General features: G+C 40.6%; 6 protein-coding genes across 9 annotated transcripts; 1 reads left to right on the top strand and 5 right to left on the bottom strand.

Moving 5' to 3' along the window:
• Nucleotides 1-37,950: 37,950 nt before the first annotated feature.
• Nucleotides 37,951-56,736, bottom strand: LOC122786758 (zinc finger protein 516-like). 2 transcript variants are annotated; one of them, XM_044053227.1, is made up of 5 exons: nucleotides 56,397-56,736; nucleotides 43,559-45,036; nucleotides 40,899-42,083; nucleotides 40,755-40,813; nucleotides 37,951-39,747 (listed from the first exon to the last, which is right to left on the bottom strand). In XM_044053227.1, the coding sequence occupies exons 2-5, from the start codon at nucleotides 44,856-44,858 to the stop codon at nucleotides 39,697-39,699; spliced, it is 2,595 nt and encodes an 864-aa protein (XP_043909162.1). In that variant the 5' UTR covers nucleotides 44,859-45,036; nucleotides 56,397-56,736; the 3' UTR covers nucleotides 37,951-39,696. The 2 variants fall into 2 exon arrangements, with proteins under 2 accessions (XP_043909162.1, XP_043909163.1); XM_044053228.1 differs by lacking the exon at nucleotides 56,397-56,736 and having other exon boundaries at nucleotides 43,559-46,100.
• A 4,314-nt stretch (nucleotides 56,737-61,050) lies between these two features.
• On the bottom strand, nucleotides 61,051-62,087 carry LOC122786799 (TATA box-binding protein-like 1). The gene is made up of 2 exons (XM_044053296.1): nucleotides 61,473-62,087; nucleotides 61,051-61,098 (listed from the first exon to the last, which is right to left on the bottom strand). The coding sequence occupies exons 1-2, from the start codon at nucleotides 62,085-62,087 to the stop codon at nucleotides 61,051-61,053; spliced, it is 663 nt and encodes a 220-aa protein (XP_043909231.1).
• An 877-nt stretch (nucleotides 62,088-62,964) lies between these two features.
• On the top strand, nucleotides 62,965-66,342 carry LOC122786144 (relaxin-3 receptor 1-like). Its single transcript, XM_044052197.1, has 2 exons — nucleotides 62,965-63,856; nucleotides 64,604-66,342. The coding sequence occupies exon 2, from the start codon at nucleotides 64,735-64,737 to the stop codon at nucleotides 65,935-65,937; it is 1,203 nt and encodes a 400-aa protein (XP_043908132.1). The 5' UTR covers nucleotides 62,965-63,856; nucleotides 64,604-64,734; the 3' UTR covers nucleotides 65,938-66,342.
• A 3,713-nt stretch (nucleotides 66,343-70,055) lies between these two features.
• LOC122786775 (ras/Rap GTPase-activating protein SynGAP-like) lies at nucleotides 70,056-109,962 on the bottom strand. Its single transcript, XM_044053250.1, has 21 exons — nucleotides 109,526-109,962; nucleotides 106,490-106,593; nucleotides 96,471-96,559; nucleotides 96,050-96,171; nucleotides 91,152-91,305; nucleotides 90,904-91,002; nucleotides 90,537-90,776; nucleotides 90,113-90,448; nucleotides 89,858-90,002; nucleotides 89,397-89,541; nucleotides 88,829-89,065; nucleotides 86,910-87,111; nucleotides 85,666-85,856; nucleotides 83,830-84,034; nucleotides 82,544-83,122; nucleotides 79,931-80,250; nucleotides 79,624-79,801; nucleotides 79,315-79,476; nucleotides 77,498-77,709; nucleotides 75,101-75,173; nucleotides 70,056-72,541 (listed from the first exon to the last, which is right to left on the bottom strand). Exons 2-21 carry the CDS (start codon nucleotides 106,587-106,589, stop codon nucleotides 72,515-72,517), a joined length of 3,816 nt encoding a protein of 1,271 aa, XP_043909185.1. The 5' UTR covers nucleotides 106,590-106,593; nucleotides 109,526-109,962; the 3' UTR covers nucleotides 70,056-72,514.
• Nucleotides 109,963-119,283: 9,321 nt separating this feature from the next.
• On the bottom strand, nucleotides 119,284-124,837 carry vps72a (vacuolar protein sorting 72 homolog a). Of its 2 annotated transcripts, none has more exons than XM_044053279.1 (6): nucleotides 124,452-124,837; nucleotides 121,746-121,898; nucleotides 121,246-121,366; nucleotides 120,989-121,168; nucleotides 120,627-120,771; nucleotides 119,284-120,021 (listed from the first exon to the last, which is right to left on the bottom strand). In XM_044053279.1, exons 1-6 carry the CDS (start codon nucleotides 124,566-124,568, stop codon nucleotides 119,637-119,639), a joined length of 1,101 nt encoding a protein of 366 aa, XP_043909214.1. In that variant the 5' UTR covers nucleotides 124,569-124,837; the 3' UTR covers nucleotides 119,284-119,636. The 2 variants fall into 2 exon arrangements, with proteins under 2 accessions (XP_043909214.1, XP_043909215.1); XM_044053280.1 differs by having other exon boundaries at nucleotides 120,989-121,165.
• A 455-nt stretch (nucleotides 124,838-125,292) lies between these two features.
• Nucleotides 125,293-130,653, bottom strand: LOC122786785 (leucine-rich repeat and immunoglobulin-like domain-containing nogo receptor-interacting protein 1). Of its 2 annotated transcripts, XM_044053278.1 has the most exons (3): nucleotides 130,578-130,653; nucleotides 128,398-128,475; nucleotides 125,294-127,724 (listed from the first exon to the last, which is right to left on the bottom strand). In XM_044053278.1, the coding sequence occupies exon 3, from the start codon at nucleotides 127,710-127,712 to the stop codon at nucleotides 125,883-125,885; it is 1,830 nt and encodes a 609-aa protein (XP_043909213.1). In that variant the 5' UTR covers nucleotides 127,713-127,724; nucleotides 128,398-128,475; nucleotides 130,578-130,653; the 3' UTR covers nucleotides 125,294-125,882. The 2 variants fall into 2 exon arrangements, with proteins under 2 accessions (XP_043909212.1, XP_043909213.1); XM_044053277.1 differs by lacking the exons at nucleotides 128,398-128,475; nucleotides 130,578-130,653 and having other exon boundaries at nucleotides 125,293-127,787.
• Nucleotides 130,654-131,545: the final 892 nt, after the last annotated feature.

Here is a 131,545-nt window from a genome sequence, read left to right as displayed (position 1 = left end):
AGGTTAATGATGAGGACAGGTGAATAATGAGGACAGACAGGTGAATGTTAAGGACAGAAAGGTGAATGTTGGGGAAAGGTGAATGATGAGGACAGACAGGTGAATGTTGAGGAAATGTGAATGATGAGGACAGACATGTGAATGTTGAGGAAATGTGAATGATGAGGACAGACAGGTGAATGTTGAGGAAATGTGAATGATGAGGACAGACAGGTTAATGACGAGGACAGGTGTATAATGAGGACAGAAAGGTGAATGTTGAGGAAAGGTGAATGATGAGGACAGGTGAATAATGAGGACAGACAGGTGAATGATGAGGACAGGTGAATAATGAGACAGGGTGAATGTTGAGGAAATGTGAATGATGAGGACAGACAGGTGAATAATGAGGACAGAGGAAATGTTGAGGAAAGGTGAATGATGAGGACAGGTGAATAATGAGGACAGACAGGTTAATACGAGGGCAGACAAGTGAATGTTGAGGAAAGGTGAATGATGAGGACAGACAGGTTAATGACGAGGACAGGTGAATAATGAGGGCAGTCAGGTGAATGTTGGGGACAGGTGAATGATGAGGACAGACAGGTGAATGATGAGGACAGACAGGTGAATGATGAGGACAGGTGAGTTAAAGCATTTGTGACCTTTGACCCATGTTGACTGACACAGTATGTGTTTTCATATTTTATTTTGTCACCCCTTTATTTGTAAAGGTTTGCCTTTACTTAAAAAGTAACTTGAGATACTTTTTTTAACTTTATCTTGAGTACATTTTTGGACCAGTACTTTACTTGAGTGAAATATTTCAGTAATCTTTCACCTCTGCTTATAAACTAAAGAAATACAAAATAAGGCACTTTTAATTGAATTTTAAGTGCTGTTGATGAGTGATTCTGCACGTACACGGTGTAACGTACCTCGATGCACTCAGTGAACAACTCGACTTATGCACTTTGCACCATTGCCGAGTAATTCACATCATAAAGAATTTATCTCCTCAGACTAAATCATGTTTGCAAATGCCACTGCACAAAATGCAAATTCCGTCTCATTCTACTGTAATGAACAGCTGAAAGGCAACAACTATATATTGCTGTTTTTCTGCTGTTCTGTTTACTTTGTACAACTGAATAATTGCCTCACAGAGACCGTCGCTTATTGAAACATCACTTTTTTAGAGGAGAGGTACATGAAAGTGCTCGGCGTTTTTTGTGTGCAGGAGACGCTGATAAAAGTCGCTTTAATTTTGCTGTTTTAAAATTATTGGCTGACTCAAAGGTTAACTGTCGTCCCGCCTGATGCATGTGCGCGCTGCTCTTGAGCCGAATTGCCCTTTTGTCTGCGGAGAGACACCCAGGTAGAAAGTTTGAAACGTGAAGCCGGGGAGTTGTAAATGATCACGTCATCTGTGCTTCTAACAGCCGACCAAACAAGTCTTTAAGAGACGTGTTAATAGATGGAGCAATAATCCACTCAGTGCTGAACATGAAGGGTGGAGACGTTTATACAAGTCCAGAGATGAGATTCTGCTTTCATTGCCCACGTCAGGATAATGATTTAGTAGCGAGCTCTGCCATTCCTTTGTCACTTGGGCACTGCAATCTTTCTCTGTCAGTTGCCAGGAGGGAGGATCGAGGTTCGTTTTTTCCAATAATGCTAAATGCATAGGCAACGGCGCATGGTCCAATAGCTCATGAATATGAATATACATATAAATAGACAAGTTGAGGAGGCGGATGGATGTTGGCCTGTCACTTTTGCCTTGCCTAACATCTCCACTGAGAATAAGTCGTGTCCTGGATCTGCAACACAAACCAACTTCCCACAAAGTCAAACCCAGACTTCTCCGCTCTCCTGCAGCCACATACGTGCATTTTAGCTGTTATATTCTCTAGCCCCAAATGAAATCACTATCATTAGCATGAGTTTAGCATCTCTTTAATTAACAGTTATCCAACAGTCATGATCACAGTCAGGAGTGAGTGACAGGGAAGTGACAGGAGGGCGTCGGAGGAGCGGCGTCTTGCTGACAAGTGCGAACTTTGTATGAAAGTGTATTAACATGATGAGTTTGTTTGACGAGCCAAACACACCCAGACAGCTGCTCCACGCACAAACCCAACAACATCTGGATACAGCTGCTCCAGCTCTGCATAGCTCAACTCAAAGTAGAGCAATAACTGGTAATAATTGGTGACTGTTAACAACACCTTAGTGCACAGTGTGATTATCGTTGTCTTTCTTTATTCTGACGTTTCCCTGAAACACACTGAAGTTTAATGAGGTGCTGAGGAATTAAACAAACAGCATTTTCTTAAACAGCTCATTTGGAGGCAAATTGTTCACTATTTTTAGCCAAACTGACCTTTGTACGTTTCCATTAGAGTTTAAACACTGGCTGCAGCTGGCTCTGGAAAATGTTTTAAAATGTTCTCCTTGTGTTGCAATTTATAAGATCAGCTATTCTAACATCATTTCTTCAGTATTGTTTTAATCAACAACATCTTCTCAGCGTCTTTTTTGGTATTTAAGACAGTATCATCTTGTTTTATTTTACCCTTAGTCCACAGAGCATTCCCTATGTCAAAACATATATACAGAGGCCATAAGAATGTGCAGTATAGAGTTTCTTATATCCTTATTTTCAGCATAGCCTATAGGTAATCTGATCAAATTATCAAATTTTTTCCCCCATTTTCACCATCTATTTAAACACACCTGAGCAAAAAGTACCTTTCACTTTTTGTAGAATAGAAGCCATCAAGCAAACAATGTACATTCTTCAATATATTCCTATTCTTTATCGTTCTTTTTTAATATCAAAGGCAGTGAAAATCATTGTTTTGAAGACGACCAGAAAGCTAGCAATTAAGACCATAAACTGCTCAGGAATAATACTGATATTAAAAATCATAAACTGGGTCATTTTCTCATAGACTTGCATAAAAACATGGTGTCAGAACACAAGTTTAACTTGACTTCCTGACATTAGTCCAATTTGAATACTATGGTTACATTTTATAAGAATTCTCTAAAATGTGTAACTGGCTATTTAATGATACAGCAGTGACAACAAGGCTGGAAACCCCCATAACTATAGACCCAGTGACACTATAATGACACTACAGCCTGCTGGTGGTTTGGTTTGATGAAGGACTCCCAGGTCCTTTTTGCCTGGGGCTCCCGTGTCTCTTAAATGGCTCCTGCCTCCAAAAACAAATGTAGCATCAGTCATTTTAGCTCTATTACACAATAAAATGCATTCAAGTGTCAAACTCATAAATAAAAAGTCTATAGAGAGATGGGAGGATGTCAGGGTCATCTGTTAAAATAATGTTACTTATTTAAAGTTTTCTTCTAACTAAGATTTGTGAAGGTATTATGAATATTTATTATTATTATTATTATTATTATTATTAGTAGTAGTAGTAGTAGTATTTTACTGCTACACAAATTGTGAAGCAAAGCATGGACCCTCTGCACATGAGAATGCACTTTAAAACGTCTATTTGTTAGTGTTTGTAAAATATGTTGCTGATGTTGTTAAATGTTTATCTGATATGTACTGTACAAGTTCATTTTGTATTTTTATAAAAGTTGTTAGATTGACCTTAAATGCTTGATTTGTACGTTTTCCAACCATTTCAAAATTCACAAAAACAAATCAATTCCCGTCAATCTTAAAGAAATGCAAATATTAATTCTGAATTGGACTCTGTTTCTAGAATAAAAAACAATTTTCTTAAAAAACCTCTGTTAAAATCCTTTATTAAATTAAAGCAGATCAACTTCCCTTAAAACCACCCGTGCCTCTAAATAAAAGAGGAACTTTTATTGTGAAATGTACTTGTTGGTGCATCACTTGAAGCGCCTGCTTCGTGCGTTCTTCTGGGGGAAACTCCACGTATTGCTCTTGTCACACCTGTCCAGCAGACGGTGCGAGGAGCAGCTCTGCTTTGTTTGTCAAGACTCCTCACCAAACTCAGCTCTCCAACTCCTGGTTTAACTCCCACACTGTCACTATCCGGCTCGCTTCTCCACCGCCGTGGGAGTATTAACGCGTGACATCTACAATGGCCTTAACACAACACACCAAGATTGAGTTCCTCATGCTGCCTGTATGTGTTTCTTCTTACCTTCACTCTGAGTTAAGCCAACCCCACTGCCGGGGAAAGAGATGTGACAAAACCAGGGGGAAGGGAAGTGGAAAATAAGGCAGAGCCAAAGCCGAGCTGCCACTCAGCGACAGGCGTTTTGACAATCATATGCTGTCATCACTTTCTGATCAGACCTGTCAGCAAGAAATGCGGCAACAAGACAGTGCTGCAGAAGGAACATCCGCATACCCGCCACCCCCTCTGACTGCACACACACACACACACACTCACTCATAGATATTCAGAGTTGTGTTATTTATGTACACTCACATCACGCCGAGACATGCAAACACATCAAAAATGTCAGAAAGTGCTACGTACCAACCCCTAAGAATAAAACAGGTTTGGTTGCACAGTCTAAGCTTCAGTGAAGTGGCTGCAACTGTGTGCGAGTGCTGCAGGAACACCGTCGTCGGAAACAAACAGACAGCGTGGAAATCTCAGCAGAAAAGTGGTGAAGACGGAACATCAACGCTGAGATTCATGTGTGTTCAATTCAATTAAAGTTTGCAGTCCCTACATGGTTGCTTAAATGTCATGACATCAAAAACCTAAACAAAATGTAAAGTTTGAAAACAACACACGAGATAAAACATTCAGAGATCGGGTGGAAATTCCACTCGATAGATCCCAATCGCTCGCTCTCCGTCCAAACAGAGAGAAACAAGACGCGGAGAAATGAAATAACATCTGTCATGTCATCGGAGTCTAACTGCCAGTTAGAGGAGCCAAGCTGCTGCCATCTGCGTGTTCGCCCGGGAATAAAAGAGAATCTCAAAAGATTTTTTGATTTAAATGATTTCAAGACACAAAACAGTGGGAGGATGCTGTGTTCCTTCCTCGTTTATTTTTTAGGATATGTCAGTATTTCGGGCCTATGTTTGCTGTCTCAACCGACGTTTTTAATGCGTTATTTAATTTCATCCTGCTGGTGTAAGCTCTTGTAAAATAATAATAATTTAAGAATAATAAATTGAGTAACATTTATTTATTCTCCCGATATCATAGACAAAAGTATGTTATTTTCCGCGTGTGTGTTGCTGTGGTATCAGTGATGTGATAAAGACACAGAGACTCTGGTCTGCTGCATACTTACTTCTGTCTCTGTGCGACTGCTCTGTTCATCAGCTGTTCATGTGTCACTGCTGATGATCCTCATCACTCCTGACTGACAGCTGTCAACTTAGCACGCTAATGAGCACTGAGTCGGACACACTGGTCATATCATTAGAAAGTGCTTTAGTCAGTGAGCGAGTGTGTTTCTCTGAAAGTATGACTTCATTTCACCTTTCTTTTTTTTTTGTATGTAACCCTTTAACACCTCAAATGTACTTTTTTTCCCGCTTATTTTAACCATAAAAGGGCCAGAAAATGTCCTGTGAGTAAGTGATTTAGCCCATTTTTCCAGAATAGCTTTCAATATCTGGCAGGTGTTTATAATGAAAGTTCTATTAAAAATAACACTGTAGTTGTACATGCACACCAGATTTTGCAGGTTCAATTTGAAATTTTGAACAGTGAAAAACATATTTACAAGCACATTTTTTGAGCCTGTCAGTGTTTCGTCCACTTTTTCCCCTTTCTGTCGACAAAGACGCTGATTCGCCGGTAATAACCCATCTCTTCCCATCTTTCAGAAACTGTTGGACTTTTTCCGATAGCACAAACCGTTGCGTAACTACTAAAAAAAGCTCATTAATTCAGGCACAAATGTGTTCTTCCATCTCCTATTCCTTTTAAAATTCAGGTGCTATGATCTATAGTTGTCTTGTACTTTTCTTGTCTTAATGAGCACAATCAGGAAGCACCAATGTGTCAAATAACCACCAGGGGGTGAAACCAGTGGGATTTCTGATAATTTATCAGGTCAGTAAACATTTTGTTGTTGTTCCGGTCTTCTTCAATAGAACATGATGTCACTTCCGTTGTCCCTGGACCACGTACGTCATTTAAATGAGTTCTACTTAATGGTGGTTTGGTGCTTAACTTAACAAAATGGCATCTGCGCTTTGCCTTTAAATCACGGGGAAACTGCCCCTCGGCGGTCTGCTCTTTAATGGTGAATGGTGTGTGTTTGTATAGTTGTATCTGCGATCACTTTTCACCGGCTCAATTATCGCCGTGCACCTGACGACATGTTGTTTCAAAGCTGCAATTTGAAGTGCTTGAGCACCACGAGTCGTCACAGATACGAGCAAAACAAAAACAGATGTGACAGTTAATGCCAGGAAGCTATCATGCCTGCTCTCGCCGGTCACCGATGAAAGCAGACACGTAGCATAATGTACGCCTCAAGTTACTTACGAGACCAGGAGGAGGAGGAAGAGGAGGAGGAGGACGGTTAGCCCCCAGTCATGTTGTATCCCTGTCACAATTTGTAGCGCTCGCCCTCCATCGCGACAAATTCCAGAGCGACATTAACCTCAGTCTCGCGTCTCTCCGTGTCTGAAGCATTTTTGAAGTTTTATTTGGAAATGCTTCAGGAGAGTCGCCTTCAGCTGACACTTTGACCTACTTCCTGCCACGACTCAGCAGCTCATTACTCACACTGTCTGTGGCTGCGTTAGTCAACTATGCACATTGTGTACGGGACGTCCTGACGTCAGAAAATCAAAAAAAAAACAGAAGCTATCACAGTAATTATGACCGGGGAGCGTTCACATGAGTTCATCTCATGTTGGCTTTTCTGTGATAGTCAAGAATATAGAAGGAATATAGAGTTTACATGTTCTCCTCTGTGTGAGTGTGGCTTTTCTTCCAGGTTCTCCAGTTTCCTCCCATAGTCCAAAAATATGTAGAGGTCAGCAGGACATTTAAATGTGACCTGTAGGTGTGAGTGTGTGAGTGTGTGAGTGATGGTTGTTTGTCTTTGTATGTTTGTCCTGCAGTGGACTGACAGACTGTCAAGGGTGTAACCTGCCTTTCACCCTGTGTGAGCCCCCCCACGACCATGAAGGATAATGTGAGTGAGTGAGTGAGCGAGTGAGTGAGTGAGTGAGTGAGTGAGCGAGAGCCAGTAATGCTGAATGGTACATATTGTGCCTTTGAGCTGATGAGCCATTCGCATCAGACGTATCCGAGGGAGCGTTTTCTTCTCCTTCTTTGGTAGGAATGCGTCGCGCGAGTATACCAGGGTGTGCGATATGCGACGCACACTATGGACTTAAGTTTGTTTTACTGTAGTGAGCGTGACGGCGATTGGATAAATGTGGTAAAATCCTCACTTCCAGGAAAGCTCACCATCTCTGGGAGTGGGGTGAGGACGCTGGGCTGATGCATGATGATTGGGGGAACAGTTCGAAAGGCGGAGCCACTTTTTGATTGACAGCGTTGTAGAAATACATATCAGATCCTTTTCTTCCTCAGTTCCATGTGAATTTCTAGAGTGAAGTCTAGAAACAAATTGCAGTTCTCGTTGTGTGTTATTTGTTCGACCATATAGCAAATTTCCTTTGTTAAAGACTGTTTTCCTCGTCATGAGAATCAGTTACTATGACACTCTTTAGATGTTGACTGATGTATTTGAAAAAGTCTCCTTCTCACCCACGAGAAGCTGCTGGAAATTCATGGTGGAATATAGTTTTTTTTTACTTTTCACTTGAAATCAAGGTGGTGCAAGGACAGGGAATTCCTCCTGCCAAGTTCCACATAATTAGAACCATCTTTTCCTGGGAGCCACGAGCCTGTCTCAGCCCAGCGCGCCACACACAAGCGGCAGTGTCCTGAATCCCATTTCTGACCCACACATCCCCCCCGTGTGTCCCACAGAGTTTACACTGTACACCATTGTTTTGTTTTTGGAAGATAATTATGACAAGAGAGAGAGAGAGGAGGAAGCAGAAGCGGACGGTCTGATGCTGTGGCAGACGAGGACAAATACGAAAGTCCTCCGTGTCGCACCTCTGAAGCCACATTGTGCCAGACAACAACAATAATAATAATAAATAAAAACAACAAACAAGACAACACACTAACATGATCTGAATCAGTGCGGTTGCGAGAAGAAGCTCCTGTCTCCAGGCTTTTGTTTTGTTCTTGTGATTGTTTCATGTTCTTTACACAAACAACAAAACAAACAAACAGCCTCCACAACCTTGTTGGTCTTCACCTCGCGTCTTCTTTCACTTGCTTTCTTTTTTCTCTCCCTCCTCCTCCCACTCAGACGTCTCTCTCTGACAAAACATCAGCGTTGTACGCGTTGCCCGGCGTTTGATGATCCCGCGTTAAGTGCAAACGGCAAACGCGAGGACGCGTTCTCGGTGTCAAGGTGTTTGCAGATATTAAGTGATTGTTACACGCAGACTAATTAAAAGGTGAATTTCAAAAGCAGGAGAGGAATATGCAAATGGTCTGTGTGTGCGCCTCATTTTCTGAAGTGGTGATAACAATGTGGCTCTAAGCTCTTCTCTTAACTGCAATTTGCTTTATCCACCGTGACAAACAAACAGAAACGATAATCCTATTATACTTTTAATGGCACGGTTTTGTTTTCTCAAGGCGGTTGGTGAAAGATGTTGTGTGTTGTTTTGTTTTTTTTGTGGCCGCTGTTTTCTTCACCGTCACTGACAGAACTTGAAATCAATTTTCAGCCACTTCTCTTTCAGTCAGCTCGGTTCTTTCGGCTAATTCCTTCCTCTTTTTGTTTTCATTGTAGCGACATATGTACGTCCTCGTACCGGTCAAATAAAGCACAGTTTTCTTCCCCAGGGCAGAATTTACATTAAGTAGCTTTATTTTTATATATATATCCTGCCATTTTTTTGTTTTGACAACTGTTGGAAAAGTATGTGTATACGTTTTGAAAGGTTTTCCAAACATTAACTTTTGGAAAGTTCTGTTGTCTTTCTTTATTCAAGCATTTTGAGTTCATGTCTTCTTTTTTCCACAGGGTTCACTCTGTTTATTGACCTCACAATGGCAATGTGTTTGTACTTGTGCTTGACAAGAATGTCAAAATAAATACAAAGTGCTTCCTCGCGCTGAACATTCAAAACAGGAGTGTGTCATCTGCAATAATAGTCAGGTACAATTCTGACCTTGGGCAAACCATAAATGGACAACCTTTATTTTGTAACAGCTGTGTCTTCTTCTTCTTCTTTCAGCTTCTCCCTTTAGGGGGCGCCACAGCAGTTCATCTGCCTCTTTTATTTGATTTGGATTTTATTTATCATTAAATCACGACTGTAGCAGCAGAATCCCTTTTGTCCCGTGTGTTTGTGTGTTTGTGTGTTTTCTGCATCACACACGTGCAGAACCTCAGCATCATGTACAGCACTGCAGTATTCAGGCGTCACAGTCTCCTGGTCATTTCCTCTTGAAGTTTCCTGGAAATAACTATTATAATAATAGTGTGGTAATAACCGCAGGGAAAATGTGAACATCCTTGAAAAAACCCCTCAAATAATGTGTATTTTAAGTTGACTTAAGACTTACTTGACTTACTGAATTCACGTCACCTTTTTGACCCTTATTTTTATTGCAGATAATCCATGATTTATGAATTATGAGTGAACGTAGTCTTTGTTGTGATTAGTACAAAAGTACTTGAAATGATTAAGAAAGTACAGAAGTGTAAAACAAAGCATTATTTGTTATTATAATACACAAGTACTTCACATGAAGAAGGTCCCTGTCGAGAACAGGGTTGTTTGCGTATCAATGCACATTTTTACCTTTTTTTACATGGTGTAAACTTGTGTATCAGGTGGACTACGCCACTCTGTGATGGAATAATCTGAGGGCCCACTGACTAGATTGTTCAGGACATTTCTAACCCATCACGGCGTCTTCATCGGCAGACGTGGTTTTGCTCAGAGCGTGCAACAGCTGCTGTAACTTTTCAGTTTTGTCACACTGCTCTTTCAGCGGTGATCCGCTGTCAGGTTCACCTGAACCGCCATCACCTTTTGTCAGAATTTCTCCCCAAACAAGTTTTCGTCCCGAGTCAGACAGCATCCGTTCTCTATCTTCCTCCTCAGTGCTGCGTTTGACAGTCACCTCTCAGCCTGCCAACTTGGTACAAATGGCCACTCATGTTTGCATTCAGCGGCACCAGTCACAGCCGTGTGGACGTCTGACAGGCCTGTCCAGAGTTCACTAACCCTGTCTGTGTTGACAGCTTTCACTATTAAGAACACCAGCAGTCCACAGCTTCCCACAGAGCCACTGACTGGTTAAGAGAACACAGAGAAGTGTGGTTTCCCTCTAAACTCGCCAGCTTGAAAAGTCTGGACTAAGGAACTTGAGTGTATAAGTGATGCTATTTTATTTTACTGATCAGCCCATGTTCATTTTTGTTCGGGTCAGAGATCATGACAGTTTCACCAAGTATGGTATAGGAGTCACTTTAAGTGTGTGTTAAGCTCCAAAAGAGGAAAAAAATGAAAACAGTCTAAGCAGGAACCCTTTAAGGAGTCACTTGGGCACGGCTGCCTATTTCCTGATGACAGCACATTCATTTGCCAACTAATACCTGAACTAAATGTCTTATTCCCCTTGAACTCCAAAGGAGCGTAATGTTTTTCTATGCCGCGTGTCCTAATCAGTGAATAATAGACTCAGAAATCTTTTTGACTTGAATAAACAGCACCGGCGACTTACGCTGACAATGTAGGAGTTTCATTTAGAAATGTACCTTCTTCTCCTGCAATGAAGAAAGTCAACATGTAATTATTGTGGAAGTGTTTGTTTGAATCTTAGTCGACAGAGGTATTTAAGAGTCTGAGCCAAATCCTCACGCAGTCTCCCTTGAACCCGACAGAAGACACCGAGACCCCTTTAATCTTGGCGCTAATGCACTGACAAGCTCTTCTGACGCACCTTTCATTTGAAATGTTTTAATGTCTCCTCACATTCAGCTCCTGTCATCTCGCTCTCCGTCTCGTCTGTGCGGTATGGAGGTAGGCGTCATCAAGTGCATTAAAGAAGAGAGCTTGAACTAACTTCAGAGACACATCGGTCCAACTTTAATCACAATGTCAGTGTGGCTGTTTGCAGAAGTTCTTTTATGAACGTCCTGCTCTGCATTTGTTCTCGCGTCCCCCTCCCCGTCCCCGTCCCCCCGAGGGAGGACGAACCCAATCGCTCCCAGCTCTCAGCCGTTAAGAGCCGTTTCATACAGTTGCACGTGCGTCCATTCAGTCAGGCAAGACAATGAGAATGGGGACGGATTATGAAACAATAGGCTCAGGCACATTGCACACAGATATTTAAAAATGCCCCACGCCTCTTACAAGGGCTTAGCCACGGGCTGGAAAGAAAAATGGACACAGTCTTCCAGTGGCAAAACAAACTCCCATTCCGGTGCCATGTCAGCAGCTGTCGATCACACTGGTGTCCACTCATCGTGCTTTATTGTCTATTTCATACTAAATGGGGACATAATTATTTACAAATGACAAAGCTCACTAAGTTCATTTTTCCTATAGATTTCCATTCTGTTTGCTACTGGTGGAGTCGCCCCCTGGTGGCTAACTCTTCCCTTCACAGACCGTATGAAAAAAATGGACAGAGTCAATCAGGAAGTAAGAATATATGAATAGCCACCAGGGGGCGACTTCAGTGGTTCCAAAAAGAACTGGGAAAATGAGCCATCATTTAAAACATCAGTTAATATTTTCCTAGTTGCTAGTTTCAGATGTTCTTCAATAACACATGATGCCGACTGTGTAAATTAAATGAATTAAGCACATATGAGTGGACACGTTGGTCAGCTGGTATCGTCCAATAGGAGCCTCGTTGCAGGCGACGCCTGTTTGCCAAATGTCAACCTGGCACGAGCCAAATCAACCTCAGAACTGTCAGAGTTACAAAATGATCGTCTTGGTGGTCGTTGTCTTTCTCTAGGTCTTTGTGTTTGTATGTGTTTGCATGTTATGTCCCTTTGTTGTAATTTTAAATCTCACTCTGGTTGTTTTTGTGTTGCATTTACTGACTCCCCCCCCTACCAGGAGTGAAAAAGTACTTGTGATTCTGGTTTCCTGCATCTTTGTGTCATTTCATGTGCCTCGGGTGAGGCTTTACACCTCTGTTTGGTCATTTTGGTTGAATTTGTGTTAGTGTTTGTGGTTGTTTTGCCTGTTTTTGTCGTTGCATCACTGCTGCATCTCCCTCATCACCTCTCTAAGCCCCACGGCCTGTTTTGCTCTGTGTTTGACCTCGACCAGCAACTCTGTGTCGAGTTTGTCTAACAGACCATAGACGTTCAGGAAGCTAATGAAGCCATCAGGTGTACTTAAATCATCATTTACCTGTCTGTGTTTCCACCTTGGAGCAACATAATGGACTTTAGCAGCACGGCACCTTAATCCCAGGCTCTTTGTTAACGAGAGATTTAATCTGTTTTCAGACATCAGAGGATGGAGAGGCTTCACACACTGTACTCATCACACAGTGGTTTGTCTTAATACCAAAGGAGACAGGACTTTAGTCAAAGGTATGTGTAAACTTACGCTTAAATCTAAATGTTCTATGGACATTATGTAAACCTGCAGGTAGGACTGTAACTGAGCTGCTTCTACTCACTACTGAATTTGAAGTTGAGCAGACAGACCAAGTTTAGAGAGTTTATTTGACAAAACACAAGTTAGTTCACGGAGGTGAAGGCGGGGTCTAATCCGGGAGGCGGAGAAGGTAAAGTGTCAGTGGCAGCATGCACATGAGAAAGTAAAGAGTTAATGCGAGCAGAGAAACGAGCAATAACTAGACACTAGGATACGAGTGACTGAACCAGGAAATAAGTAGAGGAGCTTGATGATTTAAGTCTCATTGTGGGAGTGACAACATCAGTGACATCACAGTCAGAGTGTTGTTGGTGACGTACGGTTGACAGATTCACAGCTAACCACTCAGCTGTAGAACAACCAACACGAGATGATACACAAAGATCTACACTAACTGGAGTAAAGCTAGACGTGTTCTGGCGTCGACTGGTGCAGAGAGCCGAGCAGCAGTGGAGTCTTGATGAGATGATGAACTGCAGGTGAGATGTTAATGAGGGAATGATGGATATAGGTCAGCCACGCCCACTGAGCACGCCCCCAAACACAGAGGAGACAACTCCTCCCGTATGTTTCACTAATGCACCGTTGGGTTCTGAGATTCTTATTGCACTGACATTGTTTAGAAGATGATTTACACATAATTTTATACATTCAGGTTTCTGCCGAGTGAAAGTGTTTCTTATCTGCAGCCAATCAGCCAAGAGAAATTGAGCTTCATCAGTTCTGATGTGAGCAGCACAATAGTGGGAATGGGATTGTAGGAGTGTGAGACAAACGTGTTTTCAGTCGTTCCCCGCTTTAAATCTATGCCCTGAAGACAAACATTAATTCTAAATTTAGACACAGTTTAGTGGCCATCACAGGCCATAACCACTCTCTCCCCCCTGCTAATGCACGCTCACACATAAATGCACACGCGCATCATCTATGCATTTCACTTCAAAGTCTTTGCAATTTCCTGATGACATTCACACTCCTCCAGGGTCAAACAACATCTCACTGCCTCCGTATCAATTATTAAATATTTTAAGCAGCATCCCACCTTCGCCTCCGTCATCCCCTCAAGACCGATGCCGTTATCATTTTTGTCAGAGTCAGTTTCCATCTGCATTTGTCATCCCCGCGCGCATTTACAAGTTATCAATCGCTGTGTCAGGATGCAAAATAACTGATGTTCTTTGGGGCGGGATTGGATGGGACTATCTGGGGCTTTCAATCAATGCATATTCTCTCCCTCCCTCCCTCTCCTGTGCCACTACACCCTCATAAATCCCAAAGCATTGTGGGGCTTTAATGTATTTGCGGGGGGTGGAGGCCCGGCTGTGGGTGCAGATGAGGTGGGGGGTCTGCGTGACAGAAGCAGTAGTTATATTATCAAACATTACACCTTAGGGCGAACACGGTATCAAGGGGTTTCAGACTGTGTAAGCGCGGCATGGTGGCAAAGGAGGAGGCACGACTACAGCGCGCAGGACAAGAAGGGATTACTTTCTGTCGTCCATAAATCAACTCTCCAGCTAAACTAATCTTTCTGGCTGGATGACAGAGTAAATACTCAGGCTATAGGGATGTAATGTGTGCTTGATGCATCTGGTTATGGCTGCCTGGCTGCACACAGCGACGGTGAGAGGCACTGCGCCAGCAGTTACAAGTTAGTTAATGTATAGTTTCCACTATATCCTTCTCCATCTTGTTTCAGATGATTGTAAGGCCAGCTGCACACTTGTGATAGTGTGTGTGTGTGTGTGTGTGTGTGTGTGAGGCGTATCCTGTTGCTGAATATCGGGAATAGATAATAATTAACAGAGCCAAATAAAGCATTAATTATGTCTAATGTGCACTGTTGTCCTTACTTTGAGATGGGAGGCCGATGGATGATACATAAATAAACTCAAATAGAAGAAAACAGTAAGAACATTTGAAATACTATCAATGTCTATGGGAATAAATGTCACATTTTCTTTATTTTTCATTGTTAAAGTCTTCCCCTTACATTTCTGCATGCATACCCCCCAAAGAAAGTATGTTCTATGTTTTAATTATGCATGAAGTTTACTTGTCTTTGAAGAGTTTGACATTGTGGGAAATAAGCTTACCCGCTGTCCTGCTGCGAGATAGATGAGACGATCAATAACCCTCTGATGTCCATCAGTTAAATGTTAGTCGAGCTTAGCACAAAGACTGCAAACTGTCAAAGAGGAAGAACACACCGCTCTGCTTTCATTCACCTGCGTGTCTTTCATTGCTTTTTTTGTTGTGTCGTGCTGTGTTTATTCTGTGTATGTAGTCGCTCTCATGCTTTGGTTTTGCAATTTTCTAATTAGCGTTTTAATGACGTTGTTATTTCAAGGTCTGTGTCCGTTCACGTTGATTTGTTGTATGTTTTTTTTTTTATTTCAGTTTCATATTCTGTTTTCAGGACGACGCTGTTACATCTGCTCAGGGACTACAGATGAAAAACTAACAACTCTGGCACATTTACAGCAATGTTTATCAATGTACACTGTCCCTGTTTAACCCAATCAATAGCAAAATAAAATACTGTAATTGTGTTTCCCACAGCGTGGAACTTCTCCCTACAACTTACACTTTATACATAAATTAGAGCAATAAATGCACACCTGATAACCATGAAGAAGGGATTGTATAGCGGTAAGTTTTTATAATATTAAACACATGTTTACTGTACTGTATTAAAGCCATTTCCATTAGATTATAAAGAAAGAAGCCTCTTTCAGTGTTGGCTTCTGGGCTCTTCTATGATGACCTGGAAAATAACACTTTTCCTCTGCAGTTTGACAGATAGTTCTACAGTAAACCTGGGAAATGATGGCGGCATTACTGTCGGAGGATCCGGAGCAACACAGCACACGCCGCTCTCCTTAATGTCTGAGCAGTGGGAGGGGCAACATAATGAGAAGCCAGGCTGAGCCCTCGCCGAGGCAATTTAAGTTCAAATCAGACCTCGGGGAAACAAAGAAAGCCCTGGTGACATGTAGCCTGCTCAGAGTAAATCACCTCTTACATTGTGTCTGGGCTCACCTGATAAGTTGGTAAGTTTTTACATTTCCCTGTGAAAAGGGTTTTGCCACTCTGCTTGAGGACACCACTGGGGCCTCTGGACCAAAATGACAATTTGAAATTGCAGTGCAGCCAATTGTGCATCATTTCCTGCTCCCTGTGGGAAACAATAATTGACTCAGAAGACGCATAAATGACTGTAAAATGGTAACAGGGCGTATTTTTGTTGGAAATAACCCGAACAGATTTACTGTACAGCTCTGCTTCACAATCTCTCTGAAGAAAATAAACACAAGTGCAGCTCCGTCTTGTCTCATGCTGCACAAAGAGGAGGTGAAAGAATTAGTCAATGAATCATTAAAGGATAATCAGCGTGCAACACTTTTAAATGATAAATCAATCTTTCTTTAATTACCGTATCTTTATTAGGAAGAAAAATGCACATCCAGCCTCTCAGTTTTGAAGATATGCAGCGTTTCCCAATCCTAAATGTCTCATTTTAAAATACACAGCAAGATCCAAATCTAGATGAAGTGATAATTGATTAATTTAGAACAAATTATCACCTGTTTTGAAACAGAATTTGCTGTTGGTGATTTCTAGTTACAGTTATGACAAGCATTCGTCCACAAACCTATCTCTTTATTGTTTTACTTCTTTTTTTATTACAGCAGCACGTGTGAGGCTGATTGTGTGGTAGGGGGCGATGGCAGAAAACAGATTATCGACAAGGGTGGAGAGCAACAGTCACAGACTTCTTGTTAAATGAGAAATCAGTAGCTGAGGTGGGTGGAAATGAATGATTCTTCGACGCTTTATCATGGCTGTATGTATTTATGCATGATCCTGTTGAATTTTCTGTATCAGAACATACACAATCCATTTCAGCCTGTTTCCCCCGGAATTATCTGGTCTGTGTCAGTGCAGCTTTTAACTGATTTAGTTTAGTCTTTCAGAATCCTGACATTCACCAATTATCGCCAAATACAAATAATTAGATAAGGCTGATATTGTGCATGAAGTAAAATTTAAATATTAAAAACAACAAGACTAATATTATATCATTTGTATCGTTAGTAGTTTACTTACCTTTGCCGGAACATTTCCAAAACTCTTATTTCTGTTTGAGGTAATGGGCCATTTCATTTAGCCTTTTAATGACACAATGATCATTGTATAACTTATTAACTTTCAGGGCAAACCATCTTTTGAACGTTAGAGTGGAGAAAGAAAGATTCAGTACAAATGTGTGCATTTGTCACAAATGGATCACAACTCATTGCCGTTTCGCTGCACGTTGCGTTGTCAGAACTCTCACCCTGAAACTCTAACACACAAAGAAACCAAACAAGACAAAAGTATAATTCCGATGATCCCATGCTACTGAATTATGTCATCAAACCAGGTTTTCTAGCTGCAGGAATGACATCCTGTGTTATTTGAATTCTGTGTGTACGTTTATTCCACTGAGATATTGCATGTGGTCTGTTTAATAGTCTGGATCTGAGGAAATAGTCCCATAAATGAACAAGAGATAAGGGTCAGAACTGTGTCCAGAACTCTGAGATCACATGTGGCACATGATGAAACCCTAACAGGATCTGTTGACCTTTCATGTGAATGCCAACATATTTACACCCCCCCACAAACAGAGCTGTTTGCTCGTATGCCGGCTCCTATATGACCGTCACTGCCCAGATCCAGCTGGCCAGTTACAATATTGCATTATTCATAAAACATAAACACACAAAATGGATTCCTCTGGTCCACTCCCCACCAAAGTCAGAAGATTAATGATTCACTCTTTAGGTTATAATTCAAAGTTCATCCTCACATACATCATATTTTGAAGCACATAGATTATAAGAGAGAGAACATTTATCATATGACAGGGCATACGCAAGCTCTCCTGCACACATAACACACACACGCACACACGCAGGACTCCCGTCTCCAGCTGCACACACACACACACACACACACACACGCATGCACACACAATTTGTTCCAACACCAGGCCCCACCAGAGTGAACCCCCTTTTTCACATCCAGTTATTCTAATTTTATTCCGACACATCTCCTCTGAAGCATTAAAGTGCCGTTTGCACAAACAGATGAGAGATAATAGTCTAAGGAGCTGGTCATTCCTACACTGTGCAGCACTGTGAGAGCAAGAGAGATGATAATCATTCATCACAATAATCAAACCGTGAGACACACACAGGGCTTCATGCAGCTCCCTGCAACATCTGACACCCAAAATTGGTCCTTTTATGAAAAAGTAAGTAAGTAAAAGCAAACTGCCAACAAGAAGTGTGCGACTTTTAATTTGAAAGCTGCACTATGTAATAAATCTAGTATAAATATTTAAGTATATTTACAGTGTAAAGGTTGTTCCTTCATATTCTCCATTTGCACTGAATGCTTTTTGGAGAAATTCATGCATAAATGTATCTCATGTTCATTTAAAAAAAATATTAGTTGCCTTTTATTCTTCTAGTTGACATTGTTTTGCTGCTTTTTGTGAACTTACTATAGGAGTTAAGCAGAACTTTTAAAGGGATAGTGCATATGACTTGCATGTCTGTCTGAGATCTGAGGTACAAAATCAACCAAAAACGCCATGGTATAGTATGTTGTCCAAAATCACCAAAAACATCATAGTATAGTATGTTGTCCAAAATCACCAAAAACATCATAGTATAGTATGTTGTCCAAAATCACCAAAAACATCATAGTATAGTACGTTGTCCAAAATCACCAAAAACATCATAGTATAGTATGTGTCAAAATCACCAAAAACATCATAGTATAGTATGTTGTCCAAAATCACCAAAACATCATAGTATAGTATGTGCCCAAAATCACCAAAAACATCATAGTATAGTATTTGTCAAAATCACCAAAAACATCATAGTATAGTATGTCGTCCAAAATCACCAAAAACATCATAGTATAGTATGTAGTCAAAATCAAAAACATCCAAAATCACCAAAACATCATACCAAAACATCACCAAAATCACCAAAAACATCATAGTATAGTATGTTGTCCAAAATCACCAAAAACATCATAGTATAGTATATTGTCCAAAATCACCAAAAACATCATAGTGTAGTACGTTGCCCAAAATCAAATTTTCTGAACTTTTCGTACACGCTGTTGGTGTAGTGGATAGCACTCTCGCCTTTGCATCAAGAAGACACAAGTTTGAGATCTGGTTGGCACAAGGACCTTTCTACATATTCTGGGGGGAATGTGATTTTGGACTGCATACTATAATTCATCCAAAATGACCCAAAAAAGGTCAGAGTATGTCATCCCAAATAATGACCTAATCGCCACAACTCACACAGTGCACTCAGTTTATCGCGACTTCTAACTAAATTATCCCTGTCACTTATACGAGTACCTGTCGTACAGCAATTCACTACAAAATACCTTTCGTGTTTGTTGATGTAGAATTCCATCACTAAACATCTCATTCCATAGTCCAATTAGTGCAGATATGAGCACAGATGACAATAAAGTGGTTCTTTTCATTTTATGCACAAATCATAAGTGCACAAAACAGGCGGATGGAAAACCCGCTTGTGTTACTCGACAGAGTCAGACTCGCTGTTTCCTCAATTTCCAGCCTTTTATGCTAAGCTCGCTGTCTGCTGACATGAGCCACATATTTACTGCACTCTGATAGTGACCATTGCATTTACGGACTGTATAATAAACATGCATGAAATTGATGAAAAAGGGAACGACAGGCCCATCAAAAATAACTCATCCCAGAATACAAGTCTGGTACATTGGATTAACTGCTGGTCACAAATGAAACACAGACCTCATCAACCTTCTAGCAATTTCTCCTGACAGCTGATAACCCCTCAAACATCCAGGCAAACATTAGCCCTGCGTCTCTCAATGATAGACTGCATTATGCTCTAATCTGCCCTCCAATACTTGATAAGAAAGGCTAATTTGAGAGTTGATGGAGTTGAGAACACGATTGAAGTTCAAGACCCCGAAACAGATATCATATCGTAATCACAAAGAATTCCGACTGCACACATTTCGAAACAAATTGGTCTCTTCACGAGTCCAATCACAGTTTTAGCTGAGTTGATGTGGGCAGATTGAATTCCCTCTAAATTGTCATGGCAGTGTCACAGATGCCACTTCAAATGAGGTTTGAACATATATTTATTCTGTAGCTCATTGGCTTATGTTAATCCTCTCCATTTGCCACTTGTCAGAGGCAAGTGTCATTTAGTGTTGCCATCATGTCGCAGCCTTTCACTAACTCACACAAGACGTGTCAGTCTTTCAATCAGGCGGCGGCAGAGAGACTTTCACATCAGCTTAAACTTTTAGAGATAATAAATTATGTCAGAATATGTATCCAATTTGGCAAAATAGGATGACTTGTGAAATGATTTATGATGTGGGGATGTAGTTTCTGATGGACTCTGTCCTCCATGCAAATAGAGATGTGGCAAATGAAGCTGAGGATGGCATGTCCTCAGTGGAAAGTGTGCATTACAGCACTGGGGTGGATGCAGATCTGCTCTTAAATGTGGATTACAGCAGCTGATGATGAGCTTGTGATGTGTGTGTGTGTGTGTGTGGAAGCTCCAGAGCAGCTAATGAACCTTGAGGTGAGAATATTTTAGCAGCTGCTGGTTTTTTTTAAAGGTCAAGATTAAAGTTGGAGGTTTTACTTTACTTTGAAACAGAAGGGAAATTTAAAAGTAAAGTTGTTGGTTCTCAGTGATAAAGAAGACACTGCAAGAAAAAGCATGAAGGATCCCTGACTCTTACTCTGCTTGGGGCTGGACACACACACACACACATTGCTGCATTAATTCATGATTCTGGAGAATTAGGCCTTGTTTAGATTGTAGCCCAAATCTGATTTTTACACATATCCAGATTGTGTCTAAAACACTTGAGATCTGATTTTGCCAAAGCTCATTAAAACCAGAGATGGTTTCAAATGTGATTGTGATCAGATTTTTACAGATCTGTTTCAGTGTGAACGTCTCAGTCACTCTCATAGGACGTCAAAGGGTCGTACCCTGGGATTCCACTGAATGCATATCCGTTGCGTAGCATCTCCGTCGCGGCTGTGGAAGTGATAGTCAGTGTGTCAGCTTCCACAGACTCTGGTCGCGTCACATAACGGCTTCGTCGTTGCTCCTGCAGAATATACGCGAGGGTTCTATTTTTGCTGGATGAGAGAACACAACGCTTCAATTTGGCAGAATTCAGCACGAGACTCCAAGTTAATTGGGACAGAAATGGGCACAGATTTCCGTCGTCCATTTTGTTTATTATGCGAGAGTTTATTAGTTTATATGTCAATATGGACACACGCTGATTGGATCTGATCACTTTTAATATATAATGTTGGTCAGGAAGATCAGATTCTGATTCTACATTTCTACATTTTTACTATGGAATACAATAAAAGCGTTGTCAATATGATTTCTGTCATGGAGTAAGAAATACATTTATAAAGTATAAAAATAATATTTTAAAAAAATGTCAATATTAATGCATTTTATTCAGTCCAAATCTGGTTTACAGGGCAGACATGTCCATATCAAGATGGAGGATGTGTTTATGCCTCCAACACTGTCATCATCACACTCATCATAGAACACAGACGTTCAAACAAAGGATCACAACTCTTTATATCCAGTAAATCATGAAAGCATTTTTCAGATTTAACTTTAATTGGGTTAACAAGCCATTTCCAAGAGATGAACATGTTCTGCATGTGGTATCTAATCATTCTTAAGTATAAAGGATGGAAACTTTTATTTTTACATTTTTATTTACTTAATTGTTTGCTGCTCCACCTTCACTGAGCTTCCACACTTGACAAACTCCCTTGGCTGTGCATAAATGCAACGCACCCTCTGCTGAGGGCGGGCTTTTTAAACCAGTTACAGGCCACGCCCACCACAATGTCAGCCATTTTGTTGTAAAGCACTGCTGGTGTGTTAGAAAATCTGCGGCAAACATTTGTTTGTTTTTCTTGATAAATGTCTTTTCTATAAACGTTATCTATAAACATAAAGTACAGTGGTGTCAACTCAGGACTCTTTGTGAGGGAAACGCTCTCGTTTGAGTTTGGATTACAGATCATCTGATGTGGGCCTTCAAAATGGAAGTGGAGTTTTCCTCTCCTGCTGTAATTTTGGATTACAAATCAGAGCAAGTGCCTGGGATTTTAATCTACTGCTTGGCTTCATCAAGGTAAGTGTTTACTGCTGGTGTCAACATGTGTCATGTGAGATGTTGTCTTTTGTAGTTGGTGGTTTTTGTGTTGTTTGTTTTGTTGTGGAGTTGTTGAGATGAAATATCTTTGATGCTGTGCTGCTCAAGTTTGGGTCTGGATCAGAACTATTCAATTACAAACTCAGTTAGGCGGCATTTTCAAACCAAGGAAATTTAGCTTGGCCAGTAAGGTGAGGACACATTTAAACGTGCATTAAAAACATAATAAAACAACTCGCAATAAAAATATTTAGGTCACGGCACAGTATTAATGTAACTATTGTAGTGTTTGTCATTGCAGGTGCATCTCAAAAAGGTGCACAATATTAGTATTTGTTTATCTTTGAAATAAGGTAAACTTATGTCATATAATAAAGTGCCTTTTAAAGGAATACAAAAGAACCCATCAGGAATCTCTGAGGGACATGGAAAAGTGTTTCTCTAGTTACCTAGTTAACAACAAACTGGGCCACTATAGAAGTTGGTTATGAGCCACATGTGGCCCATGAGCCACCATTTGAATTACAGACTGGTTCTAGATGTATCTACATCCATACATAACTATTTCAACAGTAAATACATCGGTCATGTTTTCTACTATTGCCAACAACATATTTTTGTACCAGTAATGGGTTAAATCTGATTTAGCGACGGCGTCAGTGAAAATATGTGTCAGTGTTTTCGTCGCCACCATTTTGCTCCTCGTGCTTTCATTGGCTGCCTCACACGAAGGCTCCCTGCTCCCTGCTTCCCCTGCAGGAGCGACGTGGGCAGGTCATACCATCACACATCATCTTCCCTTTGATGAACAAATGAGAGCTCCTGTGCCCTTTGAAGCATGTGTGTGTGTGTGTGTGTGTGCGTGTGTGTGTGTGTGGCACGTTCAGGCAGTTAATGCATGCATGAAAAGCCAAAGTGAGGAAGAGATGAGAAACGACGCAGAGGACGCGGCGAGAAAACAAGAGAAGGGACAGAACGGGGCGCGACAAGGTTTCAAGCTCCATCACCTCTTTTCCAGGTGTTTCCGTCGACATGATTTCGCCTGTGAACTGCAATCAACTTCCTTAATGAAAGAAGTAATTAACATATTATAATTTTGCTACAGTCTGATTTGACAGAAATCATTTTCCGTATCTAATGCTATGCTAATTTAATCTGTTCCTCATTCGCCAACATGACCTTTTGTGATTAAGTTTCATGGCAGATTTCCTCTGTGTTCCTGTGCGTCTCTGTCTGTGTGGGTGGGATTTATTTTAGTGACTGAAAATGAGAGGATTTTACTCTTTCACCGCATCCAGTGAGGAAAATAAAAGTTTTTCTTTTCTTGAGAGCAAGTGGGAGGTAGCTGACTTTTTCTACTTTGCACATTCTCTCTTCCACGCGGTCCGTGAGAAACACACTCCTCTCATTTGCAGGATCGTTATTACGGCAGATTCAAGTGGGGCAGATATCGGCTATATTTATTCCCTATTTGGCTTATGTTATTATCATGGATTGGCCGAGGACTGGTAATTTGAGACCAACTCATCCCACCGGCATACACTTACTCCCAATATCTTTGTGGTAGAAGCTGCCAATATTTAAGCTTTTTAAAGAGGTTTTAGACACAATAATTCAGTTTCTTATTTGACACATGACCCATAAATAAAGACACATCTCCTGCTTTTGTTTGAAAGAGAACATATTATTACTTTATTATATACAGTATGTGTGACGAGCTGAATAAAGAATAAAGAGTCGGAGCTACTTCAAGTCTAACTACTAAAAAAATGATTATGGAGCAACTACATTGTATAAATGGGTACATTTTGGTTAGTAAAATACGAAGATACACTTAAATGTAAGGTAGAAAGATTGGTATCGGTCATAAGCAGCAGCACAAAGGTTTAGTTTTTGTTCTCCTCACCGTCACAGTATTGATTTTAAAGCTACCGTACGTAACTTTAGGAGATTTGTGCCATCACTTTTGCCTCTGCTTGGTCTTCATGAGCTGAAGTGATGTCACATTATTTGTACGAGGTGTCTCTCATACTGACAGACCTGAGCGAGGGAGCGTTTGTGTGTATACAACAGCAACGCTGGGGCGGGTGGCGGCAAGAAGCGTTTCTCCCATGAAACTACTGCGACTGTGAGGTTGCTGTTGCCACCATCTGTCTTGACTTCCTGTGTGCAGCAGGCCAATGCTGCTGTGTTAAGATGGGCATGCACTGTGATTTTGGAAACCTCCAGCTGGAACTGTGCGACGGTCCGGTGCTCGGTGTTGACGTGATCGCGTCACGAGTGGCGACAACATTTTCAAACAGGCCTGATTGCGTTATCGTTATCCCATGATGCACGATTAAGCTCAAGTTTGTCCCGATCGTGAAAGAAGTTGCACAAGTTTTTGCGAGACTGAGAAACACGGAGAGCGGTGTGGAGCTGATGGGGTTAATCCACATTGTGTGGTTTATGGTTTTGTATTTGGTGGATTTTGTGATAGTGAATCAGCTGAGGTTATTTTATTTGTGGTCTTAAAACACTGCCTCTCATGAGCTGTTGTGCAGACATGTGTAAACACTATTACTTCAATTGTTGTTTGGAAGCATCTCTTCACGGTCCCTCCTGTCACTTTCCACTTTCTGTTGTAGCAGAAACATCACAACAAATAACCTCTGAAAGAACAGGATATTCTCATTGCAGCGACGGGCGGTAATCTGACTACATATGACATTAAATATTCTTGGGCTGTTGCGTGACGGCAGCAGAGTCTCTGGCCTCTTTAAGACACTCCTCCTGGCTCCAAATCAAACTCACAAAAAACTCTCCAAGAAAACAAGCTGCCCTCAGCTATCAACACACTCACCATCATGCTCATGAGAGGCCGGCGCTGCGACGGCCACATGGGACTCCATCGTGACCATAAAGTTACACGAGTCCGGGAGGGTTTTTTTTTTACCCTCCAGAAACGGGCAAAACAGATATTTTACGTAATTACAAAAGGTCAAGCAGTCGGCTAAGGAAACGTAGTAAGTGGAGAGGAAGTAAATCAGAGCAGCCGCGCGGCGTTGGGAAGGCTGACAGAGTAACGAGACTGCGTATCGTCAAGGCTGTTGTTTGGATGATGTCTGCGAGGCCTGGAGGCGCGCTGACAACATTACCACACTCTTCACCTCCGATACACAATGCTCATGTCATCATCGCCCATTTGAGGCTTGACACCATCGCTGTTTCAGAGTGTCACATAAGGTTCCAGGCGCGAGCTTATTAGTTCAATCAGGCGCAGAGCGGAGCTTAGCGAGTGCCAACTTAAAATCAAATCGTGGCACGCTGTACTTGAAATCCAACTTTGCCAAAAATGTGCTCACATAGCTCTTTAGTGTTAAGAGTAAAACATTTGATTTCCTCGGGTTGTGACAGAATCTGAGGTTTGTCTGCTTTTATTTGAGAAAAGTGCTGCGCTTGTAGTTAAAATACAGTAGCTCTTGAGATGATATTCATATAACTGAGACACAAGCAGTGTCTGCTGTTGTCATGCGCATTTTTATTGTCCACTTTTTCGTTTTTATTTTCATTTGTCTGTTTAGCGTCGGTCCCCCCCGGGGGACTTCATTTACTGCCGCAGTATTTCCTCTTATTTTCTCGCTCGCCACTTTCCTGCACATGTTCACAAGTGAGAAGCTATAACTAGTGTCGTTTAAATGATGGGATGACAGCTAAAAATGTTCTCTCCGTCCCTGATGATTTGCCAGCGCGAGTGATTGTGGATATTTTTTAATGTGTGCCAGTTGCAGCTCAGATGTACTGTACACCACAATTGGCCCTGAATTACAACTGACAATATATCAATGACAACGTCTCTTTTTGGAAAGATGCTGAAACACAAATTTCCTAAACATACTGTGTGTGTGTGTGTTTTTGTTTTTTTTTAAAAATCTGGATGCAAAAAAAAATAACGGTGTAATCTAATACTTGCATCTTGCTGCCCTCTGCAGTGGTTTTCAGATCCACACCACAGAGTTTTCTATGTGCAGGAAAAATATGTGACCTATGACGACCTTATACTGTTGATTTTGGTGCGTGATGAAGCTCATTTTTGTGTTTCACATTTTCATAATTGGCAGAGAATGAGGATCTTCTCTTATCACAGGTGATGGATCCCCCAAATCTCTGGAACAGTCTTCCATTCCACATCACGTCGTCTCTTACTCTTACTTAATTCTGTGTCTGTTGAACCCAGATTCTGCTTTAAAACATGGATTTGTTTTCTATCACTTCCTGTTGTTTTAGCTCTCACCTCACTGCTCTTTTACTCCGTATACAAATAGATATATTAACGCATCCATCAATCGTTCTGCATCCCGTCCATCTAACATATGTTATATTAGGGTTTTTTTATTCTTATTTGACACACATTTGGATGTAAACGTGTGTCATCTCGTGCATCAGAACTGAAAATATCTTCACATTATCGAGCTGAAGGTGTTGGCATCGTTTCAGGCAACATACAGTGACAACATGTGAAAGGCATGTAGCGTGTGAGTGATGATGAAGACGACAGTGAAGTGTTTGAATTATAATATGAGTGATGATATTTAATATAATAATAAAGATTTTCCTTTTTTTTCATAAACACAATGAGAAGATATTGGCCCTGAAACAATGAATCCACTATTAATCGATTACTAAATTAATCGTCCACTGTTTTGACAATCGATTCATCGGTTTGAAGCTTTCTTCATTACATAACAAGATTTCTGATTGTTTCAGCTTCTTAAATGTGAATATATTCTTAATTTCTTTGCTCTATAGAACAAAGAAATCTTTAAAAAAAAGTGAATCATTTTGGTTTGTGGACAAAACAAGACGTTCATCATTTAATTTTTATGGACCAAGGGATTACTCAGTTAATCTTGACAATATTCCACAGAATTATCAGTTATGAAAATAACCGGTAGTCGCAGCTCTAGCCCCGATGAAGCTGTATATTTATGTTCAGAGAAAAAAATGATTGTTCTGTGGATAATTATCTAACTGCCTCTACATGTAATATCTTTAACTTTTATTTGTCAAGCACTTTATTCAACTGTTTAAACATGAGATTTTTAAAACTCCGCTGCAGGTGTGAGATTGAGTTGAGAGCGACTCGGGCTCAAATGATGCATCATACCTCAGCGCCATGAAAATAGAATAATGCTGCTTGGCTTTTTTTTCCTCTTCCCCCCTCACCCTCCTCACCCCTCTCACCCCCACCCCCACGTCCTCGTTTCCCCTGCAGTCTGTGTGAGTGGTATCCATCTGTCAGTTGTCAGTGCCAGCGAGTGATACAGAGAGCTGTCACTTCTCGTCAGGCCGCATTGGTGAAGCCTTTTGCAGCTGCCCTGTCTGACTCGGGGCCAGAAGAAGTGTGTGTCTCTCTGTGTGTGTGACTGTGTGTGTGTGTGTGTGTTTGTGCTGGGTATTCAGGAGGCAGTAAAGCAATTAAACCGGAGACAATTGCAGGGAAGCTGGAGAGAGATTGGAACCAGTGCAGGACACACAGCAGACTGTAAATATCACATTACCTTAATACGCTCCGCACTGTATCACTATGTGCTCCACAGGACGGGAAGTCACCCGTGACCTTCATCAGCCTCTGTTGGTGACCAACAGGAACTGCAGCGACGTGTGTAAACAAAGTGTCTGGTGCAGCTCATGAAATCAACTAAACCAAAAAAAAAAAAAATTTAAATAAAAAGATCCTGTAGCATTGTAAGTAAATGCCACTGTTCTCACTGGGGCATGAAATGTGTTTGTTCAGTGACAACCGCAACAGACGGATGAGCTTATGACTCATAAGTCACAACTCACGGCTCCTCAAAACCAGTAAAACAAAATCCCACAGTCGGAACCCTTTTTATTTGGACCGAACCAACAGCCAAATCCCCTCCGACTCCATTTGTACGACAAAAAAAGGCTGTTAATGAATTAATAGAACTAAAGAACATTTGCATACACATGAATATACTAAATTTTAAAAACACGGCCACGTCGAGAAAACGTCGACTTTGTTCTACAACAACAATAAAAAATAATTTCTCCTAAGCCTTGACGTGCCAGTAAATATTGTTCTGGAAAGAGGGAGGACAGAAATTGCCTTGTTTGAAAACCGCCAACAGCAGCACACAGTAGACAATGGTAGCCTTTGACTTTAGCATTAATCCGTGACTTGTCAGTGTTGTCGTCTCTTAGTGGAAAAGCTTCATGACTCCAAAGCCATATTTTTAATATATTGCCAAACGAGGCTCGTTGATTGTAAATGAACGGATTGTTTTTCATTGTGACATCAAGAGAATTAGACGAGGTAAACTTACGTGTTTCTACACACATTATCATTATAAAGTATGTATGTACAAGTATCTAAGTGTATTATTATTATTATTACAAACGAATGAATGAATGAATAAATACATAAAGAAGAAAATGCAAGACGGAAAATCTGAATCTAAAATCATAAAATATCAACATAAAGCTACACAATACAATTGTCGTTATTCAGGGATAAAAAAAAGCCAGATTCACTTGATGGTTGGTTTTAAAGTTTGACCAAATGTGTAAAATTAAGCAACATCTGTTGGTTAAGTCTCAGCTGAATATGCCTCAACCTCACCCTTTCATTCAAAGTGTGCTGATTAACGTAGACTTAAGTTTCAAAATAAAAGCCCCCGTAGACTTCTTTGTTAATGACTAACAACAGTTGATACAAACCAGGTGATTAAGTAGTTATGAAAAATAATAGTTTTACATACTTGACCTTTAAGTTGTGAAATGAAATTTAAAGCTGCACAAACACAGTGAGGACAAGTAAATCTATTTGCATTGCTGCAAATGATATTTATTTATGGAAGTAGTCATTTTAAAAAAACTCTTCATTTTCCAATGTGTAACAATAGATCAATCTTGTTTTATTGATTCCTTCGTATTCATATCTTTTTTGATACCATGCGTTTGCTGAGATGAGCGTGACGCTGACACGTGAACATCTTTCATCGTCTCTCGGTGTAAACTTACTTGTTTTCCCGGCTCTGACGTCAGAGACTTCTTCCTTCAGCTCTTTTCTTTTCCCCCTCCTGGGCCTTTGAGATGAGGCGACCTTCAGGAACATTGAAATGACAAGCATGACGAGTCCTGTGTAGTGGCGAAGGATCCGAGAGCCGAGCCTGGGGGGCCCTCACCGTGAGAAACACTTCTTTATCTCCCGTCTAATCTCTGTTGAGTCATTTCCAGAGAGAAACTCAGAGAAGCCTCAGCCACTGCAGCTGTGATATTGATAGAAGTACAGTTTAAAACCACTTCTATTGATTTGCTATAACACTCAGTGTGTGTGTGTGTGTTTCTGTGACACAGAGAAATAAACAGTTTTTTTTCCTCCTTTTCTTTATTAAGCTTGACTACAAACATTTTTTTTTCTACAGCTGAAGCTCATCTCTGTAAAAGAAGTGTTGTCCTTTCTCCCCTTTTGCCGTCGAAGACTAATTTTGCGCCATGATTGCCCACCTTCAGCGGCGCCATAATTCAGCGCGGGGCCATGATGGGGAACGTTTCAGAAGAAAAATGTTCACATTGCGGTGCAAAATGCGGACTCAGCACAGTTTATGAATCATTTGGAAACACTACATGAGCACAGTCACAGCACCTGCGTTTTACAGCCGCAGAATAATACACATCAGTGGGGAAATGTCATTTTATTGTGCAATGCTGAGGGATGGTGTGTTCAGTGGCATTTTATGGCCCGGACATGGAGCCTTCTTTGCAGAGAGTGCACTGTAAATAAAATCCTCCCAAAGAAGTTAAAGAAACAGCGTTGGATTATTATGTTTACGTCCAGCTTAACCTCGTTAGCGACGGAACGCTCTCGCCCTCACGCAAATGTCATAACCTTTTGGATTCTTATATTCCACAATCAGCTGGATTATCAGATGGCGACGCTGGAAAAAAAACGTGACTTCTGATGTTTTTTTTTAGTGCATTCTCTCTCTGCAACTCTCGAAAACAATCAGTCCACGTGACGCTTTAGTTTAAAGCCTAATGCTTTAAAATACACGTGTCACAGTAAAAGTGTCTTTCAGCGTTTTCCACTGATATCTCGTGCTTTTCAGACATTCCAAGTGTCGGTAAATGGACAGATGGAGCAAATCTTACATTTTTAACATTCATACTGGACAATAACAGCCAAAAAAACAGTGTTGCATTCATACTTTCCTGCAGCGAATAATCTTTAATGACATCACAGTGTTTTTCATGTTATTATTTAACGAGCTTGGGCCACTGTGGTTCATAGTTGTATTGTGTTTTAACCCCGTCTCTGAAACATCGATGAAAATAAGCGTCATCTAAAGAGCAAACGGCGACAAAATCTCCTTGTAGTTAAAGCATAAATATATTTAACCATGCTTGTACTGTTTGACCTAAATATATTCTGTCTGTAAGGAACATTCCTCTGATCTAAGAGCGTGAGTGTACGTGTGTGTGTGTGAGAGTGAAATTAGAAGGATAAATAAAACCAAATGCTGTTTTGAGACAGGAAAAACATGGTGCACCTTTTAGAGAAAACTCTCTTCAAAGTGTCACCACTAAAGCTTAGAAATTCCTTCCCGCGGCATCAATAAAATCAAAAACAACAAACGCCGCGCTCATACTCTCGTTTTTATTTGCTAAAAAGGAACTGTAACCCGCTATCAAGAAAGTTTCAAAGCACTTAAATGACTACACTACTCTGCCAGGATTTTCTCTTTTTTTGTTGTTTTATTTTTGAAGGCAGACGCCCACAGAGCTTGTTTTTTCCCCGCTGTGCTGATTCATGACAAAAGTTGGACAAATTGTGACAAATGACTCCTCCTTAATTTCACTAACCTTTGGTGGACTGAACCAAGAACAATGTAGGCATTTACTCGTGTATTTCACTCAAACTGAATGTTTTTTGAATTGTAAGAGTTCTGCTTCATGATTTCAAGCAAATTTGAATTTAAAATAAAGTGTGTGCTCTCTGTTGGATACAATATATTACATTAGTAGACATTTTCCCGAGGAGTTAATACTATCAACTATCACATCATTGACAGTGGATGTCTGCAGGTTCTTGTGCTCGCGGTAAGATCCGCCCCCTGTTTCTTCTACATCTCCATGCGTTGGTTGTATGGTTGGATGTTTTCTGTAGTGGTTAGTTCTCTTGCATTTGCACCAAGAAGACCCGGGTTCTAGACCTGATGTTCTCCCTGTGTGTGCGTGGGTTTCTCCGGGTTCTTCCTGCTTCTGGCCACAGTCTAAAAACATGCAGATTTGGGGATTGGGTAAAGTGGACACTCGTAGGTGAGAGGTATTGATCATAGGTGTGAGAGTAGATGGTTGTTTGCTTCTATATGTGTCCCTGTGATGGACTGGGGATCTGTCCATGGTGTGACACTGCCTTTCACCCTATGTCAGCTGGGATTGGCACCAGCAACCCTCATGTGGAGGATAAAGTGGATGTCTTCTATTTTCCAGCCGGTTCTCTGTAAACTCCAAACGTGGTTGTCCATGTACAGTAAATCCCTCTCGGTCAGGGGTCTCCAACAAGTAGCTCGCCAAAAGGTTTCACTAATCGAACATAAACCTGCTCACATTTTTTTGGGTTGAAGTGAGCTAGGAGAATAATATTAAAAAACATTTTCATTTTGTCAAAGTAGCTCTCAGAAGAGAAAAAGTTGGAGACTCCTGCACAAGAACAATTCCTGAAGACAAAGCCTCCAACTGTGCTTCATTGGAAGTCAAAGTGAAATCATCTTTCTTCTTTATGACTGATTCCATATTTGCGTTGTTGAGCACGTGTACCTATTAAAGTGGCCAGTGAGAGACTATTCTTATGTAAATGTGTGAAACTACATTTTGCTTCAGTCTAATTTTTACGGCTCCAAACACGAACATGTGGTCGAGTGTCTTCCACTGACACTCACAATTACAGCCGCCTCACAACCTCTCAGGAATTTTAAAAGGTGAGCAAAGGGTGAGTTTTATAGTTAAGTGGGCCTGGACAGAGTAAAGATCCAAGAGCTGGTGTTTAACAGGACTATTAACAGTGAGATGGGAGATCGATACAGCGAGGTAGAGAGGAGGCGCATCTCTGTCACTGTGATGTGTTATTAGTGCCCGACGGTGGAGGAATCTGGCTCCTTTCCAGTTCCCGGGCCTTGTCGTGTACTTTGCTCTGCGGCAATTAAACCAAAACCCCTCTTTCCTCTCTGCGCGACAAACTCAAAGTCTGTAAATAACCGTTTCATAAATTACAGAAGCATTAACGAGCGTCGGCGTGCGCGCAGATCTTTTGACATCACAAATAATACCTTTTAATTTGAGAGATTTATTTTGGCACCAATGGAGGTATCGCAGTCTGTCTTGTGTAGTATTATGGGTGTGATACCTTCACTGTCCTCATAATGCAGATAGACTCTGGCACACTCATACCCACACACAGGTTCCCCCTTTATTTCAACAGCTGCTGTTGTTTTTCGTGTTTGTTTTATTGTTAAAATGCTGCATAATAATGGGTAAGAGATGTGCCGTTTGACTGGCAGGTTAAAGCTATTTTTAAAATGGAATTGATTTTCCTTGTTTTGTGTCATTTTGTAGAATTGCGTGAAAAACCAGAGCACGAGGACGGACGTCGGCAGGCCCGCGACGTTTTTTAAGAATACAGCTAATACCTGATGTGGCAGAGGTAAATCAAAATCAAGTAATTGTAAGATCCATTATATTTAAGTCACGCTCTGCGGTCTAAAACACAACTAATGTAAAATAGTTTCTCTAAGTCAGAAAGTGCACCGCGAAAAAAAACGACATTAGATTTTCTCCAGCGTCAGACTTCTGCAGTTTTCTTGCGTCCCTGACTTTAAGAGACTTTTGCAACGTGCCGGCGTTGCCGCTGAAGGACACGCGTTAATGTGCAGGAAGATGGTAAATTACATAACGGCACAGTTCAAGAACAAGAGGAAACTCATTCCCAAAGCAGTTTGTTCTCATCTGGGATCACAGAGGTCCAGGACACTGTCATTATACGGTGTAATTATGCTTTGTGCAGTTGTCTGACCACTCACACGTAATTGTCTTTGAAGAGAACAATATGTGTGTTTGGATAAAGTGAAAAACCTTCTACTTTAAATAATGATTAGATTGTGGTGATGATATGGACATGGATTTAGACGTGAACTGGCACTGTAGGAAACGAAAGTTTCTCTCGTTTTTAAATAAAAACATTATTTTTATTGCACGTAACGACTTGGCATGTGTCTCTAATTATATCTGTGATTGGTTTGAATCCAAAATAGTATCTAAAGCTGGATAATATTTCACAGGCTGTTATGTTCCTGTAGTTCTGTGAACTCATCAACTGCAGCCATCTCACAAGCTCACTAAATCCTCACGGAAACGGGAGCGCTGTTTATTCGTGTTTGACTAACATGAGCTAAAAATTACACTCCCCAGCTGTTTAAGGAATAACTGATCCTTAAAAAAACAAAACAAAAAAAAAACCACCCAAAGCATATGTTCATGTTTTTTTAAGTGAGATTTGTTCTAAAAATGACAAATTACAATAGATAATAGCAGCATGAACAGCATTGTTTCCTTAAAGGAGCCACGACGCTGACAGTTTTCCTGTTTTTAAAAAAGTGGATTACTGCCGCGATGCTCAGTGTAAACAAGCAGGAACAATCCTTACCGAGTGGAAACCATCTTTTTGGTTTGGTTTCACACATTCACGCAGTATAATATACAACATGTTAGACTAGTTTAATGAGTGAGGATAATAAATCTGCATGTGTGTGTCGCCACGCTGCCAACGGGTCTTCTAAAGCGTCACGTACGTGATAAATACTGTGGCTGTGGCTCGACTGTACATCCATCAGACATTTTAGACCATTGGTATTTCAGTGGTCCTTCAAAAAAACACCTCAAGTGAATCGTTGTTGGGAAAAGTTTTAAGCTGCCGTCAGTAATCTCCCACAAATCACTGGGGTATTTTTGTTGTTGTTGTTGTTTGTCTTTTATCATATTAAATGTATGTGCATTGATTTTTTTTTTCTTTTCTTTTTGTCGCTCTTACACTCTTCTTCAAAACGGTGTCATAAGTGAGAGTGCACTTCCTGTTTGGAGTTTGTCCTCCAGATGTCTCTGTGAACTCCAAATGCTCTCAAACGCCGTCGCAGCACAGCCATCCCTCTTCATTCCCGCTAACAATTAGGTAATGAAATATTGATTTTTAGTTAGATTCATATTGATGCTATTAGCTTTGCATTGATAAATCACTGATGCTGGGAGCCAGACCAGGAAGACATTACTGTGTGTTAATCTGATGGATGTGCCGTCTTCTTCCTGCGCGTGTCTCTCTCTCTCTCCCTCTCTCCCCCTCTCTCGCTATACCTGAACTGTCACAGTCCATCTTTTACTCTGTTTATTGAAACTTCTTTTTCACTTTGTGTTGGTCTCAGAATAGAGGACACCTTGGTGGATTTAAACTTAAGACACAAACAAACAATGATCAGCATTTTTCGGATACTTGCAACACAACAACATGGGTGATAATGACTCGTGACTCTGGCCACTTCTACCACATGCCCTCTAACATCTCGCTGGGAAACTTCCTTATCGCTGGTGTCCCACCGTCTGAGACTATTTTAGCCTGCTGTCTCATCATTACTGTCACAGTGGGACGTCACGACTGACGGAGACGCTGCACTGAAAGCGCTGTACTGTAACGTCTGTCATGAAGTCAAACTTTATATGGATGTGTGACGGCAAGATAAAAGGTTTACACCTAAATGAGGGGAAAATATGCAAAAAAAACAACTCAAAATGAACGTGATGAAGAGGTCAAAGGCTCTAGGTTTGTGTTTCCCAATATAACATACAGGTGAATGATAGGGACAGGTGAATGATAGAGACAGGTGAATGCTCATCCCCCAATCTGTCTTAAATGTAAGAGAGAAATTGGTGAACTCATTGTCTTTGGTCATGTCATAAGCTGCGAAAATATTAATCTAATGTTTGAACAGAAATTGAAACAATACTAGGATTAAAAGTAGAGATGGATCCAGTGTCTCGATCCTGCTCGATGTGTCGGGATAACAAATCAGAGACTGTCCTGTACCCTTACATATGCACTGGATCAGTGATAAAGAGACAAATGTTTGATGTGGAATACTTGACTTTTATATTGCATTCAAAATCAAATCAATGTTATAGTTTTTGAAGTCTGGGAATGTTATTTAAATTATTTGGATCTTCCATCTTGCTACAGGGTTTCCCTGAAAGGTCATAAGCAGAGGGCATGTATTCACTTACTTATGACAATATGTGTTGTTGTGTTGCCTTGGTGTGTGTTTGTTTTGTTTAACGTTTGTTTGCTTGAGTTGTTGTAAAAGGGAAAATTGATTCAAATACATTTTTGGTGATTTCTGGTGAAGTTGAGCAGTAGAATTCACTTCTGAGTTTTTTTTAGGTGCTTCTTTGTGTTCAGTTACACTTTACATTGTTTGCAGCCATCTCGTTTGAGTCGTGTGGAACTGATGGACATAGTCAGTGTTGTGTGAACTCCTTTGACAATGGTTTTAAATCTATTGTTTACATTTAAAAGTTATGTCAAACTCTGATTTAAACATTATGTCTGACCTAAACCAAATAAAACCAATGAAGTTCCCCTTAAACATCTGTTTTTTTAAAAAAACAAAGGTTTAAAAAATGCAGTGTAGTGTGCTGTCTAAGCTCCGGATGGTTCTTGTAAGGACAGACAGTACAACACACACTCCTGACAGCCGTCACTCCAATGAGCCACCAGTCCATCTCTCGTCTCCGCTGGAAAACAGCCGGGCGTCTCCCTGTCAGACGACATATGCCGCTGCGTCTCTGCAGCTCTGAGCGGCCTGACATTATCTACTCTCGGAGCCCGTGGCCGGCACCAACTCTCTGCCCTCTCGCTGTTGGCACTGCGGACATGATCTCTGATGTCTCCCAGGCACCTAACTGATGCTGTCAGTGCACCGAGATATAACACAACACACACAGTTGACAAACACGTTGTGACAAGGACACACAGGCACAGACACACACACATGCACGGTCGCACGAGTCGCTGAGCCTGGTCGATGTGCTAGACGACAGCAGCTGAGAGAACAACCTTTATTCAGTATTTATTTTCTCCTCCTGGTTTCACCAACCAGATAAGGTCACGCTGCACATATGCTGACAGACTCCAAATACATTAGAATTCAAATGCTATTCTGTGACGGAGTGGCTTATTTTTGTTGTGTTTTTTTTCCCATATGGAAAACATTACACATTTGACACTTTTTTTTAAAAAAAAAGAAAAAGAAAAAGAAAAGAGAAGCTACAAAGCCAAAAGTTGTCTGTGCATTCAGTTTGGCCAAGTTTGAAATTGACCGGATCCGACATCTCAATCACGTCTGCAGGCAGAAAACTGTCTTGTGATGGGGGGGTTTCAGGGCCTCATCTATAATTTGAAGCTTTGTCCTTGTACTTTATCAAGTCGCACACATGTAACGTCAGTTGAGAGGGGAGTTTTTGTCGCAAACACTTTAAAGGGTTCGTGGTAAAGAGGAAGAAAAAACCAAACTGAGGGTAAGTGACATAATGTCACATGGAGCAGTTATATAAATGACAAGCAGTTTATCCAGGGAGTTGGTCTCCTAATAAGGCACAGTCACAAACGCTTCTATTTATGGACATTGACTACCACCTGCTGGTAGAAAGGGGAAACTGCAGCGAATTAAAGGCAACACTGTCCATAAAACAACTCCTTATATGGAATAAAATATTGGAAAAAAAATAATCACGTTAAATCAAAGGCTCGTTCAAATTAAAGTGTGACTGATTCTTTTTAGTTATGTAAGCGTTCCTCACAGCAGTCGCTCATTTGTAGATATCAGCGTGTATTTCGGTGTTTGGCGACAATTCATGCACTTGTTTCTTTATTTAAAAACTGGAAAACTGTTCTGGAGTCACTTTCACCATCAGAGCTTTTGGTTAAGGCATTTATGTAAAATAAGGGCTGTTTGTGGAGTTTAAAGGTCACGAGTGAAATAATTCATGACATCTAATGATGAGATTGTAACAAACTCGTCACTGACTCTCATCTCTATCCCAAATACTTTGGGAAACTATAGTGGCCTTTATTTACCAGAAAGGATGTTCTTCTTCTTCTTGGTTTGTAAAGTGAGCCTCTGCTTCAAAACATGAAACACATGCGGTGGCTGTTGAAACACAGTGGCACAAGATGGCAGCCGTTGTCTAAAGTACAAATAAAAGGCTTATTCTAAGGCTTTTTTTTAAATATTAACACAATTATACACCTACACAAACATACTTATGGGAAGAGTTTTCAATTTCTGTCAATTAATCTTCTTAACCTTTAACACCTAAGCCTCAAAATGTCCGTATGGACTTTTTTTTGCTTATTTTAACCATAAAAGGGCCAGAAAATGTCCTGTGAGTCAATGCTTCTTCCCATTTTCCAGAGTAACTTAAAATATCTGGCAGTTATTTACAATTTACTGCATGTTAAAATAGAAGAAAACCACTGTAGTTGTCTATGAACACCAGAGTTTGTGTGATAAATTTGAAATTTGAACAGCATAAAACAGTTAAAATAACATTTGTTTGAGTTTTTCTCCCCTCTGGTGACAAAGACGCTGATTTTCTGGCTTCCTGCAACAGTGCGAGTGAAATTACTGTTGTTTTTGACGTGCAACTTCTCAGCTTTCAGAAACCGATGGCTCAAACCGTCACGTAATTACAGCAAGCGTGTCATCTGTGATGCACTTGGTGTAAAAAGGGTTACATAGTGGATCTTTAAATCAATTCAAAGGACAGCTATTCAGTAGTAATGATGTCCGTTCCGTCAATGTGACGCATTGTGTCCCCGAAAAGACAGAAAAAAGCAAATGAGTTTGAGTGTGTGCGTGCATACTGATGGCCACAACAACACAATCCAGAATTAACCAACTTTATTTGAATAACTTTACAGATGTAGAAGTGGTGAAAATAGAAATTCTAATGCCAACATATTTATTATTTATCCATAAAACATGTTTACAGTCACACAAAAAGAAGCTTCAGGCTTTCACAAAACATCACTGTCTCACAGTCTCCCGCCAAACTGGCTTCTTTTAATTTTTTTTTTTTACAAACAACAGTTTCAAAATAAAAGATTAAAGGCTCAACAAAACCTGCTGCAGGATCGAGTCTCACTGCCGACCCTGAACTCTGACCTCAACTTCAGTGAGTCACCGACAGAACATTTTCTGTTGTTACTACAAATATCAAGTACTTGGGGAGTGTTAAATATCACTCTTAGCAAACAAAACAATCTCATTAAATAATGTCAGCTTTAATACTCCAATAATAAATTATGTATTCGCAAGATCTCCCAAGAATCTATACAACTTGATGGCTTTCTGTCAAATGCATAGACCATTCCTCTATGGAAGATGAATACACAGAATCAATGGAATTAAATAGCATGAACGGGAACATACGACAAACGGAAAACACAGGAAAACAAAATAAGAATGAGGTCAATTTTGAAAAAAGTCAACAACAAATATTTTACAGTCTTTAGACCTGCTTTCAGTCGCTCAGTGGCAGATGTGAGTCCGCACCACATCCCTGAAATATGAGCTACAACTTCTAGCTATAAACAAACGTGACAGAATTCAACTGCTACTTTACTCGCACAATATAGAACGAGTGCGGGTGTTTACACCGTGTTCCTGATCTGAGATGAACGGTAAATTGAAGCAGAGCACTGCTTTTCAATGTTGTTGTGCCACGACACACTAGCACAATTGAAGTTAAATAATAAAAACCATTGTGCCTTTTAAAGAGGGTCCCCTTCTACCCAGCCTGTTAATAGTTTACTGACAGTGGTTTGTTGTTATTATGGCAGATGTGTCCAAAATAAGGTGAATAATGATCATCTTAGTGATTTTGTAGAGACATTAAATGGCCTTTCTTGCTTTTTTTCTTTAATTAAAGCCACTTCATGACATCAGATTGTTGCACAGCATTCATTGTTATAATATTTACCGTGTGGGACGGTGAACTAACAGTGTTGGCGCCTGGACTCTGGTCTGTTTAAGCTCTAATGAAGCTGCTGCCTGTGTCATGGGACAAAGACAATCTTCTGTTGAGGTTCACTAGAACTGAAAAGAAAGTGTAAACTGACATTATTATTATTATTGTTATTATTTGACTGCCCTGTAGCAATAGTCCTGAATCCAAAAAAAAATAAAAAAGCTCATAGGCTCCATCATGGTCATCAAAGTGAACGCCTGAATGTGCATAGATAGTTAAGTGAGGTGAAGGATTCTTGGCATAGCTTACATTTGATTCTGAATGCTTTAGTGGCATCTGTATTTGTACATTTTTCTATTACTTTATTGGATTATTTTCTCCATCAAATGTCTGAGTACTTTATAGAAGATTCTTTTGTCCTTTTAAACTCGAGCTTCTCAATTCATTTCCATTCTGAGATGTTGACCCATACAACGTCTCAGTCCATGTGTATCCATGTATCCATGTGTCTCAATAACTTCAACATAAATAAAAATAACAGCATGCTTAACACTTCAAATAAAGCAACCAGTGCAACTCACTGCTTTACATGCAGTTACATACTGCTTTACTATCCCGAGGCCTGTTTCTTTACAAGTTATGGCTGGTTCCTTTTTTTTTCTTCACGTTTCTTTATGAAGAGACCCTGAGGATGAAGTGGAGCGGCTGTTTGTCTGCAGGACACAAATGAAAGGACGACATTAGTAACTGTTCAAACAACTCACTGTGACTCAATGTTGCCCAAAAACACTGATCAACCGCAACAATAAAACATGGCTTTACATAAAGTTGGTTCTCATTTGTGTAGAACGGCATTTGCACTTTGTGTAAATGAAGTATAAAATGTGACTGGATATTAAGAACAACTCTATGGCAATTACACTAGATACCATATTAGGTCTTTCTAAGGAAAAGTTACATATAAAGAGGCGTTGTGTATTGAATTCAAATATTGAAATGGACAGAATGAAACTGGAGAAATGATGTGCAATAAGGAAAATAAACCCTATCTTAATAATAATAATAATTTATCAGCTCTTACATCAACAAACAAAACGTTCACAAGATAAGTTTAATATCACCCACAGTGTTGTCAATATTAGTTTATATTGATGTGTATTTCTTAAACCCTACAGACTCTGATGTCTGATATCCCTGTTTAAAGTGCTGCCCACACACTACTGGAGGAGACAGAGGAGAAACAGCGAACAGTTGTAGGTAGCATCAGGGCGGGCTTGACTGACAGGCTGATAAAACGCCATATGGAGATGGTGGGCAAGTTTTACCCTGAGGGGGGACAACAGTGTTTGCGTTTCATTTATTTATTAATTTTCGGTATTGTTTGTTTGCCTCGTCTCTGTCAGTGCCTCTTACAGAAATGAGGACGACGACACAGCCAGGTTGTGGGAGTTGACAGCCGGGCCTGTGAGCACATGACATTACACAGACGCACGTGTGCGCGGCAGTGACAGAAAAACTCCCGACACAGACGGACTATCAACAAGAGAGCAGGAAAACACGGATGATGAAGACGTACTCTCAACAACTGTAATGTTAACGGACTTAGCAGTTTAAACTATGACTATGGGACAATATTGTACTGCTGTAAGTTGTTTTTTCACATGTAAAGCTTTATATTTGCACCCACATGTTGTCAAATAATGAATTAAAGTAAACATACTTGTTTGGAAGCTTCAGAGGAGGAATGGTTTTCAAAATATCCATTTAACTGCAACATTGCTGTGAAGACAAGTGATTCATTCATTATAAAAAGAAATCTACTATATTCCATTTTGTGGCATTGAACAATGGTCGAGATACTAACCTTGTGGTTCAATCCTGGGGTCGATGAAGCCCCAGTGCTGATAGAGAGCAGCCAAGTCGTGGGGATTGTAATTCTTCAGGAGACTCAGAATATCAACGTCCATTGGCATTTCTCCTGCTGACTCACTTTTTCCCTGAGCAAAAAGGAGTGGTTCAAAATATGCTTTGCTCCCTTGCAGCCCCCACGTGTTCATGGGAGCCCACAGATCGGGGCCCTTGAGACCTGAAGAGGAGTCATATGAATGCCTGCGAGGACGGAGTCTCTCTGCAGCTGGGTTAGACAAAGGCCTATCGTAACTCCGGGCCAACATAAAACCCAAACCCTCTTGGGGGAAGTTTCCCTCCATGGCGGCTCTGTGGCCTCTGTGTTTGGGGCTGCTGCTTGGCTGGAAACTAGAGTCACTCTTGCTGTGCACAATACTGCTCGAGGAAGTAGCCTGGGGACTGGGATTTTTACTGCCCCCCTCCACTACCCTATTGTGTCCAGCAGACTTCTTTTGAGGTAGGAGTCCCATCCTCGCACTCGAGTGTGTCCCATCTGAGGAGTGCGAGTCCTTTGAGGAGTGCTTGGACTTGGGGACATGTGAGTGGGTTTTGGACTGAGACTGGGTTCTTGCCGAGGGGTTTGGGGTTGAGACGTCCGGGGCTTGTGTGCGTTGACTTCTAGGAGCAGGTAAAGCTGGACAGTCTTTGCCTTCAAGGAAGGGTGGCGGCCCTGTGCGTCTCCACTGAGAGGTGCCTGCCTTTAGGATCTTGAGACTGTTAGTGCACGGTGCCCACTTAGGTGCCATAGAGCTGCTGCCATCCACGCGGTGCGCCACACGCTGATGGATCCAAAGTACCTCTGGGTAGTTGGTGGTATGTGAACAGTATGGACACTGTTGTCTCACAATGCCCTCAGTTTTAACTGAAAAATCAACCGTACTGTCTCCTTCATGAGCAGGTAAAGCAGACAGATTGAGAAGGCTGACGGCGTCATCACAGGTCTGTCCTGGCCTTTTGACCTCTGGAACATTTTGAGGATGTCTTGAGGTTTTGGGACCACTCTGGCTTATAATGTCCAAAATGGTGCTGTGTCTGCTGTGGGACTCCAGGAGGTCCTGGTGGTCCTTGTGCAGGTGGGACCTGAGTTGTGATGCATCGACGGTGTGGAAATCACAGTGTTTGCAGATGTAGGGTTTTTTATCTGGAAGTAAAAGCAAAAGAATCAGCGTAAGTGACAGATGATAAAGGTTCACCTATCATATTTTAACACAAAAGAAAAAAAGCCACCAGGGATCTGGAGTTACATTGGTCAAAACAATACAATAATAATAATAAGATCTTTTGGTGAATAATAATTTAATGTGGTGGCAACGCAGCCTTGGTAACACAGCTTCTATAAATCTATTAATTTAAGAAACATCTATCTGTGTGTGTGTGTCAGCTTGTGTCCAGGTGAGTTTGATGTCATGGCAACAGTTAGTGTTGCTTTGATGTGCATGTGTTACAAAATCAGTTGAAAATCAGCTGGGATGCTCAGCTGTTTAGTTTTTTTTTGACCACACTTTGGTTTCCTGTCCGACTGTGTCTTGGGCTTCAAAGTAATCAAAGGCATGAGCCCTTTGATTACTTTCCCGCATGCCTAATTAATAGAGAGATGCAAAGTGCGCATGATGAAAGGAGCACAAGTTTCTTCCCAGAAGGTTTCACACAGGCCTCAAACTCGGCAGGTGACTTACTGAGGGCACCAGTGTGTGCAGTGACCGTTATATCACTTAACAAGAGGCTTCTACATATCTAAAGATAGAGATATGCAAGGCAGTGTGCCATGCATGTGATGCCGAGTCAGTTAAACCTAGTTAAAGTATTATTTACAAAATCACTTCAGTGACAATGTAAATGTTTCTATAATCCTTTGGTGAACAATAATAATAATCCTGCTCCTCGACAGCAAATATTAAATCTACATGGACAAAGATTTTCAGTTATTCAAGCAAAAGGTTGACGTGGTGTTTTAATAATAATAATAATAATAATAATAATGATAATAATAATGCAACATTTTAAGGTGCAAACACAGCATCACAAACTCACTTTCTGATTTATATTCCATATTCCCATTATTTAAGTATTTCCGAGGATCTACAAATGTCATCTTGTCTCTCTAGTGTGCAACAATTCTAAAAATCTTGCAATGTGCTCATTCATTAAAGCTACCAAAATGAATAACAAAATAGAACGTTGTGGAGTTAAACTTTAAACATCCATGAAATTATTTTAAAACTGGGTGCTTTGGGGTTTTTTTTGGGGGTTTATGTTATTTCTATTTGCTGTAATGCAATTCTAATTTCACTAGAGGTCTCCCTTTCCCACAACAAAATGGCAAATTCCTCTTCCACCTCAAACAAAGTGATCTGAGAAATTGTCCACATTAATGGCCAGTTTGGTTTATACAAAATCAAAGGCAAGGAATGCAGACTCAGCATTCCCAATTATTAGTATGTCCAATTCAGAAAATGTCCACAATCACAACCTTTGACTTGATTTAATAAGAAGTGGATATGAAACAACTGTCCTCAGCACACACTAGGTCCGGTAATTGATTCCTAATTTCATGTACTTTGAACCACTATCCTGCCTTTACACTGTAGCTCTAATAAAGCAGTGTGTTGGGCTTACCCTCCTGGTCTTGGCTCCTGATACTGTTGCATGGTTTAGGTGTCTTATTTTGCAGTGCTTCATAGAATGCATGACCAAGTCCGTTGAACAGGCTTCGATCCTTGTGGCAATTCTTCTTGTCTCCACCTTTAGTGTGGGCCAAGGGGGGTGACGTGGGATCAGGGACTGCGTCCACCTTCTTCCTCTTAACATTAGAACAGGAGGTGTTGATTCGCTCTCTCTTCTTCTTTTGCTTCAGGGGAACATTCTCACCCTTGTCTGTGTCATGTGGCAACTTAGCATCAGCTCCTCTCTCCTCCCGTTTCTCTGTGGCCTCCACTAATCGTCCCCTTGTGGCCAACTGCCACGCCTGGTAACTACAAACTGGATCCAGCTGTGGGATTCTCAAGCCCAGGCGTTTTTCCTCTGAGGGATCCTTAGCACCAGCGTGTGTGAGGCTCAGACTTTGCATAAAATACCTCTTGGCGATCTCCTGCTCAGAGGCCTCACTATCTCGTGGTGTTGGAGTGTGGCGGTGGTTCTTTTTATGAAGCTTCTCGTGTGTTCGTAAGGTCTCCCGGTCAGAGAAGAAGTAACCACAGCCAGCACAGAGCTCATAGAGGCACTCGTTATGTATCAGGGTTGCTGGGTCCTGGGGAACTTCATTGATTGTGGCGGGTGGCTCGTTGCTTCTGCCCGGCAACTGGTCTTTGACCCGATGAGTGCGCATATGACTTTGGAGGAACCATGGCTCGCGGAAGCGGCGTCCGCACAGCCGACAACCGTGATCCTGTGAGCTCCGGTGCTTTTCCATGTGGGATTTAAGGAGCAGTACCTGCGGGAAAACCTGGCTACAAAGCGTGCAAGAAAAAGACCCATCTTGATTTGTCTTGACACTGTTTTTCCCCTTAACTTTTTTCTTGGTTGCTTTTTTCTTCACCTTCCCATTGACCTGAGGAGATTTTTCAGATGTCGTGACTTCTGTCGTGATTTCTGCAGGGTCTGGAGTCTCAGTGTTCTCGGTCTGCTTCTGATTCCCATCCTCCTCCTTAACACTGGGATTATGGTCCAAAAGGCCCAGTTTATGGCTTCGGATGTGGGCTTTCAGGCTGCCTTTTTGTGCTGTCCTGTGCTCACAGTACGGACATTTGTAAGGCTTCTCTGTTGTATGTCTCCTCATGTGTTGGGACAGAGAGCTGAGGAGAGGAAAGCTGCGACCACACACCCCACAGGTGTGGCCAGAGGTCACATCTTCGCTGGCCTCCTCCTTCATGTTGGCTGTATGTTTCTGTGACACATCCTCCCTCTCTTCTGTCTCCATTACTTTTAGCGGACCACGGTTTGTCAAAAACCACAGCTATGTAAATCAATCCTCAAACTATGCAAAGTTTGTATTCCAGGCGTTAGCAAATTCTCAGAAGAGCCATGCAAAACTTGCAAAGCATCACAGTTTTATAGTCCATCCAGATCTTTGAAGAGATCCATGCTGGTGGAAATACCTGAAAAGAGAATAAGAAATTAAAAATAGGCTTGAATAAAAAAATCACATTTATTTCAAACATAAGTGCAGTCAAATGCTATAACCAATCGTTGGACAATCATCAGGCTACGATGAATGTGATAAGGAACTGTTTATTGGTTTACAAAATTAACAATAAAATATTCTACTACTACTGAACCTGTGTATACTGTTTGCAGATACAGTATTCGTGCAGCAGAGGTCTCAGGAGTTTGCTGGGTCAGGCAACAAATACATGATTAGAGCCAGAGAATCAAATCTTTGATGGCTTTGACATCCACTGCAGGGTTTACATTATTACAAGATCTTTAAAGCCATTAAAGCTCTTCAATCTCTGCTCTGCCGCTGAACTGCTGTGACGTTTGTCCTGATGCTGATGACAATGGACAATGTCCAAACACTGCTTAGGTGATGCATGTTCGGGAACATGCAGGACGGGACGGCCTTTGGACAGTATTTAGAGATGTAGTTGCACGTTGTTTAAGCTGCGAAGAAAGCCTTTGATCAAGATGATCTTTGATGTGAATCAAAAACAAAAAACTCAATGTTTGGATTTCGCACAGGGGGGAAAAGGATTTATATTATTAGTATTTTAAAGTACTCGTTCATTCTGTTTCATATATTGTATTGCAGGATCAGTTATTGAGGAGAAGAAATAAAATCATCAGCTGTTAAACCCAACGTTAACTCATGTTGTGAGTGTATCAAGGCTCTATGAACCCGAGATCTTCCCAAGTACGGAAGAGCCAGTACAATACTCCGTATTGGTATTGGTCTGTCAAAATCAAATCCAATATAATCCCAAAATCTTGTCATTTGCAAGCCTTACTTTCCGCAGACTCAAAAAAGAAAAAGGTCAATAAAAATCAGCAACAACATTTTAGCTGAGTGATACTGTGAGCTGCTCATTACCTCTTTATGGGAGCAGTGGTTCCCCAACTTTATATACCAAGTACTATCTGAGAAGATATTGAGCTCTTGAAGTAACATCATTATCACTGACGTTAAAATACAGCAGAGGCAGATTTATTCCCAATAAGAAAATTTGCTCTCTCATCATCTTCCTCTTGCTCACATATACTTCACACACTGATGTAGTGACATTAGATTAAGATAGAGCGAGAGATAAGGCGATTCTAATTATTATTTAATTTATTTTCCTTTTTTTTGTTATTTGTTTAATTTTCCACACACTCTAATTCCTCAGCTCCACTCCGATCTCACACACCCTGGAATATACAGTAGAACAGTATTTTTGACTTCCCTCCAAGTACCACCAGAGCCATGGTGTTAGACAGTTGGAGAATTATGTATTTGAAATGGCTAGACAGTAAAAGCATCAGCAAAGAACGGCTTTGTTGTTTAAGACGACTATAAAACTGAGATCAGTAACGGTGATCCGTATTTTTTCCGTTCACAAGAATTGGGTAAAAGAGTGTTTGTCCATTTTGCACCTTGTTGCAGAAAGACTGGAAACTCTTGAGGCTGCCTCCACAATATGCACTTGTTTTTCATAATGTATTTAATATTAATTTAATCTGGATTATTTTATTTGTTTTCTGTTTGTGTTTTAACTGTGTCCATTTGTAACTGTCGAGTGTTTTGTATTTGCTGCTGTCTATCTTGGCCAGGACTCGCTTGAAAAAGAGGTTCTTAATCTCAGTGGGATTTTCCTGGTTAAATAATAAAAAATAGATACTTGAGTTAGTGATATCAGTATATTTGTCTGGGCACTGCACTTAAATCCTCAACTGCAACACACTACATTGAAGGATTTACAACATTTATTTTCCACATTTTGTCCCAACTACTTACTTCCAAATCAATGATGACCATTTGTCAAACAAAATCACATTTGCTTAGGTTCCAATGATGCTGGTTTTACATGAACTGTGTCAGCATGTTACGCAGCTTCACCCTGTGTGACAAAACACGAGAGATGGTCCAGAGATGGTCATTTGCATCACACAGATTTTTAGAAAAACCTTTGTCCGTGGGTGAGCGATGCCTGTCTGTATGTATTAGTGCTCGGGTCAGTGTCTCAACATGCGTGTGTGTGTGTGTCCTTTGGTTTCCTATGCCTAAATTGAGTGCATGAGGTGAAGCATGAAGAGATGTATTCATTCCTGGTCAACCAGGATGAACCCTGAGGGGCCAGTCCACTCTAATTCATGATCAATAACACATTATCAATAAACTTCATTTTAGAGACACATGCACACACATGTAGCACTGATTCTGCCCTAAAACAAGATTGTGGGTAGAGTAAGTAATGTAACATCTGCACATCTGTTTAAAGTTGCAGTCATAATAACTATGTTTTTACCATTATCTTTTGATCATTTCATTTTTTTATAGTTAATAAAGGTCGTAGGACATTTTGACACATTTGACTGAAACTAGTACCAAACTAACTGAAAGTGTTAAACACCATGTTAAAAAATGGTAAGATGGCACCCTCGGACGTGGTTAAGCATGTTCCTCAGGCAAACGTGACTAATCGTTAGACTAAAGAAATGTATCTTCGTCTTATTGGCAGTCAGCCGGGCAGTCAAAAGAAAAACCTGCTATTGTGTTGGCCGCACTAGAACTGTCACATCGCCTCATGTCTGGCCCTCTGCTCCTCATTGAGGGGGTCGAGAGAGTTATTGTTGAAGCAGAGAGGCCTTGGCCGACATGCCACCGTCTTCAAACACACGTCTAAGCAAAGAGGCGGGATTAAAGACAACTCTTGTTTGTGTTGTCTGTCTTTGAATGTGGGGGGAAAAACTTGGTGCACAAACACTTAAAGGCTAGAAAAGAAAAACAGATTGACTCTCAAGTGATTTTTTTTTTTTCAGGGAATGAGGTTGTCTGTCTAATTATCAGGAACTGCATCCACAGTCGCATCTGTCCGCATGCCTGCCTGCACGCGGTCATGTGCGCTGATCCGCTCATGCTGGAATGGGTGCTGTATCTGGAATATATGGGAGGAGTTTAGTGGGTTTTTCCGGACATGGCAGGTGTTTGGTAGGCAGACGCCATCAGATTAGTACATGGGCAATGTGGCACGCTGTCTTCAAGAGGGGGGGGGAGGATGTACAAGTGGCAATTAAGGGGTTAAGGTTAAGATGAATGTAATGAGTTAACACAATGGGGATAAAGTCAGAGGAGCTGAGGGCAACAGATGGGAATAAACGGGCCATCAGTATGGAGTTAGCCGCCTCTACAGTATGAGCTTAGGCCTTTGTCAAAGCAGCCTACATGCTTAGTGTGTTCTATATTTTTTGCCTCTGCAATATCCTGCTTTAGCTCACTCATACAGCAAATTACATTTGTTTACCCTAGCTGCAATTTCCACAACAAAAAATATCTATCGCTTCCATCTCTTCTACCTTTCCCACTCTCATTCCATGAACACTCAAAGCCCTTTGGAGGATCTGTAAAGTAATGCAGATAACCAAACATGCTCCAGGGGTTTAGCACATTTCTTTCAGAATCACTCGCTTTTTTCTCTCTCTTTTCTTTGGCAGATGAATAGGCATGTCCAGTCAGCTGTCCTCGCATTGATTCATCCTGACATCCCAACCAGCTCAGCACAAACTCCCTATGGTCAGGACACTGATGCTGAGAGCCTGTGTGCAGGGATGTGAGTGTATGTGCGAACTTGAAAGAAAATATCCACTGCTGGCGTGTTGTGCGGGCACTCCTCGCGTGCCTCGTCACTGCACCAAAACTGAGGGTGTCATTTCCTGCCAGGGACTGGACGCACAGTTGCGAGTGATTCCCATGCTGCGACAAATAAGCCAGAATAACACAAATACCTCTACTTCTCCATTAAATAAACATACAATTAGAATAGTAAAATCCTGTAATTGTAGAAGTATGTGTTTCCTGTGACTGTCGGGACACATATTATCTGCCTGTGTGTGTGCTGATGTCATCCAAATATTCTCAACAACCAGCAACAGACCTGTGCCAACAACATACCCCTGACTGGAGATAGCATGTGACTGTCCTTATGCTAGTGCTCAAAGCCATAGTCACTCACTAAGCCTCGAATCTACTGTTTTGCATCCAATAATCCTGTCAGCGTCCTCTGACTGAAAGCACAACTGAAGCATAAAATGAAACTTAAACACAGATTATCACAAGTTTTTTTTTTTGCAGAATAAATATAAGGGGCAATTATATTCTAAGATTATGACATGTGTCTTTTGTCTTAATCTTCAGCTTTACATCTAAAAATATGTGTCTGCATGTGGACACAGCCAACACCTTCATGCACAAAATAAGAACTAATACGTTATTTCAGAAAATGTATGATTACTATCCATATAAGAGTAGCACAGGATATGCAAATGGCTCATTTTACATGTTACAGTTAAAAGAGGAGCAGTAACAGTGAGCATGATTTGTGCCATTGCAGTTGGCACAGGATGTTCACTACATTAGGCTCTGCTGGTGTTGTGACCTTAACATCCCATGGGATGGATTTATTTTCTTTCTTCAAGGTAATCACAAACATTTTGGATTACAACTGAACCAAATTAAATTGCACACAAACATGTGTACTGTTGCATCCCAGATAATTATCTTGCATGCCAGATATTTTATGTTTTTCCCTTTTGGACCGTATTATCTTGCACTTTCTTTAAGGTGCATTTGAAAATGACTGCATATTTTAATCAGATGTGGACATTACATTGACATTTTGACTTGATGTTTGTTTCAACCTGTGACAGCAAAACCTGAGACCTCTCAGAATGTGTTTTTTATGTCAAATATAATATTTTCAAATACAGAAATGAACTAAAACAAACCTCCGTTTAAGGCCACTCGGTTTCCATATCTGGATCACCACCAAAATGATCAAAATCTCTTGTTTACTTTTCAGTAATTCTGCTTTTAAACAGACTGAATGACAAATGAAAAACACTACGTCCAAAAAAACCACACAGTTTGGTGATGAGCTTGTTTAAGTGTTTCCCCTGCACTCATTCAGCTAGATTATTGAGCTGTGCTGCTAAAATTTAACACAATCATCGATAACAATGTGCCATTGTAATGATTTTCACTCACAACTTGCAAAAGTGAGCACCAAAACCTTTAAATGAGGATACAAAAGGAAAAAATATATATATATAATATATATATATAATCCACAATGATTATTAGGCCGTTTAATATAATAACCTGAACACATTCTCATGGACACTGCTGCTGCAAACACTGTGTTAGAAAAATATAGATACACTAAAGTATGTCCTTGGCAGTGGTTTTGTTGGAAAATTGTTATGAGACGACTATTTAGTTGAAAAACTACAATATATCACCTTGCTTATACTATCCCAATATGCCACAATATGTTGTATCATCATCCACGTTTCAGGATATGTATCACTTGATTTCTGGCAGAACACAGCCCTCGTTAGCAGGATAATCAGCAGAGAATGACTCAAGGATCACTTTCAGATGATAATATGCCTCTTCACAGCCTGATACTGATGCATGACAAAGACGGCACTGGGAAATGTTACTCAAACGACTTAATTGCACGAAAAACAGTTACAGAAACTCAACACTACTGTGTGCAAACAGCCTGGTCTACCTAAGAGATTAGACAACCATGAGCTCAACAGTCACAAGCACGGACAAACTTGTGCACACCAGAGCCCCATCCCCCTCCTTGTCCATCTCTCCACTCAGTCACACAACATGTACAGGGATTACTCTTCATAGCAGGAGATGAGCTCCTCAATGAGTGCTCTTTTATCATGCACGGCCCACAGTGTGATAAAGCACACACATGGATGTGATACTGAGAGAGAGAAAATAAGGGGATGGTGTTTGTTTTTTTTTTTTCCTGTTGTTGAATTGTGACCAGTTGTGTGAAAAACACACACTGTGACTAATGAGAGCACACAAGTGGAAATGAACTGAACAATGCCACTGAAAGATGAAAAGCAAAGGTGACGAGATGCAATCTGTAAATGTTTTTCAAAGGCTGTCACTTACTCAGATTAAATTATCTGCTGAGGATCCATCATGGACCACCTCTCTCTTTTCAGTGTGGATTGGCTAGTGTTGGAGACACTGGAGTATAATCTGCTGGCATTAACTTGCTCTCTAAAAAAAGCACTCTCGACAGGGATTAGATTATCATGGCAAGGTCAGCTCACACTCGCTCTGACTGCCTCTCTTAATGTCTCTCCATCAGGCTGCTTTTCTGTCTTTCACCTTATCAGCCTCTGTGCTACCTGACAAGTGAACATTTAAACAGATCACACTGCCAGAGCAATCTAGAGCAAATAATCACAGATTAGCAAAACTTGTAATGTAGTAGTACAGTTTAAGCAATATTCATGTTACTCTAGCCACGTTTCCAGCTGTGTATAAATGGGGCATTTCTCACACAGAAGAATGTTGCCAGTGTAGAACAAAATTATGTTTGCTTAATTTTTCAAAAGATGCAAAACTGAATTTCAATAGTGTTACGATTTTCATCATCTGTTGAAATAAATGAACTGATTTTGTTCCAGTAAGTGTATGATATAGTGAGCTAAATTATTCATATTCTTACATCATTTATATAAAATAAAAAATGGCTGCTATCCTAATTAATTTTCTCAAGTCATCTCCTTTTAAAGTGTCTTTCATTATTTTGGTCTCACCAGGAAAATGATCCTCTTATCTTTTTAAAATGCTTACCTGGTTTGTGATATCAACATAAAAATCAGATCATAAATTGATTATTTTATTCCCTATTAGATTATTTTAATCCTTTGTGGTAATGTTCCTTTAACAATGCCTGTGGTGTCAAAGCAGTATCTTGTATATGTGGGTTAAATAATCCCATAGTATAACTACCCCCAGTGTTTATGCCCCAGTGACTGCACTGTTTACATTTCTGCTCTATGATTTAGATAAGACTTTGGTGTTGATGTTAGCCAAATACCAAACTTGATACTTGATCGGTTTTACAACCAGTGCTCTGTGAAGTTTAGGTTCATTGTTTAAGTAATGTACGGTATAATGTGTCCGCATTTAAGATCAGAATTGCCATTCTCGTTCCCATATGCTGTTATGATTAAGGTAAGGATTGAAGGGAGGGTAAGGGGATACCTGCTTAGCGATTTTACCCTGGAGCATAAGAATGACAGCTGGCAGCAGGGTCTGGATTAGGTTTCCTTAGGGGTATTGCATCTTTTACACCACCGCTTCTTTGGAGTAGAATGGGCCGATCGTAACCCGACTCCCTCAGACCCATCCAATCTCGTCTCCCTCTGCCTCAATGGGGCCAAACAGAAGGGATCTGTGAACGCCTTACTCATCCCTCCCATCTTCCATCTGGACATTTTGTCGGTGTTTGCACTCCAGTTCTTCCACTGGAGACTAAAAGGGCAAGTTCTCTGTTTTCTTTCCAACCATCACAAACTGGAGATCATATCAGCCCATTCAATGCTCACTCACACTGGTATTTTACTCAAGTACTCTAACCACAACTGAAGAGAAGCTGCTTCCTGAACAGTGAAGAATGATGCAGTTGATTATGCAGAATCAGTGCTTTCATGATACCATTCATAAAAATAAGTACTATTAGCAACAGCAACAGGGACTGACATAGTCACCATAGTTAGCATTTTGCCCATTTTCTTCCCAAATCCTATTTGAGTTTGTTCTCCTTATCTTGTACTGTAAACAATGTGTCCTTCCTGTACTATTATTTTGCTTAGGGACTGCTTGATATCTACTTGACACCGACACCGATATCCCAATCTTGAGAATCTTCTGGTACTGATATCAGTCCGATACATATTTTAAATGACTTAACTTGATTAAGGAATCTACTGAGCTGTTTGAGCTTACTACATAGCCATAGTCGCCATTTTAAAAACATAATGCTCCGAGAGTGTAACAATTATCTTGCTGTCACAGACAAAATGAGTTTATTAAAATGTTGGTAAGTCAGATTTAACATTTTTCTTTTTTGGATATCTGATCCAGTAATTCTGACCAGTATCCGACAAACACAGATACTGACTAATGTATCAGCTGATCCCTAATTTATCTTATTTCACTACATAAAATGCCAAATAATAGTGAACCTAGGTTAACATAAATGTCACAGTTTCAGATTGGTAGCAACAAGAGATCAGCTGTGTTATTTATATTTGAGTGCATTCTTCATTAATACATCTAACAATAGTATTGTTTCCATGATGTGACACAACGACTAGATAATTATCAAGAGAGCCCTCATTAACATCTGCTAAAATGTCGTCACCTTACATCAGATTGAATTTCTTAATGTCCAGTTACGTCGAACACAACACCCCATACAGAGAAAGACAACACTAAAGAGACAGCTAGCATATGTTTACATGAGAGTGAATCCAGTATGTGGTCCATCTGTATGCTCCACTGTTGGGTAATAACACTGAAAGAAAGGATGCACACTCAGCACAAGGTGCATGTGTACACACACACACACACACACATACTCTTTAAGAGGCTTATATACATATTTTGCACTTGTGCTACTGTGGAAAAATTAACAACACAGTGTCACTATTTAACTGGTGGTCAACCACTGCAAATCATAAACTGTAAGGTTGTTAAGCTACAATATAGCTAATGATGAACATGGTCAGTGACAACAAGGTATTTAAAACTGACAATTTGATCATTGCATACTGGTTAAATTAACTTTTAAAGGGTACAAGCATTTGAGAAGATAGCGAGTCACCATGAGGCACAGATTGTTTTTGTCATGACTGCTTAATTTACTGGTGTGCATGTGATTTTTTTTTCAGCTGAGGATTTAACTCACATGTCCAAACAGAAGTCTGTGTATGTTGGACGTCATCAACAGCATGATTTTCCATCTAAAATGTCCTCAAGCACTTGCTGGGATCCTACAAGGAATTCACAGGGACATGTGTTCCTCCTCCAGTTTTTCCTCTCCCTTTAAAATCATATTCAATCACAAAAGCTTCATTTTCATGTGGTCGTGGTTATTTGTTTCTGCAACAGACAGTGACTGTTACAGAGGGACAGAAAGGGTAATTTTATCATATTTTGCTCATTTTCACAAGTTTTATCTTGCACAAGAATGCTCTTGTTGTTGTTGCATATTTTGGGATGGAGAAAAGGCTGACATAGGCTGTGTGGTACTGACCATTTGCGTTTTTGCTCCAGATGTGTCGCTGCATCTCTGTTTTCATTTGGCTGAGACTATAGCAAACAAAACGTTTCAGCCCTTTGTCACACAAGGGAGCTGCCCAAAGTTGAAGATGTCCCCTCACATCTTCCTGTGTGCTCTCTGTGTGTGTGTACCCCTCCCCCCTTTCCAGCAACGAGCCCCTGTCCAGACCCCAGTCTCCTGACCTAGTCTACACGATTAAATCATTTTTCTTTAGCACAAATTTTGTCCCCCTGCTACTGTGTCTGGTAGTCGCCGCACACCCTCCCCTATCGATCGTCATGCTGAGGAGATTACCCTAATAGCTGGGATTACCTCCCCACATGTTGGCTGACCACATATTGGGGGGGGAGGGAATGGGGGGGTTGTAGAGCTGGAGATGGTGCATGTTGTGCAGGATGTGCAAGTGCACGGAGGGACGGACGGTGGGAGGGGTGGAGGAGTGAGGGATGGAAAAATGTGGACCCATGTTTGTTATTGTCTGCAAGTGCCAGAACCTAAAAAAGAGCTCAAAACAAATTCCATGTCTCATTGTCTGTGGGATGTAATTATACTTATTTACAGCCTACATAACAATCTTTCTCCTCCACAGTGATGATGACAGACAGGCTAATGTCAAACATACTGTATTTATCTTTCCTGCTCATTAACCGTGTACAGCCTGAGTTTAATGGTCCAGTGTGTAACATTCGGGATGGTTTCCCCAAGGATATTTTTATTATTCTATTGAAGAGGACCAGTAACTCCTCAAATGTTTACTGATTTTGTAAATTGAGTGAGCAATAGGGTCTTTTTTCCATAGAATTCCATTTAAATGCCCACTTTTGTTCTATATCTTCTATAGACAAACCAAATAGAGGATTCATTTTACATTTCAAAGCCAAAGCTTGTAATGCAAATGAAAAAGAATGACATCCCTTCTACTATATATAGACCACAGTGGTTTCCTATCACACTTAGGAGAGGAGGAGGTGTGCAGAGGAAGTCCACCTTTTGTTCTAATCTGCAGTCTCACATTTGGGTGTCACTGATTATTATATATACAGCATTGTAAACAAAACTGAATGTGCCTTTAAAACAGCTGCAAAGGTAAAGGTAAAATGTCTGTAGCCAAATGTGAATTAATGGAAAACAATTCACTTTTATTTACTGTCAAACTGTAGAGTCTGTTTGATGTGTTTTAACAGTTGTGTATTGTTATCATTATCACCTGTAGAGGTCACTAAATCCAACACACTGGACCTTTTAAAGCCCACCCGCATCTTCTTGTCATGCAATTCACTCACCCTGAAACAATAAGATGATTCCTCTATGAAGGAGACATGCCATGTTTAGTGTGTTGTGGCACACAGATGCCAAACATTATTTGAGTGTGACTTGTCTTGTGAGGATTTTACAGCTCTTCTGATTTTATACTGACAAGAAGAGTGTGAAATTGTGATTTGTTGCCCCCCTCCTACATTATTAATAGGCTAACAATGAATCAGTAATTTTAAAAACATTTAATGTTAGATGCATCCAAATGTGGACTAATCTTTAACACTCATCCACAAGCCCTGATAACAACAATGTGATGGCCTGCTCTGTCCCATCCACATGTTCCACTGCAGCCTAGTTGGACATCACATCATGTGATGGGGTGTAGTAACTGTTACTAAAGGGAACCAAAGATATGAGTTTGAGATGTTGCAGCCACAGCAGGAACACACACACACACACACACACAGACTGAAGGCCATTCAGACGGTGCAGAGAAAAGGAATTCCGTTAATCCACCGCTGATCCGGTACAATGGCAGCCTTGTTGTCTGTCCCGTTTGCACTCACTCACCACAAGTTTTGCGTGCGTTGACAGCGTTCACCGAGAGCCGGTTCACAGCTGTGCCACACCGCAGCGGAGATCACTGTAACTGCCTGATAATGACGGCGATAGTGCGGGGTCACCACAGTGGAGGCAGCACACACGACTTGGCCGCGTTCCACTCTCAACTGACATCCATGTTGACAGACGGGACGTTGTAGTTAACTTTGCCCCCGCACAAACTCAACAACAACTAAACACCGCGTCAGTTGGAGTCACTACGAAATAAAAAAAGCCACCTCAAAAGTCACATATGTTCGTCTCTTTTCTGTTACTTCGGCGTCACTTGTCCTTACCTCACAGCGGGGTTAGGCGGCAGGTCGCTCCTGGAGGAATCCCATCACCGATAAAACAATGGCGGTTCAACAGATAAACACTTGTCGTCAAGTCGGGGCGCTGCTCCAGAGCCGCGGGTTCATCTCTGACCAAAAGTCTCAATCACAGCGGAGCACCTGAACCACAGCTCCCTCTGTCCCGATGTCCCCCTGAGCCTCCTCTTCTTCCTCCTCTTCCTCTCACAGCAGCAGCAGCAGCAGCAGTCGTTGTTGGGGGCACGAGTGACGCGAGAGATAACGTTGTTAACGTTAATAACAAGCCCGCGCGCGCGACTGTTCCCCAGACACTGCAACCTGCAACCTCGCTGAGAGAGGTGACCGATGTGCGCGCGCGGGTGCGCGCGGACTGATGGTTACGTTTGACTTTAATTAACGTGATCAGGAAGTATCAAAAATATCCTGCGCAGAAATAGTTGTATGTATTTATTCTTCTAACAAAAAGTGAGACAGTAGAAGAAAGAGCCACCACAGACTCAGAGAGACACTGACTGACTACAAAGGCTGCTTTTGTCACTTAGTTTCCTGAATGACTAAAATGTCCGTCTGCTGCTTTACACATCACAGTAGAGCGAGACAGAGACAGCGAGATAGAGCGTTTCTCTTTGGGATTTACTATAGATAAGTATCATGACAATAATACAACTAATTTAAGACATATTTAAAGTGATAATTGGCACATTTGAAAGTGCATACATACATGTGTGTGAAATCATAAAGTCAAGTAGTGCATATAAACGTTTTCGAGAAAGCACTTTAAAAGTCAGATAATACAAATATTAAAATGATAAAAAGGTAAAGTGCAATAAATCAAAATGCAGTTTCAGGCTCAGTAGTTATAGAATAGAGCTGTCCAGCGTTAGTACATAGTGATGATGATAATGGTATGTTTGAAAAGGAAAAGCACATGTGAATATGTTATCATATTAACAATGGCTCCTCTGTTCAGTTCATGGAAGTCAGGACAGAGTTTCACTGAACCAGCATGCACCCCCAAACCGAGGAAGCTGAATGGAACTCAGCCATCATTCACCCTGATTATTTACACCTGTGGTTTTCAAAATGGCTGCTGTGCCAAAGACCCATTCTAACAACAACAATTGATCATTTTCATTAGTAATAATAATTATATTGTATTGTTTTGTTGTTTTTTAAGTCCTAACAGAATGCAAACCTCTGTCTAGACTACATAGTTTTCACAGTGTTAATCTGGATCAAGATCTGAATTTTGACCTAACTACACTTATATTTTTTTATTCCTGTATGAGATACAATTAAAAAAGAATATATATTTTACAAAGAAATATTATCTTGCATGGTAAACTATAGTTTCTATACACTCCCGATAACAGTAATAATGATAAACATCTACATATAGACACACTATCATAAAACACAAAGAAAGGTATATTGTGGAATATAACTGTAATGTAATTGAATGTATAATATGGCAATGTAGGGTGATAAAACTCAGCAACACAATCTGTGACAAACACCTTATATCAAAGAATGTTTTGTGTCTTTTTTGTCGTCTTTTTACTGAGCTGTGTGTGACTTCCAGACGTTTTCAGAAGGAGAAGTTGTGGTGTGGGGTGTCTCACACAGTTTCAGGCTGATAATCTTCATGAATGTAGGCTTTACTGCCAGAATATTGCATTAGCCTGAATGAGTCGTGTGTGTATTGTGTGATAAAATGGAAAATGCATTGTTGTTGAATTTGTTGCATTTTTTCATGTTGTGCATCTCGGGTCATTTTTAACTGCTGCCAATAACATTACCAATGGCCCTCTATTGTATTTCCTCAGTAAATCACACCCTCTTTCCATAAACAACATAATCACACAGGCTGTTTGTTGTCATGTCAGACATTTGCCACCAGAGGGTGCTATTTAAAAACCAGTGCTGTAGGTTTATAGTACATGGTGAAGTAAGTGTGGGTTTTCTCGTTCTTACAAAAGATGCCATCTAAACCACTGTCCACACAGATCTGCGTATTTCTCTGCTGGAAACAGAATGATGCCCAGTGATGTAATCTTAGGTTTTAAACTAGCTTTAATTGTGCACTGACTTTCAAGTTATATTCATTCTTTGTTGTAAATAATGGGTTTATCTAACTCTAACTTTCTATTTTTCTATATTTCTGGTGTTGTTTAAACTTTAATAAACCTGCTGATTCTGATTTTATATAAAACACAGCCAGTTTTCAAGTACATCATAGTACAAACCACAAAGGCATTTGTGTGCTGTGGAGAGCAGGTGTAAACAGAGCAGAAAAGTACAGTGGATGTAGCCTCAGCCATCATTGATTTGTTTATTTACACCTATTTTTTTTCACCTGACAAAATGTCTTCCATGAAGCAGTGCAGTACTGCAGTAAGCTATGATTTTTTTTCTCAATTGAATATAAGCCTAAATTAACATTGTATACTAAATGCAACTAAAGTGCAAGTGCTCCTAAGATGCCTATAAAAAATGTTCACATACAACATTTCACTTACACAATACAAATTGTAGAATACATGCATACTGCACAGTCAGTGCAGTAAGTAAGTAAGTAGTAGAAAATGTCCTTGGGTTGTCTATCATTGTGTATTTTGGATGAGAGAGTGGGTGTCCCTGGAGGACTTGTACGTGATTTTATTGACCTATATCGCCTCCATGAGGGCAAAAATGGTGATAACCGGGGTGAGAAGAGTCTTAGAGGATTGTTTTTTTGTTTTGCTCTCTATTGCAGAGAGTTTGAATGCCACCAGCAGTCTCTCACGAAGATTGTTCTTCATCAGGAGTCAGAGGAAGTGCAGGCGCTGCTGTGGTCTTTGTGGACCAGGAGAGGTTCTCCACTTTGTGGGTTCCCAGGAATTGAAAGCTGTGCACTTTCCTGAAGTCCAGAACAGGTTCTTTTGTTTTCTTTGTTGTGTGACAAGTTGTTTGCAGAGCACCATAGTGTCAGGTTCTGGACCTGCAGACTCATCAGTACCTGAGATGAGTCCAACCACTGTTGTGTCATCTGTGCAGGACAGTCGTGGACTCAGCCGGTGCTGAGCGTGACGAAGAAGGAGAAGTGGGGGTGGAGCTTGAGCTAGACGGTCCATAATCCAGTTGCAGAGTTGATTGTGGAGGAGCGACTATATCTGGTATAATGTCATTAAGGCAGAACTGTTATTAACAAAGAGCATCCATTGTAGATCTTTCTGCTTTCAAGGTGCTCCAGTGCTGCGTGGAGCGCTATAGTGATGGTATCCTCCATGGACCTGTTCACCCTGCATGCAATTTGATAGGGGGTCAAAGGTGATGGAAGGGCTGGCCTAAATGCCTCAGAAGCATATTTAAGACCGGGTATGACACATTGAAGATGTCTGTAAATACAGCAGCAAGTTCAAAATCCCAGGTTTTGAGTGTTTTTCAAGAACTTCGAGGAACAGCTTTCCTTCATTTCACTGATATGAACGCTGTCTCACATCATGAGTGTCTGCAGCAGGGAGGAGAGGTGTATGTAGGTGAATTTTTTACTTCGAAAAAGGCAAAGAAATGTTGTCCAGTGGTGGAGATGCTGCCTTTAAAGTTTGTCATTTGCTCTTTATTAATGTTAAATAACTCTGTGTTATTTTCCATGAAGTGCTCCTCAATTTTTTAGTGTAGACTTCTTTAGTCATCCATGGTGTCTGCTTTGCAGCTTGCAATGTAGAGCAGAAGAGTCTGTGCTTCCACATCCTGTTGTTCAAACAGGTCCCATTTAGTAATTTAGCAAAACAATCTTGTAGTTATAGTTTTTATGGTGGGCTTTATTTTCCTCCCGAGGGGCGAGGGCTGGGACAAGGGGCAGAGATGCATACGGGATATTCCTACGGATGTTTGTTTACTTTGTTGTACAGGTGGCTAAGAGCTGTGCTAATATTATGTAATCACTATACTGCTAATATTACATAGCAATCACTATTGACAGCTCTCTTTGACAAACTGATATTATGTCATGTCAGTGTCATCCTCAAGTTTTATGAAATTAAACAAATTATTTTCACAAATTCAATACCTTATTTAAGTCTGATCTCTTAATAAACACACAAGACGGAGTTAATATTGTTTGAAAATATCAAAAGACATTTCCCATTATATCTATCTGGAAATGAACAGTACATTTTATAATCTCTATTAAACCTGCAAACATATTTACTCTACTTGGAATTTTCCTATGACAAGATGGACACAAAATGTGGGAAATCTCAAAAGCACTTTATAGTGAATTTGAAATGTTCTATCTTAACTGCAACCAAAATGGGTTTGTTGTGACCCCCTTGGTTCCTACAATATGTGAAACAGACCATTTTTTTAAACAATAAACTATGAAGTATATATTTTTATAACGTGATACTGATCCGTTTTTATTATTGTGACAGAATCAACATGACGAATTGGCACCAAGAAAAGCTCACGGGTTAGATTCTACATGTTGTTTCTCTCTCAATGAAAACATGGACCCTCTGGGAGCCTCATGTTTTGTCCACTTAGTTAAATGAAGATGACTCAGTTTTGACAGCGCAGCATTAATCAACTTTCCCACGCTTCCGCCTAGTCCAAGCTAATCTCATTTAGTAATTTGCTGCAGATGTTCTTTCCACTATCAATGATTTATAATGAAGACAATGATCCTGTGCTGCTCGAGACGATCCTGAAACAACAACACGACACATTTACATAAGAAGAATCAATGCCTTCGCCGCACGTTTATTTGTCAGAATGACAAATTTATTTGTCAGACTGTTGAAGTTGTGCCATCGTACCAGCCAGGTCAGCATAACACTCTCTGTTTACGTCTGATGTGTGTGGTTGCATCTGCAGTTGGTTTGATCTCTGACCCCAGTGACCCACCACCCAGCCTGGCCCACCAGGAATCGACCCCATCGTCCTGATTAGCCATTCAGGGTCAGGTTGGCATCCATAATGTTGCATTAATTCCCTCCCTCTTTTCTTCCCTTTGCCTCCCCCGTCTCTTTTCATCTCCGATTCTGCATCAGTCCTCTTTCGCCGTCTTTGGCATTTTACGACAGTTTTAATGTTTTCGGGCGGCTCGTCACTGGGTATCTGACACTCAAACAGCCGCGGGTAGGTGTGCTCAAACCCTTTGTTCAGGTCCTTCACATTTGGTCCCGTGACTACGATCGCGCCAGTTGAGTACACTTGCAAAGTTGCTTTGGGATTTTTGATCTTGTATATCGCAGCAGGGAAGAGCTCTGGCTCATAAGTGGCAAAGGGCTTATTTTCCATAGTGAAGCGTATGAGGTTGATTCTGAAAGGCACAGAGGACACCGCCAGCACATTCACAACCCTAAAGCCTGAAAACGTCACCTTGAAGCCGAGTTTTTGCAGACAGCGCGCTACCCTGCGAGCACCCATTTTTGCCTCTGCCTCACTCTTGGCTCCAGCACAGACTACACCACCTGAGGATGAAATTGTGGCTGTTATCAGGGGCTTACGGAGTTTCATGACCACTTTTCCTCCTTTAGGCTGATGGATGACATTGCGTCCCCTCAGTGCAATAGTGTGTAGGTCAAGGTGGCACCCAGTCTTGAAGGTTGACACCACATTGGCAATTGTGATATTGTTATCATTACTAGCATCATTATCATTATTACTAGTATTATTATTGCTGGGGTCCATGAGGAAGTTTGTGTTTTCTCTATAAAGTGAAGAAGAGTTTCTTGACAGTTTCTCTTCGTTCAACAGAACATTTTATAAACATTATCGAGTACTTTCTTTGATCTTTTGATCCCTTTCAAACTTAATGGCGTCTCGGTGACGCGACGTGGCGAAAGCCAATCAGCGTTGACGTATTCCACTCTAACGTCTTGGCGTCACTTCCGGATTTGGCGTGCCGACGCTGTGCGAAATGTCGGACAGTAAAACACTTTTATTTAGCGTTCCTGTGTATTTGTACAAGTGCGAAACGAAGTTTATTTACAGAGACACGATAATGAAGGACCTGACAACAACTGTGTCCCAATTCAGGCGCTGCGTCCTCCCGTAAACTGAGGAGTTTGCCTCCGTCCAGCGAACGTCACGTCGTTGTTGAATGTTTACGGCATATTTCATGCTCATAAACTAGCTTAAACCCGTGCTAAATACTTGTTTTCTGTCATCGCAAATTAAATATTGTGAATATTATGTTTCCACTGCTCAGATATGTCTATTTCAGAAAGAGATAGTGTGTCGTAACCTATTTGAAAACACTTTTGATTTGTAAATGCAGTTTCATCACATCATTTTACTTGCTGACTCAGTGAATATGACAGACTTTGTCAACTATTTTGATAATAGATATTGTTTTTGCTTGGTTTTTTTTTATAAATAATTTTAAAAAAAGCTTTCTCATGTTTTCAGCTTCTAAAATGCGAATATTTTCTGGTTTCTTGCTCCATTTGACAAAGAAATCATTACAACAATTGACATTTTATGCACCAAACAAACACTCAATTAACAGAGAAAATAACAGATTAAATGATTTTATTTTGAAAATAAACAGCTCTAATCTGCAGCATAATAACATAAAATCAACAGTGGGCTACAGTGATTTATCTATTTATTCATGTCATATAAAATGTTGACACAATACAATTTCATTTCTAACATGCAGACACATTTAGTCATGAATTATTAGTCTGTTTTACCTTTCTGTGATTGAATCTTTAAATGTCCACAGTCAATGACAGTAGCCTAGTTTGTCTATTCATGACTTTGGTTTTCACGCGAGTAATGTGTGCAAGAATGAGGAAGAGTTTTCACATGTAAGGAGAGGAACGAAAGGACGTGAAGGAGGGTAGATGATGGAAGGAGAAACAAGAAGAATCCAGAAGGAAGAATAGTTAAGACAGTATCAAAACATTATGGATAGTAACTGCCACTAAACACCACTATCAACCAACCAACATCTTGATATATTAATGCATTAAAGAGGTATAAAATGCATACACTTACTTAAAAGAAAGATTGTTTATAATTAAGACATTCAAAATCAATGCAGCTGCAGTGTAAACAAGCTGACGGCACATTCTCACAAGGTGAACAAATCAGCCAATAAAACCAGAATAAAACTATTTAACTTTGTGAAACAGCAGGTCACAGATACAGAGGAGCAAGAAGGGAGGGTCAAAGTTTAGTGTTCTTTTCATAGTTTCAAAATAAAAATGCCATAAAATAAGAAGTGTGCAGGTCTAGCTCTAACTCTTTTAATGTTTTTGAGGTTTTCCGTGGAGCCGGTGCAGGTGGCGTCCAATCTGATTATGTATACATGATGATGGGGTGGAGCCTGAATTCAGGGTGGGTGACATCTACGTCGTCGTTGTTTTTGTCCGCTGTCGGGATAATTCTGTTACGCAGCAGAGGTGGTTACAAGAACAACTGAGGATTTCCCTCCTTTATTGAACTTCTAGGTAAGTTTTTCTTTTTGTGCATTTAAATGTTTGATGGAATTCAGAATATAGAGTTAACTGTGAGCTCTTGTCTGATAAATCTCTAGGAGTTTTATTTTTATTTAAATAAAACAATTACACTGCTTATAAGTGTAAATAAAGGCATTCAACTGATTTGTGCTTACATTTCATTATGAAATATAGCAACCAATTATTTCATCACCTTTTCTATATGAACATTTTTTGAAAAACAACTCATACATAGAGTTATTCAGTTGTTGCCTTTCTTGCATATAACAAAGTTATACATGTGCATGGCACAGTGGGTGCTTGTTATTTGACTTAAAACATATAAAAAAAAAATCAATTAGAAATTATTTAGAAATGAAATTAATAGAATTATAAAAGGTTCTTATGCAAAAATGTTTTCTGTGCGTCATCTTCCTATTCTTAAATATCTTAACATGCGCTTCCAAATGTTGTGGATGTAATCTCCAAATCTGTTTTATTCGACATCGAAATCTACTTTTCAAACTCTTGATATCTGTGCAGATTATTAGAAATGAGAGTAGATGATGGTGAAATCAGCTGAATCAACACGTGTATTTATATCCACAGAGAAATCTGTTTCTTCGAGATGCAAATTAGATTATCTTACTCTGTGGGTAACACTTAAGCATAATTTGTTTATCTGACAAGACTAATCCACTTATTTGCCCATAAACTGTGGCGGCTATTATGTAATAATAATTTCCTCTTTCCTTTCAGGGACAGATGACTGTCAGCTAATCGACAGACGCCCAGAATTTAACGTTTTTCATTTGTTGTTGGCACAAGGGGAAGAAGAGGAGAGACATCTTGACCAGAACGTGTACGACCTCAGCAGTTTGGTTGCCAAGATGTCAAACAATGACTTCAAGAGACTTGAGTTCTTCAAAGACATATTGAGTGGTTGCCCTTCGTGTAACTACTCCCAACTGATTTTCCACAACACAAGCGAGGACAGTGGGCTGGAGGTTCTCGATGATGGATCCCCGTGGCTGCGAGTGCTCATCTCTGTGGTGTACTTTGTTGTGGCTATAGCAGGAGTGTTGGGGAACTTGTTAGTGATGTTCTTGCTCTATTCTACTCGCACCATCACCACGGGCACCATCAATTTCTTTGTGTTCAACTTAGCTCTGGCCCACTTGCTCTTCTCCATGGCGTTGCCGTTTTGGGCCGTGGACATTGCGCTGGACTACAGCTGGCCTTTTAGTTTGACCACGTGCAAGGCCGTGTCCTTACTCACTGGACTCAATGTGTTTGCAAGCTGCTTTTTCCTCACGGCTATGAGTTTGACGCGGTACTGCTATGTGGCAACCGCCCTCAAACCCGGTGCGTCCCTGTGCAGCAGGGCATGCACTTCACCTGTTGCCACAGCTTTTATCTGGGCCGCTGCTCTCGTGGCGGCGGCTCCCCGAGCTGTGTTTGCAGACCTGAGCCTCGTGGGCAGCGGCAATGACACAGCGTGCCTGCTCCGTTTCCCAGATGGCACGGCCTGGCTTGGAATAAACCAGCTCCTGCGCATGGTGCTGGGATTCCTGCTGCCCTACACCATCATAATCCTCTCATACCTGCTTCTGCTGCGCTTCCTCTGCCGCCACAAACTGAAAGGCAACAACTCTCGTCGAAAGGCTGACATTTCGAAGTCGGTGGCGGTGGTGGTGCTTTCGTTCTGCGCCTGCTGGTTCCCCTACAATGTGCTCACGCTGTGGGGTGTCCTCATCCAGCTCGACATCGTTGATATCAGCACGTCTTTCTACTCGGCTCAAACTTACTTCTTCCCTCTGGCCAACTGCTTGGCTTTCACCAGCAGCTGCTTCAACCCCGTCATCTACTGCCTGGTCAGGAAAGAATACCGCGTGGCTCTCCATAATGTGCTCGTCAAGTTGAGTCTGGCTATTATGCCCAAAATGCCCTACTGCATCGACGCCAAACAGGGGTCGGCACAATCTGGGCAACTGGCCATTCCTCTCAACAACATGCACAGCCGGTCAACCCAATCTGACACCAAGAGATACGCAGCGCTGTCAGCACTTCCCACTGCACTGTCCACTCTGTAAAGACCACAACACCTGGACGTCACTGATGTTCACGTTCGATTTAGTTTGTGAGAGTTTCCATTGTGCGCTTTAAAGAAAAGGCTCAGCTACCACCTGAGCTTCTGTCGAGTCTTGTGATGAACAGCTTTTCGCAGATTGTGGCATGATTAATAATGTGTTCACTAATTCACCACAAATGTCATCTCTGCACGAGGCCCGGCCCGCTGCTTTTCCTCCTCCTCCTCCTCCTCCTCCTCCTCCATAGTATCGTGAGTGGTGTCAAAATAGAAGCTTTCAACAGGAGTTTGTTATCGTGTACCTCTCATACAGTATATACGGTACATATTTCCACCGCAGTTTCAAACAACTCGTATTTTAGCGCACTGAACGTCTGAAATGTGTTTGTCTGGCATGAAAACAACATTTTTGTAATGCGTTTGGTTATAGAACTAAATGAATAAATTTGTTTTAAAACCTACAGTTTCTTCCTTGTTTTGTTGTTTTTGTTGTCTGCTTCATACGATGCTGTGTGTGCGTTATTGTATGTAAAATGTAGAGAATAGGGACATTTTAAAGGGCTTTTCCAGGGTTAAGACCTGGTTTTAGGTTTAGTGTGGGGGACTTGAATTAGACTTCAGTAAACTTATGGAATATCTCAAATATTGAGGGGTTAATGTTACGTTACAATTTGTTTTTGAAACACAGAAAACGTTGGATGTCTGCTTTTGAGGCCTTACGTACAAACCTGGCAACCGAGTGACAGCAACACCACCACGTGACACTTCAAATCCCACAAAGGAAGGTAAGACAGGAAGTCGTAGTTAATGTCTTGGTCAAAGTGTGCAAAACATGCTGTTTTGCCTGATACTTAGAATTTATTTACACAGTTTAATATAGGCCCAATGTCAGTATTTTTTGTAATTTTACGCTCTGTATTTTTATTTATTTTCATTTTTATTGATGTAAATTGTATGTGTGTGTGTATAATTTAGGACAAGGTGACAAATATTTAAACTTTGCTGTGTTAGACTCTACTAGTTGTGTATAACATATTATATTATGTCATAAAAATGCTCGCCTATATAATTATTCATCAACATATTTTATATTGCTCACATAAATGTGCAGTGTATGTAAACGGCATACTCCAAATATCAGATTTTGAGTTGAAAAGTGATACACACTGCATGGTTGCCTATAGTTTTACCACCAACATTGACAGATAAGCGTAGCATCAAGAGTCTGTTCTTCCTTTTCACCACAAGATGGTGGTGATGTTTAATTTTTCCAAAGTGATGGCGGCGTCTAAACTGATCCCACACTGTCACACTCAGTATCTGAAGAGATTCTGGTGGGTACTGGTGCAGTTAAACACTTAAGCACAGGCAGAAATACATTAAAAGCACGTGGAGTAGTGACCTAAGGAGTGTGTGAGCTGTGAAAATAGACTCATCTTTACGAAAAAAGGACCTGTGATGTAAGAGGACGACGGCGTGCGATTGACACTGACAGTTGACCGAAGTAGAACAGTGACGGTGGATTCTGACTCGATTCTCTGAATTCTGTATAGGAGGAGGAGACGTGGTCTCGTGCAGCAGCAGAAGGTGTTAAAATGAACAGAACTTGCTGTCGAAATACAGCACAGAGCTTAACTATCACTGCAGATATTAATATTTGATATTACAGCTGCCGCGAGAGCCACAGATGTGTCTCAGGAGAGGTCTACCCTGAGCTGGGATGCTGGATTGAGGCTACGGCAGACATGTGCCTGAAGTGCACCTGCCAGGGACACAGAAAAGTGTTCTCCCACCTCTTCAGCTCTCAGTAAATCTGATATTAAATATCACATTTCACTTGAGTGCATATTTGAATGCCTTTAAGCACACTGATTAAAGTCTGCACTGACCAGCTGAAGTGTGGCCTCTTTAGTTTTACTCGGGAGGCTGTTACTGCTCGTCCCTTACTGCATAGTTTATATTAAAACTGCAAACCTACTTACAGACAGGGATTTAGAGTCACAAGAAGGCACCAAATAAGACTTTGCAAAGCGAAATGGAACCTCACCCAACTTCATTTCCACTAATATGGCTCTGTTCATAATGTTAAGCAGCTCCTCAGAGAAATATCTGGTCCTTCAGCTCCTAAACACTCTGCTGTGAGCTGAGCACGGCTGGTGTTAAATGGCTTTATCGAAGCCATTTTTGGAGATTAAATCAAAACTCTAGAGCTAAATTAAGTGGAGCTTAATAGAATGCTACATCTACAATTTTCCAAGACATACTGTATATAAAACATAAACTATAATAACATTTTCTAAATGAAATGTACACAGGTTATATGCATACAATTATAAGCCATGGAATAGTATTGATAGCGTATATGTGTTCAGGGTCTGTCTGTTGTGTGTTTCGAGTAATGATGTTGACAAATGATGATGTCGCCAAAACGCCGATGGTTGCCGTGGCCACGCCTTTTAAAATCAGCAAAACCTTTTGACCACTTTTCGCCTTTGATGTGTCTTGTACAAATACAAGTGCGTTTTTTTGTGTCGGTACGACAAACGCACTCAGACGAGTTACGTAGGGGTGCAAATCAGCAAAAACTATGCTAAAATTCGTTATAGGGCACTTCCTGTTTCATGGAGACTGGTCGAAACTCGCCCAAACGCCGATGGTTGTCGTGGCCACGCCCCTTTTGAATCCGCAAAACCTTTCGATGACTTTTACCCTTTAATATGTCTAGTGTTTTTAATGTCGGTACGACAAACGTAGGCTCATTTACGTTGGGTGCAAATGGCCAAAATGGCCGGCGAAATTCAAAATGGCCAACTTTCAATTTCAACCATTTCAGCTAAACTTGCTCATGTGGCTCCTTGAAATGAAGAATCTCCAGTGAGGGATTAATTAATTTATTGAAATCACTCGGAAAAATCACCTGAAAAATGAATACATTCCCTTTGTTCAAAACAAAACAAATCATACCGATCAAGTACACTAATAATAATAATAATAATCATTACAAGCGCAATCATACCTACAATAACTACTATTGTAAATAAAACAACCAACATTAAACATCCACCGTACAACACCAGGGGACGGGAGGGTATGGCTTATCCATGGGGCATGGCTTATTTCAAAAGAAATGTCAAGTAAATAATGGTTGTACATCCAGTATGCCAGATTCAAGTCAGAACCGCCATCATCCATATATTTGTCACACAGTAGATCAATTGTGCAGAATAATAGCTGCCAAGAAAAATACTTTAATTCCAAAATGCTATACATCCATTTTTATAAACGTAAATATGTCGATGTCAATTATCTTTTCTTTTTTTTTTTTCAAAATATACAAGATCTCACATTTTATTTAAATATTTCCTGCTTTAGCTGCAGTTCTTCTTCTTCTCTCTGGTTAAATAAATGTTCATACATCCTCTAAACTGTCACGGTTCTGTAAACATAACGCATTTTCCTCTACAGTGACTTTAATATTTAAGTTTTTATTGATCGCATATTTGTCATATCAACCAAGAAAATGAAAAAGTCTTGGTTTGCTTTGTTTTTAATGCAAATGATAAAAATATAAGTTTTAATTGTACGAGGGAATCGCCAAAATAAAAGCAGAACAGGTTCCTTCCAGCACAAATCCTCCATTCCAAAATACTACTTTTTAAAAGTGTGTTGTTAGTTTTGATGCTCACTTGCCAAAGATTGTGTCAAAACTATTGTGCATTTGGCATGAATGATATTACATAAGACTTCTGTGTTCCGTCAAACACCTGAGAGTTGATCTCGTCCTGTGAAGTCAATGGTAACGGCACTTAAATGCGATCGTAAACGGGACAAATTTCAGAAATGGCCTCGTGATAAAAGGAACAAAGCAGGCAAAAAAAAATGAAACCCCAAACTGTGCATGTGCTTATGAACAACTGTTCTTTTTAAATAACCAAGCAAAACAAAGTATCCTCTCAGGTTGTGGGGTGGGGGGGTAAAGAATACGGAGAAGATGAGGGCACGGTTTCAGAGGTAGCACACTGTACCACTGCAGCTAATACAGAGAACTTTCAATTATATATGAGTATAACATATTTAACATAGATTTTTTTTTTTTCATTAAAGTCTTTAAAAAAGAAACAACAACATTTTTCTCACTTTATGGATTGCAGTTTCTCATAAAAAGAAAACAGTAGTGCTTTCGTAACATCTCAAAATACTGTATTGCAATGCAGGCCGGAAAATAAATAAAGGACATGTTATTTCAAAAAGAAGATTTCAAACTTAAAACTGCAATCCAGTATTGTTTAAAAGCACCATTGCTGTTTTGGCTTCACAACACATGCGAGATGTTTAAAGAATTCGTCTGGGTGTAATTTCATCTAGAACAGAAGTGTGGGAAATGATTCAAACTCTCACTCCATGAACGCAGTCACATCCTGGCACTGTAGTCTCTGGATTGCAGCATTAAGAGATTAGAATATATATATGTATATGTATATATATATAAGAATCGGTGTTTAGCACACGCACTTCAAACATGCCCAAAAGGCCTACCCTTGATTTGAATACACTTTACATAGAAGAATAGATATACAGTGAGCTATTTTATACACTTCTGGTAACATAAACATAGAATTAATCCTGTATCATTTATATCTATCGTGAAAGAAAACGTCGTCTTAAAGGCAGGAGGTTAAGATAAATGATATCAACCATGGAATTTCCTTATATAAATGGTCATGACGAACATACAGAGTTAACCAACACACTGCTTATTAATTCATCACCTGACTACAAAAAAAGGGGACGTTTAATATACAAAGTTTACAAGTTTGTGTCGGCATTGTTATTTCAGGGCCTTGTGGCACAGACTGTAAGGCAGTCAAGTCCTATATGCACATATACTACATGTCCCTGTGAGGAAACTCTTTACTGTTTTCACCGTCTCGTCTCTTTTCTTTGTTCGTCTGATTCCGGTCATGTTGTATAATGCAAAAGGCTGAGTATATATATATATATGTGTGTGTGTGTGTGCCGCCCTCTTCTGAGAAAAGAAACGGAAGAGTCAGCAAGTTGGATTTAAAAAAACAAAGAGAAAAGAAACGGCAGATGCCTTTCCGATAAGAAAGCCACGTCAAATTATTTTTGTACACAAGAATATGTGGCGGCGGACTGAAGTCGTCCTCGCGGTTTGAAAAGAAGCACATGCAGAGCTGTTGCACACCGAGAAACTAACACAACAGATGAGAGTAAGTCACTACTTTGATTATAATGTGTTCTCCAGTCGCGCGCCGTGTTTAGAACCATCAATATTAAGATGCTATAACTATAGAGCACTTCCATAAACCGGTGCTGTAAAAAAATAACACAAATGTGAAGAACGGAAAAGCCAAATGTGGAGAGTTTAAGAGGCAAAGGGTTTGGATTTGATCACTTTTTCAGGTTGAATTTATGTTTTTTTTTTTTTTTGAGGCTTTGTTAGTTCATTCTGGTTTTAAAGCAACGTTCTGTGACTATTGATCCATGAATCAAGATAATTAATAGTAAAAACCCTGTGGATTGATGGATATTCAAATACACATCACATTTCCAATGACGCTTTTCAATCACTTAAAATAGATAAAAACTATGAACGTTTTCACATTATTCTCCTTGATTATATTGTTTATGAAGCATTTTGCATTTGTGATCATCACTATTATCATTATTATTATTATTATTATTATTATTAAAAGGCGAACAATTTCATCTCAGATTTCATTATTCATAAAAAAATAGTAGCTTTTTCGGTAACATTTCGTCTACAAAGTGAAAGGATTACAGAATTTTGCGGACCTGGTTTGACACTGTGGCCTACGAGAGGATTTAGATTGTATTTAAAGCAGTTACACGTTGATTGTAGGAGTCGTTTTGGCATCTATTCAGGTAGGATGGCTGTTGTGTAAAGAATGCGAAAGACGTTTGAAAGTCACGACGAGCACCTCAGCGACGGTGGGGGGGGAGGATGTGTTTGCAGCGTTTATCTCAATCGAATCGTATCATATACAGTCGGTCTTTGCATCTGAGGGTTCGTAGAGACGTGCGGTCGTTTAAAAACGTGCCGCTCGTCACACCGTGAAGGGAGATATTGTGCTTGTCAAAGCCTGGTCTACATTCTGTGTGCAGCCACTACAGTTAGAGGCGAGTGTGCTGCCTGCGTGTAGCAGGGAAAAAAGAATCAAAGATTTATGCTCACACGTGTATTCGGACCCCATTTGATCAAATCAAGAAACAAAAAGAAAAGAAAACTGGGGTCGATATTGCCGTAATTGTGGCATTGGCTTATATTTCAGTCAAACTTGTGCGGAACATTCACCTCACACATCGGTCTGCACGCTAAACTGATTGTCGTGTTCTGGTACAGGCAAAGTCTGAATATGTGCAAAAGTTTTTTTTAAGGATGTAGTGAGATGAAGCCTCCTGGTGTCCTGCTGGATCCACTGCAGAGCCTCGTCTTTGTGGGGTCTTTTTGTTTTGTTTGTTTTTGTTGTTGTTGTTGTTGTTGTTGGGGATCTGAGTCACATGACCATCACGAACTCTGGTCACTTTGGAAATCGCAGTCAGGATCCTGGGTGGCCCCCATAGCCCTGGTTGGAAAAAAAAAACAAAAACAAAAACAAGAAAGTTACAGTTGATTTTTTTTTTTTTTTAGCTGGGAGCTAAAGAGGAGGTACGGTGCCACTCATGTGTCTGTGGGAGAAAAAGCCGGTATGCAATTAGCTTAGCACAAACGCTGGAAACAGGATGGAAACAGTTAGCCTCTCTCGCTCTGAAATTGAATTTTAAAGGGGAGTGGGTGTGTGGGGCGGGTGGACTGTGATTTTTTTTTTTTCTTGGCTGAGAGTTTATTACCAGGCAACCAGCAGGAAGTCACTGCTCATGGCTAATTATAGTCCAGCACATAATAGTGCGTTCCAGTTGTAGTCGGAAGATGGAATTTGCGGGTTGAAGGAAGAGACACCGGCTAAAATCAGATTTCCTGCTCAGAAAATCACAGCGACCTCACACACCAACATAAACACTCAACTACTTATACTTCTGTCTTATTTGTTTCACATTAAAGGCCTTTGCACACCGGACTAAGTATTTCTAGCCCTTTAACACTTAAGCCTCAATGGCTGTCTGGAAGACTTTTTTTCTTTGCTTATTCTAACCATAAAAGTGCTTTTGCCCATTTTTAAGTAACTTAAGCAGAGTAACTTCAATACCTGACAGTTATTTACAATGTTACTGTTTTAGCAATTTAAAATTAAGAAAAACAAAAGGTTTTACTTTTAAAGAAAAACACCCACTGTAGTTGTACATGAACACTAGATTTTGTTAAATTTGAAATGTGAACAGTATAAAACATTTAAAATAACATTTGTTTGAGTCTTTGTCTCAATGTCCAAAAAAATTCCTCTCCTTTTCCTCTCTGGTGACTGAGATGCTGATTCTCCGGCTTCCTGCAATAGTGCAAGTGAAATAATAACCACACGTTGGCTTTGACGCAACTCTGATAACATAACTACTGTAATGCAAAGAGCGCTTGTGCAAACGTGTTTAAAGGGCTGGAATATGTGTCCAGTTTCGTGCTGTTGGTGATGACGTACACTCCAAACATTTAACACGGCGCTAGATCGCTTCATTTCGTCTGTTTCCCAAAACAAGAAAAAGCTATAAAACAATTACAAGACGTGTGTAGAGGGGTTGCCATGGAGCTTCAGTGGGATGTGTGTAGATCAAGCTTCAAAATAGTTTTCATCGATGTTCACGCTGAGCTGCTCTCTGCAGCAGCAGCAGCAGCAGCAGCAGCAGAGAAAACCCAAGCACACACGGGGAGAACATGCAAACTCCATGCAGAAGGCCCTTGTTCCGACCGGGTCTCGAACCTCCGGGTCTTCTCGCTGCAAAGGCAAGAGCGCTCACCGGCGTGCGTCATAATTCACATCCAAATTGTTCGCACATTTGTCCCATACAGGTCTTTGCAAAGCATCCGTGTGCAAAGACCATATAGTCCTGCTCAATTTTTATCCAATTTTTTTATCAATATTTTTTGAGATGTTGCTATGCTGTTTTTTTTTTTTGCGGAAAAATGACCACGTGAAGCGTCGTCACCGACTGCTATTGCTAACAGTAACTGGAGACGCCTCAACTGGAGCGTGGTCAACCCAGAGGGGACGTCGCTGCCATTTCCGACTGAAATCCAATGTCAATAAGCCCCGCAGTCATAATTTTCCAGTCTTTGTGCTAAGCTAACTCACAGGTAATGAAAAGGACTCTTCAGCTCTAAAGGAAAAACATATCCCGACACTTTGAAGTGAGCACAAATGAACGCTGTATTCAAAATCACGAGTGAGTGTCTCTCACGGTTGGGACTTTTACGACAGAGAGAAAGATTTGCAAACTAATCTTGTTTTGCCAATATTATAACATAAGACTTTCCCTTAACTCATTATTGTGTTAGTTTGCAGTGTTTGATCCACACAGCTCTTTCTTTCTTGACAGACCCGATGGAAAATCCCCATTCTTCAAAAAGCAATTTTTGTCTATGTGACCTTAACGCCAAGTGCTGCCAAGAACGTGACAGAGAATCACAAGGATAGCAAAGTTTCTTTTGAGTCATTTCAGCGCAAACATGACACACACACACACACACACACACTTCTCACCTGCGTCACACTCCAGCCCACGCTGTGCATTTATAAAGCTGAGCGCTGCAGAATTACTGTGATGTTGCTGGTGACTCACAGTCAAGGTCTTTCTAATGATGAATGTACACTTTGGTATTAAAAGTATTCTTTAACTTAAATACTCTTACTTGGTACTGAGTGCTGCACATTTATTATTATTATTATTCCTCTACAGAAACATCACAGAATAACCTCTGCACATAAAGCCCATCCAGCCCTTGAATTCTCACATCAGCATCGGCGTTTTGTTCTTTTTTCCAGATGTATGAGGTAAAATAGTGAGACTGATGTCTGATGTGACATAAATGTGCTTTTGAGAAGATGGAGAGTGGAGCTGCATGAAAGCTGCAAACCTTTCCTCTGCACTGACTCTGGATAATGCTCTGGATATGATGTAAGAATGATGCAAACGCTTTTAGGACAAGACTGGTTTAGCGAATAGAGATGAGGTCAAAAGTAGACACAGGCACAAACCTGGTCTGTGAGGATTCGAGGCTTAATATCAGGAATGGCACCCCCTCTCAGCTCATCTTCCACAGCCATGAGTCTGACAACAGGGAAAATAGAGACAAACAAACCGGTTGAGAAAAATAGAATAATGAAGCCGGTGGTCTTCTGTAGGTTTATGTGGCCATACGATGATATTAAGGTCTGGATCTGTTTCTGGATTCACTCGGCTATCGTCAGAGCATCCTGACGCTGAATCTGCGCTGCCTTCACAACGGTTCAGAGAGTTGAAACTGAGCTGCCAGCTTGTACAAACGTGTGAGTGTGTGTGCAGGAAAGTAAAGTGTGCACCCATCTGCCATTTAGAGGAAAGAAAAGTATTTAAGTATAAGTTAATGAAGGGTTTTCTGCCAGCTGAGAGGAGATCTGCAATATTCCACTTTTAAACCTTTAAAAATGTAATGAGCACTATTCATTTGACTGGGTGGTAGATGCTCAATAAACATTTCATTTTCATGTGAAGTCATGATCCAAAGCAGGCTGCTTTTGATTCCCCTGTCTTCATCATACTTTTAACAAATTGAATATCGTGACATTTTAATAAACTGCATTTAAAGGAGTTGTTGTTTTACATTTAGGGAAATTATACGATTATTTGCTCGTTTTCTGAGAGCTGGGTGAAAAGATCATGTCTGAAACGGACGGTCCCTTCTTTGTTTGTGTGTCATGTAGTTATAGCCTACTGTGTTTTCACTTGCTTTTAGAAAACATTAAAATAAGAAAAAGCAACTAATAACCTAATTCTACGGCGCCCCAGACATTGACATGGGTAAAAAAAAAAGAGTTTGTGGCCACGAAATACTAATTTGTTTCCACGAAAATAGGTAAAACATGCACACAGAAGCCTAGCATTGCAAATGTCGTGCCAAGGCGACAGGATTTGTATCCCCTGCTCCGGGAGCATGCATGAATTCAGCGAGGAGGAGGCGGGGTTACGTTGCTACCTGTAAAGTAACCTGGCTCTTGATAATGATTCCTTGCTTTTCAGAATATCTTTTGTAACTCATTCCCAACCTAAAATAAAACTCAACCCCACTATAATCTCTGTCCATCCCAAAGCTTCAGCCCTCTTCGCTGGCTTTACTTGTGCAACTCTCCTGGAAATTCATGAGAATGTTGTATTGATATATCTAACTCATTTTGTGGGCACATTATACCTATTTCTGTATGTGTGTGTGTGTGTGTTTTCTCCGGGTTCTCCAGTTTCCTCCCACAGTCCAGAAACCATCTGTGCAGGGTGTGAATGAATACTTAGTTTTTTTCCCATGTCATGTCTGGGGCTCCGTACAATTCCATGCGATTACAAAATTATTTTACTTTTGACATCTGGTCTGTCGGTCAAGTGGATCAAAATCATGCGTGACTTGACGTGTAAGTCCTTCATGTGTCACTTTCCAAGTGCTGCAGATAATAATAGCATGACATTAATATTAGATAAAGAATACTTTGGACGTTTTGTAATGATTAACAACAATAATAATAATCAGAACAATAATAATAATAATAATAATGATGTTTATAAAGAGCCAAAGCTCTTGAATCCTGATTTATCTTTACATTCAGCTACATCGGATTTAGTTGCCACGCAGGCGTACAGTCGTATAAAATATTATAACTTTTAGTAGTAGTCGTTGTAATGATGCCCACAAATGTATGAACATGGGTAATACAAAATGAAAATGTAAACATCTATATGTGTATATATATATATATATATGTATATATGCATATATGTATATATAGTGTTTTTTTTTTTAACGAGAAAACCTGAGCTGAAGTGATTAACACACTGTACTTTGTTTCAACTCATGCAAAAATAATAATATGCCATGATTTTATGGTTTTACAGTGTGGACACAGCTATTTCTTTATGCTATGCTAACCTCGCTTCCCCTCAGAACAAATATAAGTGGGTTTTTTAAAACATTTTTTTAATTTAGCTCTCAGCAAGAAAGCAAATAAGCGTATCGCCCCAAACTGTAAAACTATATCTTTAACAGTGCACAAGAAAAAAAAATCCTATCCTATCCTTTTTGTCTGAGCTCTGTTACAGCAAATATAAAATCTTGTATTTGAATTATTCAAGCCGGGCATCAATTTAAACATTTATGTTGCACCACTTCCCTGCAGCTGTGCTGAAATTAAGAATGCTCGATTTTGTTGAGGCCCTCAAAACATCAACTGAAGTCAATAACCTCCTGCACTTGATGACAACGTTAAAATGATCGTTCACTGTCACTGCCTGACCTGGTCACATGAGTAGCAGCAGTCGTGTCCAAAACAGTTAATGCAGCTGTATATAAATGGGATGCATTTCATAAGTAATTCTTCCTCGTTGTGGTTCAGCCTGAACCCCCCCGTCACCTGTTGATGATGCCTTTGATTTGCGAGTCCTTCTCTACTTGCTGCTGTTTGAGGCGGCGCTCGCTGTCGTCCAGGCGGCACTGGTACTGCTGCAGGATCTTGCTCGTCTGCTGCTCCTGCGACTGCAGTCTCTGCTCGTACTCTTCAAGCTTGCGGTGAGACATCTTCAGGCGCTCCTTCAGCGAGTGGATCTCTTCTTCGTATTCCCTCACCTGAAAGATGGGAAAAAAAAGTGAGCTCAGGTTATTTGTGATCAACACAGATGGTGCAAGATTTTGAACATTAACCCTCTTAGGACTTATGAGGGTTTATTTTGATTTTAAGGCTGTAGAATTGTCAAAAAAAAAGATCAATGAGTGAGTGCTTCTTTTTGCCCCTTTTTCCAAGATAACTTTCACTTTAAATATCTGGGGGTATTGGACAGGCCTGTCCAAAGCCTGCAGCTTCAGTTTTATAATATGTTATTAATGGCCAGGGATGGACTGGGACATCAACATTACATATTCATTACCTCAGCACCAGAGTCCCGGGTTTGCAGCCCAGCGATGACAGACAGATACACGCATTCACCTCCTATCATGTTATTATGATATCTGACTGGACAGTGCATTTGTTTTACTGTTTAAAAAAACATTATAAAATGTGTGGCCCTTGTTAAACAAAAAGTTCGGACACCCCTGGTCTAGGTGTTGTGGTAATGAGAAGTACGTGTGCCAAATCCTGTCGGCCATGACAGAATGGTGACAGAAGGGTGAAGCAGCATGTGTAGGCAAAGCTGCAGTGGAACTGATGGTATGGCCAAATGTGTGCAACCACATCTTTGTAATAAGCTCCACAAACAGCAGACCTCTGCTTCTAATACAGACAAAGGTGTGGGAGTTATTCATCATGACAAATCATCACTTTTCTACTCTCTCTCTCTCTCTGTGTTGTTTCCTCCTCCTCCTCCTTTATGTGTGTTGTATTTCTGAGGGTAGAGCCATTCTTTCGCATTTGCATAGTAAGCTTCCACGTTAAAATGCAAAAAACGCACCTCCTCGTTCATCTGTCAGTTCCGGCTATGGTAGAATACTTGCAGCACAGGATGGCAGCCCTTGCCTTTAAGTGCCTATAAAAGGCTTATTCTAAGAATAACATACTTTGAATTTCTGCCAATAAACCCTTCTCAATATTACACGCTGGACCTTTGTGCCCGCTCATGATGGGATGTTCACACGTCACCTGCCATTGTGGGACATTTCGTCTAATGTGAGCAGTGTTTACACGTCATGTTTTCCTGTCTTGTGTTGAGCTGGTTTGCAATGAAAATACTAATTAGTGACAGAGAAAATACAGACAATAAATACTGTAAATGAGGCATACAGGGTGCTCTGTGATACGGTGTTTGTACAATGAAAGGTTCTATAGCTGTTTTTAGAATAGAGGCTTAGTCAGGGCCAAGTCTATTTTTCTTTTTTGGGGTTCTGAATCATCCAATTTTATTTTTCATTTACCAAATAAGAATAAAAGATCTTTGGAGGTGTAAAAGCACAAAACCAACATTAGGTCGAGAATCTTTTGTTCAGGTTACTGATCATTTGCCTTTGCATTTTCAACCAATAGATTAGATGTTTACTTTCAGCAAACAAGTCTTTGTATTATGATATTGACAAAAAAGTACTTTTAGCGAGGCAGATAACACTTTCTCAAGAGCCTTCAAGAGGATTTATGTTTAAAAATCCCTTTTTTCCTGTGAATCTGCTGTGTTGTTTCTTTGAATAGTGGCATAATGTGCAGAAACACACCCTTGAACATGGGAAGCGAGTGAGTGTACTGACCCTCTCTAATCGTGACTCATCCATGCTCTTGGAGTACTCCTTCAGCTGACCCTCACGGTCCGGCCGCAGGCTCTCGATGTCAGCAGAGAGATGTGGCATGTTGGACATCCAGGCGACTGCCCGCTCATTGAGGGCCGGGGTGTTCAAAGTCGACTGAGAACCCTGGAACAACCACACAAAACGAGGTCAGTCGTGAATTTAATGATGCTGCCTCTCACTGAAGTGACAGTTAGTTTTCCTCTCATGTTGTGTGAACTGAAGCAGTTTTTGAAGCATCTCTTTAAATAGAATGTTTGAAGTGACACTCACCTGCTTACTGACAACTGGCTTGAGCAGATGCTGCTGCGGAGGCTGCAGCTGTGACTGCTGAGACTTCTTGGAGCTTTTCGTTGGGGTGTCCGTCGACTCCTCCGCAGCTGCCGACGGGGCCTGGTTCTCTTTGGCAGAGCTCGTCTGGTACGGAAGACCAGGAGCTGGACTGTCTGTCAGCGACAACTGTGTTTCCTGTTGTTGCTGCTGTGACTGTTGTTGTTGTTGCTGTTGCTGTTGTTGTTGTTGTTGTTGATGATGATGTTGATGCTGCTGCTGTTGATGATGCTGCTGCTGTTGTTGATGATGCTGCTGCTGTTGTTGATGCTGCTGCTGCTGCTGTTGTTGTGCCAGCTGCTGAGTTTGGCGGGGTTTTGGCTGACTGCCACTGAAATTTGTGTCAGAAGAGTTGAGGAGGAGGTTCCTGCTCTGTGGGCGAGCCTTCGGCGGGGTGGCAGTAGCTGGGGTGTTAATGGACCGCTGGGACTTCAAGTGCTGTGGCGGGGCCATGGATGAGTGGCGGACAGGATGAACTGTGGTGGGAGGCGTGGCCAAAGAGGCGGGGGTGCCCGTCCCTGTGGCTGTTTGTGATGCCATTCCCATCATGTGCTGCTGCTGCAGAGACTCCTGAGAGGAGAGAACATGGTGAATTTGAAAACATCACACTTTGGTGCCCCCCAGTGGTCAAATTACAGTAAGTGTCTCTGTAGTGACTGTAGTGTTTGACCAACAAGAGTCTTTTTAAACCACATTTTTTTTCAAACTATAAAACTAAAATACCATTGTAAAAATGCTACATAATAAAAAAATATGACACAGTGCAGAGACTTTACAAGAGAGAAAGGGTAAATACAAAAAAAAGATTTTAGTTTCATAAAATCTACTTTTTAAAAAAGATGGGGGAAGATTCTCACTCTCCCTACACATCTAGCAAAACCCATGAAAACAATTTTTAAAACAGTAAAACTGACTTTTATCACAACTACAGCACACCTGTGTTTTTATTTTAGATTTTAAATGTGTCCAAGCACAAAAAAAAAGTGTCAATGTCTAAATATGTACGTCCTTGCATGTATGATTAATGCATAAAGCACAGTCCTGATAACACCATCTGTATTATTAAAACAGGAGGCTCTTGTGATGCTTGTTCCATTAAAGCCCACGCAGCAGGACAGGAATAGCTTGAGACTGCATGACAGTATCATTAAAGACTATAATTTAACACAGAAACACTGTAGTACACTTATCAGCGACATCGTACAGTGGCCCACAAAGCTGGCCACAAAGTTAAGGGTCAGTTTTTCAACAAATATACAAGAATCCTCCCAAAACTCCATAAAACCAAAATTCATACACTTTAAATAAAAATACTCGGCGTATTTCCTGTAATGACACATGGCTGCTCTGTTCAACAGAGCATGTTAAAACAAGGATGCACACTGTGATAGATGTCAAGCACCCTACACGGTGGAGGTGAGGGAGTAATCTGGCTCCTGTGTGCAGCATCACAAGTGTCTCTCAAAAGTGCCCTCACATTACTGTTTGATTATCATCTTCTACACAATGGAAGAATCCTGCTCTGTGCACATTTTGTGACATTTGGCTTGAATCTGTGCTTTGCACTGCAGACTAAGAGAGAACTGTGAAAATGGAAACACAAGCTGGGTGTAATGATGCAAGTGCTGATCTGAGAGCAGCAATAGATGCAGACAGTTACGTTACGCTCAATCAATATGTTAAAATCTCACTAATAATAAATGAGGTGATTACGTTTGTCTTGTCTTAAAAAAGTTCTCAATGTCAGAAATTCAGTTTTGGTTTTAGTTCCCATTTTGTTTTGTGATTTCGAGTGAGAACAAGCAAGAAGCACTGTTGTCATGGCATTATTTATGGGAAGTTTTTGGACAAACAAAACCAGCATGAAGATCTATCTATTGCCGCTTTTCCACTACATGGTCCCTGCACGGCACTTTTTTTTTTCCTTTCCATTAGCAATAGCACCTGGTACCTGGTACTTTTTTTAGTACCTGCTCTGGCGATACTATGCGTGGTGTGGTCAGACTGCCGGCCACTGATTGGTCAGAGAGTGTAATCACTGGAAGAGTCACGAGCAAGACGTGCGACAAGAATCAAAGTGAACAATGCCAAACTAAATATTAGTTTAAAAAGACTTAAAACATCTTATCTCCTACATTTAGCAAAGGAAATGTCTAAAATCTCAATATTTAACAGAGGAGTCAGAGCAGTGAGCAGCATCACAAACTCTGCCGCTGTATTTCAATGCTGTGACTGTGTCAGACGGTGTCTGTGCTCCGGTCATGCAGGAAGTACTGAACTAATCTTCAATCAACTGCTTTCCAAGTCACTAGTTTGTGTTTGTGTCGTGTGTAAAAAGACGTCATGGCAGTTTCATGCAGCCGCGCAGTGATGACTCCGCCCACGTTGAGGAGGTACTATAGCAATGTAAGTCGAGCCGTTCCGCGTCGTGGATAAGCAGCATAAATGAATCACAGTTCAAGCAGCCTTTCCAATATGGGCTTTTTTGCACATGTTGATATCGCAATGATGGTTGATGATTCAATTCAATCTTAATTGAATAGCGCTGATTCATTACAAATATTATCTCAAGGCACTTTACATGGGGCCCTGCAATTATAGACAACAGTGAAGAGGAAAAAACTCCCTTTTAACAGGAAGAAATCTCTGACAGGTAGTCTGAGGGTTAGGGAAGGGGGTTAGTGAAGGAGAGGTGGGTGAAAAGAAAAATGGAAAGGAGAGATGGAGACCAGGAGTATTTAAAAAATCCTTTTCATTAATAACAATTCTCATCATCACTATAACTATCATCTTGTCCTTAGTGAGAATACAAGGCTGGGGAGAAGTTTTTGTGTGTGTGAGAGGATGAGTAAACGCTTCCTACCTGCACCTGCAGTGACAGCTGGTGCCAGGCGTAGTCGTTGCTCTGATTCTGCCGGGTGAAATCGTCGCTGTAGCTGTGTGAGTGGACAATGCTGGGCTGCACCAGACTGTTCTGTGACCGCAGGGCGGACAAGTCCTCACTGCGGGAGAAAGCGCTGTTGCCAAAGGCCGGCGAATAATCATGGTGGCCATTCTCAGGCTCCGGGGCGAGGAGGAGAGGAGGAGGGGGAGCCTGAGACTGAGCTGGGGAGTTCTGGGCAGCCAGATGGAATAGCGGGTTCTGGAAAGACAGAGGGAAATGCATGGCCGCTGCTGCCTGCTGTTGCTGTTGGGAGATGGATTCTGTGGGTCCCCCGATGTGGCCCATCTGGCTCAGCCTCAAGCCTGAGCCCGCTGGGCCCGTCGGCATATGTCCTCCCATACGATGAGGACCGCCGAGGTTCCCGAAGCTGTGGCCGAGGCCGGCGATGGAGGCTTGAGAGGAGGTGAGCATGTCGCCCACTGAGTTCAGATTGGAAATGCTGTTCATACGCGAGTCCTGAAGATCCATCATAGAGACGCTTTTGTTCACACTGTGGACCTGAGACACACAAGGAAAACGGAAGTTAATGTTTGAAGCTCATGACATCTTATCTCCTCAGTTTAATTTAATTTCCCTTGTTGCCTCTTTATGTCTTTTTACATCTTAGAGCTATAAACTAGGGCTCTGCAATAACTCAATAACAATTTATATGGCCATTGTTTTCTTCAGTATCAATACAACTGTTTAACATTCATCAAGATAATGTTAAAGCACTATGAAAACACACATAATTGCGAGTAATGTTTTGCCTCAGATGAAATGATTCTCTGGTTTCTTCAACTTTGACTCAGGAGTATAAAGCTGACATTTTATCTTGGTAATTAATGACTGATTTTTAATTTTCTTTTAAATTGTGATAATGTTTTTAGCCTTGTCGCCCACATAACTCATATAAGTGTCGTTGTGTTCAGCAGACGATGCTGACAATGCCACACAAAGATGCTTTTAAGGAGAATACCCACTGCCTCTCTAACTGAGTGATGAAATATGGTCACAATTGCCTCTTTTGTTCATGAGCTATGACTTTTCAGAAAGTTCTGAAGCCACAGTGACGTTGACCTTTCGACTATAAAAGTGTTGTGAAATTTAAATTATTATCGGTGGATTAATTATTGAGGTATGGGCTCCAACTGGGCCGAATGGAATGGAATAGATGGACAGAATAATTACATATTTGCCTCAAACACTTTCAAGACTGACCCTACCTTTGGGTCAGGTTCAGTAATGTCCGAGCTGCTTGTGCAGTACGCCGGACTGGATCGAGCTAGTGGCGGACGGGTCACGTAGAAAACTTCCCTTGACGAGCGGAGGTCTCGTTCTGCGTGGCGCCTCATGTTCAGATTCGATGAGAGGGATTCTACCGCTGATACTCCAGTCGTAGGTGACGGCAGGCGAGAGATGTCGATTGAACTGCAGACACACAACAACAGGAAGAACCATAACGTGGTGGCAGATACACATCATCGGTATGGTTTCAGGTTGTGAGAAGTGAACTTTTGGTGAACCATTCTTCATTCTTCCTCACTTGGGCTGACATCTCAATTTATTCAGCTACCCACTACATTAATGTCCCAAATTCTGAAATGGCTCCTAACACCCAGGTTGTGAACCACTGTCTTAAGTTATAAATAAAACATTATTATAGACCAGATTCATTGAAAACTAGAGACAGAACACAAACCTCCACTAAGGCTACTCAGTTTCCCACAGTTTTCAATTCAACCAACAGGCAATTCTAATCCATATTACCACCAAAATCGAATAATCTCTCTCTTATACTGCTCCCAAACTGACAAACAAAGAGACCAATGCTACCAAAAACATTCCTCTTTGGAGGGAGTTAAACATTAAAAATAGTTTAATGACCATATGCACTTGCCAAAGGATTTACTGGTGAGCAAAAACAACATGTTTTATTATGTGATGATTGTTCAACCATGCGTGGAAACCCAGCGAGGAGAACGCGTCTCAATCCCCCCCCCAAGGAGAGAGCTACGAGGAAAGGCAGACATGTTGTTTGAGTTGTCAAAAACATGTTTACTCCTGCAGATTTTTGTGCTTCCACAAACTGCTTGGTAGGAGGGACTCAAAATAGTAAACACAAAATAGCTTGGGCGAGCCCTCCGATATTACCTCCGTTCTTGCTCTTACTTGACGAGTTCACATTTAGGCAGTTAGGCTGTAATGAGAAGAACTTGTCTCTCGACAGCAGCAGAGTGCTGGTGTGAATTAAAACACAATAAAACAAAGTGGTTTAGGTGAGAGAGTGAACAGATGGCGCTTGCAGTTATGGATTGATTCATTATTGGCTTTTTGATATACAGCAGTTTTTTTGTTTTGAGCTGTTGAATCTCACTTATTGTGTATGATTGCTTCTTTTTTTTTTAGGTCTCACTGTTAATTACACCCATATGAAACTGTTATTCCTACATTAATGTGCAAGAGATGCAGAGTAGAAATCATGGTTATTCACACAATCCTGAAAAAGTCACATTTTACTATCAGCATGAAAGCATTTTGGTGTCCAAGGGAGCAGTTACAGGTCCAGTGTGGAACATTTAGGAGGGTTAATTAGCAGAAATTGAATATACTTCCCATAAGTACGTTTGTATAAGTACATAATCGCTTTAAATAATACTTTGTTTGATTTTTGGAGCCTTTGAATAAGCCTTTTTATGTACTTTAGACTAGCAACTACCACAGTTTGTCTCCAGCAGCCAAAAGAGACAAACCAGCCTAAGTGTGTGATTCATGTTTTAAAGCTGAGGCTTCCAATGTAAAAGAAGAAAAAACTGTTCTACCCACATAACCGCAGGGCATAAACCAATAAAGAAGAAGGAGGAAATGACTAATGACTGGCAGGAGAGAGTTTTGAAAGAGGGTTTACATCCATTCTGGAATGCAAAGGCCACCGTAGTTCCCTGACATGATGAGGAAAAGGAACGAGTCGCTATTCATGCCACAATGGTCCTTTAACCATAGCACTCATAAGCTGAAGACAACAAACGAGTACACAGCAGAAGAAAGTTGAGAGCAGTTACCTGTTTAAGTCTCGCATCATAAGGCTTTGGAAGTCAGAGGACATGAGACGATTGAAAGATGGTCGTGAGAAGAGTCGGTCCTTGGGTCGCTCTGGCTGGTGATTTGTGGGCATGTGAAGCTGCGGGTTCCTCAGGGCGACACTGATGTCATTCAGCAACCGTGGTAAAGGTCCCAGTTTGAGAATAGCATCCTAAAACACAGAGGCATTTTTTTCAACCCAAACCCGACCATTTACATTTTTGGACGTAAAGAGATTAAAGGTCCAACTAGTGACGACAATTAACATTTAACATCTTTGCTTTAGTGATAAGGAAACATGCAACTGTGCCAAGTTCAGGTACATACATACAAACAGTTACATAACCATATTTTCATTAACTGCTACTTGCCTTAACAATCAAACATCACCAATCTACATTAGATCCTTTTATTTTTCATTAAATGTCATAAGTTTCAGTTGTCAATCATGGGCCAGTTCAATAGCAAACCACTTAATAGTAGTTCACTACTTCCCCAATGTACTTCAGTAAAAATGCATTTTAATGCGAAGGCAGAGCTGAATTCATGGTTTCTTGAATTACTTATATTTAATTTGATTAAGTAAATTTTCCCACGTCTTTCATCAGGGAGTGCATGGATGATTTAATGCGATCTTTCAGATATGCAGTTAATTTAAACTTAGTTTTAAGGGGGAAAAAAGAAAGAATGGCGTCTGATCAGTGATTGAGCACAGACACGCAGAGTAGATCGGTGTATTACTAAAAAAATAAAATCATTATTCAGTGTATTTTGCAGAATCATATTGTATTCTCACAGCCTGGAGGCAGGTGTTCGAGTACCGACCCATGTCCCAGCAGTCGGAAACCTCAGCTACATGACTCACTTCACCACTCTTAAAATTCAAAAGTCATTCAGCAACACGAGAGAGAAAAAAAAAAGCAATGAAAAGCATATCATATTACACATTTGGTCATTTATGAGGCAATTTAGAGCTGACTCCAAAAGTATTTATAACTTTCATTATATTTCATTAAATTAACAATGCACACGCTGAGGTTAAATATTAAGTACATCTAATTTCACCTCTTTTTTCCCAGAGTTTCAATAATACTCAGTATCTGTTGGATGGAAAAAGCTGCAGAAACCTAATTTTCCTCTCATTTCTCCACTTCAAAGTGTGAGAGAAATCATAATAAATGTTTAATTGAAATGTGCTGGAGATTTATCACGTTGTTCCACCTACCTTGCTGAGCTGGCCCATGACTTCCCACAGTAAGCTGTGGAGCATGGACAACTCTCTGCCGAGGTCGATGTAGCCCTCAAACCCTCCAGCATTCCCTCCCGTGTCCATGTTGGAAATCTCATAAAGAAACTGCTGCATGGATCCCCACTCCATTTCCAGGAATTCATTCATGAAATACATGTATTCCTCCTTGGGTCCGAATCTGTGTGATAGGACACATGATTTGCAAAGAGTGAGAACAGTAAATTAATAAGTCTAATATCTAACTAGTTAAAGCTGCTGCTGAGTGAATCGGTTTAGTTGAAATAGCTACTGATCTAGAGTCAGTGAAATTGGTCTCAAATCTGAGAAAAAACATTAAAGCACTCCCAAAATTAAGAGTTTGATATCTGACAATTCTCTGAGGCCAACCTGATCATCACACGAGACAAAGGATTGAATAATTCTGTACAGAAATAATAATCAGTCCACTTCACTTTGTTAGTGAAATGTTGCATATCTTTCAGCACATGTATGTAAGGTTATTACAGCTGGGCTCCATGACAAGTCGTGAATAAAGGCCCCGAAACTGTGAACAATTCACAGGTGAATTTACCATCAAGTGTGATGCAAAAATTAAGACAGACTCATCCTGTTCCTGTATATTTTATAGCAATGTAGTACTGTAGAATCGCTGCTTTAAAGTATCTTTAAACACACAAACAAGTTAGCAACAAAACTTAGCTGCATATCTGTTGCAACTAGCAGGAAGCTAGCTTATTCTAGAACCTGTAAAACACATCATATTATCATTTATGGTCACTGTAACAACAGCAACAGTAAGGCAATCCTGCTGTTCACTTTCACTGTTGTTTTTGACTTTACACGTGGCATTGAGGCTAACTGCTAGGCTAACAGCAGACAGCAGCTTTAACATGTTCAGTAATTTAGATTAAAAATTAATATTAGCATATGGAGAGGGGGTGTAATGCCTCTGTGTAATATGAAAGCAATATTATGAAAGATGTTGCTTATAATGAAACTGTACTAATTAACTAACTTGCCGTTCCTCTCGCTGCATCTTTATGGGTCCACGGCTCTCATTCACACTCACCGACTCGTTTCCAGAAAAAAAGTGAAAAAAACAGTAACACTAAAATAAACTACTGAGAGAATGTTAAATTAACAATTTGTTGAATGTAGTGTTGTGTTGTTTTTTTGAGCTTAGTCAAGAGTTGGTGAATCTATGCAACTTGAGGGTGAATTTCTGATTAACATTTTGTCACATTGCCAATTAGCTGACCTGTTTCAGGAGAGTCTTTGATGTCAGATTCAAATGGCCTCTGCAGTGTCTGCAGCTGTTCACTCACTCCTGGCACACAGAAATGAAAGCCCTGGCAGAGGCTTGTTAGTGAGCTCAGGCTGCAACTAACAACTATTTCCTTATTGTCTGTTAATTAGAAATACATTCACTTGCCTGACTGTTGCGTCTGTAAATGGAAGATAATAGTGGAAAATATTGGCCGTTGCAAAGTGATGTCAAATTGCTTGTAAGACTCCAGAGGCCATAGATATGTAAATTAAAACAACACAAACCAGAGGAAATCAATATTTACGGCCACAAAAAGCATATCTGATTATCCAATTTCCTGAAATGTGGAGTCCATTATTTAGAATTAAACATTTGACGTCTTTTTCTGGTTCCTATTTAGGTCATTAATATTCAGAAAATGCCAATAAAGGGTTCAGAGTGAAGGTAAGCAGCTGAAAAGGCTCTGAGATTATTGTGGGTGAGTAATGACTTCCAGCCGCACAGTCAAAACTGCAAGCGTCTATGAGACACACACAAGCATCAATGTCTCCCGTTCTAAAAATAAACTGAATCAGAAATATTGTTATCTTGCTGCTGGTGTAGAGGACGAGCAATGACAGAGACTCACTTGCTGAAGCTGGCCAGGTTCTGCATCACCTTGGCTATGAGCGTGAGTGTGCGGGACGTGCGTTCAGCGGGATACTCCTGCATCAGGTTGAACAGGGAGGGCGACATGATGGCTGGGCACATGAAGCGGAGGAACAGGGAGGAGCTGATGAGGCTGTCAGCCAGATCCTCTCTTCCGCGCTCAGCACATCTGGCTCTCCATGAGGCGAAAACTTCCTTCAGCTCCCGGGGAAATATGCTGAGATAGAAACATAACTTTATTAAGCGCTGTCACGGAGAAGCAGGAGATAAATTTATGTATATGGAAAACGACTGTACCCTGCTGAGGAGGAAGAGCATGCTCATAAAACACTGTTTACTGATTATATCACTGGGAAAAACCCTACTATGTTTAGTTAGTTTAGTTTGCAAAAAGAAATACTATTATGCAGTATACTGGTTTAAAAACCAAAAGAATGAATGAGGAGGTACAATTTGAAACCGAAAAAAATCCGTTTTCATCAACAACTAGAAAAAAAAAACTAAATAAAAATGTCAGGAAAATTCAAATTTCAGTACTGAAAACTGACCAGAGTGAGTTGATGATTTTGCAGAGTAAGAGCTCGCAGCACATGCGAAGGTTGGCTTGGTGGTCGGCTAGAACTGAAGGCGGGATGCGCATTGGGTCGACCTCACAGTTCTCCTCAGACTCGTATAAGGCTCGAATGAAGTCACCTGGAAGTTTTAAATCAGACTCTGCATTCAGCTGGATCTGGACCACAGTTTTAGGCCTTCCTAAATGTATTCAAATGTACTGAGGCATTCAAATATGTTGCAAAACTGTGTCAAGAATAGTTTACAATCAGAACATCTGTAAATTTGACCTATAATCAAAATAATACCAATTAAATTCTTTGCATGTGGCTAAAATGTTGTCATTTCATTTTATACATGAGTTTATCCTCAAACAAAAAGACTGAGATGAGAATTAAGATCAAAATTAATCTATCTAAGTATTCTAAGTATGAAACACAGTGTTGTGTAGTTTCACCTATAGCATCCTTGAGGTATCTGTGACCAATCAGTTTGAGATACTCTTCCACGGCCTTAGTCGCGAGCGTGTTCTCCCGGAAGATCAAGTGCTCACGATCCATGAATCGATCCACTTCGCACATCGCCATGTCAGATAGGAACTCCTGAGAACAGATTAGGTGTGTAATTCAGTGAAGGCAAAATAAAGAAACTCTCCTATGGTGTCAGTATAAACATAAAGAAACGGCAGTTTACATGCATGTAAATTGTTTACCTTTGTTTTCCCCGTGCTTTGAAGGATGTGCACCAAAGCAAACGCCACCTCCTCTTTGCTTTTCACACTCAACAGCGGCTCCAGAACAGCACACAGTGTTCGGTAGTTGTTGGTTATGTACTCGGCAAACTCCTTGTACAGCTCCATTGGCAGGATGTTCATTGTCTGGTAGCGAGACTTAATACGCAGCGAGGCATTGATGACTTTGGCGCTTCCAACACCACCTCCTTTGGCCAAAACACTGGACTGTATCACTGGGTACCACTGCTCCACAAACTGCCGACCCGTGATGCTGGAGATGGGGATGCTGACCAGGCCTATGTATGTGCTTTTTTCCTAGATTATACAAAACAAAACAGCATGCTTTCATTAGTTTATTTAAGTTTCTTTTGATCCTTTTGTTTCAGTCTTCACCCGTCTTCACCTTGCGTCTCTTTTTGTCTGTTTCCTTGTAGAGGTGCAAGCGAAGGCTACGAATGGTTGGTAAATTGTTAAATTCAAAATGCTCGCCCCAGAAGACGGTGTCGGTCCGGGGTTTGCTGGTGGTGCGTGCGTACAACATGTCATCCAGACACAGCTCACAATAGTAGCGTTTCTTAGCCGGGAGGTCTCGAGCTTCAATGATCCACAACTTGAGTACATTGTCCACCCTTCTGCTGTTGTCCTGGAAATGAAATGAGGAGTTCTATTACTGGATTATAACAGTCCTTATCCACATCTGTCCTTCATGTTACACCTTATAGTACAAGAGAAGGTCAACAGGCGGGGACAAAAACATCTATTGTATCTACCTTGTTGGGTTTAACAGCTCGTTGAAGATTCTCAATCCACTTGTCTCTTTCTGAAGCTGAGCGGCAGGCAAAACATTTTGTCCCTGAATTGGTCGTCACCTTCAGTCAAAACAGACTTGTAGTAAATGTGTATTTACAGTGATATGATGCCTTCCATATGGGCAAACAAAAATTGCTTTCAATTTACAAATCCTGAAATCCTGAAAAGAAAATCACAATTTCCCATCTTTAAAAACAACGTATCATACCTCAAAGCAGTACTCTTGTCCTAAAATACTAGAGTGGACAGGTTTGATTATGGCATCTTCATCCAAAACCAGGTCCAAAGCTTCCGCGGCACTGCTGGGGGACAGTAGGGATTCATGGGAGTGGGATTCTTTGAAGCTTTGCATCAAGCGAGTCCTTGTGAGAGAAGAAGAGATTTATTTACAATTCAATGTCAGATTTGATTTTACTGCTTCTTTATATAATCCAAAATAAGTCACTGCAGCCCATTCTCACAAGTCCCTTCTGTGATGTCAGTATGGTTCCTGAGACCAGATCCCTTTATAATGAGTTTATGGGAACGTTAAGACCACCAGATTTTGTAGAACTGATATAGCCTGCAACTGTGTAGATTGGGTAAGACTGCAGCAGTTACAGTCTGCTGGGAAACTGTGGTGCAGAGGATCCAACCTGATCTTTGGGTAACCTTTAGTGCAGGCCAGCTCTATCAAGGCGTAGAAAAGTGTTGGTGGAAGTGGAAGCATAAATGTGAGTCAAGGCAGTCTCTCAGGCGAAGCGAGGTCACTAAGCCAAATGAAAAAAAATGTAGCAAGAACTTTTTTCTCCCGAGGCGGACCAAATTAAATCCACTATTGAACTTCAGTGTGTGTGTGTGTGTGTGTGTGTGTCATCATCTCATTCAGTGAGGGGGTGCCTGCCCTTTTGGGTTTAAGTGCAGCATTTTAGGTTGAGGTACAGCAAATATAAACTCACAGTTAATGAGTAGATTGATTTGCTGGCTGACAGCTGTAAGATACAGACGTGAAGTTTGGGCCTCGTATGCAGCAAGTATAGATCTTTAGCTGATCCACTTGATTTAAGGACATAAGTTGATTTGTGTTGTCAGCTTCAGTGAGATGAAAATCCCATGTCTGTATTTAAAAGCATGGGTTGCCAAACATTTGTGCCTCAGGACCCCCCATATTATTCCAAAGTTTAATCACAATTTACAGGAGGGCTGGAAATGATACTGCTAATAAACATCATAACCACGTCAGGGTTCATGTGGGCTAAATACGAGTCAGAAGACTATAAAATTAAGTTATTTTAGTGGCAATCATTTCATTTTATTTTATTTACCCAGATAAAAGACCCATTGAGGTCAAGACCTCTTTCACAAGGGTTTAATAAAAACAGGAACAAACATTGAAATATAAAAGTGCAAGTAAATACACAAATAAAGTGCAGGAGTTATGGTTGCAGTAACAATTTAAGAACACAGGCACTGTTAAATGGACTCCCGGATTGTCAGTCTTTTAAGGTAGAGTGGAAAGCTCCCAGTGAAATAAAAGCTGATAATTTTAGTTCAGTTTGGAGGGTATTCCAAGCAGAGGTGGCAGAGAAACTGAAAGCATTTTTTACCCCCATTTCGGTCCGTACACGGGGAACAGACAGGTACAAAATGTCATTGGAACATAAGGCATAATGGCTTTTTGTTCTGTGAAGAAAAGTGTATAAATAAGCAGGAACCAAGCCAAGAAAAGCCTTATAAACCAGAGTCATCCAGTATGTGTGTGCAGCTTCTTACAATCAAGGAAGTCATGAAGCTTTAGCATACAGCTTTATGTTCCAATCCCTTATATGGGAGTCAGTGTAGCTGCTTAGCTTACATTTAAAACAGTTTACCTGGTGTAAAAACTTATCTGTCTTGTTCCAAAGCAACACAATTCACATTACAGTACGCTCAATAATCATAATTAACATGTTTTCAATTGTCATGAAGATAAAGATACACTTTTAAAAGGGGATAATGTGTCATGTAATCTATTAGGATGGATGAAGGATGCTTTTCAGCAGTTTTCAGCTAAGCTAATCAAACCAGAATCTAATGCGTGGTATAATGTTTCTAATCCCAAGTCTAAGTGTACAAGTCTGACTCTCAAAATGTGTAATTATCCATTTCATATTCTCTGAAACTCATTTTGAGAACTGATTAACTGAAAAAAAAGTGGAGTTCATCTGCACTGAAAAGCTGGAGCAACGACGTCATTATTCAAATTTGCTTTGAACACAAAGGAGAATATCAGTGGGTGGTAGGAAGAACAGGGCACAAATTGGTTAATAAAGGGGAGAGTTTTTCAGAGACACCTGTTGGACTGCAAATGGCGAGCAATAATTGAAGGCCACATTTAAAGTCTGTCAGAGGTACAGTGCTGTCGCAGAGAGTGCAGTGTGTGAAATGCTTCGGTAAACCGACTTGGCAGCAGAAGTACAGCAGCTGTGTTTAAAACCTAGAGTGTGAGGTTGGATACTGAGGGTATTTAGCTAAGTCATCCTAACACTACTGAGTGAATTACTTGTGTGTGGGTAGAACTGGAGGCAGGCTGTGAAAGCAGCTGTCAGAGGCAGCGGTGGGAACCGGGGGATGTCTTTGGTCAAAGGGGAAGGTTTTACCGACATTAGCCCCAAACAACACCAAACTCTTCTTCAGTGCTGCCTTTAACCCCTCGGGATCACATATCATTTGTTTTATTTTGCTTGGGCTTCTGTGTTGGCTCACATACTGCGTGAACAGCTAAACTCCACATAAATGGTTAGCGGGCATCCCCACCTGCCCTAAAAATGTCGAGAATACATCAGGGAGGGGGAAAAGTGTGCGGTCAGCATTATATTTTTACTTTACGCCTCCCCCTTTCTACAACTTCACATTTCCCGTGTGTGCGTCATGACTGGATTGTGTGGAGACAGCATATAATTTTGATCACAATGCAAGCAAGATTCCTTTGAGATGTGACCTCACGACAGAAAACAAAACAGGAAGAAAGCACGTGAGAGCTTCTAAAGCTGCAAGCTATTTCCTCCTGACCTGAACGGATAACAGAAATAAGAAAAGATTTAGATTTTTTTAGATTAAATGATCTAAATGTTACATTTAAACCTTAAAAAAAGATGTTGGGTCTTTTGGCTCTGTAGAGCTGCAGGATCCAGATCCAGTTTTATTAGCATTGTAGCATTGGGTGTCACAATTCTCCAAATCTGATTCGATTTTCGATTATAAGGTCACGATTCACTTCCATTCTCAATCTTTTTCTCTCTCTTATATTTTTTTATATTCCCAATTCGATTGTCTACATGGTGGCACGACTGATATAATTTCTTTGCAATATACCACACTAAGGCTTTATTGTCAATTTAAATAATTTATTAACAATATGAATGTAACAATAACCAGTCAATTGGAAACTAACTGTAAAAGAAAGAGAAGTCATAGAGAGTCATGTAGCTCTGTGTTGCTATGAAGGTCCAGCAATCAGTTGTTAAGGTCACTAAGTCTGCACTGACCTCCAGTAACATTATCATACATGGAAGGAAACACCTTTGTAGTAAGATGTGACCTGCTTGGCATTTCATAGCGTGGTTGAAATACGTTAATTAAACGTTTAAATCAAGGGTTTTCCACCACTGAATAAGGTTGCCATCGCTGCAGTGAGTAGAATAGAATTCTGAGGAAGTTTCGCTCCAAATGAGGACAAAAGAGTCACCCGTGTGAACGGAGTTACAGCTACATCCGTATGATGCATGTGGAGATGTCCTGTGCTATGCTACATGCTCATAACAGTTTACACACCGTGGTTTTCTTGTCACAACGTTTTTCTTTGTAGACAAAAGTCACAAGGGACACAAAAATACAACACTTAGGCTACTTTATTTGATGCACTTTGGAAAAAATCTCACCATTAGATGTCCCTAATTATTTCACACTGGACCTTTAACAATCACTTTCAGCACCATTATAGCGTCATTGTATTCAGCTCTTGTAAATTCATTCATTGTCTACTGCTTTCACTCTCACATTCACACAATTTTAAAATGTCCAGGTCACATCTGCATGTGGGAGGAAAACCAGAGAAAACCCATGCACACACGGGGTCGGACCGGGCCACAAACCCAGGTCCTTTTCCTGCAAGACAACAGTGCTACCAACCATACGGCCGTGTGACCCGCTCTTGTAAATTAAAGCAGATTTTTCATCGCATTGTCAATCCACATTTTCTCAATCGTGTGCGTCTCGACGTCGTGTACACAGCAGGGCAAAAACACATTTCCTCTACGCCACACTCTTTCACTATTAACACATAGGTGATACAGGTTGCGGTAAGCTTGTTTGGAATGCAGCACAACATCCCCGCATTGCTACCTTTCACAGACAAATCTGGCAGCTAACATAATACCTATTCCAGTGAAAAGCACAGCAGCGATAATGCCACACAAAGCTATTCGAAAAGTTAGCCTCATGGGAATGACCTGAATTCAAAAACACCAACTGACAACACATGGGAAAATTCTAATATTGTCATGCTGTTTGCCTGACTCACAGGTTAAGAGCAGTATCTAATGATAGGTTATTCTATTTGCAGCACAATCATGCATGAACGTTCTTCTTTGTGTACATCTATAAAAAACACTTTTGCCATCTATCCTTTTCTGCATGGAGATACTAGAGCCCACCGTGCAGTATTCTCCCTGGATTTGCGCGTGCTTGATTAAGGGTATTGTTGATGCTGTATTATTGTGTGATCTCAGGGCAGGCTGTGACATGACATGCAGCAGGCACTGAGGGTTCTTCATGAATTACAGACAATGGGCATTTTGCTGATTTTTCATTATTGCACACGAAAAGGCAGTTAAGGAAGCTTTTGATTTGATTAATAAATATTGACAAAGCCACAAACTGCAATGTTTTTAATAATATGTATCCTTGGTCAAGTAGGATTATATTTATTATGCATGCAATAAACTGGCAACCTTTTGGCTTGGCTTTTGCCCAGAACACACTGGGACAAAGTCCAAACCCCCCATGAGTCTCACTTACATTATGCAGCCAGAGGAATGGTTCCATCATATGAAATTTTATGGTCTTTACACAGTAAAGTTGTATTACCTCTCTTGGTCGGCACTACGGAATCGGGGCAAAATCATTTGTCTGAAGCTGCTGGTCCGGTCCAGTTTGGGCTGACTTTTGGCCCTCTTGATGGAACCCTTTAACCTTCGATTGAGAAAACTCTGGAAATGACAAGAGATTCCATTCCATTACAGATGATAAGAGCAGAGTAAAATCACTGCTCTAACCATTATAAAATACTGTACTTCATAATACAAAGAATATCCATCATTAACAACTGGGCCAAGCTCAAATAATATATGCAACAAAATTTTAATATTTCTTTATTGATGAAAGTGTAAATCTTAAATGAGGCATTAAATAAATTGGCTTTGCGCTCCATGCGAGAATGACTAATTTACAATATCAGAGTATGCTCCTAAAAAAGGAAAAGGAATACATGTGTCTCTGCTGCACTCACCGGCTGTCTGAAGGGCTGCGGGGTGGCATTTGGAGGGGTCTCCATGCTTGACTGTCTTACAGAGGCAAAACTTGCCCTGCGAGATTGGTCTTTAGGGACAAAGTGTCATAAAAAGAAGGGGAAAAAAGTGGTTATTATCATGAAATACATAGATAAAAGGTTATTCTAACAGCAACTGATTTTGGTTTTATTTGTACCTACATTCAGTTCCAGACTCTCCTTAAAATACATACAGTAGTATATATCACCTGTGTAAACTCTACACAAACTGCAAACTTTGACATATTATTAATTGTGTAAACAAAATCTCCACATCACAGACAATTAGTTTCCCATAGTAGAAGAGACAATGCATAAATAATTACATTATATAATAACAAAAACAGCATGGCAACAAGCAGCAATTTATGGGTTCTAACTTTTTTGTACACATTGGAATGTTAATGATATCAATCACAGTATGTAACTGAAAAAAGTTAAATTATGACCTCTGTGCATTACATATTGGTCTCCATGTTGTTCATAGTGACAATTTCAACCTCGCATTAGTGTCTGCAATCAATCGGTAATCAAACGTGACAGGGAAGTTGACATTACAGTCATTTCACAAAGGTTTTGTTGTCATACCGACTGCAAAATGTACACTGTACTACTGTGTATCATTCCATATTAGACCTACACTGTCTCAGAAGATACATTCTGGGAATATATGCACGTAACCTTATGTAAGTAAGGCAAACTACGCCCACATCATAAAAATCAATATCATTCACTTCAAAATTGTGTTCCTCAACACCACATTTCATTGTATTTTTGCTGCCACCTGTAGGTGATGTTCAAAATGCTTTTGGTGGCATTTTGTTTTTCAAATAATAATAATAATAATAATAAGCATACATGAAGGTTGGCCAGTCTCCTGCTAAATGCCATCATTGGCCTATGGACAAGTTTCGTACAACAGCGAAAAATAATTACAGAGGCAAAACATGTAAAATGGCAGAATTCATTACATTGCAGCTGTTTCAGTCATGCATACAAAGAACAACAGTGTCAGAAGTCACAACAAAACACACACACACTAATCACAGCTACCAGCACATCAACAACACAGAAAAGTGACGCTCAGGAACAAAGACAACGGCGTGACGGCATGTGCATATTGTCTACGAAAGCAGCTATTTATGCCTCGGCCGTTGGAAAACTTTTCTTATTTAAAGCCAACATATAATGACGCAAATCCTGTCGAGACAACCGTATACAGAACTATACCTAGAAGGAAACACTCTTATGAGTCATCTTCAGCCTGACTTTAGGCCTCTGCAAACTCTGGAACATGGTGATGGATCTATAAAAGTGTATGCAGCTATCTGGAGGGAATTAGATCTGATGCTTCCTTCTTCCCTCCTCAATATGACTGGGTGCTGACTAAGGAAGATGGGGCCAGTGCAGAAGCACGACTGTGAATAATCCAAAATCCTTATCTTGCCGAATAAAGAAAAACACAAGTGCAAGAGATGTTTTATAAACAGCAGAATGGAGGCAAATAGGTCCCATGTGTCTCCAATTACCGAATCTGAACGCTAATAAATTCCAAGTGGTGCTTCCTTTCTCCATTTCCTTCCTGTTTACCCTACTTCCCCGTCCGATTTCAGACTTAAATCTCCACCCATGTGTCCACTTAGTTTGATCCAAGTAAGTCTGGTACTTACCCAGTGATGGCCACTACCTCATGACAGAGAACCCAATCAAAGTTCACTCGTTGGGACGGAGAATGAGGACGCTATAGAAAGCCTCTGTATTAAACTAGTCTTTAACATGCTGCTCTTTTTTTAAACTTATTTCTGTTATCTTATTAGTTTTTTTATCACTTAATTATATGCCGTCTGTCCAAAAAACCTTGGCACCTTACAAGTTTTTAAATGTGTCTTTTACAGTATGTGTATTTCAAAGTGATAAACTAATTCTGATTCATGAAAAACAGTGACAGGAAAATAGTCGATCAATGGAATAATGTAAAACAACTCATAACTTAAATTGTCATGTTGGAAAATGTGGGAAAACACGAGGTCAACTGTCCCATGCTAAGACATGCGACTGTTTAATAGAAATGTTCGGGCACATCACTCGCTACCAATTAGAAATTGAGGGCAAAAGAACATAACAAAATTCCCCTCCTCTCAGTAAAATCAGATATTAACATGGTGTCTTTCTAAAGGGAAAACAAAATAATGAATCACAGCACAGCACATATCAGGGGTTTGTAATGGCAGCACTACAGAGCTACATTTTATTATAAATTGCGAGGGATTTATTTATTTATTAACTTTTAAGTGGCGGTGTTTGTGTAATTAAAATCATACATTTGATCCTTTTAAGTGTGGGATAACATGTCAGTGCGTCATCTATAGGTTGTCTCCTAAAGCAAAGCATGTGATCAGGTTTCTTGTTGTTATTCAGTCCGCCTTTCTATTTTTATCTGTGATTCATCTGTCAGGGTAATTTTTTTTTTTTTTTTAGAAATTGCCCATTACCCAAAGGAGCGTTTCCCCATTTGCTACAGAGAACCAAGACACTCTGTCATCCTATGATTTCCCAGCTCCCTAAGCCTGTAAATAGGCTACTCTCCAGGTTCCATTCTGAATCCTAGCTAATTGTTTGGTATCCATGGAAACAACTCCAAGGGCTTCTACTTGAACTGTAGAAGATATTGGCACACAACTGCACAATAAAGATGGTGAAATAACTAGAAATGCCGCACAAGGCCGCGCTGCTGCAAACGCAACACACATACGTGAACTGATCAGACATATTGGATGTCCAGAGGGACATCTTTCAGCAGCATCTGTCTCACTTCTCAGAGGACGAGCTACACTGAATTGATGTAAGCATTCTGACGGGCAGATTTAGCATATTTCCAGTTTTAACATCACTGCCACTTAATAAGTCGCCTGCATCATGAGGTGCTGTAAGTAAATGTATATATTTTAACACAAAGATGTGTTCACATGGGCTATTCTGAATGTAAATTGCTGTCAGGACAGAGTGTGTGGGTGGCAACAGCCTCTAGCTAACTGAGATACAGAGGGAGAGAAAGACAGAAACAGGAAGACTGAGTGGGTGTTAGAGAAACATACTCAACATTTACAGTAGATCTCTCTGTTAATACGTATTTGGAAACCGTCTTGTTAATAACGTGAATAAAATAACATTTTTCATGAGCCTTGTTACAGTGTAAGAATAGCAGTAATCTCAGAGTGATCATGACATTAAGAGCCCAATACAAACACAAACCATATAATTAAGTGATTAAAATCCACAATTTATATTCCAAAATATGTTGGAAAAAATAAATAAATAATCCAACTTGCCCATGGCACAGTCAGTAAAAATCATTGCACAATAGAGATGAATCAAACAAATATGCTAATTGGTACTGGCACATTTCGTTTGATTAAACAATGAAAACGTCTTCTACAGCCTTATCCTCAACATGAGGGTCGTGGGGGTGCTATGTCTCAGCTGACATAGGGCAAAACGCAGTGTACAACATAGACAGATCACCAGTCCATCACAGGGCGTAAGCAACGAAAATGTTTTATAGAAATTAATCCACTGTAAGAAATGTCTAACCCAAGAGTGGAGGGGGTTGCAGTCTTGTAGTGCAATGAAGGACAAATGCTTTGTTACTGAAGTACAAAATTCATATATCTGTACCTGACTTTGTTATTTTATCTTTTACCTATACTACATTTCCTAAATGAGTATATTTTTACTTCAATACATTTCCTCTATCTTTGTTACAACCAATCAGAAGAAGAGTTGTAAATGGTCTGTATTTATATAGCGAATTTCTATTTAATTTAATTCACCCATTCACTCACATCTTCTATCACACATCTGACGTACACATAAACGTGCCTTGCCTAACGATACAATTGAACGAACAACCATCCAGCTACTCACATCTCACACTAACACTGAACTACCATCACTCAATTCTAACTCCTCACATTTGAAATACTTTTACCACTAAAAATTAAGTACATTTTATATCATTTACTGTAATGTACTGAAGTACAGTAAATGTCATTATACTTTATTTACTTTAGTAATAATATAAAAAGTGACTTAAACTTCTACCAAAGTAATTTTCTGGTAAGATACTTGTACTTTTACTCAAGTATCCCTTTTAGGTACTTTATACAAGACTGTGGGGTTATGATATTAATGTCAGGAATAGGCTAAATGCTAATGCCTAGCACGCTAACATGTATGCTAACATGTTGATGTTTGTATTGTGTAGTCAAAATCTGGTATTAGCATTATAACATTTGCTAATTAGCACTACACACACAGCACATTTTAAGTAGTAAATAGTAGCTTTTTTCTACATTGTGGTTAAATGAGGTATTAACACGTTATCATCATTTCTGTAAACCAACCTGGGACACAGACACTCGTTGCTGACACAGAAGGGCTGATTATCGTTTTTCCACCTTCTCCACTATGGAGCTCCCCCTACAGTTAGAAGTACATATTACCACTGTAAACATGGCTGCCATCAGAGACAGAGGGAAAACTGTTTCAGCCACACAGTACAATACAGAATTTCTAAATTTTGTAGAACAATTTGTCTAGCACTTAATATTAGCATTAGACGGCCTTTTCTGTCTGGTAACTGAAGTTTGTAAACCTTTCACCCTCCTACACCAAAGTCCACATAGAAAAGCAGCATTTTTATCTCACTAAAGACACAGGAGCTGCTGGTCTACTGCTGTCTTGTTGGGTAAATTTGTGTTTCTTAGGTTAATGACCCGAAAGGACTTCAAACACTGAAGTCAAGCACCAGCATCACAAGATACATTTGGACTTACTGAAGGAGGCAGCAGTGGATCGACGACTCCTGTGCTCTAAAGTAAAATCACTGATGGAGTTTGGTGTGGGGAGAAATCGGTTAATACATTTGTTTTCAGTCAAAAGAAAGCTGTCTAATTAAAATATTGTGTACCAAAGCAGGTATAGAATTTTTATTAGATGAGCCATTTATTAAGTGGCTACAATCAGTTTTCCCTTCTGTCCCAGCTGGCAGCCATGTGATCAGTGACAGTGTCCAGGTCTCAAGCTGGTTCACAGAAGCAGTGGCAGTTTTAATATCAGTATCACATATAAACACACTTTATGATCCCTAGATAAAAAAAAAGGATAAAAGTCAGGGGACCACTAATGCCAGTAGCACACGTCCTTTGACCATCAAATCAAATACACAATTCCTTAAAATACTTCAATGTGAACCAAAATAGTGGACAAATGACCTAAACGTTACATCATCATAATTCTACTCTTCAAATACAGTATGTAGAACACTGGAATTTACTCAGTACTTTCTTAGGTGAGGGAAAATCAATAAGACAAAGGTTCCATCCTAAATACTGCCTGTTTGGTGGCTTCTTTTTTTTTCTTTTCTATTTTTTTAAAAGAACGGCTCAAGATTCAGTGTGAGGGAATATTCACACATATATTACAAAACAGTTAACAGCCCCACACAGTTTCACTTGTCTGCAAAGTTATTTTAGAGTTCCACTGTGTCCTCTCAAGCTAGTTTGTGCCACACAGAAGACACAGCTATGACTAAAGAAATAGCATAGCCAAAATGATTCCCGCAGAGAATACTGCAGGGCTTTTTTTTTTGTTTTGTTTTTTTTGTCTAGGAGTGATAATTTCAGCATTATATTACAAATCCTTCTTATTCATTTTCAGATTGTGGTTGGTGACTAGTGCGGTTAAGTTTGGTTTTATTATCCTTTTGATGTTCATGTGGAGCCTGCGTAACGTACTTTTTTTTGTATGAAATATGTGTCGCATGACAGGCTGAAATATCTGTGTTTTTACTCGACTTTAGTATGCTCGCATAAAAATCCATCATCTTCTTTTATGCTGATGTCACTGTGCATCTCAAAGGAGATTGAGTAATAAAACATTGTCTCTTGTATTTCACTGCTGTGTCACTCTTTGATAGCTGACACATTCATTCCGTTTCATGTCATGTGTTCGTTATGAGTCGTCTGCGATAGTTTGAGCACTACAAATTATAAAAGTAACTGAACACACACACACACACAAATACAAAAACAATCCCGTTCTGTCTGGTTTGGAGCATCTGACAACTAGGAGTCTGACGGGCTGGGGCGGATGTCACACTCGTGTCATATGGAAGTCTCTGTAATTGCCATCATTCCACCATTCAAATAACGTTCATGTCAACAAGCAACCGGTCATTATGGCTGGGAATTTGCTATTTTGTCAAGAGCTCAACGTGTCAAGGTGACCCAACTGAATCGTACTTTAATGCTGCTGTGAACATACTATAGTCACCCTACTGCAGGAAATCCAAACATCTGGACAAATGCATGTTCATTTCATTGTAGGATATTTCATATTTGACGGCACAGATAATAATATAGGATCTAATCTGGTCAGGCTTTCTATTCATTGTTTTGGTCCAAATATATATGTGTACTGGAAACATTTCATCGTGCACTGATGATTATACATTTCAGAAAATAATAACAAGCTGCTGCTGCTGCTGCTGCTGCTACCAATAGTAATAATAGCTCACATCTGGCATACAGTAGTAGCAGGAAAATGTAAAAAGCTATTTGCAGTATTCTTTCATTTTTACATTACAGTTAAAACAGTCACTCTTAAATGGATAATTCTATAACTATAAAAAAAATTAGGCTAATAACTGAATCTCTACTGTATGCAACAATTATTCCACAGTTTAATAAACCACACCTTTGAAACAGAAAGGGTGAGTTTATATTTAGTATTTTGGTTTTATGTCCTCAGGTCGAGACAATTGTGATGCGACTTAAATCTCGATGACATTTTTTGAAGCCGGCTTTGACGTGAAAACTTTTACAGCCACTTTGAGTTTCGTGAGCAGACGTTTTGTGGCATTAGGTGGAAACAGACGAGGATATCCCGACTGCTCGGCATACACACAAAAAATCAATACCTGTATGTACTGTATACAAAGCTTTTTTTATGTGCCGTCATACACTCTCTACGTACAAGACAACAGCTGCTGAAAACAGCCAGTGCACGGTTAGTGTGGCGAGTTGCGGCTATTCATTAACCGTGAGCTGTCAAAAACAATCAGTCTGCATGAGTGACAGGTGCTGCATCAACCTCATGGCTCTTTGACACGCCGGCAGCATCGCCCCGGAGCTTTGACACGGTTTAAGTGTGAGCAGTGTTTCACAGAACGAGCACACAGACACATTCACAGCTGACACGGAGAGAGTCCACTCTTCACTCTTAGCCGCTGTATTTTTAAACGCAGGGTGAATAAACATCAGGGCTTTTATACAACTGCCTTTTAATGGCAAACAGAGCAGTTAATGTACAGTATGCATTTATACTTGCTCAATTATGCATCTTATCTTATATATACATACTATGGCTGGGACAATATGCTTTTATAATGATTTGATTGTATCAATGACAGCGATTTGGAGCAGTGGTGCATACAGAATGTTTTTTTAATCCTCTTATGACCATCATTTAATTTGATTTTATGGCTGTAGAATTGTCAAAACATGTTCAATGAGTGAGTGCTGCTTTCTGCCCCTTTTTCCAAGACAACTTTCACTTTCCATATCTGGCAGTTATTCGACCGTTTAGGGATTACAGTGCTGAGAAGCTGACGTCACAGACATGTGACGCGCTGGTGAATCCTCTCTGTGATAGGACGCTCATTCTGCGGAAGTCCCGAATGACTCCATTTCTCTGCTTTCTGGTATCCATCCATTCATCCATTCATCTTCTACCACTTTATCCTCCACATGAGCCAAATCCTGTTGGCGACCACTCAGATCATAGGGGGTTAATTAAAGCAGACCTTCCAACTTCTTCTCTACGGAGCTCCCCCTACAGTTTAGGAGTACATATTTTTATCAGTCCATCCATTGTCTACCACTTTATCCTCACTCTAGTAAAAACCTCACAGCTGACAACTGTGTGTTTGCTTTCATTGAAAGACGGTCCAAGTTTAACTCGCGTGTGACCCCTCGCTCAGTCAGACAGTCATTTCCTCTTCCTCGCCTCCTCCGACTACGACTGTGTCACGATGAACGTCTAAAATAACACTTATCACTGCCTTGATCTTATAGCTGGTACCTGGCTGTGTGTAGTGACGCGAAGCAATTTGCGAGACTTCACAAGACCTCCTAATTCTGAGGACTCCGGGTCGGCGGCCCTGATCTTGCGAGGCTGGTTTTCCCGTTAACAGACAGTCGTGTCCCCACGACAAGACATTCAACCATCACCAATGACTCAGAAGCTGGTAAATTAGGGTACAATTCCTGCATAGTCCTGCTTTCACTGCTACATTTAGCTATTCAATCAGTGTGGGGTTGTTGTTGTTGTTGTTGTTTTTACCTTTGAATACTCAGTACTCTGTGAGCTAGTGATGTAAGAAAATAAAATAAAATGCTGGGCCAAAGTAAATATAGACTTCAAAGCAGGACAGCATGTCTTCAAATGAAACCGAGAAATGTCTTTTCAAAAGCCTGGATTGCAGATAACACTGATGAACACAACCTCCAGTAATGTATGACGTAAATTGGCAAGTGCTGCTTTTAGCTGATTGTGTTCATCAATCTAGCAGAACTGTGATGATTCTCGGGGAGAAAAAAAATGTTTTAAAATCAAGATATATCAAGTTAAGTACATTTTTTTCCCCCACCCAGATACATACTCATGTGCCAGGTAAAGTTGAGCAAAATCAGGTACTCGTGACGCTTCCGACTGTGTTCAGAGCCACTCTCTGGTGCTATGTTTAGAAGCAGCAATGTAATCGAGTAAGACGAGCAGAAGAGATAGAGCTGCAGGATTTTAAAGCAGAAGTGGGCGGAGGGGTTGAAGAATCAGGGGCAGTGTGGGCATGAGGGAGCCACGGGAAAGAACCTGCCATAGCCTTCAAAACAGACCAGATATTTTTGGAGGAACAGAGAGAAAGTACACTTTCTCTCTGGGTCAAGAGAGAAGGGTTTTGTTTTTGTTTTTTTTAAATGTAAATGCTTTATAAAGTGGAGAAAGACCTGTGAACAGTCACCTCTATAAACAGTGTGAAGTTGTTATCCATCATGGTGTTACCAACAATCCCTGTCGCTCTCTTTCTCTCTCTGCTGCCTCTCCCTCTGCCTGTGTGTGAGCCAGCCGAGGGGAATGTGGCCTAGTTACCATAGGAACATGTTTGTAGTTTGTGCACTGCTCTCCATGAAACTACCTTCATTTTTACTAATGTATTTATAGGCATTATTGCTGCGCTTGTAAACGAGAACTCCCAAATGAAAGAGCTAAAAAAAAACAAAGGGTGAAACTAAATCTGAAGCTGCGCTGGGGGACTTGTTTTAATCGTCGCCATCGTAGTTTACATTGAGGGGATTTTCAACCAAGACTTCTCCGACAGTACTGTTTATTTGTTCAAAATGAAACATCTGCTTTACACGCTGCACAAAATAACTCAGATGTTTCCTTGTCAAGCCCCTGCAGGAAGCAGCGATGGCTGCCTTTATCTGGTGAAGTAAAAAAAAAAAAAAGGGCACAAAGAAGAGGAAACTCAGAACATATCCAAGCTTGAGAAAAACCGCTATCAAACCTAGAGGATGTCAAAATAAAAGGCTGGGAGTGCGACAAAGAGTGATGCTCGGGTGGAGGAGCGAGTGTGTGAGTCTTCAGTATATTAACAAAGCTTTATAGGTCTGAAAAGGACTGGAAAACCAAAGCAGAGAGACACAGCTGAAGCAAAAGTACATCATACAGAACTTCAAACATTTCATTAACCAGCGGAAACAGCGGCGTCAATGCATCTCGACGGATCAACGGGGAAACACATACATCACACACACACACAACAGAGAAACGTCAAGTTGGACCACGACAGACTGAAGAACCACAGTCGGCACAGCTGACAGAGGAGGAGAGTGGACAGGTTCTGATCTTAACGGACTCACTTGGGGTTAAAACTCCAGGTCCGCCACAGCAGACCTCCGCTTGACCCACCAACCCAAACTGACTCTGATGCGGCAGCCACGTCTTTGAAGATGTGTCCATGCAGCTATGTTGGCACAGACAAGTTGTTTTTACTTAAATATTAGATATGGACTGACATATACAGGAAAAAGAAACAGAGTGGGGGGAAAAAAAATGTGTTAACAAAGCTAAAAAATCTCAACTGTTACTTTCCAACTTTTAACTTCAGTTCGGTGCGGGGCACCGTTTCTCACACCACAGCTGACAAAACTGCGAGCCGGTAAATTATTAAGCTACAGCTAAATTGTCACAGCTGCCTTTTATTGACTCGAAGGGCAAATGTCACAATGCTTCTTAACCACATGCTGTTACTATGATTAATTGATGAGCATTGCTACAGATACACACACACACACACACTAGCAAATTAATATTCATGTCTTCCATTGCTCGTTCACATTCAGGAGACACACTTGGTAAAAAAAAGCCCAAAAAAAAACCAGCAATAAAACAACCACGTCAAAATAAGGGACATGGTCGCTTCCTTTGCCTTGAAAGCTCTGTAGAAATTAAGATTCTCATGTTTTTAAATCTAAAGGTGCTATATAAACACGAGGAACGTTCCATGTGTAGTGTTTTCAACAATATTCTATTGTCAACTGTTAATATTGACGTCTTCATCAATCAAGTCATCACTCTTGTGAGTTGAGAGTTGTGAGGAAAACCAGCTGCACACTCGCTTACTGACTCAGTAAAGAGGGATTCTACAGGAAGTAGATCATTGTTAGATTGTGTGAAGTGGAACAGAGGCACAGGATGGAGAATTACAGGAAGGATAAAAGTACTTGTGTGTTGTTTCTGTTGAGTTAATCTCCAAGAAATTGGATGGTCAAACGCTGCATGGCACGAGGCTAAATAAACATTTGAAGATTGCAGGTCAGGAGCTCAACGGGCAGGCGTCATTTCTGCATTTGCTTGTTGGTTTTTAAGGGAACATTCAATCAGACTGACAAAGACTTTGTGTCCTTGGCAGCAGGAGGAAGCCTGTGTGCCCGTGCCTCTGTGTGTTTCCACTGAAGACGGCTGAGGAGCAGCACAATCTCGATGGCGAGAAACTTGGTGGTGGAGGAGAATCATCATCTCTGACAGTCGTCCAGCTCGCGTCTGACAATCGCGGCAGATTGGCAGAGAGACGAGTCCCTCGTCGGTTCACATGGCAGATTAATACGTTACCAAAGTAACTAAATAATTCTGTGAGGAGATAGTACATCTCATATGGAGGAGGACAAGGAAATCCTGTGAGGGATAATGACTCAGAGTGAGTGAGCTGCCGGACTTATCTTGTTCTATCAAATGTGCAGCCTCAGACATTTCATTAACTCAAGCGCCTCTCTGCAGTGGCATTATATTTATTTTTTTCCGTCAAGATGGGGAACTCATGAAGATGGAGGACACCTCTCATTGTCATTATGTTGTTATGTGTCCGAAATATCAGCCGCATTTGTTGCTGCTGCTGAAATGGAGTAGTGGAGAAAATGGCACCGTCTTATCTCCTGTTATCTCTACGTTAACTGCAGCTACTTCTGTAAAGGGGATCGGTTTCCGATACCATAACTTGACTCATCTGATGTGAGAGGTGACTTAAATCCTGAAATTCTTATTTGATACTTGATATTCCACTTTGTTCTAACTTAAGTGACATTTAAGAATCACCTCTCACTGCGTCACGGTGCATGCGGTGATGCGAAGCGCCCTGAAATTCCCCCCTGTCGTCGGTGCAGGTGTTTAACGCACAACACACAGGGACGGCTGATTAGCAAACTGCAGGTATCAGGGAAATCAGTCCAAAAATAGCCCAAATGTCTGGTTCATTGTGGAGTAGCTAAATGTAAATGAACCAAGAGCCTCGCACCTGAAGAGAGCAGCAGATCTGTGCAGGTGTTCAACTTAAAATACATCTCATATTAATAAACAGACATGACTCTCTCGATGACGTGCATGCAATCTGATTTTTCGTCGACATATGTGCGACATGCACCGTCAGGTTAGGGCTGGTATGTCATGCTAAACGTATTTAGACTTGATTTAACAATTATTACATTAATAAAGATATGTACAATGACAAGTCATAATGTGATACTTCAGGCCTGCAGAACAAGGTGCTCAATCAGAATCATGTGCTGAAAACAAACAGGTTGTATAGTTGCAGTGGATGAATTTGGTTTTGTGCCAAATAATCTTTACTACAAACACTTTTTCAGAGGAATTTCTGGGGGGAAAAAAAGGTAGTGAGGGGGTTGTACGTTGCGTCATCAATCCGGACGAAGACCATTTTGGAGGCTCAGTAACGTTCAAGTTTGTTCAGCGCATTTCTTGTCCGGTGAAAGATGAAATGATGTTATAATCACGGAAACTTTGAGTTATTTTCATAACTGTATCTTCAGCGTTTTATGGGCTTAGTGAGAAAAAGTTAATAGCTAACGATGTCGGATAGGAGACGGAAGGTAGAATTTTTCGGGATAGTCGTTCCAGGACGAAGGATTCACCTTGTGCGGATCGTTACCTCCTATTAACGCAATTTATTATTGCTTCTCTATGTGTTCTAGCTGCTTCTACACATTTTCCTTTGCCCTTTTGTGGTTTGACACATCGTCAAAAAATTCAGCGCGCAGTCCATTTACGTCACAGTGCCTCCAAGATGGCCGCGCATCCAGGTGAGTGACCAAATTGTGACGTCAGTGCACACCCTCTATTCCAAAAAACACACGAAAGACATGCAGGACACGTGGATCAGAAAGTCTCTGTGACCGATCACTTGTCCTCAGGTGTACCGCACACCTGAGCAGCATTAGTGACCTCCACAGCTGCATTTTAACATGTTGCATTAGCTGTGGCCTCATATTCAGCCTGTAATTATGAAGAAGCAGCCATTAGTGAGCATTTACAGACCAGCTGTCTGTCTGTGCCATGGGGCAAATATAGAAATACTGTAAGTTTGGCTGCGAGAGGACACTTACCCTACAAAATGGGACCTCCTGGTGATGAAATCTACACAGCTTAGTCACATCTGTGGCTGCAAACCGAATCCTGCGGGTTTCCAGGAGCTTTTTTTTTTTAAAGCTGAGTTTCCAGTTGAACTTTCCTCTTCTCTCTTGGGGACAAAGGTAGAGTCAGTTTTGTGCAGACCTGAGAGACAGTTTCCAGATAAAGGCCAGCGTTGTCCTCTTTGAGAAAGCCTCGTATTTCAATCATTGGTGGCCAGAATTCCCACCTTTGCGCTGCTGTGTGTCCATGCAAGCCTTTCAGTCAAAAGTGTGAGAGATTGGGTGAAGCTGGATCCCTTTTTGTTCACCTGCAGCTCAGTCCATCACTGAAGCCAAAGCTGGTCCATGAGCAGCGGCTGTGTTGTGCAGCTCAGCAGCAGCAGCAGCAGCAGCAGCTCTCCTCAGCTTCTCCTCCCTCTCTCCTTCCTCTGCTTCTTGTCCTCCAACTCTGGTGAAATCCAGGAACTCAGATGTGATCCTAATGCGGCTTCCACGGTAATAATAAAGAGACTCTCTTGTGAGGACGGCTCTTGTCATCTTAATTGTTTTTTCTGGGCACATGTGACTTCAAACAGCCGCTGCCTCGCTTTGTTATCTGGGAATATTTTTAAACTCCTGCTGGCGCTTTTGGGTCTAATGGTCCACCGAGCCAATTAGTTCATCACTCATCACTTACATGTAAAACAATCAGCGGAGATGCTGCACATTCATCACTCTGATATTAAGACGAGGATAATTATGGAGATGAAGCCTGTGGCTCATGCCAACTCCGAGTGGCACGCAGCCCTGCTGCACATTACGCGCACCAAAAGCGTCTAAATAAGATCCTACAGGTTTTTTTTTTTTGGTTTTTTTTTTTACACGCGATGTCTCGAGGACGTGCAGCTGCAGCTCAGCAGCATCTCACTGATACACATACATACATTTGCGTGTGGTTGTTTTCTGACGTGCTGCTTGTTTTCTTAGCTCGGTTGATTTAATCTCCGCTTCACCCTGCGTTCCGTAACGACGTTCCCTTAATCCACAGATCCATTACGAGGAGGAGAATCCGGTGCCAAATTGACGCCGGTGTCCGTAGTGCACGCGCCGCGGTCCGTCACAGTCCGTCACGCCTAATTTTGATTTAACAGCAGTGCGTGGAAAAGGGGCGCTGGGTAAACGTAGTAGTCTCTCCCATGAGGGCGGAGATAGTGCGCGAGATAGACAGGGACAGGAGAAACCAACGCCTCCTTAGGCGAGAGAGGAGAGGAGAGGAGAGGAGGAGAGTCCACCCCGCGCTGCTCCGTCTCCTTAGCACCCCGACAATAAAAGAAACTGCACCGAATAATTACCACGTAAATGAAACTGAGTAGCACGAAGTTTACTTCACTTTCTTCATTATGTAGAGTTGTCACAAAGCTTCTTCCACTGAGGCATGAGGATCACATGGAACAATCTCCATGATGGTTTGTTTTTTAGGTGCGGAAGTGATGCCCTTTTCAGTGATTAATTATAACATTTAAAGGTCCAGTGTTTAATATTAAAGATAGGGTTGGAGGTGCTGGAGAAACCGTTTGAGCAGGCTACATTTCAATTCAAAAGTTCACGCCCCTTTCATTTCAGACTTCCCCCCAGAAGCTCCGCCTCCAGAGCACAGGAACGGGCAATGCTTGTCATGAGCACTGCAGCATTGGTGACTTTCTGTACTTTCAGGTGATGCTATCTTTTTTGGATACAAGCAAAACAAATAAAGTAAAACAGTCTAGTAGAAACAGAGCCACCATGTCATCACTCTGCTACCGCTCAAACGCAGCATGGCTCGCTCTGCGTCAGCCTCTTTCTTGACCGTAGCTGTCCCAAAAACCCTTTTTTGTTTGCGACCAACACCTGTTGTTGGCGCTTTTTCTGCCATAATGTTTCTGCGACTGTCTCATGTCTTGTTGAATGTTTAGAAACCTGGCATAAGCTCTGGCGTTGTCTTCTGAGCATGCGAGATTATTGCACAAAGAGGGGTACATGCATGCGGGGGAGACGGGGTCTAGATGGCAGTTTGATTGACGCATCACGGCCCGAATGAATGAAGTGAATTTTCATTCGGGGTTTACAAGTATCACAACTATGAACTTAAAGTAGTTTTGTAGTCTTAAGGTCAGTTTATACTTTCCTCTATTTTACATCCGTCTGTCCAAAACATTGTTTCCGTCACTACCCTACATACCTCCATGTCTCTTGCATTGGTGCATTAGTTATGCAATATTTCCCAGTAGCAGGTATCAACAAACATAGCGACCATTGAAGAGGATATTTTACACAACACAAGCAGATTTTGTGGCAGTGGAATGTGAGACCGCTAAATATAATTAATCTGAGATCAATGGTGAGCGGCGTTTTCGCTATTTCCGTCTGTCCGCCACAACAGGGATAAACCAGTGAGCTCTGACAGTATGTTCTAAATTGGGCGGTGCTTATTGTGACCCTCATGTGGAGGATAAAGCAGTAGAAGATGGATGGATATATAGTTGGGGCTCCCTGCTCCATCTCTCCATCAGTTTGGGGGTCCTTGACCTGAAACAGTTGAAGACACCTGGTCAATTGAGTAAGAAGTAGAGTAATTTTCCCATAGACCTCCATTCGAACAAAGTTCTTAGTTCTAGCACGGTGTTCTCATTTTACTGATTCTTATTTGATTGTGTATTTTATTCAGGTTATTTTATTGTGTGTTTTTCTTTGTATGTGAAGCACTTTGAGTTCCTTGCAGGTGTAAACTGCTATATAAATAAACACTGTGCTGTAGCTAGACCTACATGAGGTCTATGTTAATGTGTAGCTCAGTTGAATAATATAAAGATATAGTTGCACTGTGCTCGATCTTGTGCGACCATGCCTTTACATTTTTCAACCAAACTTCACATTAGCATAGATGAGATACTGTTATATGACTTTTTTCAAAGCAATACTTTTTTTTTTTTAGCAGAGTTATTAATAGAATGTTGAAAAGCCACCTTTCTGCAAGGCTAACAACTGTTTTGAAAAAGTCCAGATCCATATCTACATCACCACCAAAATCAAATAATCTCTTTCTTGGGCCATAACCTACATCACCAAAGGATCTCAACAAAATCTTTATTGAAATCTTACTCTTTGGGTTCTACTGTTCACAGGAGCACAGACAAACAAACAGGAGGTCATGATAACTCTTCACATTGACCACATTTTAATAGGACAGAGAGGGAGAAGGTTTTTTTCTTTAAAAAAAAAAACCCAACCTACTCTTAGTCAGCTGACAACCACAGTTTCCTGTTAACAAGATCCCCTGGGGCCTGAACACCCAGGTTCATGGTGTAGAAAAGAGTTTGTGGTAAAACTTCAATTTAACTTTGGTTTTTGGAAGTTAAGGCAGATTTGACTTTTCTGACCTTGCTTTTTTTGTTGTTACAGACTTTGATTTTAACACCCTTGCTGCACTGCCACATCCACGTGTACGTGTGAATGACGAGGCCGAGATGAACAGTGTAGTGAGTAACTTTTATATGACCTTCACATGAGATGGATGGATGGATATATAGTTGAGGTCCTTGGCATGAAAAAAGTTGAAGACACCTGGAGTAAGAAGTAGATTCATTTTCCCATAGACCACCATTCGAACAAAGTTATTTGTGCGAACAGCCCTCTGGTGACCATTCGTAATATTCTTACTTCCTGATTGGCTGAAAAACTATATCTAGCCTAGCAGTTTACTCTGGTTCAAAAACATACCAGTAGCACGGTGACGGTGAGAGTTTGTGGAAACTTCAAATTACCAAGAACAGCATCTGTTTAGGCATGAAAAGGCCACTGTAGGGAGTAGTGAGTGGACGAGTCCTCGATGTGTTACAATCTGCAGTCTCACCATTAGTTATGTTACATACTGGACCTTTAAACTGGGCGGGTTAGTTCCTGGAGGTTCAGAAAAGACAGAGTCAAGATTTCCCGTGATGCAGGTCTATGGAAAAACCTCTTTAACATGTAATCACCAAGTTTGACCGTCTGGAATTACCTTTACCTGGTGAATATGTGGTCTACTGATGACACTTTGAACATTTTTCTAACACCTGTCTCTGTAGGTAACTGTTAGTCTGCTATTTTCCCCACAAAAGAAAGAAATGATATGTCCAGTGAGGAGTTTACCAAACAGCTGTAGGAAATACTCTAAGTGGAGTTCACACAAGTCTGAGGTCATGTTTCCGTTTCAATGTGTTGCACATTTGAACTGGATTTGAAGATCGTCTGCACATGAAAATGCTAATTTAAGCACTTCTCCCTATCCACTGCTCTCCAGTTAGTTGCAATGATGCACCTGCAGTGGAAGAGAGCACAGGCAAATGATATTATTTCAAAGCAAAACCATAAAATGTTGACTTAAAGGAAAGTACATGACATGTGTTTCAAAGCGGCTCGTCGTGTCCACACCTGCCTGATCTGTGACTCCAGTCCATCATCATCGCGTCTCTCCACGTCCCCGAAGTACGTACAGCTAAGCGACCTTTTAGAATTCTCTGATTCGGCTGCATTTCCTGTTCAAGTGAAGGGACTTCATTTGAGTCGTTTCAGCCCTTTTTTTTGTAGTGAAGAGGTGCAGCTGATTTCGAGGACAGATAATCATAGGGGAACTGTGTTCTCAAAACAACTTGATTTCATCAGTGACTCACAGGAGACCTGCTCAAAGAGGGCGACCTCGCGTCAGGTACAGAGGATAAACACCGAGGTCAGTGCTCACACACACACACCAGACATATTTATGTCAGCCTGGAGAATAACTGTGACCCTGTCCTTCAGTGATATTTCTCTGTTAAAAAACAACAGTCTATGCGTGACTCATTTGGATTTTAAGTAGTCTGTAATCGGTTTTATTTTGGTTTCCGGGGGGGGGAGAAAACAAAAATAGTCCATCAACAAAAGGTGGAGACGTGTGTAGGCAACACCTAATGTCCTGTTCCAGAGGGTTTTTATTTTAATATGGGCTTTGAAAACATGTTACATAAATATACACATTGCTAATTGCTCTGAAAGTCGCTCTTTGTGGGCATATATTGAAAGTTGTACATAAATATCCAGTGTGACTCATGGTCCGTTCCTCACAAACATGAGTCTAATGCTAAACTGTGGATATCAAAGCACGACTGATTAATGATAACCTTTTCTCTAAATGGGATTGAAATCGTTAAAGGTGCACGCTGCTTGTTTTCACAGTGTGTTTGTGAACTGGCCGTCTATTTTAACATTTGTAAAGCAGGAGGGATTTGAATGATAATACAGCATGGAGCAGAGGAGTTTGTTTTAAAGTCTGACCCGAGACACTGGGCAGCACATGACGTCCTCAAACACACACCAAAAATAATATATGAACTGGAAATGACACATCTCCACTCTTTAACTCTCAACCCTCACTCAATCTCACACACACACACACACGTCTCCATGGAAACTGATTTTCTTTTTTTTTAAATCGCTGGTCTGTTTAAAGAAGAGATTGAGAGAATATACAGTATATGAATTTATATACTGAATGCACGGCAAAGACACAAATCCACTGGATTGAGACCAATCCAAGAGGATTAAGAGATATTTAACACACAAGGTCACCTCCAGAATATTAACTAACGAGGTCATTAAGATTTAATGAACTCTGCTCTTAAATATTTCATTTTTACCTGCCAATCCACGTCAACTTCAGTGGAATTTCAATGGACGTGATCAAGGTTTTTTTTTTTTTACATTAGTTGTGAACACAACAGCCCGACGCCACGACCGTGCAAACGCAAAGCAGGCTCGAGCATTGAAGAGTAAAATGTGAAAGAATGAAAGTTACACGGATGTTGCAGATAGCAGGAGAGAGGGAGAGAGAGTGAGAGAGAGAGAGAGAGGGTGGGCAACAGAAGAGGGGAGAGGACAAGGGAAGGAGTACAGCACCGAGTACAGCACAGTACACCACCTACACTCGTCTCCATGGCAACTACCACACTAGAACGAGTGATAATGCAGTTCCCTCGCTTCCTATTCTGAAAACTGTTCAATTGGTACCATATGCACTGTGCACTATGTGGGAGACAAAGCTGTGTGTGTGTGTGTGTGTGTGTGTGTTGCGATGTCGAGGATGATATGTGGAGTTTTTAAGAAGCGCCACAGTTTAATGCGTCTTAAACACCATTATTGAATATGTGTTTCATCCGTTTATCCACCAGAGACACTGGCTTAGCCCCACACTGAATTTATCATCATCGCTTCAGGGGGTAACTTGTTATTTTTAATTTCATTTCGTTTTCTGCTCTTGTGTCTTCTTCTTCTTCTTCATCATCGTCGTCGTCGTCGTCCTCCTCCTCCTCTCCAAAGCAAACAGCACAGTGTGTGGGCAGCAAAATGTCTCCAAAGAAACTAATATTGAGGTTGATAAAAATGAAAAAAGTGCCACAATAACATCTAGTCTTAGCCTCTTTTTATTTTTAAACACGGTTTTGAGCGGCGCGGCTTTAACGCGGTCACATAATGAAGACGTGGACGTGCTGTTGTCTGTTGTTAACTGTGTTGATAACATGATAAAAGTCCAGTGAAATCTTGAGACGATGAGTCTTTGCTACACCCACGGCTCCTTTTTTTAGCCATCTCTTCCAACGGCCTTTCATCCAACTCTGGACTCTGGACTCTGTGTTAAACAGCCGGAGGAGCTGTTAAAATAACTAACCAAGAGGTTTTTATGCTGTCATTCTGATGTGAATTCATCGAGCAGACTGCCATGATTAATACCAAGCACAGTCTCTCTGTCTGTCTGTCTGTCAGCCTCAGCTGTATATAAAGCTGGAACTGGTCATACAGTGTAATCAGGGCCAGGAGTTGTCAGGACGTCGTCTGCCTCTGCTCGTTTGCACCAAGACAGAGATGATCACATGACTGAGTCAGCAGTGAAGACGTTTGTGGCTTGTATTGCGGCTTCAGGACGCAGTTAATACTGACTCTGTTTTAGAGCTGACATGTCTTAAAGCTGCAGTGCGTAACTTTTTTTCTTGTTGCTGTTGCTCATCACGTATCATTCTGCTTTTGTTCGCGTGTCCTTCATCTGGAAAAACTGCTCAACGACCCGCACTATAATTTACGGCGATTCTCTGTGTTTTCAGTCATACAAATCACTTCCTGTGTGCAGCGCGCGCGGGGGTGGGGGTGGGGGGCAGTAAACAGGAAGTGTCAGAGCAGACTCCACCTGTCGAGGAGACAAAGGTCTGTTGGAGTGCAGGGAGAACTCCTTAAGACCTTCTGTGACTCAGCCATCTTTTTTTGGAGTGGTCCGCTGGGGCAGTAGCATCACAGCTGCGGACAGGAAGAGGCTGGACGGGCTGATTTAAAAAAGCCAGCTCTGTCCTCGGACGTCCCCTTGACCCTGTGGACGTGTTGGGAGAGAGGAGAATGACGATCAAGCTATCAACCTCTCCCACCCCCTGCAGGACACCATCACTGCACTGGGCAGCTCCTTCAGTAACAGACTGAAACATCCTCACTGTCTGAAGGAGCTGGTACTACAATATGCATATATTATATCCCATGTTCAATCTCTGTTTATACTGTAATTATCAAGCCCATGTATATATTCTGGAAACTGTCTATAATGTACATTCTTTTTTATAGTCTTATTGTTAATATCTTTCTATAATGTACTTACTATTTATTCTGTATTTATTTATCTTTATTGTCTTGCTGCTGTGAAAATGTAAATTTCTAATAAAGGACGATCTTATTTCATCTTAACTTATCTTACAATAGTTTGTATTGAGCATTTATTTACATTTAAAAGTGACGTACATGCTGTTGTGGTGTTAAAACTGAATACAGAAGAGAATAATACTGACAGAAAAAAAACAATCCATGCTTATCCATGTTCACTGTTGGCACTTTCCCACTGCACGGCTCAGCTCTACTCGGTTCGCTATCGGACGCGTCGTCACAGCGCGGCTTCGCGAAACACAAACGCACAAACTAGTGTTGAGTGGCTGTTTTCAGTCTGACTCATTAGACTCAGTTAATTAAAAAGATGAGTTCAGTACTTCCTGTACGATCGCCGGCTTTTCAGCAGCGCTGTCGCTAAATACACCAGACTCCTCTGTTAAATATTGAGATTTTAGACATTTCTTTGCTAAATGTTGGCGATTAACGCATGTTTTCAGGATGTTTGAGTCTTTTTTGTTCGCTTTGCTCATGACTCTTCCAGTGACGACACTCTCTGGCTGGACTGTTGGCGTCACATTTTAGTATCGGCTCAGCTCGGCAAATAAAAAGCACCATTTGATTCCGATGAGCCTTGTTTTGATGTCAAAGGACAGATCAGCTCCATCTTTTACACGATACATAACACGTTTGTGCTGATGCATTTACCACCAAAACACCACCAGCAGCTTCAAGTTTAAAACACAGCTGACATGATTCTAGGCAGGAAACCATCAGTGTACGAATCTCTTTACAATCTGTGCCTAGTGAAGAATTTATGTGATATTTCTGGAACATATTGGATTTTAAATGTTCTCCTTTTCTCATATCTGATCCAGTGATTTTGACTCATATTGAACGTAAACCACTCCTAAGTATCACATCAGCTCGTCTCTGGTTATGTCAGACATTTGAAGCGTGTACAGTAATTGGAATAAAACGTGCTCCAGAAGAGTGAGACTTAAGATTTAGAACGTAATAATGACACAATTATCTCTTTGGAGAGCTGCTCTGCCGAACGTCATCAGCACATTACGGGCACAGTGGGAGACAATCTGCTCGAGTGCAACACAATCCTTTGGCAGAAATGTCAAATCGGAATTTGGGGAGCCTTCCTGTGAAGGTAAAAAACAAAAAGAAAACCAACTATCTCAACCATCTGCTGGAGGCTTAACTGACATGACGGCACGCACAGCAGGGAGGACGACCGAGGAGAATTCAAGGTGACGCTGTCATCCTCATCAACTGTGAGTCCAACAACTCAAGGTCATTGAGTTAACACATTATTTTGTAAGCACTGAAAGCTGTTTGACTCAATATTTACATTACTTCTCTCTCCCACTTGGGTTTTACATACAGAGAGGCTGAAATGGCCACAGGCTGCAGGACGTTGTGAAGGAGAGCGAGATTTGTTCACTGAATGCGTGGGTCAAAGGTCCTTCTCTGGTCACTCACTCAGTGCTGGATATGTACAGTGTACGTATACTATGTGTGTGTGTGTGTGTGTGTGTGAGAAGGTCCTGGAGGGATCAACACAACAGTATTAGTTGCTGTGATGCACCAGACAATTTTGCCATTAACCTTGAGCAGAAAAAAAAACAAACTTCTTACCTTCATACCAGTGTCACCACCAGCTCCACTCAATCTAGTGCTTGTAAATCATTATGGTCTGGCTTTCAGAGATAGATGCTGTGATGTGACTGGAATTATTCAGTCTTATTTCACCCGGTGCCTGAGAATCATTTGAAATTTCCATTGAAGACAAACTAAATCACGTTTTAATGTTTTCTTTATTTTCAAATGAGCAATGGGAAGCAGCAGAAAAGATGAAAAGACAAGTATCTCGAGTGATTAAAAATAACATTATTACTAGTAAACCATGTCACTTAGCAAATGTTTGAAATATTGACTTTATTTTTTGTACATTTGTAAACACAGAGCATCCGAAGTGTAAAAAGAAACAAAAACAAAGGCAAATCATTAAAAATCACAGCTCGGGCAGCTGTGATTTTTAATGATTTGCCTTTGTTTGGTTGTTTTTACACTGTGCAGATGCAAACATTTAAATCTGGTGTTTTTCATCCACTCAGTCTGCATTTGTTTGGGGAATGACGTACAAAACAAACTGTTTGGAAATGGAATTAATGGCACTGCACTGAAAATGCTTGCCTCCTTTTGCCTTTCATGACTTCAGCTACTTTAGAGTAACAATCCCAAAAAGTCTGGAACTCCTGGTGCCAGGGACCATGTGTGGATAGAGATAAGAGTTCCTTTGGTTTTCTCCTCCAGTCACACAATCAAGTTGCTCGACTTGAATTGAAAAACTTAAAAAAAAAAAAAGAAGAAAAACAATGTTTTAAGTCTTTACAAAGCAAACCTATGTTGCAACCGCACTCTGCTTCACGACCATTTTTTGGCGAGTGCCCTTAGTTGCAGAGGAGTCGAGTCCCGTCATCCCTCCCGACGTGTTGGGGAATCCGTGAGCGGCCACGTATTTGCGATACGCTTCTCGAATGATGCGGAAGGCTCGGGCGTTGGCGTAGGGGATGTCGGTGACGGGGTCTCGGTACAGCGCTGCCTTGTGGGTGACGGGACAGACCTCCTGGACGGGGAGCTGAGGACTGGACTGTGCGCTGAGAGGAAACGCCGCCTCGAAAGCCTCGTCGTCACTGAACGTTATGTACGTACGGGAGCACAAGCCTCCAGCAGGTTGCTGGGACGGAGTGGTGGGATTCTGTGGCGCAGGGACGTCCTGGTCCAACCTTTGAAGAATGAAAGGTAAAACAAAAACGACATCTTAGTCAAAAATGTACTTGATTTTCAGTTCATTTTCTGCAGCCTCATTTAATGTTTTTTTTTTATCTTATCATTCAATTCAATTCAATTCAATTTTATTTGTATAGCGCCAAATCATAACATACATTATCTCAAGGCACTGTACATAGACAACCACACAATGAGCAAGCACTAGGCATCAGTGGAGAGAAAAAACTCCCTCTTAACAGGAAGAAATCTCTGACAGAACCAGGCTCAGAGATGTGCGGTCATCTGCCTCGACCGGTTGGGGTGAAAGGAAAAATGGGGGACAGTGGAGAGGTGTATCATCTTCCCTGATTTTATCTTGCTAAGTGGATTTTTTTATCCAGCGGTTTTATCTAATCTGTTTTAATTGGATTTCAATTTTTTGATTCCCTTGTTCGTTTTGTTGCTTGTTGTCCCTTTTAATGGATTCTAATCTGTTTTTATTTTCTGTTAGGGACTTTGTTTTTGCACTGTTAAAGAACATTATTTTGCTAAGTGCTGCTCAGTAAATGCAGATTATTATGATAAAGAACGAGTCTACAGTTAAAGTCGAGCACACACATACCCTTCAACATCGACATTTTCTTCTTTCAGGACGGAGTGGGAGACGAGGGGCATCAGGACCGAATGGTAACGGATTGTTGGTCCCTCAAAACGCCGCTTCTTGTGGACTTGCTTCTTCTTGTCTGCCTCCAGGCGTTCATAGTTCTCTGCACACAGAAAATTAACATTATTTTAAAAACAATAACAGTATCAGCACAATATCTATAGAACCAAGTAGTCAGCAATCCTGCTTTGCGGTCTATCTAGGTGGCAACATATACTTTTTTCTGATTTACTTTATCAATAACATTGTGTATATTGAAGTTTAAATGTTATTTTGATAAACCAAGAATAAAAAACTGCAACCACAATTCAAGCGCTAACCTAGTGATCGAATGTTGAGCTCAGCAGTTATCTTGGCCTCAGCCAGCAGCTCCTCCTGTGTCAGGGGCCGGTCACGATGAGCACCTCTCCTTCTCCGTGGGGCGTCCTGACGCTCTTGTAGGCGCAGATTGGTCTTGCGTGTATGTTCACTGGTGGACTGTCGCACGGACTTGCGGGCTGCTGAATAATAAAACCATAGATGAAGACTCACATTTAAGGGGAAATTGCTGGAAACTGAAAGTTTGAAGAGATCTTACTCTCGTTAAAGTCTTGGAATTCTGGTGGAATTCGTCTTTTCAGCTCCACTTTTGTTTTCTCTGTCTTCTTCTGTTCCTCTGAGGGCTTTTTGGGTTTAGGTTTTGCCACCTTTATCGGTTCCTTGATGAAAACAAAAATAGAAAAGTCATATATGTGTAACAATAAAGAAGATATGCAAGAACGTTCCCAACAGCAATACTAGTGGCCACAATTTGATCAAATTTCCAATGTGTAGTAGCAAAGTGAAATTAATTATCCTTTTACTCCCTTGAACACTTTTGGGAGAGAAACATTACACAGTCAGCTTATAAAAAAAACACACAGGGGCTGAAAAGTACACATTACATTACTATTATCATTGAGAAAAAAAACTTCACTGATAATGCAAGTAAATTTGATTTGAGAGGAAAAAGGCATTTTATTTTCCTTTTTTAAAATCTCTCTTTTAAAGCAAATGGAGAGTGGAGTCAGAGTCTGACAGCTGCTGACAAGGCCTTACTTTATAAGCTTTAGTGACGACTCGACTTTTCCGCCGAGGTGCATCCTCCTCCTGGTCGCTGTCTGGCTCGTCTCCCTCGTCAATGTCGAAGTCGCTGTCGACTTCGTCCTCTGTGTCTGAATGGTCTCCATGATACTCATCATCTCCCGATTCCTGAAAGGAGACAAGAATGACAACTATTCAGTTAATGACACCGGATTAATGGAACACACCTGCTAATGAGTTACGAGGTTTTGTACATGTTTTATTCAGACTTTATGACACAAACATACTAAAAGTAAAGTCAGCCAGGCAGGTAGCTTAATGTACATGTACACAACGTGATACCATCGGGATAGGAAAATGGTGAAGTAGGTAAGTTTAGGGCTTGCGAGTAATAGGTTAGCTGTTTGATCCATAAAGAGTGTTGAAATGTCTTGTTTTGTCCACAAACCAGAATTATTTAGATTTAAACAAATAAACCAGAAAATATTTACATTTAAGAATCTAAAAAAGGCAGAGAACTTCAATTATTAAACAAAACAATCAAATAATTACATGAATATCAGAACAATAACTTTTTTTTAATTAATTATAACATATATATATATATATATATATATATATATATATATATATATATATATATATATATATATATATAATATCCCATGTGCAATATGCTGTAATTTCATATAAATTTGTACTGTTCATAGTGTGAATATCAAGCCCATACTGTATATATTCTGGTAACTTAATGTCTATAATGTACATTCTATTTTTTTACCTTTTAATAGCCTTATTGTTGACATTTTTCTATATTGTACTTTCACAGATGTGAAAATGCATGGCGGCCTTAATTTTAATTGTTGTAGCCCTAGTAAAGTTATTCAGGTTTCTCACACTCACTCACTGACCTACAAGGAAGAATTACAGAAAAGCAGCTGTGTGTGTTTTTAAGTCCAAGCAAAATTCAAACGTAATACAGCGAACAGGTTCATGTAGTGTATTTACAGGAAAACATTATAACACCGTTGTTCATCAACACTTCCAAATCACTTTCATAAACATGACGTCGTACCCCGTCAGTTAGCAGTACTTTTTAACAGCCAAAATCAAGCCGCGGTGATAAAAACGCAAAATCTAAATTTAAGTATGTGAACAGGCACAGTCACACCACACTGCTTTCTAAAAGAGCAGCAGGAATGACTGAGGCATCTCAGGATATGTCTGTGATTTTCTTTTTTTAAACTAGCTACTCTTGTTACCTCAGCTGAGTCTAACGTCAGAACTGTCAGAGAAGAAACTGCCAAATCTGCCTACACACGTTGACCATTGATCCAACAGCTGTTTGAAGAAAATTTGCAAGAATGTGAAACGAGGAAACAAATCATCATCTGATTTCACATTAAGTTCCTACACTTAAGCATACAATGTCCTTACATGCAGTATATTTAGAAGCCTCGCTTCTTAGAGTCTAATAAAAGAAACACTAGCTCTGACTGGGCTGGACCAATATGTACATAGGCATGATTCACTGCTGAATATTGTTTACTGGATTCTTGAATTTGTATGTGTTTTTCTTCTCTTGCAATCACTTGAGTATAGACAAAGCCAAATATAATAGACATCGCTCTCTCTATCTCGCTTATTCAATTTTGTGCAGTCTGAGAATAAATTGTTTTATTAACTGCAGCAATGACGGCACAGAAAGTCAAAGTGACATAGCTTTAAGGTTTAGAATAAAATACTAATTTGAGAGATATTTGGACATACTACTAAAAGTAACAATAATACACACTACCTTCAAAAAATGTGGACACTGTTTTGCTTCTGCTTTTAGCGACACATGTGATGTGCCCTAATAATAGGTGTTTCAATTCTTTTCTCTACCTCATGAATATTAATTGTGTGAAATATTGAAAACACTTCCCTACCCTACTTTATGTTCAAACATAGTTCCTAAGCAAAATTAAATCAAGCCAAAATGGTGTAAACCGTTGATCTGTTTCCCACACGCTCAAATGTTATTTTAATCTATAATGACTAAATTTTCAGTTTACTGTCACAGAGGAGATAAAAAAACTGATTTCATTTAGTTATCAATTGATAATCAATTAATTGTACAGCCCTAGCTAGAAGACAGATTTAATGTTTTAGTCTATGACTGTGCCTACTTGATTAGTCAAGTAAACAAAAGCCTGGGACTACCCAAGAACATGCACATTTGGGGATTAGGCATATTAACTTGACCGTAGGTGTCAGTGTGTGAGGATGGTTGTTTGTCTCTATATGGCTCTGTGATTGACTGGTGACCTGTCCAGCCCACCTGACTCCCCACCCCACCCTCAGGTGGAGGATAAAGCAGTAATAGACGGATGGACTCTATTATATACACACAGTACACAAGGTAAAGTACAATAATTCTATTGATAAAGACGTTATTTTAACTGTATACTGTTTATCAGGTCCAGTGCGTTGGTACAGTTTGTTTTCAATGTTTAACATACCCCACAGAAAATTAAGTAATACTAACACTAGATAAACTAGATTTAGACGGCTATTACCTGATACGATCATGTATGCGTTGAAAAAATTTGCTAAATATATATAAATATCAACGAAACGTATTTAAGTGATTCAATGTTATTACTGCTGTTCGGTGTAGCTACCATAGGCTACCGCGTTAGCTTATTCTATGTGAATCGATTCACTCAATCCACTCACGTCGTTAAAGCCTCCGTAAGTGGTCTTGTAGAACTCGTCCTCTTCTTCAGCATCCAGTAATTTGGACATGCGGTTTCCCGCAGTCTTTCTAGGCTGTCGACCTACCACCAAACTCATGATGTTTGATTTCTATACAAACAAAGCTGAATTACGCTTTGTTAGCTCGCTAATGTTAGCTCGTGTTGTGCTAACTTTTATGGAGATTTACTCCGACAATACGTCCTGTATCTTCTCAACTATATGTTCGGTTTCGTGTTACATTTAAATTGAATAGTGTTTAATTCACACACATGTGTTTAATCAGTAATAACGTTATCTAACTATATATAAATCTACTGATATCCGATGCTAGCCGCTGCCTTCAATAAACTAACCAACACTTCCGGGGCAGGTGACGTACTTCCGGCGTACGGGGGTAAAATTGTATTCAAAATAATTTTCTCTTTACTAACATATTATTGACTGCGTGTTCTCATTTTACTTTTTATTCAGAGTGACTTGATCAAACAAACTGTTATTTACTGCCTTAAAGCTACATGTATTAGTGTTATTTACATGAATCCATTTACGCTATCTCATCTGTTGTCATGGAAACTGGTGATGCTGACACTCAGAGAGCAAATGTATTGCCATGGCAACAACATTACTTGTCTTAACCAGCTTGTGGTAGTTTTGACAAATGTTATAAATCATCTTTATGTTCATGTTATTATAATTTTCAAAAACACACACTCTCCCTCTGTGTGTGTGTGTGTTTGGACTCTGAGAACCACAAAATAAGCACACCAACATATACAAAGTGACATTTCAAAAAACACACAAACACTTTATTGTATGCTGCTTGTTCAAATATATATATAAAAGTAATTTATTGGTACAGTAAAGTACAGTCAGTATAATATGTGCAATGTTGGAATAATGTTTCAAAAAAATGAAAAGTAAGTAAACAAGTGAACATAAAATAAGGTTTCCAGATAATATATACATGCATATGTATATTTCCTTAAAACAGCTGTAGCCTAAATCACAAGATTAGTTCATCTGACTGGTCTATGACTTGTTATAGTGTACTTAAAGTGTTTCAATGTATACAGTAATTATTAACAATGGAAATATTTGAATAAGAAAGTTAAAAGTATTTTACTTATATATTATACAGTACACATTTTTCATCTACTACTACCTTTGGTTAGTTTGCATTTTAGTTTTAATTGAGAGAAGTACATTTGAAGCAACACAACTTGTAGTCTTTTACACTGCAACAGAAATGTCCACATTTATATGAATGTATAGATAGTCAGCCTTTCCAGTGCACAAGTTCACGTTCCATTCACTTTTAATCCTTGCAGTGATATTCCAGGTGTTAGTGCAAAATATACAGCTATCAAAACTTTCTTATATCAAGTTGTACCAAAAATGTTATTTATCGACTCATATAAGTTTCATTGTAAACCTGCTGGTCTCCATGTAGTTGCCTGTTCCTCTGTTACTGTTCGACCCGGCGCTCCGTGGCACATATGCGATTGTAGCCGTGTGCTTTATTTGCCCTTTGCTCTTACTCCAGAAGAACATGAAAATAAAACAAAGGCTCACAGAGCTGAAAAACGAAAGAAAACCGATAGCTGCTGCTATTAGTAATGTCTTGACATCAAAGGGAAGTTTCTGATTTTCATTCACACCCGGAGAGGCCGACGGAAGCTCAAACCATCCTTGAAAAGGAAAGGGTTTTTTATGAGATGATGGAAAGGCTCGGACATGAAGGCTGACAGGCAGGCTGTCGTTTCCTGCTGCATTAGATGCCACACAGTGATAAGTACCACTGTCCTGAGGCTGAGCATAACGAACCTCCAATGAGCCGTTTGTGAGAGCCCGTATTCTGCCAGTCGGTGATAAAGCCTTTAGTTGTGGGTTCAGCCAGGTCAAACGGGGCAGAGGGTCACCTTCTGCATTGCAGTAAAACATCACCGTGTGACCCTGATCAACGATCACCCTTTGAGGATTGCGGTTTAAAATCCGAGGCTGCCGACAAGTGAGCAAACCCTGAAGCTCGCCGCCAGAAAAGTCGAGAAAAGTCCAGTCCTCCAGCTGGAGGGAGGTAGTGCAAGTAGGCGAGTGTTTGCCAAAGTCCAGGTACAGGTGTCTTCTCACCACCCACAGCAAACGGCAGTCGCACGCCAGTGGGTTGTTATCAAGTCTCAGGGTTTTTAGGGTGTCCACAGACTGAAAAACGCCGGACTCAAGTGTGGTGAGAAGATTTCTGGATACATTCAACAATCTGAAATTCATTAAACCCCTGAATGCTCCGAGCTCGATGTGTAGCAATGAACCACCGACCAGATGGAGCTCCTGGAGCCGGAGCAAGTCTCCCAGCAGGTTCCCCTGAATGGAAGTGATTGGATTAAAGGAAAGGTCAAGGAATAAGAGATATACGAGATGATGCAGAGGAATGTAGGGTATAGCATGTAGGTTACCATGTCTTATGGAGAGGGATGTAAGATTTAAGCCAAAGAGGCTGTTTCCTGACAGCGTCTCTAGCCAGGGACAGTGAGAAATGACGAGCTCCTTGAGGTGCACTAGATGATGGAATGAATAGTTTGGCAAGGTGGTGAGACCCAGGCGGTGAAAATGAAGGCTCCTCAGCACACGGATTGGTGTGAGCGCTTCTGTTGGAACCGTGGTGAGGTTGCAGGCATCGAGGTGCATCTCTTGCAGACTTGTTAGTCCACTGAAGGCTTGACGAGAGATGAAAACTAAGTCGTTGTCTGCTGCGCTAATGTACCGCAGGGCCACCAAGTCACGGAAAGCGAAATCCAGGAAAACAAGAATCTCGTTGCTGCTTATGTCCAAGAACTGCAGGTTTGATAAACCAGCAAATGCTCCCACTGGAATAATCTTCAGGCGATTGCGGGCGAGACGCAGCGTGAGCAGACTCTGCAAGCCGAGAAAGGCTTCCAGGTCAACTACTGCCAGGAGGTTGTCACTTAAATCCAAGTGTAAAAGTTGTGTTAGCGTCTGAAACTGTTGATGCCCCAGAGTTTTAATCTTATTGTGGGTCAAGTTTAGTATTTTAGCATCTTGTGAGAGACTGTCAGGTGTTGTGCGGAGTTGGCCATGAGAGCAGTTCACCTGAAGCAGCTCAGTGTTACAGCGGCAGGACTGTGGACACGGCTGGAGTCTTTCAGCTGCGAGTGCCACATCTGCTGCCACCAAGTAGAGAAGTGCCCAGCACAGGTGCTGATGGACGGCGATCCCCTCAAACATCTGGTGCCGTCCCTGCATGTGTGTGAGAGTAAGAGTGAGAGGCGTGAACAGTGAGAGAGTGATGATACCCATATTTGCTCAAGTCACCTCAGGGAAAGTGGACACACAAATACAACAAACAGTCTATATCTCTAATAACAAAAATGTGTTTCACCAAAGTCCATAGAGAAAATGGTCATTTTTAGCTTGCAGGGACACGGGGGCTGCCTGTCTACTCCTGCCTTGTTTGGTAAATTAGTGTCGTTTAATCCTTTGTTTGGTAAATCCACACAAAGGATTTCAAACACCAAAATCAAAAAATGTAATATTTGAACTTACTGATGGAGGCAGCTGTGGAATAACAACTCATGCGAGCCATTATCTAAAATGTGTTTATTTTTTCTATGGACTTTGGTGTGGTGAGGGGTCAAGTATAAAAACATCAGTGTGCAGCCACATAAAGCAGCGAAAATAGACTTTAGCAGGTATAGATTTTTTAAAAATGAGTCTTTTCTAAAAGGGCTACAATCTGTTTTCCTTCGGTCCCTGTTGGCAGACACGTCATCATTGAGAGTGAGTGTCCAGCACCCAGAGAACCCATAGAAACTGCATCACTTCAAAAAAGCCTGAAACAACTCTTGGAGTTGTGGCACGTGACATTGATCTGTACTTTTAACAGAAAAATATAGCTTTATTTCTTCCTCACCTGTCAGCTAACAGGAAGAAGCTTTTCATAACCAGATGGCTGCTGATGGAGGGTCCCGTCTTCATAGACTTACAGACACTGAAAGACAAAAAAAAAAAAGAGAGAGAGAAAGCAAAGGACGTCAACGCCGCTGTCAAATTCAGACTGTAATTATGTTGTTGACAGTGTTGTGATAATCCAAGTCAGAGATGAGGCAAAGAAGTGTATCTTGAAAAGAAAAATCTCATTAGTCTTTCCCCTCACTGTAGATTTTACAGCATTAATTGTGTTTTTAAATATCATCTTCACTGCCTTTTATTCTCACTTCTGTTCTTGTTTTCTTCTTTTGAGGCCACTTCCATTCACCGACCATGTGATGAGACTGAAATCTCTGCCAAACTTGGATATGGACATGTGAGTTGAGATTATTTTTTTACATATTCAAAGGTGTAGAATACACTTACATGCTCAGGTTGATGTTTTGTGCCAAAATTGTACAAAATAATGCTACGGGCACCATGGAAATACAACCACAAACAGACTACTGGGTAAGTTAATACAAAGTGTTTGCCATTTGTGAGACTGAAGGAGGCCGGGCTAGATGTAAGCCCTGTAAACCGCTTTTAAATCACTATTAATTAAATCTCTGACCTCTAAAAGACCAACATCAATCAAACTACTTTCTGTGCGGCTCAGTGTGCTTTACATGCTGAAACATGCGGTGGACTTAAACTGTCTCATCTCTCATCCAAGAGGTCATAATCCTGGAGTCCGTTTAATTTCTTTGACAGATAAGAAGAAAGAACACGTTGTCATTACAGACGGTCATTTCGTGTTCAAAAGCAAAAAAAAAAAGAGCGCGAAAGGGCAAACGTGTACCAGATGAAATGTCATCCTAATTTACAGTGAAAGCTCAGTTATATGTTGGTCCACACTGATTGTTGACATCATTCGTTTTTGGATATTTTATCATATCAGGAGAGCACATAGTATTACTCAGCATTTTTACTTTCAGGTCGGCTCATTTAGATGCTCTGATCGCAGTGAAATCACAGTATGTGGCATTTTTGCAGTGTGTTCTGCGTCTTTAAGGGCGAGTACGTTTCATTTAGCTGTGTAAAAATGTTGAAACAACACACAGACAAAGACGTCTGGTTGTTATTCATGCCTATGATTTCACCTTTGGAGAATAAATCTTAAACTTACTGGGGGTTTTTGTTATGTTGTTTTTTTTGCAGACCCAGCAGGCAGATATTTTGAATTTTGTTCAATTTTGTAGATTTCATTATAGAAAAAACATACAATTTTGCATTCTATTTAAAGTTGATTCATTGTTGATGTAAAAAAACAGTTTAAACGTATTGTTTTCCTCCAACATATTACCGAACATGCAGCTAAATAATTGGCAGCACTATTATTCAGGCTTTATGTAAGACTACAAACATTTCTTCTATAATAAGCCCCCTTCTTTTTTTGTTATCTTCTTTTTTTGATCACTTGCTAAATCACCACTAGAGAGCAGCAACAGCAGAACTACATGTGTTCATTAGTTGGAGGTCATGTGGCGATGCTGTCCATGCGTCCTGCCCTGACATTAAAGTTGACTCTAACCGTCACATGATTATGTGTGTGTAATCTGCGCGGTCGCGTTGTGTGAGCATCAGTTCATCCAGCAACCTCAAACAAGTTTATAAAAATGACTGACGGGCCAACTCGTGAGAGAATGTGTGACTGTCTGAAATCTGAACAAAAATGGCCAAGAGTAACAGAATAAAAAGATAGAATATTTAACACCTTGTGGTGGTGGTGGGATGCCGCCCTCAGTTCGTGAACATGGACGGTGAAATGAGGACAATCTCAGGTCCATTTGGGACAGAAATCGGTGATTTAAACATCAAATCTATCAATTTTATGACCATATTTACACACCCACAAGAGTTCAAATCTCATTTCTAAATTTGGATTTATATTCATAATTCAAAGTCAAAGTGGAACATGTTCCACTGTTCCCACTGTATATATGAGATATCATTATTCAGGTCTTAGTTTATGTTTTGCTGCAGCTATTTATATGAATATTAAGAGTAGGATTATTGATGCTGACAGCAGCTCCCCTATACAATAAATTATAAAAAATGTGCAGGATTTAGAGAACTGCAGCAATGTATAAGTAAAGTAGAAAAAATTAAAAAAAAACTCACTGTCTCCTCGGTGTGAATGTCTTGTCATTGTTACGGCTCCATCTTCACACCTTTGTCTATGATTGCAAGTGTAGTTTTTTCTGCTCTCTGAATAATCTGTCTGTCAGACACACACCGACGTACCGCCACGGCAAATCTTCATCCTCCCATCTTCAGAGTCTCGACTCCAGTGGAAGCGTGAAGCAACGACTCGGTTCCTCTGTTGCTTCGCTGTCCTCATGGCAACAACAATCTGGCTCCGGAGGAAGCAAGTGTTTGATGCATGCTGGGGGGGATTATATGCCCGAGCTCCTGGACTCCATCCAGCATACTGCACTGGATGAACGTCAAGGAGGAAAGACACAGGTCAGCCAAACACAGAGACTTAGGGGCAACACCAGATGGGATTGAATTGAAGGACAGACACTTAAAAATAAAGGAATATCTTGGATCTTTTTTTTCTGTTAAAATTGTTTCAAAGTTTGATTATGATCCACTTGTATTGTAAATTCAGAATCTGCTGAGGTAAAGGTTTTAATCTATCCCACGTTGTGCAGGCATCTGGAGATGACCTATACTGTGACCCTCGTTTGATAGTAGGTGTATAATTCGAATCAAACTTTCTTATTGTATTTATTTTATTCATGTATTTAATTTATTGATCCATATATATATATATATATATATACATACATATATATATATATATATATATATCATGTATGTATGGGAATATGTGGGGTGCAGGGTCTTATTAGTGTCTCATAGTATAAGTATCATACTGTTAAATCTCCATCAATCATATTCTTTTTTTGTAAATGACTAATGTCTTGTTAAATGTACCTGTTTAAGACTAAGGTCTTAAACAGGTACATTTATCATTTATATTACATTTACATTTTACAATGTTACATTTTGCTATCATATGATATCATATAATATCATACTTCATATCTCAATTATGCACCTTTGATAATACTGTTTGCACA

Source organism: Solea senegalensis, linkage group LG20 (assembly GCF_019176455.1).
Source record: "Solea senegalensis isolate Sse05_10M linkage group LG20, IFAPA_SoseM_1, whole genome shotgun sequence".
Taxonomy (NCBI): Eukaryota; Metazoa; Chordata; class Actinopteri; order Pleuronectiformes; family Soleidae; genus Solea; species Solea senegalensis.
The sequence above is the reverse complement of the archived record's forward strand: the minus strand, read 5'-3'. Positions and strand labels throughout refer to the sequence as shown.

Coding starts and splice junctions, on each gene's coding strand:
- LOC122786758 (XM_044053227.1), bottom strand. CDS start 44,858: ATGGAGACAGAAGAGAGGGAGGATGTGTCACAGAAACATACAGCCAAC. Junction 40,814..40,898: donor CCCCAGGATTGAACCACAAG/GTTAGTATCTCG, acceptor TTGTCTTCACAG/CAATGTTGCAGTTAAATGGA. Junction 39,748..40,754: donor CCTCTGAAGCTTCCAAACAA/GTATGTTTACTT, acceptor TGTGTCCTGCAG/ACAAACAGCCGCTCCACTTC.
- LOC122786799 (XM_044053296.1), bottom strand. CDS start 62,087: ATGGACCCCAGCAATAATAATACTAGTAATAATGATAATGATGCTAGT. Junction 61,099..61,472: donor CCGAAAACATTAAAACTGTC/GTAAAATGCCAA, acceptor TTGTTGTTTCAG/GATCGTCTCGAGCAGCACAG.
- LOC122786144 (XM_044052197.1), top strand. CDS start 64,735: ATGTCAAACAATGACTTCAAGAGACTTGAGTTCTTCAAAGACATATTG.
- LOC122786775 (XM_044053250.1), bottom strand. CDS start 106,589: ATGGACACATCTTCAAAGACGTGGCTGCCGCATCAGAGTCAGTTTGGG. Junction 91,306..96,049: donor CGTAGTGCCGACCAAGAGAG/GTAATACAACTT, acceptor TTCTCTCACAAG/GACTCGCTTGATGCAAAGCT. Junction 90,003..90,112: donor AAAGCACGGGGAAAACAAAG/GTAAACAATTTA, acceptor ATCTGTTCTCAG/GAGTTCCTATCTGACATGGC.
- vps72a (XM_044053279.1), bottom strand. CDS start 124,568: ATGAGTTTGGTGGTAGGTCGACAGCCTAGAAAGACTGCGGGAAACCGC. Junction 121,899..124,451: donor CTTACGGAGGCTTTAACGAC/GTGAGTGGATTG, acceptor GTCTCCTTTCAG/GAATCGGGAGATGATGAGTA. Junction 120,772..120,988: donor GCTCAACATTCGATCACTAG/GTTAGCGCTTGA, acceptor TTCTGTGTGCAG/AGAACTATGAACGCCTGGAG.
- LOC122786785 (XM_044053277.1), bottom strand. CDS start 127,784: ATGGGTATCATCACTCTCTCACTGTTCACGCCTCTCACTCTTACTCTC.